This window comes from Brachyistius frenatus, unplaced genomic scaffold (genome assembly GCF_029030835.1).
Source record: "Brachyistius frenatus isolate BFR_SWC_R1_liver_20210118 unplaced genomic scaffold, ASM2903083v1 Contig_202, whole genome shotgun sequence".
In the NCBI taxonomy this organism is placed as follows: domain Eukaryota; kingdom Metazoa; phylum Chordata; class Actinopteri; family Embiotocidae; genus Brachyistius; species Brachyistius frenatus.
The window spans coordinates 477492-621670 of record NW_027210801.1 but is presented as its reverse complement, the minus strand read 5'-3'; the positions used below and the strand labels follow the sequence as shown (position 1 = coordinate 621670).

Genomic DNA, 144179 nt, shown 5'->3' with positions numbered 1-144179 from the left:
ATTCTTATAAACCGACATGCCACCATCGATTATTTTTAATTTGGCAAGCTGTTTTACGTACGTGTACATATTAAACCGCAACGTTATTGACAAACAGGTAGAGAAGAAGCGGAGAGACTGTTTAGCCAATCAGAATGCAGAACACAATGCACGATGCAAATCCGTGAAGCAGCGAGACCGCGAAAAGTGAACCGCGTTATAGCGAGGGGTCACTGTACTGTATCGAAAAGTCGACTTTATGGTTGTCTAAGTTCATTTTAGGATTCATTAATAACTCTGACCAGGGTAGTTTCTGTACTGTGTTTAACTATAAACCAGACTGGTGAACATCAAACAAATTATTATTAGACTGATATATATCTAATATTGGTAAACAACCTTTTCAGAAATTTTCACAAGGAATGGAAGGTTTGAGATTGGTCTGTAGTTCTCGAAAAACATATGGTAACATATCATTTTTATAGGTGCAATGTCATTCATAATCTGACAACACTGAATCCACATTGCCTATCTCTTCCGGGAGCCTGGTCGGTGTCAGTGGTGTGTCTGAGCTGTACGGCATACTTTCCTAATTATTGGTTTCTTTTACAGCAAAGGTAGGCACTTTTATAATCTCTGCGCTGCACGTAACAGCCCTCTGACATCAGTGTTATATCTTCTGCAGTTCTTTGTTTTTCACCGCAGCTGGCTGGTCGCTGGCTGCATAACGGAGTTACCCTGCCCGCTTTGAGCTGTCTGTTTGGCGGCTGTGCTTGTCTGAAGGTAGGCTGGCTCATTGTCTTAGCTTCTGGTGGCTTGTCCCTAGCCTACTGCTAGGCTGACTTTCTATGGTCTCTGACTTGTAAACAGTGATCGTGCCGCTGTCCGGCGGTCATCCCTCCTCCCGCTTTGTGAAAGCTGCGCCCAAACATCTCAGTATGTATACTGGCTTTCAACCATCACTCTGATTGATAGTTGTTTTTAATAACCCCAGGGTTTTTATATTTAGGCACTGATTAGGCTGCATCATAGTGGTGGCCAGTGTCTATGCTTCCAGCCTCCACACGCCTGCCACTGCTGTTCTGTTTCTACATGGTCCGCCTGTTCTGTCTCTTCATGGTCTTCCTGTCCTGTCTCTGCAGTCTGCTGCCTGTCCACGTGTCTCCTGGTTGTTGCGTGTGTCTCGCCAGGTGTTTGGCCCCACTCTCTCTCGACGCTGAATGGAGGAGCCTGGTTTTTAGGATTTATTATATTGTGCATTACCACAGTAATGCCACTATTGGGCCCTGTCTTCCTGGCCCAGCTGAACTGATGCCACTGTGGCTGTGACATCCTATTGGTCACTGAATTGGTCGGGCAACCAATATGCTTGTGCATATCTTCTTTCTGTTGTGAATTATCATTTTCTTTTGGTTTATACTTACATGTTGGTTTGCTGTGTTTTGGTTTATTTCGTTTTGTTCACACATAAGTGTTCATATTTGTACTAGGTATTGTCTGTTACCCTTACACATTCATTAAACATTAGTGTCACTCACTTACATATTTTCTTCAATTTGCTCACTTAGATAGAGACAAAAACAGTGTCCATTAAAATGCTCAACAGTTCTGTGTCTTCCTAACAAGCAATGTTCAGTTTCTTAGAGAAACAATAGTGCTTTTATCTCAGTGAAAACAATGCTTTTAGCACAGCACTCATCATTTAGCCAATTGTACTGAGCAAATAAGGTGATGCAACATTTACAGTATTATCTCAAGAATATATTCAGGTGAAAGGTCAAAGCTTTCTGCTCTATCTTTGAGACTCTGGCTGTTTATGCTTTTAGTGGCAAGACTGTACTGCTGTCATGGTTTTTCCACAATAGCTGCAGACTCAACAATGATTTGTCATCCAGTGTGATTTTCTGCTGAAGCTTTGAGTTTAAGAACTAAACATATATATTTTCCAAATATTATTTATTTTTCCCAACTGCTCCTAGCAAAAATGCCAGACAGGAAGTATGGGGAAATAGTGCAGAGGAATGACATGCAATGCTGGTCTGGCCAGCCAGGAATCAAACTGGCGGACTTGATTCTAAATAATGTAAATTTTATGCATTGCCCTATCCATGTGATCCCTATTTCTTTGTCACATTACCTGGAGTTTCTTGCTTTGAGCTCACAGATATTTGTGTGGTTGATGGGCACTGCTGTGCTCACAGGGCTCTCCTGCTGCTGTCATATCCCCTCCAGTTTTGCCAGGAACTGCAAAGAGGCCAGCTGCCATATAGGCAGTTCCTCCTCTCCCCTGCAGGAGGCGAACCAGCGGCAGCAGAGCAGAGAGTGACAAGTCAATAGGCACACGGAAAGCAAGCAAGCTGTGTGCAGCCAAACTGCTCCTAATATGCACTACAGTGACGCTTCAGTCCTCACTGTGTAGGACTGCTGTCTTTGAACTTGCCGTCGGGTGACCAGTTGTTTGACTCTGTTCAAACTCTGAACTCCGTGACATGAGATCAAGCCACTAACTTGATCACACAGTGTGTTTCTCTCTTTCACACACGTGAGTACATCATTTAGGATATTTTTTGTTTCTAACACCTGTGTTTTCCTTGAGTTGATTTGCAAATTAAACCCTTTTACATGGCTTAAATTTCTTTTAAATTTGAAAGTAGATTAAAGAATATATTCAAATTGCCCATAACCCCTTTAGCCTGTAGCTATTTTTTGAAATTTCCAACTGAAAGAACATCCCTAAATTCAGTCAGCAACTGCTCAACGACTGTGAAGCCAAATTGAACAATCTTTGGCTCTTTGGATAAAAGGACATGTGGGAGAATTTTGAGCTGATATAAGTCTAGTTGTCCTCATCACCAGGTCGTAGTGAGATTTGAAAGACTCCAGCAACGAAGTCAGTGCAAACCAAGTGCAACAATGCTACTCTCATTTTTGTCACTGCAGTACTGGGCAGCGTCTTCAGCAAATGTGCCATCAACAATCTTCTAAACATTGCATCTTAATGACACCTTGATAGCAAATACAGCCTGGTCCCAGTACAGGGTGGAAATGGTTAATATACACTCACCGGCCACTTTATTAGGTACACCTGTTCAACTGCTCGTTAACGCAAATATCGAATCAGCCAATCACATGGCAGCAACTCAATGCATTTAGGCATGTAGACATGGTCAAGACGACCTGCTGAAGTTCAACTTGAGCATCAGAATGGGGAAGAAAGGTGATTTAAGTGACTTTGAACGTGGCATGGTTGTTGGTGCCAGACGGGCTGGTCTGAGTATTTCAGAAACTGCTGATCTACTGGGATCTTCACGCACAACCATCTCTAGGGTTTACAGAGAATGGTCCGAAAAAGAGAATATCCAGTGAGTGGCAGTTCTCCTGGCGAAAATGCTTTGTTGATGCTGGGGGTCAGAGGAGAATGGCTAGACTGGTTCGAGATGATAGAAAGGCAATAGTAACTCAAATAACCACTTGTTACAACCAAGGTACCACATCTCTGAACACACAACATGTCAAACCTTGAAGCAGATGGGCTCCAGCAGTAGAAGACCACACCGGGTGGCACTCCTGTCAGCTAAGAACTAGAAACTGAGGCTACAATTTGCACGGGCTCACCAAAATTGGACAATAGAAGATTGGAAAAACATTGCCTGGTCAGATGAGTCTCAATTTCTGCTGCGACATTCTGATGGTCGGGTCAGAATTTGGCATAAACAACATGAAAGCATGGATCCATCCTGCCTTGTATCAACGGTTCAGGCTGGTGGTGGTGGTGTAATGGTGTGGGGGATTTTTTTTCTTGGCACACTTTGGGCCCCTTAGAACCAATTGAGCATTGTTTAAACGCCACAGCCTACCTGAGTATTGTTGCTGACCATGTCCATCCCTTTATGACCACAGCGTACCCATCTTCTGATAGCTACTTTCAGCAGGCTAACGTGCCATGTCACAAAGCTCAAATCATCTCAAACTGGTTTCTTAAACATGACAATGAGTTCACTGGACTCCAATGGCCTCCACAATCACCAGATCTCAATCCAATAGAGCACCTTTGGGATGTGGTGGAACGGGAGATTCGTATCATGGATGTGCAGCTGACAAATCTGCAGCAACTGCGTGACGCTATCGTGTCAATATAGACTATGATCTCTGAGGAATGTTTCCAGCACCTTGTTGAATCTATGCCACAAAGAATTAAGGCAGTTCTGAAGGCAAAAGGGGGTCCAGTCCGGTACTAGCAAGGTGTATGTAATAAAGTGGCTGGTGAGTGTATGTGCTCATGAAGTCTGCAAAACTATTGGCACATTTCTGTGTTATTCTCGCAGTTAAAAGGTAGATGGTGTTGTACTTTGATGTAGTATTGTGAAAAACAGTGGATCTTGTGTATATAGATACGGTCTGTATAAATATAGAGACAGTATATAGAAAAACATGGTAAACCCAACATATAGTAAGTGTTTAAGTTATTTTAAGGCTCATCTAATTTCCAGTTATCGTTACTATTTGCAAAAAATGCCCCCAAAAAAAATCCCAGAGGTAATGGTCCATCCATGCTTTTAAATTTTCTTTAACAGGACACAGATCAATTTGACAAGGTTCATTAAAGGCTGACACATTTTGCAGAACACATTGACTTCCTCATCAATAATGATTTCAGATGGCTCAGCACTAAAAAGGTTCTGAAAAATCGGGATAAATTCCGCCTGGACACAGTGTTTTCCCTTTGTACATGTAAATACAAGTGGGAAACAAACCTCTCAACACCCACAGCACAACGCCAAACTTCAGGCCAATAACATCTGCAAAGAGGTCCACAGGAAAGAGGATTGTCTGGACAACTGTGACCACCCTCCAGTAGGCATTTACTTCTGAGTACTTTGATCCATTGGGTCTGATAGCTGATTTATCCAATTCTAAATTCATAATCTTTCATTTAAGTCAGGAACAAGCTCAGTTTTTAATAGCCTAACTACAGCTACTACAGAGTGATGGTGGGAATGAATAATGCTGTATTATTCGTTCCCACCATCACTCTGCTTGTTAGGATTCCTGTCTGATCCCAGTGTGTTTTCCTCTATTTTACCCCCGATCACCTCTCCTTCAGTGTCCTGTCATTCCCGTCGGTTTGTTATTGTCTGCCATGTACTTCCGTTTGTTTTTGTCTCTCCTGCAGTACCTTCCTCCGAGTTCCATCATCGGCCACGCCCACCTCCAGATCCAGCTGGATCGCATTTGACTAATCATCTCCAGCTGGATACAAATACCCCGGTCTCCCGTCTGTTCAGCGTCAGTTCGTCCGTTGCCTACCCGTCAACACACATAAGTCTGTCCGTCTCCCTGTTTTGAGATTCCGGTTCTGACCCCAACCTGTTTCCTGTTTCCTGCCGTTCAGTGTCGCGCCACGGGCATTCACCTGAACGAAGAAGATTGTAGATCGTTCCATGGAGATCATCTGCTGCAATCTTGGCAATCCTGTGTCGAGCTACGAGTGTCACACAGTCGACCCTGCCTATTCCGTCCAGTGTCGAGCCACAGGCATCACCTGCACAAAGAGACCTTCCAGTGTGTTCCTCGGAGATCAACTGTCAAGGGTTTGGGCTATCCTGTGTCGAGTCGCGGACGTCACAGTTGATCCAGCCAATCAGCTGCGCTGGTGGAGGACTATGGGATTCCAACCAAGCCACGTCAGCCTGCTGCTCACTGAGGAGAAGACTCAGGATTCCCCAGCGGAGCGTCGCCGTCCGGCTACTTCACCTGGTCACGTGCCGAGGAGAACCCCGGGATTCCTTCGGTTTGCAACACCCCGCACTGGCAGCCAGCCGCATTCGCGGAGGAGCCAACTTCCGGCTTGGATTGGGACTCAGACTCTTGGTGTGTTTTCCTGTTTGCTCTCACTGCCTGGGAGAAATAAATACCTGGTTCCAAAGAGACTTTGCTGTGTGTCTGCATTTGGGTCCGTTTATCTACACACCTCATAACACTGCTATAGCTCAGAAATCCTGTTCATGACATCCATGATCCATACACTACAATATATATTCATCTAGTTTATTCTTGGTGTAAATATTGTTCAATAAATATCCTTATAGACCAAGTACTTGTTTTTGTGTATTTCCTGGAAGATATTAAAAGAAATCCCTGAATGCAGAAGTCATGGTTCAGTCTATGTTGACTGATCACTTGTAGATAGGCCTATACAGCCTATTCCAATTAAATCTTGATTCTTTCTGCTGGACAGAAAGTGGTGCCCCGAATATGAATCTAATCTGCTCCACAACTCATGTGTGATCACTCAGTGGTGCCGCCATGATCACAGTGGAAGTTGTGGTGTGTTTACTGGATGTTTCCTTTACTTCTCTGCCTGTTAATCCTGAGATTTAAGTGTGTTTGCAGCTTTCTTCACTTACAGTAGAAAAGAGAGAAAAGACAATTCCATGGCCATGCATTAAAAATAGTATATTTGTTTCATATTTTACTTATACAGTGAGTTTGTTTAATAGTTGACATTTTTATTTTATTATTAACATTCATAATCTGCGGGGGGTTTTCATGCTGCCCATTAAAAAGTAAAAAAAAAATACTTAAACATTTGATCTTTAACGCTGGTAAGTATTTTAGCCTTCATGCAAGGTTTGATTCTCTGTTGAAGAAGGCATCATTGCTTTTATGCAATTTCCCTACATGGATCATTAAAGGTTTATCTCTGTTTACGTCCCAGACCTACAGAAAATTCAGATGGGAAAATACATCCTGCCCACAGGTCTTGACAGGGGCAAATGCCAAAAGGTGTATTTATGGGTTGACATCCACCTGGTGAGGTCTGATCTTTTCCTTGCTTGTCTTCTCATCCTCTAACAAAAGTGAAATAGATCAGTCGCAGAGTAGTCCCCCTAATGTCACAGCATGGGCCATCAGGTCTAATTTTATGCTTGTGCCCTTACCAGCAGAGAGGTTCATACATAGAGGTTACTGCTTTTTGCCCAGCTGACACCTGCAACAACAAAAGCTCGATTCCGTGTGAGCCCCAGGTTGCTAGAAGCTTCAGCACTGAACTTCTGGGTGAAACCACAATCAGTCATTGCACGCGCAAAGAGGAGAATAAATATATAAAATAAATTTAATAGGACCAATTAGTTGTTCATAAATGAATTTCGACTGGAGTATTAAGTGTCCGTAATTTACTTATGCTCACTCTTTAACATCGTTCCAGCACCTGACGTCACTATATTGGATGAGTGTTCTTTATTCCCTTTGATATTTAATTTAATGTCAGTGTTTGAGGTCTATAAAACACAGGTTTTTGTTTGATATCATTGAACACTGGGCATCCGTTGTCATAATACCAGGGAAAGAGTTATTTATAATATTAGTTACATCATGCAAAGCCCTTGATCAGCCCATGCAGGCAGACTCCATAAAAATAAAGAGCCAGTACCTCCAGACAAGTATGTCAGTTTCCTCCAACATAAAGTTTGGACTGTGGTGCCGGTCTGCTCTTTCTTGATTTATAAGAAACTAATAGTCGGCTGCATAACATTTGTCTTAAAGGGAATGAGAGGAGCTGGTTTTATTGGCCATGATCTGTGATGACAGCTGGATTGCAAGGTTAGGGCTCAGATTAATGGCTTCACTGTTCACAAGTGTCAATACCTCTCAGATATCGACATGTATAGGTGTGCACCCTTTTTGAGACTGATTTTACAGTTTGGTTATTGGTACCTGTTGTGTTTTTTCATATTTATAATGATGTTTGATCTTTATTATTATGATGCTAATAACCAAATCTGCTCCAGCATGCAAACAACAGTATCACTTGATAAAAATTAGTATTATTAGTGGTTTACATTTTAGACCGTGGCAGATATGGTTGATACTGCCATCGTGATTGTTACTAAAAGCTAGAAAAGGCACAATAATATATTTAAAAAACAAGTAAGGCCACACCTGGCAAGGACAAAAATCTAATTTTAATTAGGACTATTTTCAAAGAAATTAGTCTTTTTTCCCCTATGATGTATCATGATGATAATCCATGAATCAAACTGTCTGATTCCGTACCCAATGCTTCCAGCTCTTTCCACAGGTCAGACAACACCACAAACAGAGGAAGAATGACGTGTCTTTCAGCACAAATCAAACTTTATGTTGACCATAAGGTATTGATACACATATCTGTGCATTACAGCTCTGCAACTAAACTACTTTTCTATTTATTCGGTCATGTTATGAGGTGAGGGGATAAACGAACCCAAATGCAGACACACGGCAAAATCTCTTAAGAATCAGGTCTTTATTTCCCGGGCAGCGAGAGCAACCTGGAAATGCACGCCAAGAGTCTGTGTCAATCTGCGCTGCGCCACCCGAGGGAATCCCGGGGTTCTCCTTGACACGTGGCCAGGTGACGTAGACGAACGGCGATGCTCTGCTGGGGGGAATCCCCAGATCTCTCCACAGCGAGCTGATTGGCTGGATCGACTGTGTGACGTCCACGACTCGACACAGGATCGCCCAAACCTCGACAGCGGATCTCCGAGGAACGCACTGGAGGGTCTCTTCGTGCAGGTGATGCCCGTGGCTCGACACTGGACGGAACCGGCAGGGTCGACTGTGTGACACTCGTAGCTCGACACAGGATTGCCAAGATTGCAGCAGATGATCTCCGAGGAACGATCTGGAATCTTCTTCGTTCAGGTGGATGCCCGTGGCCCGACACTGAACGACAGGAAACAGGAAACAGGTCAGAATCGTAATCTCAACAACGGGAGACGGAACGGACTTACTGGACGGGTAGGCAACGGACGAACTGACACCGGCTGGGCAGGAGACTAGGGTATAAGTAGCGGCCGGCGTAATCACTGGGAATGCCGCTCAGCTGTGCTGTCGGAGAGGTGCGGTAGTGGGCGGTGCTTGGAGGAAGGTACTGCTGAGGGAGAAAAAACAGACAGGGGAATGACAGGACACAGGAGGAAAGGTATTCGGGGGTTAAACAGGGGAAAACACACTGGGAACAGACAGGAATCCTAACAGTACCCCCCTCTCAACGGGAGCCTCCTGGCGAACCGCCAGGCTTGTCAGGGTTCTGTCGATGGTAGGTGCGAACCATCTCAGGATCCAAGATCCGGGAGCGTGGTACCCAGCACCGCTCCTCAGGCCCATAACTCTCCCAATCTACCAGGTACTGGAACCCCCTACCTCTGCGGCGGACATCGAGGAGGCGATTGACCGTATAGACGGGCCCTCCATCGATAATTCGGGGTGGTGGAGGGGGTGTGGCCGGAGGATTTAATGGGCTGGTGACCACGGGTTTTAGGATAGAGACATGGAAGACAGGGTGAATTCTCATGGAGGCTGGTAACTGTAGTTTGACTGTGACGGGGTTGATTATAGCGGTGATCGGGAATGAATCTCGGGGACAGCTTTCTTGACTCTGTACGAAGGGGAATATCCTTCGTTGAGAGCCAAACTTGCTGTCCGAGCTGGTACACGGGAGCGGGAACTTGGCGACGATCTGCCACCCTCTTGTTCTGTTCCGCAGTGCGGAGTAGGGCGGCCCGAGTCTCCCTCCACACCCGCCTACAGCGACGGGCATGGACCTGAACCGATGGGACTGCTACCTCGACCTCTTGGCTAGGGAACAGGGGAGGTTGATAGCCCAGGGAGGCCTCGAAGGGGGACAGTCCAGTGGCAGCAGAGGTGTGAGAGTTGTGGGTGTATTCTACCCACGGAAGGTGACGGCTCCAGGATGCGGGATTGGCGGTGGTCACACACCGAAGAACGGCCTCCAACTCCTGATTCAGCCTCTCGGTCTGTCCATTTGTTTGGGGGTGGAACCCTGAGGAGAGGTTGGGCGTGGCCCCGATGGTCCGGCAAAACACCTTCCAGACCTGAGAGGCGAACTGCGGACCCCGATCAGACACAATGTCCACAGGGATGCCGTGGAGTCGGACGACATGCAGGGTCAGCAGGTCTCTCCTGGGCAGACGGAAGCTTGAGGATTGGAATGAAGTGGGCCGCCTTTGAGAACCGGTCCACTATGGTTAGGATGACCGTATTCCGGTCAGATGGAGTGAAACCCGTGACAAAGTCTATGGCAATATGAGACCATGGGCGCTGGGGAGTGGTTGTAGTAGTCCCACAGGGGGTCGGTGCGAAGCCTTATTGCGGGCACATGTAGTGCAGGCCAAGATGTAGGCTCGCGAGTCCTCCTCGAGGGATGGCCACCAGAAGGTGCGGCGAAGGCAGTGTATGGTTCGGCGGATACCTGGGTGGCCGGAGAGCCGGGAGTCATGAGCCCACCGCAGGACCTGGGAACGGACGGACGGAGGAACGAACAGCTGGTCAGGGGGACCTCCTCCGGGGTCAGGCTGGGTCCGCTGAGCCTCACGCACCGCCATCTCGACCTCCCAAGTCAGCGCTCCTAGCACGCAGGAGGGAGGCACAATGGTGTCCGGGGTTGGCTCCTCCTCATCCGGGGAAAACTGACGGGACAGGGCGTCGGGCTTAGTGTTCTTGTGCCCTGGACGAAAAGTGATGGTGAAATTGAAGCGGGAGAAAAATAATGCCCAGTGGGCCTGACGGGGGTTTAGTCTTCTGGCTGTGTGTATATACTCTAGGTTCTTATGATCAGTGAGGACGACAAAAGGCTGCGCTGATCCCTCCAGCCAGTGCCTCCACTCCTCCAGAGCTAATTTCACAGCCAGCAGTTCTCGGTTACCCACGTCGTAATTCCGCTGGGCTGGGGAGAGTCTTCGGGAGAAGAACGCACAGGGTCGGAGTCTGGAATCAGCGACTGAACGTTGGGACAATACTGCCCCGACCTCGACTACGAACTGGCGCCTCTCGTCCGGATGTGCGAGGATAGGAGCCGAGGCGAACAGTTCTTTGAGGGCCAAAAAAGCCTTGTTGGCCTCGGGCGTCCAGCTAAAATCCACCTTGGTGGATGTGAGTCGAGTAAGGGGAAGAGCTGTCTGGCTGTAACCCCGGATGAATCGCCGGTAAAAATTGGCAAAACCTAGGAACTGCTGAAGTCTCTTTCGGGAGGAGGGCACAGGCCATTCCGTCACAGCTTTAACCTTCTCCGGGTCCTTACGGACCTGCCCCTCCTCAATGATAAAGCCCAAAAACTGGACTGAAGGGACGTGGAACTCGCACTTCTCTGCCTTAACGAAGAGCCGATTCTCCAGGAGTCTTTGAAGGACATGATGGTAGTGTTCCTTGGGGGTAGCTGAGTAGATCAATATGTCGTCCAAGTAGACGAACATGAACCGGTTCAGGAAGTCCCGAAGAACGTCGCTCACCAGGGCCTGGAAAACAGCAGGGGCATTGGTCAGACCGAAAGGCATGACCAAATATTCAAAATGGCCAAGGGGGGGTGTTAAACGCCGTCTTCCACTCATCTCCCTCTTGGATTCGGACCAGGTGGTAGGCGTTACGGAGGTCCAATTTAGAGAACACTGTGGCCCCAGCGAGAGACTCGAAAACAGAGTCTAGCAGTGGTAGAGGGTACTTATTCTTAGTGGTAATCTGGTTGAGACCACGGTAGTCAATGCAGGGACGCAGGGTCTTGTCCTTCTTGGTTACAAAAAAAAACCCCGCTCCCAGAGGGGAGGATGAGGGACGGATAATTCCTGCGGCTAGAGAGTCTGTGATGTATTTCTCCATCGCCTCTCGCTCGGGACAGGTTGTAGAGGCGGCTGGAGGGAAACGATATGCCAGAGAGCAACTCGATGGCGCAATCGTACGGTCAATGTGGTGGTAGGGAGAGGGCTTGTTCCTTACTAAAAACCTCCCCCAGGTCCGCGTACTCCCGGGGAACGGAGGATAGATTGGGTCCAGCCGTAGAACTGCAGGGGATGTTCTCAGGCTGGGGAACGGCGGACAAGAGGCAACGTGAGTGACAGGCCGGGCTCCAACCCAAGACTCTCTCTCCTATCCAGTCGATCCGGGGGTTGTGGTCCCGGAGCCAAGGATGACCCAGGACCAGGGGCGTCAGAGGAGTCGGGAACACATACAAGCGAATCTTGTGGCGATGATTGCCTGACACGAGCAGAGGAATGGGCAGAGTTCGGTGTGTAATAGTCGCCAGCGGACTGCCATTCAGGGCACGTACCGACAGCGGCCGCTCCAGAGCCTCCACCGGAATCCCGTGCGTGGAGACGAACGTGGAGTCTAAAAAGTTCTGTTCGGCTCCAGAGTCAATAATGGCCGAGATGTGAAGAGGACCTGATGGCAAAACCAGGCTCGCTGGCAATGTCAGGCGAGACTTGGGATGGGGGAAACGCGTGGACTCGCTCACCAGTATCCCACCACTACTGGCGAGCCCCCTCTTTTGGGGCGAACCGGACAGGAGGCGATGCGATGCCCCGGCTCCCCGCAGTAGAGGCAAACTCCCGACCTGAGGTGCTGCTCCCTCTGCTGCCGAGTGAGCTGCGACCTCCCCAGCTGCATGGGCTCCTCGTCCGCTGGCGGCGCCGTAGCGGTGTGGTCCAATTGATCGGGAGTGGGTCGACGTGTGGGTGCCTGGAGCTGGAAACAGGAATAGGAGTTAGACTGACGGCCCGGCGGGGCGGTCCGGCGGGTCCTCTCGCGCCTTCTCTCCCGCATTCGGTTATCCAGCCGAATGGAGAGAGAGATGAGTTCATCAAAAGAGTCAGCCTCCTCCCTAACTGCGAGCTCATCCTTAAGTTCCTCAGATAAACTGTTCTGGTACACACCCCGCAGGGCCCTCTCTCCCCAGCCGGACTCGGCGGCTAGGATCCGGAACTCCACTGAAAACTCAGCCGCGCTCGTAGAGCCCTGGCGTAGGTGAAGCAGCCGCTGTACCGCATCACTGGAGTACTCCGGGTGATCAAACACCTTTTCAAACTCCTCCCTCAGCCGTGCGAACGAGGTAGAGTCTACTGGGTTCCGAGTCTGCCATGCCTCAGCCCAGATCAAGGCCCGTCCTCGCAGCAACCCTATAATATAGGAGATCTGCGAACTGTCCGAGGCATAGGAGATAGGCTGCTGTCGGAACACTAACATCACTTGTAATAAGAATCCTCGGCAACCCCGTGAAGCCCCGTGAAAGGGCTCCGGGGCGGAACAAATGACTCACGGGGAGGAGGTGAAGCCGCGACGGGCGGTCCAGCGACGGGCTGGAGGGCGAGTGAGATCCCGCATCATAGCCCCAAGCCCGGCCACCTGGGAGCCGAGAGCCTGCTGAGCGTCAGTCAGTCCCTGGATCAGCTGATGGTGCTGCCCAACGAGAATCCCCTGGGTTGTAAGTGCCCTCTGCAGTTGGTCCGCAGAGGTGGATTCTGCTGCGGTTGCTGTCCCCCCCCCCCCCCCCCCCCCCCCCCCCCCCCCCCCCCCCCCCCCCCCCCCCCCCCCCCCCCCCCCCCCCCCCCCCCCCCCCCCCCCCCCCCCCCCCCCCCCCCCCCCCCCCCCCCCCCCCCCCCCCCCCCCCCCCCCCCCGGTCCATGTCTGGTCAGTTCGTTCTGTTATGAGGTGAGGGGATAAACGAACCCAAATGCAGACACACGGCAAAATCTCTTAAGAATCAGGTCTTTATTCCCCAGGCAGCAAGAGCAACCCGGAAATGCACGCCAAGAGTCTGTGTCAATCTGCGCTGCGCCACCCGAGGGAATCCCGGGGTTCTCCTTGACACGTGGCCGGGTGACGTAGACGAACGGCGATGCTCCGCTGGGGGAATCCCCAGATCTCTCCTCAGCGAGCTGATTGGCTGGATCGACTGTGTGACGTCCGCGACTCGACACAGGATCGCCCAAACCTCGACAGCGGATCTCCGAGGAACGCACTGGAGGGTCTCTTCGTGCAGGTGATGCCCGTGGCTCGACACTGGACGGAACCGGCAGGGTCGACTGTGTGACACTCGTAGCTCGACACAGGATTGCCAAGATTGCAGCAGATGATCTCCGAGGAACAATCTGGAATCTTCTTCGTTCAGGTGGATGCCCGTGGCCCAACACTGAACGGCAGGAAACAGGAAACAGGTCAGAATCGTAATCTCAACAACGGGAGACGGAACGGACTTACTGGACGGGTTGACGGGTAGGCAACGGACGAACTGACACCGGCTGGGCAGGAGACTAGGGTATAAGTAGCAGACGGCGTAATCACTGGGAATGCCGCTCAGCTGTGCTGCCGGAGAGGTGCGGTAGTGGGCGGTGCTTGGAGGAGGGTACTGCTGAGGGAGAAAAAACAGACAGGGGAATGACAGGACACAGGAGGAAAGGTATTCGGGGGTTAAACACACTGGGAACAGACAGGAATCCTAACAGGTCATATGCAAAATAAAGTTTGACACTATTTTTAAGTGTTTTTACTTAAATCTGATAAACTTGCACATTGATGGCCCGGCTATATAGCATGCTTACCAATCACTAGCTTCACTTTACCTTTGTCAAGGCTTCATCTTCTCTCCCTGATTATCCCCTTTTTAACTGTAATGATGTCGTGTGTGTACTGTCTTTATACAGGTTCTGTAGGTATTGCTGAACCTTTGTGTTTTTCAGTGCTCACATTACTGGACTTGTTGAAAAATGTGTTGAAGAAAATGTCCAGTATTTGTGACACATTACGTGTGATAATGTGTTTCTGCATGTGCCTCACATGCTACCACATATAACAACATATAAAAAACTTTCACAATTCCACCTATTTTTCCCAAGTAAGTAAATGTTAAAAAATGTGGTAACATGTCCTACATGTTATCACCTGCCCCATTTGGAAACCACGAGATTCTCACGTTTTTTTCAGTCAGGGAGTACGTGAGTACGTACTCACTATATATAGTTTGTAGTTAGTCAGGCATATCGACACTGAACTGCACCTCAGTCCAGTACATCAGTCAAGCCAAACATCACCATTCAGCTTTGTTTCTGTCTTCCATTCAGTTGTACATTCAAGACCTAGGCCTATGCAAACACCATTTACAAAGCTTATATTTCACCAGCCCTCTAATCTAGCCATCTCTTACAGGAAAATAAACCAGTAAACAATGTACTGTATATTAGAGCTAACGAGAGTGCTTTTAGTCACCACTAAGGACGACTGCACTAGTACCTGAAGTTAAATGTTTTGGTCAGTGACAATGATGACCTAAGGTCTGGTTATGTTAAAAAAAAAGAAATGTTATGTTAGACCTTGTGTTGTTAAAAAAAGTAAAGCGTTTATATCTCTTCCAAATGGCCACACCTGAAGGCGGGGTGAAAAGCAAAAGGTCAAGACTGGACATTATTTAAAATGGCTATATTTCCAAACAATCTCAAGTCATGGTGCAATGAGCAAGAGACGAGAGCTAGAATGAATGCTGCTTACATCTTCTGCACAATGGGCCTATTATCTATTTATCTATCAATGTTAAAGTTTAGGAGGAAAGAAAATAACAATTAGCCAAAATATAATGACGAACAATATGTATAGGAAAACATTATCCGGTTATAATCCAATCATATTTGAAAATGACAGGTAGTGTAACTGAATGGATACCAGAGTACCTTACCTGATAGTTATTATTTAATTTTTAGTGAGTGCATTAGGCAAAAAGTTCAGGAATCACAGCTCTAGATCGTTATCTACTTGTTAACTCGGATGGAATGGCATTTCCACGTAAATTGCAAACTACATACATTGTCATGTACCTTAAAAAAAAAAAAAAATTGGTTTGCCTGCATGACCTTCTCCCCTTTGAATCAGACTCTGTCTACTGCTCTCAGTCTAATGATCACACACACGTATAAAAGTACTGTCTGGGCTCTGAGCTCCAGACTGTTGCACCCTTTTTCTTTTCTTTTTTTGTTATATTGAACTTTAAGTTTATTCTGTAAATTACCCTTGAAAAGAAATATTTGAGTTCCTTTTTTTTTTTTTTTTACCTTACTCTATACTTTCTAGCTTTCCTTATATATCCACCATCTTTTGTCTACCTCCTTTTTCCTTTGTCCTTATCTTTCCATTCACTCCATTTTGTTCATTAGTGCTGCTCAGTGTCAGTCTCATTTTATAATTTTAGTGTTATTTTTTCCTCATTTAAGTGTTTTCTTCCCCTAACCTCTCACCCTCCATTCCCTTTCTACCTCGTGTTTTCCTTTGCTGTATCTCCCCCCACTGTCTCCACTCTGCCTCTCTTTTCTTCCATCTCCCTCATCTAAGGTGATTAATTATTTCTGCCCTATGTGCTGCCCCCTCTCCATTCTTTAAAAATCACTATCTAATCTCCATTTGGTTTTATCTGTGCCAAGCCATTAATAGCTTGGCTTTTTTCTTTGCTGGAAAAATTAGGGCAATTGTTCTCTACCCTACACTTCAGGATCACTTAACTCAAATTAAAAGGTTGAACAATTGCATTTTTATTTCTTATGACGATCCAATCACAAATGTTCTTGGACAGGTTAAACTGTAAATATACAGTAGATTAATGTACCCAGGGAAATAAGCCACAGGGGCAATACATTCCATATTACAGAAATCAGATCCCGTCTGACGTTATGGTGAGCGTATTGCATCACTTCCTGTCTACAAACATTGTGACTAGTGTTACTTCTCTCTGCTATTTCAGGTTCTTTTCCTGAATTATACATATCTTAACTCTCTCCACACTTCTTCTAATCTCAAGTTAAAACTCACGCTTGCTCTTCTTGAACAATTCTACTGTTAAATATTTGACCAACGTTCACTTAACTTGGCGTTTTGGTACTGCTAGCTTAGCAGTTAGCAATGGCTTCCCTCTCTCCCTCCACCTCTTCTTGTTTTTCCTGCTCGGTGTGTGACATGTTTAGTTACGACCCTGCCTCTCTTAATGATAATGCTACCTGTAATAAATGTAGTGTAGTTAGGGCTCTGGAGGCCAGGGTCACCGAATTAGAATCGCGGCTGTGCACCATGCTAAATAACCAGCTAGCCGTAGGAGCTTCTCAGGGAGGGGGTGTACAGCTGTCCAGGGCTGCAGGCTTAGTTAGCCGGTCCCCCGCAACACCCGAACAGACGGGTGGCTGGGTGGCAGTACAAAGGAGGCATAGTGCCAAGCAGAAGCCCACGGTTCACCACCGACCCCTTCACGTCTCCAACCGATTTTCCCCACTCGGCGAAACACCTGCTGAGAAACCAACTCTGGTTATTGGAGACTCTATTTTGCGGAACGTGAAGTTAGCGAAACCAGCGGCCATAGTCGGATGTCTTCCCGGGGACAGAGTCAGATGTCTTCCTGGGGCTAGAGACAGATGTCTTCCCGGGGCCAGAGTCAGATGTCTTCCCGGGGCCAGAGTCAGATGTCTTCCCGGGGCCAGAGTCAGGTGTCTTCCCGGGGACAGATTCAGATGTCTTCCCGGGGACCAGAGTCAGATGTCTTCCCGGGGACAGAGTCGGATGCCTTCCCGGGGACAGAGTCAGATGTCTTCCCGGGGACAGAGTCAGATGTCTTCCTGGGGCCAGAGCGGGCGACATTGAATCAAACCTGAAACTGCTAGCTAATCGTAAATACAGTCAGATTGTTATTAACGTCGGCAGTAATGACACCCGGTTACACCAATCGGAGGTCACTAAAGTTAAAGTGGACTCGGTGTCCAACTTTGCAAAAACAATGTCGGACTCTGTAGTTTTCTCTGGACCCCTTCCTAACCAGACCAGTGATGATATGTTTAGCCGTACATCTTCACTTCACCGCTGGTTGTCGAGGTGGTGTCCCGCTAACAATGTGGGCTTCATTGACAATTGGAATACTTTCTGGGGAAAACCTGGTCTGATCCGGAGAGACGGCATCCATCCTACTTTGGATGGTGCAGCTCTTCTTTCTAGAAATATGGCCATGTCTCTTAACAGCCCTAAAACCTGACATCCCAGGATTGACGCCAGGACGCAGAGTTACAGTCTTACAGCTCCTCTGCAGCTTCTTTAGAGCTGTCACTCACCCAAAACATTCAACATCCTATAGAGGTTGTGTCTGTACCCAGACCACCTATATTTAAAAAAACTCAAGAAAACATGTATCAATAAAAATGTAATAAAAATGTATCTTACCAAATTAATGGATCAAAAAAATCTGACAATTAAAAGCGAACTATTAAATATCAGATCTCTCTGATCTAAATCTCTGTTAGTAAATGACTTGATAACTGATCATCAGATTGATTTACTCTGTCTCACAGAGACCTGGCTGCAACAGGAAGAATATATTAGTATTAATGAAGCAACTCCTCCCAGTCATATTAATGATCATATTCCTAGAGATTCAGGCCGAGGAGGAGGAGTGGCAGCAATCTTCCACTCAAGTTTATCAATTAATCCAAAGCCTAAACTTAGTTATAAATCATTTGAGAGTCTGACTCTTAGTCTCTCACACCCAAACTGGAAAGCACAGAAACCAATTCTATTTGTTGTTGTTCATCGCCCACCTGGTCCTTATTCAGAGTTTCTAACTGAATTCTCTGACTTTTTTTATCAGATTTAGTGCTGAGTTCAGATAAAGTGATGATATCGTTGTCCACGTCAACAACGTGGATAGCCTCAGTTCTACTTTTAGCTCATTATTATATTATATAGGCTTTTCTCAGAATGTAAATAAACCCACTCACTGTGGTAACCACACCCTCGATATGGTTCTTTCGTATGGCATGGAAACTGAAAATTGAATTGTATTTCCTCAAAACCCTGTTTTGTCGGACCACTTCTTATTAATATTTTGAAGTTACAATGATAGACTACACAGCATGTGGGAATAAATCCCATGGAGCTGCATGTCTCTGCTCTGTGCTTGTTGTCTCCACCAACAGTTCTTCTCTTCTATCTCTATGCTGTCCTTTTCTCTCTATGCTCTCCTCTCACCCCAACCAGTCGAGGCAGATGGCCGCCCACCCCTGAGCCTGGTTCTGTCTGAGGTTTCTTCCTGTTAAGAGGGAGTTTTTCCTTCCCTCTGTTGGAGGTTTTTCTCCCTTCAAGAGGAGTTTTTTGTCTCCTAGCTTATGTGGGAATTGTTGAATTGTTGAGTTTCTCTGTATAATATTGTAAAGTCTTGCTGTAAGGACTTTAATGTGTTAAGTGCCATGAAATAACCTATGTTGTGACTTGGCGCTATATAAATAAAATTGAATTGAATTGAAGAAGATAGGTGCAACTGTCTTTCTCAACAAGTCATTTTGTCTGTGCTCAGTAATTTGTTTTTATGGTAACTAATCTTCAAGGGGCTCTCTTGTTTCTAATTATAATGAATATTATTTTTGTAGAAGCTAGATATTGATGTCATGCATGGAGAACATGTCAGGAACCAGTGATTAGATTATGATGAAACCCGCAGTAATTATGCATTGCTACAGGATATTTCCTGTATCACAAATTGATACTCCTATTACCTTGATACAAGGTGAAATCCTGGGTGACGCGAGAAAAATGGCACTTTATGAAACACTGTGTTCATTGTTTTCTTGCTTCTGTACATATAAAATAATGCCATATTTATTCATTCGGAAGTGTGGCGTTTTTTTCTTTTCCAGTGGAAAGGCAAGCAGCGTGTGATGTCATGATGGAGTGTCCCATTTTATCTTTTATAAAAAGATGAGGGGTTTAGTGAGGGTTTAGGGCTTAGTGTGGCCAGCTTCTCCCTCCATGGAAGCCCTCCCCTATGCCTTGCTGGCAGTCACACACCTGGAGACTATTGTCTCATTAGGAGTAGGTACTTATTGTTAGCATTCAGGATTTTGCTCTTGATGCATTTTGTCCAGTGTGCCTAGTGAGCAGGTTGGTCTCCTGAACGGTATGTTGTAAGGATGACTGTGTTGATGTGAATTAGATATTTTTGAAAGACTTATTGATCAATTTGATTTTTCACTGCAGGCACTGTAAGCAACCTGTTGCCCAGGCCCGCTTGGCTGAGTCTGCACCTAAGGTACAAGCAGTGCTTGCCTCATTATGAGATTATGAATGGGATGTTGTTGTTTTTTAAATCATTTTTAATGACATTTTATATGTATAGGTAACTGGTGCTGGAATTCATCAGAGGAGCTATTTTCGTTTCATGTGTTAATTTCTACTGTTTGTGATGTCAACAATTATTTTTACATTATAATGCTGCTGCCTGGAACTTCCTTTGTGGGCTAAAAATAGCATCGATTGTGTAGCTAAATCTTGGTTGGCAGATACTGTATGTAGGCTGCATGTACTAATTTATGTTGTAATTTAGTCATTTTAGGGTTGTCATAGCCACTGCTGTTTTGCCTGTCGCTTATTGTACGGCCAATTCTCTTTATACTAAGCCAAGTAAATTGGCCAATAGGCTAGGTGAATGTTGGTGCCAACTGCTCAGATTGCTAACGAGTTCTTTTTGAAATTGGGTAAAATACCTCATTTCCCCTCTTTTCTTTTTTAGTATCTCGCCAGACTAACAGGATAACGCGCTGTCGGACTCCTCTTCACTGCATGTGGTGGCCTGATATATTAACTGTGTGCACTTTAAGCTGGCATGCGATAGTGTTTTTTTAAATTTTTTTTTGTATTCAGGTGACGGTATGCGAGTATATTTGACACCACCTACACCCCAAATAGTCCCACTTAATTTCTCGCTCTGGAGTGGATTGAGGTGTTCTGCACTGATTTTAACCCTAATGTTGGTGATCTTGGCAATCTAATCCTAACCTTAATAGCTATGTACCAATATCCAAGCTGTCTTGTCTCTCCAAAGTTCTATAATTACTAATCAACTCGCAAGTACATGGCTCTCTGGAAAATAATATTGCCCTTCAGCTGCAGCAGTCGGCTGTTGATCACAACATTTTGTGAAAAGAAAGTGCTTTCTGTAGGTTTTGATGTTTCAGTTGATTAAAATGTTTTGAAACCAGGTTGTTGCTAAAGATGTCCCTCAAGGACCAGTATTATCACTGCAAATAATATTCCTACTCGGCATTGTAATGCCAATCTTCATGCTGATGATACCATCTTGTATCCTATCAGCCCCTCTGCAACCCTGGCCTTTTCCAGGTTAAAAGCTGCTTTAAATGACCTTGTCTTAATGTCTTAACCCCCAAAATGAAAAAAAAAATTATGGATTTAACAAGCGTGCATCCCATAAACATTCTTCAGTTCTATTCATGCATGAAATGGCAATCTGATTGATACAGTCCACACCTCAACGATTTATATAGACAGCAGACTGTCCTACAAAACTCATGGTTTACATTCCTGCTCAGAAAGTAAAACAAATATAATTGGCTTCTTGTGCCTAAACGGATCTTATTCCTTCTTTAGAAACAGAAAAATAGCATGCAATCTACAGAACTGTCTACAATGGATCATTGCTGTATCTTGTATGTTCATGATACTGCCACTATGTTTCGATCACTAGACGGTATCCACCCACAGACCCATTTGATACATTACACAGGACAATTATTGCACTCAACGCTATGAGTTATATGAAAAGCTATTATGGCAATTGGTGGTATACAATAAACCTGCCATTGGGTGGCTATTTCCTTATTTTTTTTTCTATCTGAAAGTTACCATTTTCAAAATTCTTGTCACAACAGGAATTGATAACAACTTCTGAGCTTGCAACCCACACACTGAAATTGGCAAGTTTTGATGAAGATTTGGATTGTTGTGATCCCTGTCTGACCCTGTGTTTTAACCTTTGTTCCCCAAATCTCCTTCCCTTGTGTGTTCTGTAATTCCCCTGTTTGTTATTGTCTGTCATGTGCTTTATGTTTTGGTTTGTGTCTGGAGGGTGTGAATCTCTCCACTGCCCACCTACAGCCAACTCTCACTTTCACTCCCCTGATTGTCTGGCACAGGTGCTGTCAATCCTATTAATCACCTGGGAGTATATCAACCCCGGTCCTGCACTCCAGCTTCGTTAGTCTGTTCCATCTTCTCACCCAGTACCCCTTTGCTTTAAGTTTTAAGTCTTTCCCATGGGCAAAATACATGTCTAATGTGCAAGCACATGTGCTCTAAATATTTTACTTTTTAAAATAGTTTACACATTTGAAATTTCAAATGTTTTGTCATGTGAAATTCATTTAGTTTTCCTCAGAAGGCTGAGAAAATTTGGCATGCCTATCAAACTCTTCAGCAATTTCTACAGGTGTACAAATGAGTGTCCATCCCAGTTCCATTGCATTTGGGGGGAAAAAATTACAGTAGGTGTCTATCTATTAAAAAAAATTCCCCTCGGGATTAATAAAGTATATACCTACCTACCTATCTACCTATCTGATAATACTGTAAACAAAATTAAGGAAGGGATTACATTATTATATACTTCAATGCAATTTGCCAATACAACTTTACTCCTGCACAAGAACAGCATCTTGTGTATGACACTCGACACTGTTCTTCTGGGGGGGGGAAAGTAATGAATCAGAGGTCACTGTGTCCGTGGTACAAATCCCAAAAGCTGGAAAGGAAGTGGCGCTCCACTATTTAAGAAGAATATCACCTAGCCTGGAAGGGCAGTCCAATAACATAATAAGAAATAAGAAAGCCCTCCAGAATGCCAGAGCCACATATTATTTATACTTAAAAGAAGGAAACAAGAATAAACCCAGGATTCTCCTCAGCACTGGCTGACAAAGAGTCATAGCTCTTTTCAGCTGTGTATATGTTTAGCTGTCAGTAGTAGTGACCTTCATAAACTTATTTTATGAATACAATTGTTACTGTTAGGTTTGCATAGCCTTCCTAAACCTATCACAGGTATATCATCAAGTACAATGGCCTCAGAAATAAATTAATCAATTAGTTCATATTAACCATCAACATGTCTTTTTGGGGTATCCATACTAACTAGACTTCTGAAGAATGTCTTAGTCTTACTGTTCTGTATATTGGGTTGATGTTTAGATTATTTTAATTTATCCCCCTGGTGGTTGCATGTGGTATTGCAATTAGTTTTAGCAGTAGAAGTCTTCTTTTCATTCATTGGCCAATAGGGTCACATGATGTGGCCAGAGCAATGATTCTAGCCCACAGCAGCGGTGAGGGATCACATGTGGGCAGTTAATCCTCTGCCTTTCTTATGTTGAGTGCCTTGAGAAGCAATGCTTTTTTACAAAAAAGATTGTTGTACATAAGAGGAAAACAAACAGTAAAAGTTCATTCAACTTTACTTCTTCGTCTGACTCTCTATACAACAGTATGTTCGCTATCTGTCGAAGTGTGGTCTGACACCTACTCTGAGGACAGAATAGTAAAAAAGCAACTTCACGGCGGGCACTTCAACACAGAGGAAAGGAAGCCTGTGTAAGCCATTGTTTTATTTCACCATGTCGAGGAATGATGAACAGGACTCAGACGCGGATGCTCATATTCAACATACGAGCCCCCTTTTAACTCTTTCAGAATATTCTGCCTCCACATCTAAAACAAAATCATCTGCTGCAACAGCTGCTGCGGTGGCACGTGCTAAGGTGCAAGCAGCTAAAGCATGTGCAGCATTTGCACAACAGGAGGCAGAACTAAAAGTGAAAGAAGCCCATATAGCGGCTAGGCTGTCCACTCTGAACTGTGAAAGGGAAGTAGCAGCAGCTGAAGCAGAGGCTCAGGTCCTGGAGGCAGCTCTTGAACCGGAGTCTTGCAGAGGTAGTAAGTGGGACCTTCAGGTTACAGCAGAAGGAGCTGCTCAGCGTACTCATGACTATGTCGAACAACAGTCCCAGCTGCATAACTCTGACTGTGGAGCTCCTAAACTCAGTACATGTCTGCCAGTCCCACAACCCCACCAGCAGTTGAGAGAGCATCCTCATCACTCCCATAGTACACACTGGTATCCTCTCAGTGCTGTGCCTCAGAGTGGTTACTATGATGATATGCATGCAACAGCACAGCCCAAAAGCCCAACACCTGCGTTTTGTCAAAGCTCCATGGGTCAGGAAAACGACATCTCCAGGTCACAGCCAAAAGGGCAGACGCAATCGCATCATATTGTACCGCATGATTTCCCAACAGCTAATTCTCGTTCTTTAGCACAACCCTCTTTTGGCCAGCAGCCTACTTCTCTAGTTGATAGGGCAGCATGTTGTCCACAAGCCGACGACAGAATTGGGGTAGGTGAAATCACGAGATATTTACTACATCGTGAGCTAGTGAACTCCAGCCTTGTTAAATTCAACGACAAACCGGAAAATTATGCAGCCTGGAAGTCCTCATTCTACAATGCTATCGGTGGACTAAACTTAACTGGCAGAGAGGAGCTTGACCTCTTAACGAAGTGGCTGGGAAGTGAGTCAGCAGAGCATGTAACAAGAGTTCGTTCTGTACATGTGGCAAACCCAGCAGTAGGTCTACAGAGAGCTTGGGAATGCTTGGAGGAGTGCTATGGCTCTCCTGAAGTTGTGGAGAAGGCACTCTTTGAGAAAATAGAGAACTTCCCAAAAATTAAACATGACGACCCTGTGAAACTCAGACAGTTGGGTGATTTATTAAAGGAATTGGAGACTGCTAAATCTCAAGGAAATCTGCCTGGGCTGTCATATTTGGACACCGCTAGGGGTCTAAACCCTACTGTTGAAAAGCTCCCTCGTGGTTTGCAGGAGAAGTGGCTTGTGCAGGGTTCAGTGTTCAAAGAGGAGCATCATACTTCCTTCCCACCATTTGCATTCTTTACAAGCTTCATATGTAATGAAGCACGACGAAGAAACGACCCAAGTTTCTTTCTTTCAACAACCCCTGTGGTTACAAGGTCGGAGTATATCGGAAGAAAACAAGACTTTGATAAACGTCACATTTCAACTTACAAGACAGAAATCAGTTCAGGATCTCAAGTAGGTGGCTTGATTTCTAACCTCAAGTCAGCTTCTCAGACAAATGTTTCAGCAACTAAACTCAGTGACATTGATAAACAGTGCCCAATTCACAAGAAGCCTCACCCCTTAAAGAGGTGCAGAGGTTTCAGAGCCAAATCATTAGAGGAACGCAAGATGTATCTAAAAGAAAATGGCATATGTTTCAAGTGTTGTTCCTCCACTACTCATTTTGCAAAGAGCTGTAAAGCAACCTTGAAATGTGCTGAATGTGGAGACAACAGTCATGTCACCGCTCTACATGCTGGACCTCCTCCATGGGTCAGTAACGACACCCCTTTAGAGCATGGCGGGGACTACGAAGGAGACGGGCCTCAGCCAAGTGTTAGCTCAAAGTGCACAGAGGTCTGTGGAACAGAGGTCTGTGGAATAGGTAAAGGCTCCAGATCCTGTTCAAAGATCCTTCTGGCCGAGGTGTACCCCCACGCTCACCCAGACAGAGCAAAAATAGTCTATATTATGTTGGATGAACAAAGTAATAGATCCTTGGCCAGGTCCGATTTTTTTCAGTCTGTTTCATATTCAAGGCTCAGAGGCTCCTTATACTCTCTGCACATGTGCAGGAACCACAGAGACCTCAGGGAGAAGAGCAACCAAATTTGTAGTTGAATCTTTAGATGGGACAGTTAACGTCCTGCTGCCCACTCTCATAGAATGCAATGACCTGCCAGAAGACCGGTCTGAAATCCCCTCTCCAGAGGTTGCAAAACATCACCCTCACCTCAGATCCATTGCTCACAAAATACCACCTTTGGATCCAGAAGCCCAGATACTCATTCTCCTGGGACGCGACATCCTACGATTGCATAAGGTGCGAGAACAACACAATGGTCCACATGACTCCCCTTATGCCCAGAGGCTCGACCTCGGTTGGGTTATTATCGGAGATGTTTGTTTGGGACCTGCCCACAGACCAACAGAGGTGGCCTCATTCCGCACTAGTGTGCTTGAAAACAGGCGTCCATCTTACCTGACTCCATGCCCCAACCGGATCCATGTCAAAGAAAAACATACCTTGGCAGCAAGTCTCTTCAAACAGTTTCAAACCAACTTCAGGTGACTGCACTCTCAGAAAGAACATCTTTGAGACAACTCGAGACGATGAAAAGGTGGGCCTTTCTGTTGAAGATAGGCAGTTCCTAAAAGTCATGGACCGAGAAATGCACATTGATGAAAGTAACAGCTGGGTAGTACCTCTTCCATTTCAAGCACCCCGATCACATCTTCCAAACAACAGAGAACAGGCAGTAATGCGCTTAAACTCTCTTTGTCATTCTCTCGAGAAGAAACCAGAAATGAGAGCCCACTTTGTGGCCTTCATGCAGAAAATGTTTGATTGTGACCACGTTGAGCTCGCACCACCTCTGTCAGAAGGAGAAGAATGTTGGTATTTACCCATTTTTGGAGTATACCATCCACAAAAACCAGGAAAAATCCGTGTTGTTTTCGACTCTAGCGCCCAATACCATGGCATCTCTCTCAATGCCCGGCCCAGACTTGAACAACACTTTGCTTGGAGTCCTGTTGCGATTCCGACAGGAAAACACAGCCATCATAGCTGACATTGAACAAATGTTCCACAGTTTCCTTGTCAGCGAAGACTCTCGCAACTTTCTTCGTTTCCTGTGGTTCAGAGGAAATGATTTCAGGAATGAGATTGCTGAATACAGAATGAAGGTGCACGTATTCGGAAACAGCTCATCCCCTGCTGTCGCTATCTATGGTCTTCGTCACGCTGCACAGCATGGAGAGAGAGAATATGGGGAAGATGCTAAGCACTTCGTGGAGTGCAATTTCTATGTTGATGATGGCCTAACATCCCTCCCATCGGCCACAGAGGCCATTGACCTGCTCAAGAGAACACAGGAGATGTTGGCTTCCTCAAACTTGCGACTTCACAAAATAGCATCAAACAGCACTGAAGTCCTTGAAGCCTTTCCCACAGACGACCATGCTACGGATCTGAGAGATCTGGACATGGATAATGGCATCTCCTTCATCCAACGCAGCCTGGGACTGGGCTGGGATCTGAAGAAGGATGTCTTCACTTTCAAGGTGGCATCTTTGGACAAACCCTTCACACGCAGAGATGTTCTAGCTACAGTGAACAGTTTGTTTGATCCTCTTGGCCTTGTCGCACCTGTTACCATCAGAGGGAAGATGATTCTCCGAGAGCTCATCTCTTCAGAAAATCCTGATTGGGACACATGCCTTCCAGAGGAGAAGGAGGCTGAGTGGAAGTTATGGAAAAAAATCCTTGGAGGAACTGAAAGGGTTGGAGATTCAGCGGTCTTACACAACCTCTACCCTTTTGACAGCACAGAGAAAAGAGATCCATGTGTTTGCCGATACTTCAGTTAAGGCTATTGCTTCTGTGGCCTACCTCAAGGTGATCAACAGCACTGGAGAATGCTCCATAGGATTCGTACTTGGGAGGGCAAAGTTGCCACCCGTGGCTGCACACACCATCCCAAGGCTTGATGTGGGTGCTGCAGTATTAGCAGTTGAAGTAGCTGAGCTAGTCCAGAATGAACTGGATGCTTGGATACAGTACACTTCTATACAGACAGCCGAGTGGTCCTTGGTTACATGCATAACCAGAGCAGGCGATTCCATGTCTACGCGTGTAACAGAGTTCAACGAATCAGGAAATCAACAAACCCTAAGCAATGGCACTATGTGTGTTCCACACAGAACCCCGCTGATCATGGCACTCGATCTGTAAGTGCAGCTGACCTCGCCAGCACAACATTCCTTGCTCAGTCTGGGACGACACCAGCTTCAGAAGAGGAGCCATATTTTTTTATTTTTTTTATTTTATACACTTTATTAATCCCCGAGGGGAAATTTCTTCACTACAGCAGGGGGGCTCTCAGGGGGGAGATGCTGCAGCAGGCTGCCACTAGCGCGGCGCCAGGTAACCTGACCTGAGGTGCATGTTTTTGGATGATGGGAGGAAGCCAGAGAGCCCGGAGAGAACCCACGCAAGCACAGAGAGAACATAAGCTAATTTGTCCTGACAGTGATGTTGAAGTACAGCCTTTTGCCACCACACTCTCCTGCCCCCAGTCCAATTTGGGCTCACAACGTTTTGAGCGGTTTTCTTCCTGGAAGGCCCTAGTGCGAGCTATAGCGTTATTGAAGCGTTTCGCTCATCACTGGAAACTAGGTGCCAAACACAAAATGTCAAGTGCAAAACCAACAATCAAACCCACTCACAGTGGAGGAGCTGGTTGTAGCACAAAATCACATCGTAAGTTGCGTTCAAAGAGAGAATTACTGTGAGGAGTTTACTAACTTGACCACCGGTAAGGCGATTCCCAAAAGCAGCCCTCTGAAAGGACTAAGCCCATGGGTTGATGAAAATGACCTACTAATGGTTGGAGGCAGGCTGAAGCATGCCATGATCGATGTAACTGAGAAGTTCCCTCAAATCATTCCTAAACGTAGTCATGTAGCAACACTACTTGAGACATTTCCATGACAGAGTGAAGCACCAAGGCCGTGTGCTCACAGAGGATGCTGTTTGCACGGCGGGATTCTGGGTCATAGGAACCACATAGAACCCATTGAGTCAGTGGATGCATCTTGTTTCATCAACGCCTTACGGCGATTCTTTGCTTTGCGGGGCCCAGTTAAACAGATCCGTTCGGACTGTGGAACCAATTTTAAGGGCGCTTGCAGATAGTTAGGCCTGCTCATTAATGGAACCAGTGAGCCTTTAGTTAGGAAGTACTTGGGAGAGGAAGGCTGCATGTGGACATTCAACCCCCCACATTCTTCCCACATGGGGGGTGTGTGGGAACGCATGATCGGAATGTCCCGCCGTATTCTAGATTCGATGCTCCAGGAAAGCAACGCCCCACACCTCACCCATGAAGTACTGTCCATGTTGATGGCTGAAGTGACGGCAATTATCAATGCAAGGCCCTTGGCACTAATCTCATCAGATCCTGAGTCACCGTTTCTACTGACACCATCCTTCTTGCTAACTCAGAAAGTCTGCACTCCAGTTCCTCCTGTGGGGACTTTTAGTAGCAAAGACCTCCACCATCGACACTGGAGACAGGTCCAGCACCTTGCAGACTGTTTTTGGAACAGGTGGAGAAAGGAATATCTTCCTACCCTTCAAAAACGAAACAAATGGCTGGAAGACAAACCCAACCTCCAAGTAGGCAATCTAGTCCTGCTTAAAGACAGCCAAGCGAAATGAAATGAATGGCCACTGGCACTGGTGTCAAAGACATTCCCCAGTCAAGATGGCAAAGTGAGGAAAGTTGAACTGAAAGTGACAAGATCTAGTTCAGCAAAGACTTTCCTAAGGCCTGTTTCTGAGACAGTCCTACTGATGAGCGTCAAAGACTACTTAAAAAAAAAAAAATGTGTATATGTATACAAGTTCAGTGACTTATACGCTCAACTGTTCTGAAATTGAAATAGTGGAATTTACCAATCCCATGCTGGGAGTGTTCTGTATATTGGGTTGATGTTTAGATTATTTTAATTTATCCCCCTGGTGGTTGCATGTGTTATTGCAGTTAGTTTTAACAGTAGAAGTCTTCTTTTCATTCATTGGCCAATAGGGTCACATGATGTGGCCAGAGCAATGATTCCAGCACACAGCAGAGGTGAGGGATCACATGTGGGCAGCTAATCCTCTGCCTTTCTTATGTTTAGTGCCTTGAGAAGCAATGCTTTTTTACAAAAAAGATTGTTGTACATGAGAAGAGGAAAACAAACAGTAAAAGTTCATTCAACTTTACTTCTTCGTCTGACTCTCTATACAACAGTATGTTCGCTATCTGTCGAAGTGTGGTCTGACACCTGCTCTGAGGACAGAATACTTACTTATTACTTTAATATTAAATCATCTGTCTTCATTAACAGGCTGCAAACCTCAGGATTTTAAGGTTGCTGTAATTAAACCTTTACTTAAAAAGTCTACTCTTGATCCAACTGTATTAGACAATTATTGACCTACATCCAACTTCAATTTAAAAAAGCTTTTGCTAATCAGTTATGCAATCATCTGAACAGGAATGGTCTATTCTCGACCAGTTGGGGTGAGGAAAATAAAAGAACAAAAAGAAATAAAAGAACAGCACTGGTGAAAAGTAACAAATAATCTGCTAATTGCTTCAGACAATAAACATCTTTACTTTTCATACTAAATCTCAGTGCTGCTTTTGATCAAATTGATCACAACAGTTTATTACAGTGACTGGAACATGTTATTGGGATCAAAGGAACTGCACAAGGCTGGTACACTGTTATGTATCATACTGCCATTGTTAGGAAGTCGTGACAGTAAAGCACCAGAAGATGTCAGTGTCGCTTTGCAAGCAGGGTATTTACAGAGAGAGTCAAAGGAAGTCTCCCATAAGGAAGTCAGACAACAATAATATTTGTGTTCAACATGAGAGGAGAAGGCGCAATGTAGCAATTGTCAATTTTTGCAGATAAGCTGATGATGTTCTTTAGGTATCGTGGTACCATGTTTATATTTTAATTTGGTGACACTGTGTAAAGTTATGAAGGTGTTTATAAGTGACTCACTGTATCAGTCATGTTAGTTAGCCAGTTAGCAGCTAGTGTGGTATGTACAACCATCACTGTCTAGTAGGAGCGTGGGGCGGTAGCCTTAACAACGAACCCTTGTGAGAGATTTTTCATATTTCTATTCTGTGTCACTGTTTGTGTTTGTTACTCGCAAGTAATATGGTGTCATAGACATAACTTTTTCCATACAAAATTGAATGACACAGATTACACTTAGAAGAGACTTGAGAGATGGTGTAATACTTTATTATTGTGCATTTATGGTATGGACGTTGTTATTTTGGAAAAGTTAGACAACAAAACTCTCCGTGTACAACATGAGAGCAGAAGCACTGTGTAGCGATAGGCAATCAAAAGTGATTTGTTTTGCACTTTGCAGGAAACATTAATTAAATGCGCAGCACCAGACCGAGTCAGTGCGACATCATTCTAACACTACACTAACAGGATGTTACCATTGTCATCATAAGTACATCAGGATGCTGACTTTAGCAATAAACTCAAAACACTGTTTGGCCTCACAGACCCATATAGCTTCCCACACTGGTCCATCTTTAAAAAAAAGAAGTAAATTTAACAGACGCACCTTGGGCATACTCAAATGCAGGTTCTCTGACTGTGTATAAGTGGGTGCCCAAAGTGACCTCTGTACAGGACTTCCTCCAGGGTTCACAGCATAATTAGATGGAGCTTAGACCATCTGCAATAAATCCATCACTGACACACACACACCTCTGCACCTGCAATAAGGGCAAAGCAAGAGAGAGAGGCCACAGTCCACCTCTAATCAAGTTAACTCAGACATATCGAGGTTATAGGAGAAAAATATGTCTCAGATGCTGCTCTCAGATTCTACCTCAGCAGCTCTCACCTACCTGGAGAGGCACGCCTGGGGGACTATATTCTCGTTAATGTCAAGACCATCAATCAATCTATAACAAATACATTGCACTGACATGATAAAAGTATATGGTTTTCATACTTAATTGGGAGGGGTATAGCACACACACTGCCAGGGTGAAGGCTTAATTTTTCTCAGGGGGCTAGTGGGAAACACGTACGCACAGTCCCAGAAAGTAAACATTCAAATAAAATGTCAAATGTTTCTTGAATGACAAAAAAGGAGTTTGGACTGTAGAAGTGTGCATTCGATGTAGTCCGTGCAGTATTTTTTCAGAGACTGTGGATTAGTTTATTAGTTTTCATGTTTACATGCACTATGTCCCTCACCTGCCAACCAACATATTTTAACCATTGACAAGGAAATATTTGCAACAATTCGTTTGCATTTATGAGGAACTATCAAGGGCCACACAGCCAATCTGTTGTTGGTTGTGTGTGTACCTCTGTAACAGAAGTTTTCAAACTGTAATTTAAAATCTGAGGGGAGTGTGGAGAAAGAGGATTGGCCACAACTTGCATCAAAATCTGTACTCTGTTGGTAGGTAGACAAGTAGGTAGGTAGGTTATTTTGATCATTTACAAAGGAATGATCTGTTTGAAGATTTTCAGTCAGGCTTTAGAGTTCATCATAGCACAGAAACAGCTCTGGTGAAAGTTAATAACGACCTTTTATTAGCCTCAGATAATGGACTCATCTCTGTACTTGTTCTTCTGGACCTCAGTGCTGCTTTTGATACGATTGATCATACGATCTTATTACAGAGATTAGAAGACGTTACGAGGATTAAAGGAACTGCATTAGACTGATTCAAATCCTACTTATGAGATAGATTCCAGTTTGTCCATGTCAACAATGAATCTTCCAGACAAATAAGAGTTAGTTATGGAGTTCCACAAGGCTCAGTGTTAGGCCCAATACTTTTTACTTTGTACATGCTTCCATTAGGAGATGTCATCAGGAAGCACTGCATAAACTTCCATTGTTATGCAGATGACACTCAAATGGTTTCTATAAAACCAGATGAAACGAATCAGTTAGTAAAACTTGAAGCCTGTCTAAAAGACATAAAGGCCTGGATGACCAAAAACTTCCTGCTTCTAAATTCAGACAAAATAGAAGTTATTGTACTTGGTCCTAAACACCTCAGAAGCTCTTTCTGTAATCACTTAGTTACTCTAGATTACGTTGTCTTGGCCTCCAGCAAAACTGTGAGGAACCTTGAAATCATCTTTGATGAGGATTTGTATAAAGTAAATCTCCAGAACTGCCTTCTTTCATCGACGTAATATTAATAAAATCAGGAAAATTCTTCCTCAGCGTGATGCAGAAAAACTCATTCATGCATTTGTTACTTGTAGACTAGGTTATTGTAATTCCTTGTTGTTAGGATGTCCAAATTACTCATTAAAAACTCTGTAGCTGATCCAAAATGTTTTGATGGGATTTAGCAAGAGAGATCATACTTTTCCTGTTTTAGCTTCTCTTCATTTGCTTCCTGTTAAATCAAGAATAGAATTTAAAATTCTCTTGCTGACTTACAAAGCCCTACATGACCAGGCTCCATCATATCTTAGAGATCTTATAGAACCATGTAATCCTAGCAGAGCACTTCGCTCTCAGTACGCTGGTCTACTTGTGGTTCCTAGAGTTTCCAGAAGTAGAATGGGAGGCAGACCCTTCAGTTTTCAGGCTCCTCCCCTGTGGAACCAGCTCCCAGTTTGTGTTCGAGGGGCAGAAACCCTCTCTAGCTTTAAGATTATACTCAAAACTTTCCTTTATGATAAAGCATATAGTTAGGGCTGGCTCAGGTAGACCTGAACCAACCCTTAGTTATGCTGTTATAGGCCGAGGCTGCTGGGGGACCTTGTTACACACTGAGCTTCTTTTCTTTCCTCCTACTCTTTAACTCTCTATAGACTTATACCTCACCATCTTTTTCTCTCCCATAGCTTTTTCTTATTGTCTGTTGTCTCCATTCAGTTCCCTCGCTCGCGTAGTTTCTGTTCTTTCTTTTGCAGAAACCCAACCGGTCGAGGCAGATGGCCGTCCACCCCTGAGTCTGGTTCTGTCGGAGGTTTCTTCCTGTTAAGAGGGAGTTTTTCCTTCCCTCTGTTGGAGGTTTTTCTCCCTTCAAGAGGAGTTTTTTTCCCCTCCTAGTTTATGTGGGAATTGTTGAATTGTTGGGTTTCTCTGTATAGTATTGTAAAGTCTTGCTGTAACGATTTTAATGTGTTAAGTGCCATGAAATAACCTCTGTTGTGATTTGGCGCTATACAAATAAAATTGAATGAAATTGAATTGAATATTAAAGAAGTTCATTAAGTCATTACTACTGAGAGCTAAAGGAATGTAAGTGTCAACAGAGCTGTGACTCTTTCTCAGCCAGGCTACAGTGCTGAAAAGAAATCCTTTTTGTTCTTATTTTCCTCAATTAATGATGAATAATATGCAGCCGTGGTGTGACAGAGAGCTTTCTCATGTCATGAGACTATCCTGGCAGGCCAAATTATATTCTTCACTTCCTTTTCAGCTTTTGCTTTAACGAGTGTATCTGTGAATTGTGCCAAGGGGATGGCTTCCTCTGGTTCACTCTTTTTCAAAGGGGCAACATTATTCAGAGTCATATGCAGAGAGGCTGCAGCATTCTCAACAAGACAACCCACTTGAGTGGGAGTAAAGTGAGGTAGAGACTAAAGGCGCAAAGACTGGGCAGCACGGTGGTGCAGTGGTTAGCATTGTCGCCTCACAGCAAAAAGGTTCCGGGTTCGAATCCGGTCCTGGGCCTTTCTGTGCGGAGTTTGCATGTTCTCCCTGTGCTTGCGTGGGTTCTCTCCGGGTTCTCCGGCTTCCTCCCATCATCCAAAAACATGCACCTCAGGTCAGGTTACCTGGCGCCGCGCTAGTGGCAGCCTGTTGCAGCAGCTCCCCCCTGAGAGCCCCCCTGCTGTAGCAACGAAATTTCCCCTCGGGGATTAATAAAGTGAAATAAAAATAAATTAAAAAATTAAAATTAAAAATTAAATTAACCATGAGAGATTCCTTGAGCGGGCAGAGAGTGAGTGTTCGGTAAGTGGCAGTCAGTTAGATACCAGAAGCCAGGTTAGCAACATCTCTTACTGACTTCAGACAGCACCTACTGGAGAAAGGGGAGGATGGCTCAAGTTAACTGCAGCAAACTCTCTGCTGATGCTCTACATAAATTATGTGGGACTGAATACGGAGGCTACGAGGTTAAATATACCTGAGTGTGGTTTCTTAGTTGTTAATGATCCAGTCCAAGAGTTAGTGACTGAGGACAAAAAGTTTTAAGCCCCACAGGCAAAGGGTTCCCTGGAACCCGTGACAGGTGTCGTTGTCATCATACTTGATAAAGAAATGCAAGCAGTTGGTTATGACAGCGTTTGACACTACCCCTACATGAGGGCTTGGTCCAAAATGTATTTTAGCAAGTACAAAAATGGGAGGTAATAGAGAAGACATCCACAGCCTGGATAACAGGTAGAGATACGGTCCACATACCAGCTGTTTTGTTGCCTCAGTCTAAGTAAGGGCAATCAAGCATCTAATAACAGCCCTTATCTGTTATTGGAGACACCATTATCAGGTGGTCTTGTTGTGGCTGCTTCTGTTGAACTTGTATTATTGTCTTTGGTTGGGTGTGTTGACAGTGACCAAATGGAGGTGTGCTTCCAGAATACCTCAACTGACCAGGAAAAGTGAGTGATAAGGAGGAACAGATAATAGACAATACTGTGGCACAGAGGGTGAGAAGGTTAAATTAGCTGTGCTTCTTTTTCAGTATACTGATAAAAAAAACATTTCAGGACGAGGTTACACACACCATATCAAGCATGGAAGTATGATGACTGTGTAACATTTGAAATGTCTGGAAGTAGAGAGTTAGTCCCCCGACACCGACTTCCGCTCATGGTCCTTTGTCTGTACAGATCATGAGCATGTCCAAGCTTTGTTCAAGGAATAAAGAGAGAGATGAGGTCTCTGATGGTCTTGACAGAGAGGATACAGTGTCTAGAGATCTGAAACAGGGAAGGTAGAATCTCCTGGTAGGGGACTAGAGGTAGACACAGATTCCGACAATTAAAGATGGCTCTAATAGGGATGAGGGGGTTACTGCACCTGTCCCTGAACCCTGTATGACACTAAGAGCAAACACAGGGGGACATTCAAACCCTCACTCTGTCCCCCTCAGCGTGTAATGTAATTGTCCTAGTTGCATGGCGGTACAGGAAAATGTCCATAAACATGATCCTGAAAGGCTGCCGCCTTCTCTGGACTGAAGTCAAGTGCAAAACTGTCCTGTGGTCTGACGAATCTAAATTTGAAATTATTTTTTGGGAGAGTCCAGATGCTTAACTGACCTGCCTGCAGTCCAGACCTGTTGCCCATTGAACACATTTGGAACATCATGAAATGACAAAAACGACTAATGAAACCCTGAACTGTTAAGAAGCAAAAATCCTATATCAGTCAAAAATGGAACATTTCACTTTCAAAACTTCAGCAACTGGTCCCCTCAGTTGCTCCTCCTCATTTTTATTTATATTTTACACAGCGTCCTAACTTTTTGGAAACAGTGTTGTGGAGTTGTAGAGTAATACTGTATAGTAACACAATGAATTCTAAAGACGAAAATGCTTTGCATTGAATGGCCTGTTATTCGCCTGTGTTATGGCTGATGTGTTAACCAAACAATTGTCCAGACAAAACAATCAACATTAGTTTTCCGATTAGGTCAAATTAATCTGTATTTATTGTGCCTATTTGTTTCCCCCTCCTCCCAAATCTACCGGTGGCATCACATCCCAATAATGTTTCTTACCTGTGTACACTAACAACATCATCCATATAGCATTCGTATACACAGTAAAAATTTATATTTTCCCACAGCTAACATCACAATAGAGAACTCTATTACTTCACTGCACACAACGAGGAAGTCACACAACAATTTCTCACCTGTCTTTAAACCTCATGCAAGGAAGCAGATAGTGTCAAGATCTCCCCGCATATGCATATTTCTGAGGAGATAAACAGTGTAGAGAACCGCTTATTTATCTTTAAAAATATGACAGAATGCTGGCATAATGCTGATGTTCCTTGAAAAGATCTTGATGATACTTACACTTTGTGATTTTGGAACAGCTAGCTTGCACACCTGATGTGTACTGTCCCTGAGTACTGTATGTCTGATCTGCATCAAAGTGTGTATCTTTGAAACATATGTGAGCATGGGTTGTCGTACTGTGCCTAGGTATACTATGTAACATTTACATGTTTCATAATAGTGAAAGCAGACATAGAGTTTCGAGTGACAGAAGAAATATTCACTCACATTTTAGCTTTCCCTTAATCTCTGACAACTCCTGGGAAAAACAGTATTTACATTTTAAAAAAGTATTTCCTTAAAAATCTGGTTACTAAGTGTCTGTTGTAACAGGTAGAAAACTTTTTTTATTTTTATTTTTTGGCTGAACAAAAATGAGGCTGATAATTAGATGTTGCATCCAAGCCCAGAGAGGAGACCCACCCACCTCTAACCCCTAACACACACTCAGACATGACAGACAGTTGGAGACGTGGAAATGACCAGGGAAAGGCGGGGGAAACCATTCAGAAGACAGGGGATCCTGACACTCGAACGCTATTTCCATTTTCCTTAGAAACAATACATTGACTTCGATGTCGATACCATATGTACAAAACATTACAATCATGTATTTTTTTTCAAAAATAATTTTATAAAACACTGCAAACCTTTTGCAATATTCTCAAACAAATACATTCATTAAGGTTTATTTTCTTTTGTACTTAAATTTGCAGTAAGCACTAATAATTACCTTCAAGTAGGAAGCCATAAGGGAGGTCATGTGTTTTGAGTTTGGATACCCAAACCACTAAGACATAAAGGAAATTTCACTTTCACTTTAGCGGTGGAAGTTGTTCCCTTCTTTTCAGCTGTTTCCTTTGAACTTTTCATTCTTTACTTGTCTGATGAAGGACCTTCATAGGGTCGCTGCTTAAAAGAAGCTGAAGAGTTCACTTAACTGAAAGGTTGGCGCAACTGGAAACTTTGTCCAGTGAACCGATGTGATGCCCACATGATGAACAGGTAACTTGAACCTGGCAACCTTTTGGACCAATTAGTGTCACATCACTTTTGAAACCAAAGGTGTCCCTGTGCTCAACACACAAACAGATGCAGACAGCCATTAGGTAAGGACACACACACTTTAATTCTCAATCCCTGGCACCATCTGTTGTGTGTTCCCTGTCAACTAAATGTCACCTGATGACAACATAAGCTTGTCAACCTTTCCCCTCTTGTCTCTCACACACACACACACACACACACACACACACACACACACACACACACACACACACACACACACACACACACACACACACACACACACACAAGGACACGTGGTCTGACACAAGCAAAATGCTGCATGTGACACCTCCTTCCTTTTCCTTTTTGTTCTGTCTCCTCTCATCTTTCTTCCTTCCACTTGTCCCCAGTTCCTCTCTTGTTCTCCCTCATCCATGCACCAATGGTGCATGAAAGTTTGGAAACCCTGTTCACTTCTCTATATTTCTGCATACATAGGACCTAAAACATCATCAGATTTTTTTACAAGCCCTAAAAGTACATAACGGTAATTCAATAAAACAAATTAAAGGAAAATATTAAATTTAATTACACTTTATTTATATAGCACTGAATCCCAACACAAGTTATTTCAAGGCACTTAATATAGTAAAGTCCTTACAATAAAATCTTACAACATTATATAGAGAGGAACCCACCAACAATTTCCAAATGAGCGATAGCTGGGACCAAAAACCTCCTCTTTAACAGGAACAAAAAACTCTAATGGGGGAAAGGAAAAACTCCCTTAAACAGGGAGACACCTCAGAGAGAACTGGGCTAAAAGATGGATGGCTATCTGCCTCAACCGGTTGGGGTAAGGGGAGAGCAGAGAGAGAAAAGAACAGCATAGCGATCTAAGACAATGAACTGTGGGTGAGACTAGTAATTGCTGATCAGAGACACACACCTCCAGGGATATCTGCAAAAGAAAACACAAAACTACATAAGCAAGGAAAACTGCATAAAGAGAGATGACAAACAATAAAAAAGAGAGAAGGCATGAAGGTGACGAGATGTAATGGTGGCATATGAATGTATGGAGAGGGAAAGAGAGAGGAGAGGAGCAGCAGCCCAGCCCTAACAGCATAATTAAGGGATGACTCAGGGTGACCTGACCCAGTCTTAACTGTTAATTTTTCAAATAGTAAAGTTTTAAGCTAAATAGATAAAGAGATCGGACTTACATGAAAATCAAATTATTATCTTTTCTTATTGTTTGTTGCCTCACAGTTCCCCTCGCTTGCATAGTTTCTGCGCTTTTTTTTTTGGCAGATATCTGTGGCCCTGGAGCTGTATGTCTCTGGTCTGTGATTACTGACACCATCAACAGTTCATGTCTTGGATCTCTATGCTTTCCTGTTTTCTCTCTACTCTCCCCTCAACGCAACCAGCCAAGGCAGATGTCCGCCCACCTCTCAGCCTGGTTGTGTCAGAGGTTTCTTCCTGTTAAAAGGGATTTTTTGTTCCCTCTGTCCAAGGATTTTCTCCCTTAAACCACTGGGGCATAATGTCTCACAGCTCCCATGAAATCAAAACAAACCAATAATTCTGAATTTGTGTCGCCTCTCTGCCTTGTCTCTTGTCTCGGGACCACAGGCTCAAAGACTAAAACGTGTTGCATATCTTCCTGTTTCATAACTGTCTTATCAATCTGTTCTTTTTATCCACCTAAATGACATCAAAACAATCTTTGCAGTCAAGTAGAAGGTAAAAAGAGCTCTTTCGTAATTAAGGCATCAGGCAAGACATCAGAAACTAAATACTCAATTTGAGTTTCACAGTAAACTCTTTGCTTCTACCTGTAATCTGTGCAGTAAGACACAACTACTGTTTTCATTAGTCTTTGCTCTCTCATTTTCATTCTGCATCCCACTCTCATTTCTTCTTTCCCTCTATCTCAAACTCTGGATGAAAGAATCAGAGGGGTGAAAAAAGGAAAGTGATAATAGGGTGGGTTAGAAGAAGGAGGGTGGTTGTTAACCTTTATAGAGATTTTAGATTTTTTTTTAACTTGCACTTATATTAATTAAAGCCATCAAACACACACAGGGACACACACACACACACACACACACACACACACACACACACACACACACACACACACACACACACACTGCTGCTAATTAAGGCATATGTTTCCACCTGATATCTGCTACTTTGGCCTTGAATGCCTACCTCTTTGACTCCATCCATTGACACATATTTCATTTGACATCAACTACAGTACCTTTCGTTCAGCAATGTCCACACTGCTTTTTCTGCTTATATAACTTTCCATATGGATGCATGTTGAGGTTGAGGTTTGTCAATGCAAGGGATACTCATTAAAAGATTATTGAAAAAGCAGAGATACATGGCTGCTGCGAATGATTGTGATGTTTAACAAAGACATCAGTGTATGTTCCCTGCCTTGCATGTTTATGGTTTCCTGTTGAGGTCTCAGTATGCAGACCTTTTCCTGCTTCAGGGTGCTTCAACTACAAGCACATCTTGTTTTTAATGAACATTAAAGTTAGAATTTTTTTAAATCTCTAGGCCAATTATCTGCAAGGCACAAGGGTCAGGTAATTAGTCAGGTAATTTGTAGGGGTGGGTAAAATTTGATACAGCTTAGTATCACAATATCTTGCTTGGCAATATCGTATCGATAAATGGATGCAACATTTCTGACATGTTTTATATGTGTCAATATGACACTGTTGGCCACTGCAATACAATGTATTTAATTGAACAGACTGAAAACTGTGTTTAATTAGACACATTGTGACAAAGTGTCCTTTGGGGACATCATTTGCAGTTGAAAGAATGTAATAAATTGCAATGTATCACAATGTATGTTATCCCAATACTCTACTTTAAAATGTTTAAATTCACAATAATATTGTATCGTAATTTAAGTATTGTGATAATATTGTACATTTGGGAAGTTTTGAGATTCTTAAGAGCAAACTCTCTTTATGTATTTTTTCATTTTTTTATTTAACTGGTTTTACTTTGTGTTATCCGTTTTTTTTTAGTTAATTAAAACTGAAATTTTGGTGCATGTGTGTGTGTGTGTGGGGGGGGGGGCTGTAATGGGTGGGATTGTTTTTATTGTTTGCACTTTAAAATACTTTGTTTTACAGGGATTTTTGGAACAAATGATGGGGAAGAGATCAGGGTACAACAAAGGAAGGATAACATATTCCATATAATTTGAGAATACCTTGGAATCACCCAGGAAGATTGAAATTACTGGTGAGAAGGACCTTCCGGAAGGTCTTTATAAACCTGGAACGTGACGAATAAACGACAAAAAAAATTTGAAATACTAGCCTATGAATATTTTGTATCAAAACTATTAAAAAAAATTTCCCCTCGGGGATTAATAAAGTAAATGAAGGTACCTACCTACCTATTCATAACAGCAGTGATACAGATTTGCAAGTTATTCAAAAAAAGGTTTGAATAGATTCACCTTAGCTCCTTCTTAAGAAGAAAATGATGGCTTCAACATCAACTAGAGATGATGATCTTCTCCAACTCAGTGGACAAAGTGAGGTGGAGCAGTAGAGAAGAGAAGCTTTCGGTTCTTTGGCAAACCTAATATGACAGTTGTCTGTTTACTACCAACTCTATTACATACAAAAATATATCAAATACATAGACTCACTACCCCGATAGCCTTGTTGTTCGGCAAAACTGCTCCATAAATGTTTCCTGAGATTGTTTTCTTTGTTCTTTTTGTGCCCTTTGTTTTTTAACACTGGAGACACAATCAAAATAGTCATTAGGTGTTATTATGATGTGAAATATATATATATGAAATATTAGGTGTTATTATGATGTGAAATACATTTATCTTCTCCACAATGTGATTGATTGATGCCGATCGAAAACATGATATTCGAATTAAAAACACACCTGATGTGTGAAGAGCTTTATTCTGCTGCCACCGTGACTCAAAGCAGTCTTAAGAAATGAGTGGATGAAAATGTGTCGCAGCATCTGGCACAGCTCACCACAAGGTCAAGCTGTGTCCTAAAACCTAGGCTCAACATAGGTGACCCCAGGGTAGAATACATTCTAACTGGAAGGTTTTTGTCACAAATCTCAAAAAGAGGCAAATTGTGACAAAAATTATACAGTATTTATATGTTAATATATTTTAAGAATATGCCAGCAGTTTAACCTGACAAGACTTGACATTTTTACATAAATGCAGCTTTAGCTCTGTTATTCCTCCTCCATCTTTTCAAGTGCTGCTGTTTTTCTCTGTTCCTGCACCCCACTGGGGAAATCCATAAATAGCCAAATAACAGATTTTACCAGCCAGAATATCTGGTTTATGCTCAGATAGAAAGAAAATAATCATTTTTTTCATAGTCTGCTGAGCAACATGGTCGAAACAAACCATCTTTCCTGTCAAAAATCCATAACTCTGCAGGTTGTTTACTTCAACCAATCGAGAGCAAGAATCTTGTCAATGCTCCTCTCCATCTCCCCATGTCCTGCAACAATTTTTTTTCCCCCTCCAGCAACACACACACATACACCCTGCCCAGCGAGAGCCTCAGGGTTGATAGATGAGTAGCACTGTCATTGGTCAGCTACATCCCAGAGGTAACATTAGGGATGGGTAGCACAAGTGTGCATTAGTGTGTGTTTGTGTGAGTGTGTGTCAGTTCAATTGGGTGAAGCAGTGATGTTGTATGGAGTGATCAAAGAATGAATCCAAAATTTTGTTTGATGCTTTCTGTCTTGAACTTTGTTATAATGGAGGGAGTAAGAGAGCGAGGAGCCAAACAAAGCAAGAGGTGGGGAGGTGAGACAGGCCAGGGGGAAAAAAGGGGGCATGGGAGGAGAGGCAAAGGAACAAAGAAGTGAGTTTCACAAATTTTGCAGGAGATATAGTTTCATACACTGCAAGCAGAGTTCACAGTCTCAATCTGAATACATTTAAATATGTTCTCATCTTAATAATCATACTCACTGGGGCTACTGAAATTATCCCAGTCTGGCTCATGTGTATGAATATGTTAACTCAGTCTGAGGTTTATTGTTTGGTGAGGGACTTTTTAAGTTGTCCTGCGTAAAACACTACTGCCATCCAGTGGTGAGACAATAAAGTTACTTATTTCCAGATAGATGCAAGATATTTATTAACACATAAAAAAACACTCACCCACACACATGCATCCACTCACACACAATCTCACTATCTAATAGGCTACTCCAGTGGCAGGCAAATTTAAGAGACTGATAAATATTGAAAAAGGAAAAGAATACAAAAAAAAGTCAGATATACACTTAGCAGCTAACCGGGCAGCTATTAACTAATGCTTTCTACACAAAATGTTCCTGCTTGTGGGCCTAAAACTGAATTTGATGATTATGGTCAAATATATTTAGATTTTGTAATTGATCAAATGACTAGGTTTAGATTGGGCACCTGTTTTTAGCCAAAAGGTTTTGATAAACTTCTTGTCCACTACCAGAGTGAGAAACGATTGTTGATGAAGACAGCAGAGGGTTTGGAGCTAAAGAGACAAACATTTGCTTTAGAATTTTGTGGAGACCAAAATAGAGAGGAAGGGGAAGTGAATTCAGTACTTACATTTCTTTGGTGGACAGAAAGTCCAAATTAATGCTAATTCTGCTGGAAGTGTAATTAGATAATTGTCATCCATAACATAAATGAACATGCAAGTGTCTTGTTCAAAGGTTACACCACTGCCCCCCAAGTGATCAAAAAACAAAATGTAGAAATACCGTTTTAAATCAAATTGAGACATTTCAGCCAATATGAGCCAATTAAAGACCACTTAAAATACCTTGCCAATAGAAATAAAATGTGAAACCTTTTTAAATGGGGACGTATAGATTGTTAATGGGGCTCGTAAGGGACACCTTATCTTTTAAATCATGAAAATGGACACAGGAGAAGTCAAATGTACCTATGGTTAAGACATAATGCAAATCCATCATGTTTTTTGTCAGATGAAGTCTGCCTGTTAAACACCCTTCTTTCTCAAAGTCTTTCCCCACGGTTTATAACAAAGGCTTTCTTTTGTGAAGTTTTATTCTACAAGCTCCACTGGACAAACACTTTACACTTCATCTATTTTCACAGTCAACTTATTTGGCTGTGAAAATAAATGGAATTGGTCCAATTCCATTTAATAATGGCTACAATCACTTGTTTCATGAAAAAAGCATGAAAAGTGGGCACCTAAAAGTGTGCCACCTGGCTCAGATGCTGACTGTGGAGATGCAGCAAAAGGCTTCCTGCTCTCCTCTTGTAGTTTGAGTTGAGCTGCTGGAAAGTTAAAGACCATAAAATTAGTTTAGAGCAATAAATTCTTTCAAACAGCTGAGGAAATTTTTCCCGAGGCAATCAATTTTGGATGAAGTTGCTGGTCATGCTTCGCTGCTGTGGCCTTCCTGAGTCAGTGTAATGCTGAGCTGGATGCAGTCCGTTTTTGTGTGTATGTGTGTGCGCGCTTGTAGGTATATTGACACTGGGGTGTCTGGGTGAGTAATGGGGGCATGACAGAGTTTAGATGGCTTCTAATCCTCCTTCTTATTCGATGCTGGAGAAGGTCATTATTCATATAGAAGGCAAGAGCAGGAGAGAAGAAAAAAAAGGAGCTCGAGTGAGTGACAGTTCTTGTCCAGGCAGGAAAGCCAGAGTGGGAAAAAGTGAGTGTGTTGCACTAGCGAGAAAGCATGAATGAGGCACAGAGTACTAAGAGAGACAAAGAATTTTAAAGCAGAGTGAGTAATAACAAGGCAGATAGATCCTCTCTTTTGGGATACTCCAGTTACGCTCCCAAATCCACATAGTTTCATATTTAACAATGCAACTTTCACATGTTTATTTCCCTTCCAGAACTGAGAAATGTTTTATAAGTAAGGACTGTGGTCAATCATCAGCTAAAACACAGAAAAGCTAAAAAAAAAAAAAAAAAAGCATAACAGACACTCTAGTCTGTGCCATTACATCTAATCCATATTCCTATCACATAAAGCCCTAACGCAAAACTTGTTTATAAATATCTAAATGCAGATTTTGGTCATTGCTAGCTGAAGGTTCGAACAATATGCAGTGCTTCCCATGCATAAACTTACTAGGGCATGCCGCCCAGGTATATTAAAGGCCGCCCAAGTATATTTGGCGATCCATTTTTGCATTTTTATTTACTTATTTTTATTTATCTGTCCGAGAGAGCGTTTCTATCAACCTTTCCTGAAACACACAGAGATCAGAGAGACTCTCAAACTGAGCTGAAAAGAAACGGGCGCTCACAAAGTAGGTAAATGACACAAATACAATAGTTTCGGCTGGACTACGGGGCCAGAGCTATAAAGCGAGTGTCTGTCACCTAGTGAGTGAGAGATCATAGTTACAATGCATGACTTTTGAAATTAAAAGAAAGAAAAGACGGAATGAATGTTAACTACAGATGGAGGTAATGTGAGGAAGTTATGTCATACAGTGATATGTGGATGGACCAAAAATTAGAACAAGTAAAAGAAATAAACATTGTGTTGTTTTCTAGTGTGAGCTTCATCAATTGGAAATGTGAAGAAATTTATACAGAAAAAAAGCATGCACATGCTGTTGACTTCAAACTGTTGCCCCACCAACAGTTCATGTCTCATATCTCTATGCTGGCCTTTTCTCTCTCTGCTCTCCCCTCACCCCAACCAGTCAACCTGAGCCTGGTTCTGTCAGAGGTTTCTTCCTGTTAAGAGGGAGTTTTTCCTTCCCTCTGTTGGAGGTTTTTCTCCCTTAAAGAGGAGGTTTTTCCCTCCAACCTTTTGTGGGAATTGTTGAATTGTTGAATTATTGGTTTCTCTGTATAATGTTGTAAAGTTCTGCTGTAAGGACTTTAATGTGTTAAGTGCCATGAAATAACCGGTGCTGTGAATTGGCGCTATTTACTGCAAATTCAATTTAATGAAATTGAATCGAAAACCTCAAGACATATTAAAAGTCTTCTTTCTGTTAGTTATATGAAGTATATACAACCCCATTCCAAAAAAGTTGGGAAGCTGTAAAATTTAAATCAAAACAAAATGCAATGATTTCCAAATCTCATAAATCCATATTTAATTGTAAATAAACCAAAGACAACATATCAAATGCTTAAATGGAATTTTTGTTTTGTTTTAATAAAAAATATGTGCTTATTTTGAATTCAACGCGAGCAATATGTCTCAATTTGGGACAGTGTAAACAAAAGATGGAAAAAGTCATGTAAAGCTAAAAACAACCACCTGGTGGAACATCTCACAACTAATTAGATTAAATGGCAACAGATCAGTCACATGATTGAGTATAGAAGGTGTATTTCAGAGAGGCAGAGTCTCAGTGAAGATGGTGAGAGGTTCATCACTCTGAAAGACCGCATGGGAAAATAGTGCAACAAGCTAAAAATAATGTTCCTCAACATAAAATTGCAAAGAATTTGGGGGTTTCATCATTTACGATACATAAAATCATAAAAAGATTCAGAGAATCTGGAGAAATCTCTGTACATAAGAGACAAGTTCAAAAACCATTATTGGATGGTCATGATGTTTGGGCCGTCAGGCGGTATTAAAAACAGACACTAATCTGGAGTGGAAATCATTGTCTGGGATAAGAAGAACTTCAGAATACCATTGTCTGTGAACCCAGTTCATCGCTGCATCCACAAATGCATGGAGCTGCATGTCGCTGCTCTGCCATAGTCGTCCCCACCAATAGTTCTATTCATGTTTTGGATCTCTATGCTGTCCTTTTTTCTCTCTGCTCTCCTCTCCTCTCACCCCAAGGCCGCCCACCTCCAAGTCTGGTTCTGTCAGAGGCTTCTTCCTGTTACAACAGAGATTTTCCTTCCCTCTGTTGGAGGTTTTTCTCCCTTAAAGAGGAGCTTTTCCCTCCTAGTTTATGTGGGAATTGTTGAATTGTTGGGTTTCTCTGTATAATATTGTAAAGTTATGCTGCAAGGACTTTAAATGTGTTAAGTGCCACAAAATAACCTGTTTTGATTTGGTGCTATATAAATAAAATTGAATTGAACTGTATTAAAACGGAAGAATTGGCGCTGCTAGATGTATCTCCCGATGCTTTACTTCAGATATGGGACTGACTGCATTTCGATGAGCATCGATTGACATAATATAATGGATTTAGTTGCAAAGCTAAACTCAACAGCCAATAAATATTTTTCTTCATAATGTGTATGTGTATTAATTACTACGATGAGTGGCATAAAATTTAAAAAAAAGATGCTGCAGCTGTCAAATTTACCATTACAGGTGAGTGGTATTGATTTGCTGCTCTAATATTTGGCAAAACAAAACTTGAATTACCCAAAATGTCAAACTGTAACTTTGTTAAGATAAGCTGTTAAGATAATGTACATGTAATAGTAAGATAACAATTTTGTCAAGGCAGACTTTACATTTCTTTAAAGGGGAAAAAACTACCTGTATGTAATATGGATTTTACCATCTGAATAATCAGAGTACAGCTTTAGACATGTACATAAATTGCAGGCAGATAATTTGGCAGACATATGACATCTGATGAAGTTTTTGTAGAATTGAGGCTGTCAATGAACGCACACCATCAAAACACAGTCAATATAATTAAAATAGAATTTATTCAAAACATAAATAGTCAGAGACATAATTGTTGTCCACTGTGGGATCAGACAATGAACCTTTGATGTAAACAATAATTTAAAAAGAAGAGTACAGACCTCATTGTTTTTTAGACAGCTATTCATTGTTTTCGATGTGTGACAATAGCAACAAATTAATGCTGGGTTCAAATGGGCTCATTTTTATCATGTTCATGAGAAAAGTCCATATGACTTTTGGTATTTGCTATTTTGGTTTTGGTATTTGTTACATTGGACCTTTGAAATTTCCAAAAGCTCAGAATTCACAAATTGTGACATTTTGCTGATGTTCTTGGAAATGGCAATGATATGGAAGTACATTTTTTGTTGAATGTTAAGCTAATATGTTGTAATTTAAGTTCCTAACTTAATGTTTGTGTAATAATGTTCAAACCGCCTCATCTTCTCCAGCTGTAATTTATGACTTTACATTCCCTGCATCAAGTTACTCGCCCACCAGCTTGCTAAATTATTTGCCTCTTCTACATGCCCTCTATATTGCTGTTGCCTATAGTAACAACAAGCTTACAAGTTCCATTTAAACCCAGCATAAAACCAACCATTATCTCATATTTCAAAGACAGAGAGATCGATTCTGTATTAAGCCATGCTGTCAAAAGTGGAAGGCACCAAACCAAGGTCCTATGTTGTCCACCTGTCCCCTCACATCCACGGATCTGTGGCGGCAGTTGTTAAAGAGCTCTGATGGTTTCGATTGTGAAGAGAAGACTGGGGAGGGGAGAAGTCATCATCAGACAGATCTAATGGTCCTGAAGAAACACAGGTAAGGAGCCAGCAGGTCAAAATTGGTATCCTGTGTAAACTTAGTGTACAGATGCACCTTTGAATTAAAGCAGTTGTTTCTGTTACAGCATTACTGCATGGGCTTCTACAGAACTCAGGGCCAAAAATATTCTGCCAAAAAAAGGGTCATTATATATGTTCAACAGGAACCAACAGTTTCTAAGTGGATATGAATTCTTGCTGAAATTAATGAGCCTCTGGATTTTTAAATCCATTACAGCTCTGATGTTAAATTTTAATTCACATATCTAAGAAAAATATTCAACTTCATTCCTGAAAAACTGTTTTGCTAACATTTGTAATAATTACATTAAAATGTGTCAACTTGCAGAGCTTAATATTTAAAGTCGTACCAGCTGTGTTGCCACGGCGACTGACAGTCAATGCATGACCTATCCTGTTCTGGCTCCTCCACTCATCTCCAGGCTCTGCTTCCTGCTGGAGCCTATTATCTGTGTGGGTGGAGTAGTTGTCATGACGGCCAATCGGCTGGCTGGAATCAGCTCGCTCCTAAAAAAAAAAAAAAAACACAGGTCATGAGATGGGATAAACAGTTAAAGAGATGTGTCTTGAAAAATAAATCCCTACAAACAAATAACCAAGGATTACTTGATGTAGCTTTTTAGCTTACAAGCACACATTCATGGGCCACACGGCTGTTGTTTGAACAGAGTACCTGAGGGTACTGTGACTGTTTGGCCAGTCTCCTCCTCTCCCTGGCTGACAGATGATGGGTCTTCTCAAGTTCTGGGGTGTGTGGCACTGGATAGGCATCGCCAGGATGGTCTCAACACACCACACACACAAGCACACACAATCAAGAGTAAAAATCTGCCCCAGCCATTTCAACAACACAAATTTAGAGACAATACATTGTGCTGTGGTTTTTTGATATTATGGTACAATGAGATACTTTTAATCATTAAGGTAGAATTATTTCAAGGTATAAAGATTTGTAATTACATAACCTGTTTTCTCTCTTACATTGTGGAAACACGGCACTATTTTTTAAAGGAGACCTATTATGCTTATGTTGACCTTTTTCTATTCCTATTCAGGGACTCCACTAGACGGCCCTAAACTGCAAGACACCCACTAATGAGGCTGAGGTACGTCCAGCAGCAGGGATCAAAAAAAAAAAAAAAGATCAGGAAAGCCAGAGCAGTAGCCACGAGGGAAAGAGGACACACACCCCTTCTTGCTGTAGAAAATGCTAAAACAGACCCTCATGACCTAAACAGCATTATGACAGGGCTGCTCCCTGTGTGTATTCTGGCGTGTTAGCCTAGCTTGGTTCACTGTGGTGCAGTGCTTGTGACCCCTTATCTGAGGACAGAGAGGATACACTGGTCATAAGAACCAGAACCCGGGGTAAAAAATACCAGGATGTGAATGCAGAAAACCTCCACAAAGCCCTCGAAGAAGGTAAAACCCTCAGACAAAATTATAATATTAGTAGATCAAACAAAGCAGGGCATGGACCATGAAGCCCATTTGGCATTTATTCTCCAAAAGTGGGGGAAAACACAATTTTCAAGTGATCAGGGACCTGTGAGAGCTCTGCTCTAACAGCACAGGTCACTGCAATACTGGAGGGGCTCCTCCACTGTAAAAGTAAGAAGATTAAAAAAAAGTCCCCTTAGAAGCACATAGTGATTATTGTTACAGAGCAGGAAAAGAAGAGTTAAAAAATTTGGGAAGCAAAACAATTCAAAGATATCAAAGGGAAAAACATTTCCCACATGGAAGAATGGGTGGTAATTGCAGAAATATCCAGGTCTATTGTCATAATTTTGATCAAGGAATAAAGCTACGTAAATAAAAATAACTATTTGCATCAAGGCAACAGTAAAGTTGACTAGGTTAGCACAAACTTTCAAGGTCTCACTCTCGTTACACAAACTGAGTGCGAGAGAGCAGACAGAGTTATCAGGCCTCCAAATTACAGTGAAGCAACTCATTTGGTGACATTTGGTGCCCCTATTTGTCCTAATGACGTATGCGTCATTAGGACAAATAGGGGCACAGCAATTCAAATTGTGGTTAAAAGAACACAGGATTTGCATGTCCAATGTACTAAAAATCCCCACAGCAACCATCCGTTGCACCTGTGAACAATGTGTATAGGCAGGAGGGTTTGAAGTAATCGAAGCTGCAGCAATTCAAATCTGTTGAGATCTTGCAGGTTTAATTTATGTTTGTGTTCCAGAAAATAACAAAATAGATCAGTGCTGTGATAGCTCAAAGAGTTTTGGATTCGTATGTGATATGAAAAACTCTGGTCACAGTCAACTGGCTGTACGATTCAAAAGAGGATTTTAATTAAAATTATTCAATTACAGTAGCTCCCTCACGGTGGTCTTACCAATGAAAGCACTCTCTGACTCCAGCAAAGAACCTCTTGCGGATCGTCTGGTCAAACTCCTCTGCAACGAACACACAATTATTTTCACAATTTCAGTCCAATAACTACAAGTTAGTTGACCCAGTACATACAATTTTTAATTTTCTCACCAGATGATAATTTTGCCCTGGTGGGGACAGGTCCAAATAATCTGCAACACAAGAAGGACATTATTTCCGTTATCCTCTTAAATAGCAAACGATGCAGACCCCATTTTAACCAATACAGTGTGTACAATCTGAAGGCTGTCTACTTGCTTTAGGATTAAGGAGGAGTAAATGCAGTCCATATTCTTTAGAAAACAAAATGGACCCAGCAAGATCAAATGTCACTTAGCTTGCTTAAACAAGCCCAACAAAAGCTACCAATATAAGTAGCTGCATTTAGCAAGTCTTTCCATGTTGTGTTCTAACCATCCTGGACTGTAGATGTCTGGTTGCTGAACTGGTGATATGGATCCCCATAGTCCCGCCTCCGTCTGCTAGGCACACCTGTTTCTTCCAGTTTCCGATCCTCACTGGAGCCCAACCTGGGCTCACCATCTGCCTCTTAAAAATTAAGCATATATTAATCAGTCACAGCTATTAATGTTGGTTTGCAGTAAAGTCAAATTAAGACTGTACAACTGTATCACCATTGTCTTTGAGCTGAATGGAGTCGTAGATTTGCAGCACGTCTCGGGGCTCCATGTTTCTGGAGGTGGTCCTTCGGACCGGAGCCTGTAGTCGCAGCCTGGCCATATCAAACACATCCACCATTGGCCGCTCACGATGTCTGGACGAATGCAGACAAGCACACAGACAATGGCTTAAATGGCAAAGTCCTGATACTCAGTATTATCCATACATTGTGAAAAGCCTTTCCTCTCTCAACCTTTGTTATCGACATGCCCTCAGAGCCATTGCAGATGAACTGAAGTACCCCATCATTGACACCACCATTTATTTCAACCAAATATCAATAACATTTAGCTAAATATTGCAACGATTTGTTTTCATCTTAATTTATTCAAATAGGTTGAACTGTTAGGCCTGGGACACACTGGATGCGTGGCGTGCGTGTTACTTGTTGCTGAGTGACGTGTTTTCATTTCGACGTCCATGTTTACAGATCAGAGCAGCCACACTGCCTGCGTGAGATGAGCATCTCACGAATGAGTCATACCTAGCATGATGGTGCGTCAGCTAGGGAATAGACCCGCCTATTTTTCACATGCTGCACGCGGTTTCCAGTAAAAAAATACACAGGGGAAAGTCCTGTGATTACATGTACACAAATAATCATAGCAAAAACCCAGTGAAGCCTCTAAACATATCATGGCGACACTTTACATGGTGAAGGGCGGCGTTTTCCCAGTGCTCTCTCCATTTCTCTCTCCCTCCTCTGTCTCAGAATGAGTGCCAATACGCATCTTTGTGTGTCGCTCTGAACGAGGGTGAGCAAAAATCCTGTTCCTGCATTTTGGTTCCAACTTTTCACTTGTCTAACCTCAAACATTCAATACTGATAGCCATTATCAAAGAGACACTCATTGATTCAATGATAGGACCTGCAGCCACAGCACAACTGTGGCACGCAGCTGGTGTGGAACCCCAGCTGTGCAGAGCGAGAGGTAACGCACACGCCTCGCAGGCAACGTGTCCAAGGCCTTCAATTCAAAGTAGATAAAAGGAATGGCTAAATGTTAACATAGCAAAAAGTTCAAACTTCCATGACTCCAGTTTAAATTATTTGAACTGTTTTACCACCTCCTTTTAGTAGCTTTTTTAACCAGTTATTACTTTTAAAAAGTTGGAACTTCTTTGCCTGCTTGCTCACTTGCGTGCATGCAGTCTTGACACTGTTTCTATCTGACTCTTATGAGAATGACTTTTTCTTAAAATTGAAGTCTTTATTACTTTTTATACTACACTATCTTTTCACATACCCCATGCAAGTAGAGAAGCACTTGAACCACTAAATAAATGGATCCACAATTAAATCCAGTTTGCAGTCCAATAATAAATATGTGCAACGAATACTGCACTTCATGTGATGAATATCATAAGGTTATAGTAGGAGTGGTGCATCTGCACAGGTCTGACCTGTTGCTCAGAGGAGAATCTAATTCCTCCCATTCACCCTGCTGCAGATGACCCTCCAGGCATTTTTGTACACTACGAAGCTGCCGACGCAATGCTGAAAGTTCACTGAACACGTCACGTTGGTCTCCTGAAAACACACAAACACACATAATATCCGTTACAGTATCAATACCACTATTACGACTGATTAAGCTTCAACTACTACTAGATAATATTACAGACATGAACGATCAAGTCAATGGTCAAGTAACAGTGGAACAAGATGGTATGGTCAAAACATTTTGAAATGGTCAATGGGAAACAGTGAACCTAGTACAAAGTTATTGCGGACTTGCACACTTGTTTAAATCTTTGCTGACAGTCTTTCGGTTTGTATTTATGCAGTACCTGCAGCTCTGAGGTGGTTCCTACAAGCCGGGACAGGAGGGGACTGGAAACCAGACAAGGAGCGCTCCTGGACAAAATAAAGAGACAGAAAAAGCAATGAAAAGACATCCTTTACCTTTACTTGTCAAGGCAAGAAGTTACTGGAAAATCTGTTCTTTTAAACAGAGAAACTAGATTTCTGTCAGATGTCTTATCAAGAACCGGCAACTAAACTGAACAGCGAAAAGGACCAGATTTCTTTCAATGGCATTGCAGGCAAGTAGTAACCTGCGCAGAGATATTTTTTGAACTGTTAAAGTAGTCTGCGTGTATGTGAGTAACTTACAGAAATGGGGGCTGTGGAGTGCTGGCTGTCAACAGTGGGGGGTCTTGAGCTGTACCGGTGTAGCCCATGTTTCTTCTGTAGGGTAGGGATTGGAGGCGAGGGCTCCCTGCACACCTAAAAACACACAGCCCCATGCTCACAACATAACAGTTTCAGATATTACAGCTAAACTTCACTGGCTGTTCCCTTAGATTCCATCCAATCTTCAAAAAGAAAAAAACTATTTAAATCCAAAAGCATGTGTTGTAGTTTTCAATGCGAATGAAAACATGTCTTAGATCCAATGACTACACCTTTCAAGTTATCCAACAAATGAGAATTACGGCCTAGTGATTGTAAATGGTAAATGGTCTGCTCTTATCAGTCCCTCCAGCAGAATACCTTTTAGCACAAACTTTCACTTCAGTTTTTAAGATGAACTGATTCAGTTTTGCGGTTCAGAGGTTCAAAAGGTCAAGGTAACAGTCACATTGACCTACACTCGTGAACGCAATATCAGGAATGCCCTGGGGAATTTGGCAGGAGTTTTTATGCCAAGGACTCAACAATCACGGTCAAATTCAAAATCTTTCTTGAGTTTGAATTTGTGCTATCCATCCGTCTATTCTTGTGAACTTGAAGTCACAGATACACATCTCTGACACATACATGTGTGCTCATTACTGTGCACACATGTACTATAGTTTGCACGTAGGGGATTGTGCATTTTTGCACATACACTAAAAGTTTTTTCCCCCTCACACTTCACCTTTGTGACCCCATCCTCGGGTAAACTCTGGTGTCCATTTAGAAACTGTAGTGGTTGTAAAGATCATATTTTTAATTTCTAGATTCTTTGCAGAAACATCTATATTTAAAGCATTGTGTACTGTCAATGAACTAACCTCCTCCACCCGTGCCTGTGTCTCTCTCTCATACTGTCTTCTCAGTGCTGCATTCTCCTGCTTCTCTGCTTCCTTCTTTTTCTCATCAACTTCCTTCTTCCTCCGTTGAGCGAGCTGAATCAGCTCCTCATTCTTGGCTTTTTGCTGAGACAGAAAAGCAATACGAAAGAGGTTGATGAGGGCAAAATGAAGGGAAATGGAGAATTAGCGAGACAACTTTAATAACTAATTATTTTGGATCCTCAAGTGATCTGATTTTACTAGATCAGGATCTACCCAAAATAATTAGTAAACAAAGGTGTACCCTCCCCACGACTCAGTTTTAACGCCTAACCTCGATTTCCTTTCGTTTCTTCTTCTCTTGTTCTTCCTCGTACTCCCTTTGGATGTGAGCCCTCTGCTCTGCCAACCTTTTCTCCTCTTTCTCATCCTCCAGTCTGGTTCGTTCCCTCTCCTCTTCCTTTTTAAGCATTTTCTCCTCAATCTACAAACAAACGCAGGTTAAGTACACAAGACAAATCCACAAACACAATCTACAAAACTTTTCAAGAAAAGGAGGAAACAAAACTTTCGATTGTGCTTTCAATTTAGTGAAATTTTAAAGGCTACTTTCACTATAATCAACAAGCAGCTGAACAGTCCCTTCAGAGAACACACTGTCCAAAAGGCTGTCAAACAGTGATGTTTGATAAGACGTCCAGTAAAACCGCCAGTAAATGTACCTGTTTATACTGGTACCTGCTGTTTGAGGTAAGCTTTGTACTTGTCCTGCTCCTGGACCTGTTGCTCGGTGGGTTGGTTGCCAAACACTTTGCCTCTGGCAAACTGGGATGTTTGGACATGGGTGAAACCTACAAAAGAATTAATTTCACGACTCACACATTTTTGTCTGTTTTTGTACAATTCCTTTTTAAATGAAACTATATTCATAACATCTATTGCTGTACATATTCCTTGGTGACTTTCATGGAAATAATTTGACCTTATGTCTATCATTGTCTTTTTCCCACTGTTTATTCTGGTGTAGTCTGTGATGTTAAAAATAATGTAATAGCAAAACATTGCTTATACATCAAGAATTGATAGTCCCATATTTATAAATACTGATTTCCATTGCTTTTTATTTCTCTGCACCAGCGATAGCCATAGCCAGAAGAATTATGTTTTCAAGTTGTGCCTTCAAGAGTGCCTTGAAGGACTTTCTTCTAATTTAGCAGAAAGATTCAATTGGTACCAATGATGAACTGTTCAGATTTGGGAGAAAAAAAAGGTCAATGTCGCTGTGTCCCAAAGTTGATCCATTCTCATGAATATAACCTCTCAGGAACGCCTGGATGGAATTTATTCAAATGCAGCATAATCCTTTATTTGATTTCAAGGATTAATTGATTTGAGTTTTGAGGTCAAAGGTCAAAGTTTAAGGTCACTGTGACCTCACATCCCTTCCATCTATCCATCTTTTTTTTCTTAGTGCAGTATCTCAAGAAAGCTTTAAGGATATTTCTTCTAACTTGGCAAAAATAATTGCTTGGCCTCAACAACAACATGATTAGATTTTGGTGGTCAATGGTCAGAGGTCAAGGTCAATATGACCTCACATACATCCTATCAGTCAGTGTGACCTCATAAATCACGTTTGTGGTTATTACTCAATAGTTTATACAATAATTAGGACAACATTTAACACAAATATCTGAGAAGATAAAATGATAATTATTATTTTTTGTTTATTATCCATCACCATAACTAAGGAATAGAAGGGGAGATAGCGCCCATAGTCCACATTTACGACAGATACCAAATTAGTAACATTATCCCGGGGTGTGCATCTAGACATAGCATTCATTCTGTCACGGAGATAGCAAGCTACATGACAGAAGAAAGCCTGTGGTTGGCCTGGGCGTGTGTCAATCAGAAAAGAGTCATCCAGTCAAAAGAGATTGGCGATATCAATGTGCCTTCAATGCATGCCTTCTTGGTAGAGCTCCAGAGAGAAGCTTAAGAGAGGAGATGTAAAACTATATTAAGATGGTTTTTGGTACTTAAAAACTGAAAAATATCTTCTAATGTTTATCAAAACTGTAAATAAAACACAGGAAAAGTGTAAAATACAGGACCTCTAAATATTATTACGGTACCAGAAAACTTTTCACTGGAGTCATGGATAATACACTCTGCTACTGTACCAGAGACCCTCTCGTTGGGGTCAGGGTGCTCTACCCGGCAGGCCATTGTGGCAGTTGCAGTTCTCCTCCGCAACTGCCCCGAGTTGCTGTAGGCCTCCTCATTCAGCTTGTGCATCTGGTTGAGGTCAGCTAGGTAACAGAAAAGAGAAGTAAGAATTAGGGTTGCAACGGTATATCTTTTTCACAGTACATACCATGGTATGGAGAATGATTGTTATCATATTATGTACAAGTGCTTATTACCGGTATTGGAAAAAAATATCACCATCTCCACTCCAAAAAAAGATGATACTCCAAAAGATAGTTTCACTGCAAATGCACTCCTTTCTCAGAGCAAACAAGTAAGTTTTTGCAGAGCATATTTACAAGATAATATAACTTGAAATGCAATTTAGTACACGTATTAAAAATACACTAGAATTTAAGTACATTTCCAATCATATTCAAATTCCACTTAAGTACTATTCTTCAAAAGTATATTTATAATTAGTGCATGGAAATTGCTTTAACAGTGTATTTCTAGCAAGGTTACTCCAACATGTACTTAATCTGAGGTACATTTGAATACACTTAGTTAAAGTATACTCATTTAAAACTTACTTGTGTTTAAATATACTTTAGTAAGTGTGTTCAGACTTCAATTGCATTATATTGCTACTTAAGTGCTACTACTACAAAATATTTTAAGCTTTTACAGTATGTTTAAAAAAGTATGTTTAAACCATCCTTTAATTAAAGCTATACTGTAGTATACTTTCTTAAGGTGTACTTATCATAAATGTGGTCCATGATGTGATTAAATATATTATTTCTTCAGCATATTAATATAATATCAATGCAGAGTTTAACTGAAGAAATACTTTTTAATAGTACACATTTCTGTTAAGTATAGTGAAACTTAAAATGTAACATATTAGCTGCTAAAAGTGCAATGCTTTCAATTTAATTTAGTATATTACTCAAAAGCATGATACGTTTTGTGTTAATATATACCTTTGACCCAGCTGCTTTTAAAATGTTCCAGTTAGTAGACAATTTTATATATTCCAATTTATATTATACAGTGGGTACAGAAAGTATTCAGACCCCTTTAAATTTTTCACTCTTTGTTTCATTGCAGCCATTTGCTAAAATCAAAAAAGTTCATTTTATTTCTCATTAATGTACACTCAGCACCCCATCTTGACAGAAAAAAAACAGAAATGTAGAAATTTGTGCAAATTTATTAAAAAAGAAAAACTGAAATATCACATGGTCATAAGTATTCAGACCCTTTGCTCAGTATTGAGTAGAAGCATCCTTTTGAGCGAGTACAGCCATGAGTCTTCTTGGGAATGATGCAACAAGCTTTTCACACCTGGATTTGGGGATCCTCTGCCATTCTTCCTTGCAGATCCTCTCCAGGTTGGATGGTGAACGTTGGTGGACAGACATTTTCAGGTCTCTCCAGAGATGCTCAATTGGGTTTAGGTCAGGGCTCTGGCTGGGCCAGTCAAGAATGGTCACAGAGTTGTTCCGAAGCCACTCCTTTGTTATTTTAGCTGTGTGCTTCGGGTCATTGTCTTGTTGGAAGGTGAACCTTCGGCCCAGTCTGAGGTCCAGAGCACTCTGGAAGAGGTTTTCTTCCAGGATATCTCTGTACTTGGCCGCATTCATCTTTCCTTCAATTGCAACCAGTCGTCCTGTCCCTGCAGCTGAAAAACACCCCCATAGCATGATGCTGCCACCACCATGTTTCACTGTTGGGATTGTATTGGGCAGGTGATGAGCAGTGCCTGGTTTCTCTACACATACCGCTTAGAATTAACGCCAAAAAGTTCAATCTTGGTCTCATCAGACCAGAGAATCTTATTTCTCATAGTCTGGGAGTCCTTCATGTGTTTTTTGGCAAACTCTATGCGGGCTTTCATATGTCTTGCACTGAGGAGAGGCTTCCGTCGGGCCACTCTGCCATAAAGCCCCGACTGGTGGAGGGCTGCAGTGATAGTTGACTTTGTGGAACTTTCTCCCATCTCCCTACTGCATCTCTGGAGCTCAGCCACAGTGATCTTTGGGTTCTTCTTTACCTCTCTCACCAAGGCTCTTCTCCCACGATTGCTCAGTTTGGCTGGACGGCCAGGTCTAGGAAGAGTTCTGGTCGTCCCAAACTTCTTCCATTTAAGGATTATGGAGGCCACTGTGCTCTTAGGAACCTTGAGTGCTGCAGAAATTATTTTGTAACCTTGGCCAGATCTGTGCCTTGCCACAATTCTGTCTCTGAGCTCCTTGGACAGTTCCTTCGACCTCATGATTCTCATGATTCTCACTGTGAGCTGTAAGGTCTTATATAGACAGGTGTGTGCCTTTCCTAATCAAGTCCAATCAGTTTAATTAAACACAGCTGGACTCCAATGAAGGAGTAGAACCATCTCAAGGAGGATCAGAAGAAATGGACAGCATGTGAGTTAAATATGAGTGTCACAGCAAAGGGTCTGAATACTTATGACCATGTGATATTTCAGTTTTTCTTTTTTAATAAATTTGCACAAATTTCTACATTTCTGTTTTTTTCTGTCAAGATGGGGTGCTGAGTGTACATTAATGAGAAATAAAATGAACTTTTTTGATTTTAGCAAATGGCTGTAATGAAACAAAGAGTGAAAAATTTAAAGGGGTCTGAATATTTTCCGTACCCACTGTATATAGTGAACATGGATCTATTTGCAACAAACTTACTTAAACATTCTGAAGTTTTGCACCCAGTGAGTGTTTAATAAAGCCCTGCCAGCATGGAAACAAGGACGTAAACCACTCTGGCTAACGAAGGACAAAACGACAGCGGAGGAGTCCTTTTAAACGTAATTATTGTTTGAAATCAAAAGAACACTTAACGAGACAAATGTTATAAAACCAAGGTGGCTTCGAAACTCAGTTTTATTAAAACTAGTGCACTAACTATGCAGTTACCATATATTATAAGTACATTTATTTTGTACTTACACTGTAAATTCAATGTCAGTATACCTTTTGTACATTTGCAAAATTATACTTCAGACGCTGAAACTATATTTTAACACTAGTGTACAATTTTGGTAAGAAAAGGGAGGGAGGGATGGTAGGGGAGTTGGCCGGAAATACCTTACAAACCCAAGTATGTAGTGAGGTTAACCTGGGAACATCTGGCAAAGGTGCCTGTCTGGGAGGTCTTTAACCCCCACTAGAAAAGCTTCTCACACATCCCAGGAAGGTTGGGGAAATGGAATCTGAGTGGACCATGTTCAAAACCTCCATTGTGGACACAGCCACTAGGAGTTGCAGTTGGAAGTTATCGGTGCTTTTTCGCAGCGGCAACCCAAACAGGCGCTGCACCGGACCGTTTTAGTGAAAAGGGAGCTGTGTCGAATCCCAAAGCTTTCAATTTACCAGTCAGTTTATGTTGCAACCCTCACGTATGATCACAAGGTGTGGGTAGTCAGATCACAGTTACAAGTGGCTGAAATAAGTTTCCTCTGCAGGATGACCAGGCTCAGGCTTAGAGAGTTCCGACATTCGGAAGGAGCTTGGAGTTGAGGCGCTTCTACTTCGCACCCAAAGGAGTCAGCTGAGGTGGCTCGGGCATCCGATCAGGATGCTTCCTGGGCACCGCACTCTGGAGATTTTCCAGGCACGCCCAAATGGGCACCCCAAGGTCAGAACCAGAACACGCTGGAGGGATTACATATCTCATCTGGCCTGGGAACACCTTAGGATCCATCCCCCACAGCTGCCTGCTCCCCTAATTGAGCCCCATGCCCACACCTGCCTGCAACTACAGCACTCAGCCTTACAGGAGAAACAGAGGGAAAAGCTTGTACCCAAGCAACCGGCGTTCTGTGCAGCAGCGGGAGCGGAGTCGCGCCACAAAGTCGCAGTTAGAGCATCGCAGTGGACATAGTTGAGCTATTCTGAAGAAAGCTACGGAGCAATACCACAAGCCAGGCAATCATACGGACAAACAGACTATTTTCAACGGGCACGGCACTAGTAAAAATAATTATGAAATACCGTATCCTGTCATATCTTATGAGACTGTTATCATACCATGAAAAACTCATACAGTTGCAAATACAGTAGTGTAAAAAAGACACTACAGACCAGGACCTACCAATGAGGTTTCCAGTGCTGTCCCTGAGTGGGGCTCCTCCTCCACCTCTCCCCCAGGGCTGGTGGTTCTTCATGTCCGCCTCCAGCTGGACCTCGTAACGCTCGCTCTCCTCCCGCTCGAGACGCCTTCGTTCCTGCCGTTCCAGGATCTATGGTATATTATTTCTCAGTTACTTAACATTTGCAAATTGATAATTGTTACTTCGCAAATCACTTAAATATTCTTTATGAGCAGCTTATTTTCCTTAAAATGATCACTTTCTGACCCAAAGATTACAAGAGTAAGTCTTTTCTACTTAACTGTATTTCACTGATAATCATCATTATGCTTATTGTGAAAATCTGAAGATGTTAAATAAAAACACCCAACTGTCATAACCTTTCAAACATGAAGTACAATGACAACGTCCAAACAACTGGAAGTGTTGACTGACTATGTTTCAAGTTCACGTTCACATTTTAGTTCATGTGAGCTGCATGTTCAACTCGTGACCTTTCAGTTCTAAAATATACCACAGTGGTGCCACAATTTCTGAATATGGAACAAAAACTAAATAACAGAAGCATTATGTTACTGTGCTACTATTACGCTTTTGTACAAACATGACACTCAACCAAAACAAACAGAGAGGATCTACCTGGAAAAGCTTTGTGTGAGCCTGCAGTGATCATTAAGGCTTGAGAAATAACTGGCCAAAAATGCACGCTAAGGAGCGATGGAAAGGATTGCATTATTTAGCAGGAAAATAAGAGGCAGATTTAAGTGGAACTAGAATATGAATTAACACCTTAAATGGAGAAGATTTCAGAAATACTTCTACAGCCAACTCTAACAAGGATCTAGGAATGTAAGTTAACATAGACCTTATCTTTTAGTCTTAACTAGATCCATTTTACCTGGTTGTGAAGTTTGCTGCTCCCTCTCCTGGAAGCTTCCTGCCAACATACCACAAACTAGGATGCAGCAAAAGTTATAAGTAATCTGCAACTAGTTTACTTTGTATTCTCTAACAATACGGGTTCTGGACAAAAAAGAACAGAGCCGAGGTGAAATTGCGCATATGCTCCCGATTCGATACTATTACAATACTTGGGTGCCAATTCAATAATGTAGTGGCCGTTTTTAGTATTGGGATCAATTGCAATTTGATTTTACGATTTATTGTGTTTTTTGTTTACTTTTGTTTACTAGACCATGGGAGAAAGTTCACTCTTCTGGAGACTGTCTTTCATGAGTCACATCTCCACAAACAATGCACATAACATGACAGTGATGTTCATTGTTCCGACTTTTATTTCAGCAGCATCATTGTTATAAAGCTCATGCCGACAAAACATTTGTCGATAGGAATTCTGCTGGGGGACCTCGTGATGCACTGAGCTTCTTTCATTGACTTCATGCTTTTTCTCTCCCATACTTTTTGCTTGTTGTCTGTTGCCTCTCCATTCAGTTTCCCTCGCTCACGCAGTTTCTGTGGTTTCTTTTGCAGATATCCCATCATGGAGCTGCATGTCTCTGCTCTGCCATTGTCGTCCCCACCAATAGTTCTGTTCATGTTTTGGATCTCTATGCTGTCCTGTTCTCTCTCTGCTCTCTTCTTCCTGCTAAGGGAGTTTTTCCTTCCCTCTATTGGAGCTTTTTCCTCTTAACTTATGTGGGAATTGTTGAATTGTTGGGTTTCTCTGTATAATGTTGTAAAGTTCTGCTGTAAGGACTTTAATATGTTAAGTGTCAGGAAATAGCCTATGCTGTGATTTAGCACTATATAAATAAAATTGAATTGAAAACCTCATAAGACATATTAAAAGTCTTCTTTCTGTTAGTTGTATGAAGTATTGTTATACAACCCCATTTCCGAAAAAAGTTGGGGAGCTGTAAAATGTAAATCAAAACAAAATGCGATGATTTGCAAATCTCATGAATCCATATTTAATTGCAAATAGACCAAAGACAACATATAAAATGATGAAGTTGATTATTTTTGTTTGTTTTAATGAAAAATATATGCTTATTTTGAATTTGACGCCAGCAACACATCCCAAAAAAGTTGGGACAGTGTCAACAAAAGATGGGAAAAGTCATGTAAAGCTAAAAACAACCACCTGGTGGAACATCTCACAACTAATTAGGTTAAATGGCAACAGATCAGTCACATGATTGAGTATAGAAGGTGTATTTCAGAGAGGCAGAGTCTCAGTGAAGATGGTGAGAGGTTCATCACTCTGAAAGACCGCATGGGAAAATAGTGCAACAAGCTAAAAATAATGTTCCTCAACATAAAATTGCAAAGAATTTGGGGGTTTCATCATTTACGATACATAAAATCATGAAAAGATTCAGAGAATCTGGAGAAATCTCTGTACATAAGAGACAAGTTCGAAAACCATTATTGGATGGTCACGATCTTTGGGCCGTCAGGCGGTATTAAAAACAGACACTAATCTGGAGTGGAAATCATTGTCTGGGATAAGAAGAACTTCAGAATACCATTGTCTGTGAACCCAGTTCATCGCTGCATCCACAAATGCTAGTTTAAACTCTACCATACAAAAAATAAACCATATATAAACATGATCAAGAAACACCGCCACCTTCTCTGGGCCCGAGCTTATTTAAAATGTACTGAGGTGAAGTGGAAAACTGTTCTGTGGTGTGATGAATCCAAATTTTAGATTCTTTTTGGAAATCATGGATGCTGCATCCTCCAGGTTAAAGAGGAGAGGGACCATCCAGCTTGTTATCAGCACTCAGTTAAAAAGACAGCATCTGTGATAGTACAGAGATGCATTAGTGAACATGGCATGTTTAGCTTGCACATCTGGGAAGGAACCATTAATGCTCAATGACATGTACACGTTTCGGAGCAGCATATGCTGCCATCCAGACAACGCCTTTTTCAGGGAAAGTCTTGTTTATTTCAGCAAAACAATGTCATTGCATTATTTGCAAATTTGGCGCATCATGAAATTAAAAATACGACAAAATGGGACCCCGAACTATTGAGCAGCTGAAATCATATAAGGCAAGAATAGGACACTAATTTTATTGAAAAACTCTAGCAACTGGTCTCCTCAGTTCCTATACATTTACAGAGTGTTATAAAAAGAAGTGATGCAAAAAAATGGTAAACATGACCCTTTTTGAGATGTGTTGCTGGCATCAAATTCAAAAATTATTTGCAAATCATGAAAACCCATTTATAATTACAGATAGAACAAAGAGAAAAAACTTTTAATAAAAAAATATATGCTTATTATGAATTTGATGCCAGCAACATGTCTAAAAAAAAGTTGCGACAGGGGCATATTTACTACTGTTTTCCAGCACTTCTTTTTAAGTTAAGTTGAGCATGCTTTCAGCGATTTTTTTTTTTTTTTTTGGTATCAAAAACACAAATTTGTAATTTCATCCATATACTCTTTGTGTTATTATTATACAGTCTTTAGATCTAAACATCAGGACTACACTTGAATGTTTTAGAAGAAAATTATAATTCTAGTGGATGATGGTAGCATTGAGGTGGCTTAGTTGCTAAATAAATCTTTTCTTTTTAAAATAGATTCAAAATTAGATCAACCTACCTGTTGTTTCAGAGCTTCTCTGTAGCTCAAAGTCCTTTCCCTTGTTGATCTGGATCTCTCTGCAGGGAAAACTCGGACTTGCGAGTCCACAGTAGCAGTCTCATTGCTGGGCCTGCCAGAACAGTTGCAGAATGACACTGTTTAGATCTAGTCAGGAGTTATGCTTGATTGTGTTCAAGAATTTGTTCTTTTACCATATCTTACTAGTTATTACTATTTCACCAAAATTATATTCAACAGTTCCATTAAAGCCACTTATGGGACATGAAAAGCAAATATTTCCACATGCCATGTCTTTTCCATTCGTGCACGGCAAATTTAAAGAGGTTCAAGTTTATCTTTTATTTTTGCTTATGTTTTGTTTTTTGTCTATGGACCATAATTGTTTGTTTCCATTGGGTTAATCAAGTCGATCAAGAACAGGCCTGTGAGCATCCTTAACCATTAAATTTACTGCCAACTTTGCTGCTAATAATTCTGTAGCCTTGCTTTCCAAGCTTAAGTAGTAATAGTACAGAAGAAATATTTACTGTAATGAATAATCAGGAAAGCTTCGCTGGCTGTGAGGGCTACAGTGACCAAACTGGTTAGACATGGTTCGCCCTGGTGGTACATTCCAGTAGGACATTGGAAGTCCAGCACCAGGAACAGGCAAATGACCATCTGGGCAGAAGAATTAAACACATATAAAGCCATGATAATGGTGAATTTCAACCTACATTTCAACAGAAACCAACACTTACAGTAGGCCATGTTTGGGTCAAGCAAGTTTCTGGCAGCATACAAATGATGGGGTTCTTCATACGGGCTTCGGTATGCTTCACTTAGTGACAGAGGGTGAGGAGGAGACAAAGAATTTATGAAGGAACAAAGGTGGACGACGTATGATTCTTTATGTTATATAATACACAATAAATGCATTTCTGAAGGCATAAGGACTATATGTTATATATGCTAGTTGCTGTCAATCCCGACTTAATTGCATCTTGTGTTATCAGGATACAATGGTGTGTGAACACGCTACTTTCGGCATATATTAGAAGAGAGTGTTACTAGTCAACATGAAGCACCCGTGCCAGATTGCATCCCTCCCTCGCACTGTTTCCAGTGCCACCATCTCTTCATCCATCGGCTGACACAAAAGGCATTTAGTGTTTATTCTGCCCTGAGCATATGGCATTTTTTTTTCCAGTTACTGTCCTTCAGAGTGGCTAAACGGATGTTAATAGGAGCAGCGTTTCCAGACTATAATCACAGAGGAAAACTGAAGGTAGTCAATAGTCTGGTGGCACCAGGTTAAGAAGCTATAACCTTCATGAGTACGAGTTTTGCTTGATCAAAATCAGCACTTGCATCAAATTTTGTCTCAAACTCTGGAAATCAGCAAAGGAGACCCTTTAGAAAATCTACGCCAATAAATAAATGAGCCCAGTGAGGTGTTTTGAGTGTCATTTGCAATTCATTAGCGGTAGAATGTCAATGTCCAAGGTCAGGAGTAGAACAAGGTGGGTTTTCTTTGACATTCGTGAGGTTGTGCAACGTGAATTATCTCCCAGAATCAGACTGTCAATGCCAAGTTTTACTGTGATGTTCTGAGACGTCTGAGAGGAAACACTCTGCCAATGGCACTTGGTTTCTCCAACAATGTGCCTGCTCACAGCACTTTGAAAACGCAGGAGTTGCTCATCCTCAACAATACAATTATTGCTCCAGACCTGCTTCAGCACTGGATTTGGCTCCCTGAAACCTCTTTGTGTTCCCCAAAAATGTAACACAAAATTTGGTGAGCACTCTCTGCTCAAATTTCAGGTCCATGTTGAAATTTCAAATGTGCACTGTAATGAACTGGCAGAGCCTCAGCTCATCCCTCCCCCTTTGTCGATTAATGGTTGCCTGAAAATGATGTCATCACAAAGCTCCCCCTCCCTTTGTAGCATTGTTTGACGTCCATTTTAGAGCGACTCAGATCTGCAGACAATCTCTCATGCCTTCCTGGTAACGTAGTCTGTCAGTGTGGTAAGTACCGGCGAAATAATCAGCCACAGCCTGTGGAAAGGTAGCTTCAAGTGAAAGTAGTTAATCCCTCGAAAAAAAACCTGCACCATGGACTTCACCACTCAACCACACCATGGAGCTACACCAGCAGCCATCTTCTTTTGGACTTTCTATACCATACCCGTCACAGCACGTACCATTGGTCACAAAAACATGTGTAACTAGGGTGGTAATTTGAATCAAGCTTAACTTAACTTGAAATATTTACTCACAAGGGTTATCGCTTCCTCCTGCTCCAGGCACATCATGATGCTACACTCTATTTGCATGCAATAGGAGCAGTCTACAACATTTTTAATCCCACCTCATGTGAATTAAAGCAAACCCAAAATCTACTACTGTTGCCTCACATTCAACTTGTAGAGCAGAGGATGACTTTTATTGTAAATCAGTCTCAGGAAGTGTCCTGCTGTTGTGTGAAAGACATCTGCCAAGTGCAGTTATCAATGTTAGTACATTAGCTTCTTCATCAAAACAACCTACATTGGCTGTAACTTGATAGACAGGGTGGTCTTTTGTTGTATTTAAGACAAGCTAGCTGCTCAAGGAGTACTCATTCGTCCTGAACCAAACTTTTTGTCACCGACAATTATTGTCATTTGAAATCCTGGGAACTGTAACTGATGTAAGTTTTAACTTCGTGGAATACCTGGGAATCTCCATGGCACTGGTTAAGGAGGGGGCGGCAAACTGGCTGTTGGGAGACAGACCGCCTCTGCCCAGTCCAGGGCTGTAATCCAGTGGAGGGGACTGAGAGGCCACATGGGGCTGCTCAGGAAAAGGCATTTCCCTTTCTCTAACACCCGTCTCCAAATTATCAGGTAAAACTCTCGATGATCCACTCTCTTCTGTTGCTAAAGGTTCCAAAACCTGAAGATGTTTTCTCCTGCCCAGTCCAAACTGCCTAATTCGGTCCGGCTGGATTGCGGACAGAGACAAAATTGAAATATTAAAAACAAATATAATGCAAATTAAATCTCTCCCCTTACTAAATGAGGATCAGCTGACCTGTTTCTCAGGATCATTTGCTCCTGTCGCTGCAACATTCAACTCCAAATCTTTTTCCCTGAAACAAGTACACACGTGTTTCTATACAGGGTGACAGACATACAGCACTTTTGGATGAACAGAAATTAAGCTCATCTATTGTTGCAGCCATTGCAGTCTCATCTACTTGCCAAAAAAGTTACAAATATTTACATGTTATACTGAACATCACAGGACAAGAATCTCAGAGAATGTACCTCTTTTTGTTCTGGTGCTGTTCAGCTATCTGTTCTTGCAGTTCCTGTCTGTAGCGGCTCTTTCTCCTCTGCAAAGCCTCATCTGTATTGGCAGCTCCTAAAAAGGCGGGACAACAGTTCAAAAGAGCGTCTTTGAGTATCCCGAAAAGCGCTATATAAATAAAATGTATTATTATTATTATTAAAGAGACAATCATTTCCTCAACACTTTTACAAAAAACAATTCCGCCTGAGTTATTATGGTTTTAAGTGCTGGATGATTAGGAGGGCAAGAAACTTGTGATGCCGTAAATGGGCTTGCTCTCTTACTAAACAATAAATCTTTCTTGTGATCGATCCTTTAAGTAGTAACAACACATTTAAATTCATTCAGCATATTGCTAATAACAAAATATGCATCAACCCTTTGAAGCCTAAGATATTTTCAGGGTAATTTCACTACCTTCAATCTTAAGCTTATACTGTATCTTGGTCATTGTTGGTGATAACCATTCACGCTCTATCTTTTTTTTTTCAGAACATTCTAGGCTATCCAGCACTTTCATGATTTAATTTAGTAATACTTGAAGATTTATATATTAACGTTTATATCAAGCAAAAAAAATTATTTTGTCTTGTGAAATTATGTTTTTAAATGTATCTCCCCAGAAAATATTGTCAATAGAGATATATTTTTATAGTTGTGTGGAGGCAATTGTTTTGAATCTGGCAATATCTGAACCGTGTTTGTGTGTCACTTAATGACTTAGCTGTTTGGAACAAATATGTGCTTAGTGCCTAACGGAAAAATAAATGTCATGAATGACTCCGGGTGGCCAGATGGTCACACTCAGGGCATACGCCCCTATGATGTGTGCACAAATATGTTATTGTAATATTTTTTGTTTTATACAAAGTGGGATTTAATGTCAGTCCTATGTTGGAGACAGTACAGAGGTCAGCTGTGATTTCAAAACTGGACTAGCTGAAAATACTTTGTCGTACGGAGAAATGACGATAAGAAAGGGAGTGAATTTGAACGCACTGTGCGTTCAATCGGGTTCTCAGGGTTAAGAGTGCGCATGAAGCCGACCATGTATGCAGTTGCTCCTAATTTTTTTCCCCAAATTTCCAACATCTTTAGCTTTTCCCCTTTGTTGACTTGTTTATTCTTGTACTTTTAACTTTTATTCAGCTGCGCCCTCTGGAATTATGCTAGCAGAGAAACCTCTGGTCTCTTTTTCACTTTGGAATTACTTCTTTCATTCAGCTATGTTACTGTCATGCACAGACTTCTTATGGGACAGAAAAACAACAATGTAAATCCTTGCAGAAATCAGGGGAAGTGCACAAAGATGCAGAGGAAGAAACAAGCAATGAGAGAAAATAGTTTGATCCAGACAACAGAGAACGTTGGAGACGAGGCGATACAAGCCATGTTTTCTTATTATCAGCACAGTCATTACGAGATCTCTGGACAAGATGGATGAGCTAACGGCTCTCATAAAGAATAGAGCATAGTGTTCTGTGTTTCATACAGACATGTCAACAGGAAAATACTCCAGATCCCATCACTACCATTGACAGCTTGAAGACGGTTTGGGCAGACAGGAAGAAATCTAATTACCTGCTTGCCAAATGTATTAACAGAAGGTGCCATTCTCATCACATTGCTATGGAGGAACCCTTCTGCAGACCAGATAGTGAACTCCTCGCCATGGGGTCGCAGTGCTTTATTCATCCAGGGACTTCAATCATGTGACTCTGGACAATGTGATTCGTACATCAAATTTTTTTTTATTTGATTCCTGTATTTATTATTATTGCCTTTCAGGCTCCGTTTTGACTTTTTACATCTATTTCTTCATTTTCTTCAGTGCGTGTTGGACAATTGTAACAAAGGCATTTCCTAGAGGGGATCAATAAAGTTTGCCTGATCAAATGCTGAATTCCGAAAATGAATTTTTATTTTAAAAACAAACTTCTCACTTGCAAAATGCAGAAAGATCCTCTTACCTATTATGAGACCAGTGGCAAACTCAGCAACTTCATTTTTGGTCAGTCCTCTCAATCTACCTCCTTCTCTGGCAATACAAACTGGATTTTCCCTCTTTTCCCTGAAAAAAACAACAACACACTGAAACAAAGGATAAATGAGGACAATCAAAAACGTAGTTACTACTTTTATTTTACAGAAATTAAGCAAAGGAGTTTCCCCAAGCTACCTGCCATCGATCCTGGTGGACTGTCTCTTTTCATAATTGTCTTCAACCCCCTTATGTCTGTGTGTTTTGCCCCCCATCAGATCCAGCTTGTGTTTGAAATATTCCTCCTCTGACTCCTGGTCCACTGCTGTCCCCAGCCTTTCATGATGCCTCGGAAGTATTGATAATCGCCCCTTATCCTCCTCAGGGCAGAGGCGCAGAGCCCTTTGCAACCCCCTATCTTCTGTCAGAGTGGCCTCATCCCTCTGCAAGGCTGATTGTTGTTTGTGAGGAGCACCTGCTCGGTCTTCAAGAAGGTGTTGCTAGAGAAAACATAATTGTAACAGTTAATAATATAAAAAACACCGCCCAAAAAAAGAGGTAAAAAAGGGTAAATCATTAACCAAAGAATGAATGCCAAGTAGGAACGAAAAACTGTCCTTCTCCTGTAGAAATGCCCCCTAATCATGTACTATTTGTAAAGAGACTGCAAGAGACACGATAACTAATGCAAAGAGCAGTGAAGACAGCGGACAGCCTTGACTACTATATCGTGTTAGTCAAAAGTAATCATACTTGATCTTATTTGTCTGTCATACCATTCTAAGTAAAAGAGAGCCTCCATTAAAAGATGTTTGATATTTGGTTTGACGTGTCCCAAACAAGAGCTCACCAGTTCTAAATCTTAACTTTTACCACCATAATGTTCGAAAGGGATGTCCGCCAAGACTCTTTACTTTTTTCCTAAATTAATTTTAATTTCAGATTTCTGGTTGTATGTCCTTTGTAAATCTTGAGAACGTTTTTTCCAATTTGCTTTAAACTTCAAATTCAAAATGTGCAAATGTTTCATTAAACAATAAAATTCCTCCGTTTCAACATGTCTTATTTTGTCTTTGGTCTATTTTCAATTAAATATGGGTTTATGTGATTTGCAAATCGTTGGATTCCGTTTCTATTTACATTTGACACAGCGTCCCAACTTTTATGGAAACAGGGTTGTAAAAGTACAGGCGAGCAAGCGGGAGGGAGAAAGTACAACACCACCGAGCAAACGGGACACAAAAGAGGGCCACACGGAGACTGCACATCTGTGTGGGGACACTACTGGACACAAAGCAAAGTATGACGGTAGATGTTTGTGGCTGCACGCATTTAACTGCTCAAACTCTTGTCTGCTGTCCTTTTAAACGGTCCCTCCTCCCTGCAGCTGAGCAGGAGGACAGAGTGACCGTAGTAGACTGATAATATTGAATGATGTGTGTTCTTTATCCTGTCGAAACTTCACTCAGTATCTTGTGGTCAGGAATATTATTATTGACTTTATAGGGACATTTGTGTTGCAGCTGCAAAATATTCATATACTGTAAAAAAAAACATTTTTCCAAAAAAACAATAAGCGTATTAAAGAGTCAGACTTTTGTAAAAAAAAGTGCAACACTACACACAAAAAATACTCCACTACAAATAAAAGTCTTGAATTTAAAACCTTACTTAAGTAAAAGTATGAATCCGAAGTATTCTATTCAAAATGTACGTACAACGTGTGACAAGTAAAAGTAGAAGTTGCGGAGTAAAATGCTCCCTGTCTGTGCTTGCAAAATTATTTATTTAGGTTAATATCACTGCTACATTATTGTATATGTTACATTTTACTGCTGTAGATGTTTAAGGTCGTGCCAATTTTAATAACTACACGTTTGGGTAGTTTGATCTCCAGCAATACCACGATCATCATATTTTTATATTTGTGCTGACCTGTGGGAACTGTGTACATATAAATGTACTTTGTTAGGTTTCACCACAGGTTATTTTAAATATAAAATTCAATTTTTAGTGCCAAGTGACATTTAACTTGCATTACTAACTACAGTGGTGTGAAAAAGTGTTTGCCCCCTTCCTGATTTCCAATTTGTTTTCGTGTCTGTCACACTTAAATGTTTCAGATCATTAAACACATTTAAATATTAGTCAAAGATAACAAGTAAACACAAAATGCAGTTTTTAAATGAAGGTTTTTATTATTAAGGGAGAAAAAAAAGATCCAAACCCACATGGCCCTGTGTGAAAAAGTGTTTGCCCCCTCCTGTTAAAACATAACTTAACTGGTTTATCACACCTGAGTTCAATTTCTCTAGCCACACCCAGGCCTGATCACTGACACACCTGTTCTCAATCAAGAAATCACTTCAATAGGACCTGCCTGACAAAGTGAAGTAGACCAAACGATCCTCAAAAGCTAGACATCATGCCGAGATCCAAAGAAATTCAGGAACAAATGAGAAAGAAAGTAATTGAGATCCATCAGTCTGGAAAAGGTTATAAAGCCATTTCTAAAGCTTTGGGACTCCAGCGAACCACAGTGAGAACCATTATCCACAAATGGAGAAAACATGGAACAGTGGTGAACCTTCCCAGGAGCGGCCAGCCGACCAAAATTACCCCAAGAGCACAGCGATGACTCATCCAAGAGGTCACAAAAGACCCCACAACAACATCCAAAGAACTGCAGGCCTCACTTGCCTCAGTTAAGGTCAGTGTTCATGACTCCACCATAAGAAAGAGACTCGGCAGAAATGGCTGCATGGCAGAGTTCCGAGACCAAAACCACCGCTGAGCAAAAAGGACATTAAGGCTCATCTCATTTTTGCCAGAAAATATCTTGATGATCCCCAAGACTTTTGGGAAAATACTCTGTGGACTGACGAGACAAAAGTTGAACTTTTTGGAAGGTGTGTCCCATTACATCTGGTGTAAAAGTAACACCGCATTTCAGAAAAAGGACATTATAATAACAGTAAAATATGGTGGTGGTGGTGTGATGGTCTGGGGCTGTTTTGCTGCTTCAGGACCTGGAAGACTTGCTGTGATAAATGGAACCATGAATTCTACCGTCTACCAAAAAAATCCTGAAGGAGAACGTCCAGCCGTCTGTTCGTGACCTCAAGCTGAAGCCAACTTGGGTTCTGCAGCAGGACAATGATCCAAAACACACCAGCAAGTCCACCTCTGAATGGCTGAAGAAAAACAAAATGAAGACTTTGGAGTGGCCTAATCAAAGTCCTGACCTGAATCCTATTGAGATGCTGTGGCATGACCTTAAAAAGGAGGTTGGTGCTGGAAAACCCTCCAATGTGGCTGAATTACAACAACTCTGTCAAGATAAGTGGGCCAACATTCCTCCACAGCTGGAAAAGACTCATTGTAAGTTATCGCAAACGCTTCATTGCAGTTGTTGCTGCTAAGGGTGGCCCAACCAGTTATTAGGTTTAGGGGGCAAACACTTTTTCACACAGGGCCATGTGGGTTTGGATTTTCTTTTCTCCCTTAATAATAAAAACCTTCATTTAAAAACTGCATTTTGTGTTTACTTGTGTTATCTTTGACTACTATTTAAATTTGTTTGATGATCTCAAACATTTAAGTGTGACAGACATGCACAAAAATTGAAAATCAGGAAGGGGGCAAACACTTTTTCATACCACTGTATGTTATTATTTGCAAATTTATGAAAACACTGCCACAAATCACAAAAAGTCATTGAGACAAGTTATGAAGCTAAAATGTGGCAGAAACAGAAGAATAACAACATGGAATAAGTATGGCCAATACTAATGGTAAGCCATTTCATTGGCACACTAATGAAATCTTGTCAGATATATGACAAAGCCTGAACGGAACCTCCACCGGCTACAGGCAAACATGCCTAAACACATTACATTTCATTTAGCTAACGCTTTTATCCAAAGCGACTTACAACATACCGATGGTACACCATCGGGAACCTTTTTGCTGTGAGGTGACAACGCTAACCACTGCGCCGCCCACACATAAGTGTGTAACATTCACCTGAGCCACGTAGCGCCTGTAGTCCATACGTAGCTCATGCTGCAGCCTCTGTTTCTTCCTCTCGTACTCCTCACCGAGGGGCAGACCCACACTGCAACTCTCCTCTGACCAAACACAACCATAAATATTTAAAAGACATAAGGTGAAGAGTAAAATAACTACCACTTTTAAGAAACATCTACTCTGAAAACATTTCTCATCTGACAAGACATTTATGATAACACATTATGTACTTTGCAAATTCTTTATATAAAAGACAATATTCAATGAAAATATGAATTCAAACGGGGCTCTTATGGCGATGTTCTATACCTTTTCCCTGTGCTACAGACTTGGGAGGGATGTTCTCCTTAACAGTAGACCCATAGGCTCTGTAGGGTTTTGCCTGTAAGTCAAACACAGAAATGCATTACCATTAAAATATACAATAAAATCAATATTTCAATTAGTTACAATTTTTAACTTGATCCGTTTAGGCTAGTTTCCCCGCAACAAAAGACTGGAAAAGTTGTGTAACACACAAAAAAAACAGCTTGTGGAACATCTCACTACTGATTAAGTTAACTGGCAACAGATCAGTAACATGACTGAGTATAAAAAGTGCATTTCAGAGAGGCAGAGTCTCTAGTAAAGATGGTGAGAGGTTCATCACTTTGTGAAAGACTGCATGGGAAATGCATATGAAAATAGTGCAAAAATTAAAAAATAATGTTCCTCAACCTAAAGAATATGAGGATTTCATCAACTACGGTAAATAAAATCATTAAAAGATTCAGAGAACTTGGCGAAATCTCTGTACACAAAGGACAATGCTAAAAACCAATATTAAATGGCTGTGATCTTCGGGCCCTCAGGCAGCACAGAATTGAAATACGACACGAATCAAAATGTTAGATTATTTTTGGAAATCATGGACGCTGCATCCTCCAGGTTAAAGAGAGGAAGGACCATCCAGCTTGTTATCAGCGCTCAGTTAAAAAGACAGCATCTGTGATAGTACAGGGATGCATTAGTACACATGGCATGGGTAGCTTGCACATCTGGGAAGGAACCATAAATGCTGAACAATATATACAAGGTGTTGGAGCAGCATACGCTGCCAACCAGACAATGTCTCACTCCCCTGAGTTTTTTTGTGATTGTTGCGAACAAAAATGCTTGTTTTTGCAGTGGATTTTCTCAATAATTTGCACAAGTGAATTTTTTACGCAAAATGTTAAGAACCATCTGATAAGGGAGTAAATATGTAATCACTTCCTGTGATAATAATCATCCTGCACGTCACGGACATATTTTTGTTCTAATCTATATTTATTTATTGAACTTAAAACACCAAAGATAAAAGTTACACAAAAAAAAAATCATAATGACAGCTTTACAGAACAGTTGGTCTGTGACTTATATAGAATAAGACTTAATTTCTGTCAAAATAAGAGCTTTAGATGCTGTTTAATTATTGTAAATTCAACATATAGGCATATTTTTTGTGGAAAACTCAGGAATTTATAAAAAATTGCAAGCTCCCGCAAATATTGCGGAGTGTGCTTTGATTTGTGTTCATTATTACGATCGGAAGATCGCGATTTCCTGGATGGACTGATTCAGGGATTCATGTTGCTGGCATCAAATTCAAAATAAGCATTTTTTTTTTAATAAAACAATAACATTTATCCGTTTCAACATTTGATATGTTGCCTTTGGTCTATTTTCAAATAAATATGGATTTATATGATTTGCAAATCATTGCATTCTGTTTTTATTTACATTTTACTCAGCGTCCAAACATTTTTGGAATTGGGGTTGCTAGATGTACATTAGGTGGTCTAAATTCATGGTCATCCAAATTTGACAAACCAATTCAGGATTCATAATCTCACATTGGTCAACCAAACACACCTTTATTTCCATGTAAGGAGGGTCTTGTTCTAAACAAGCTTTGTCTTCAGCCACTCTTGCCTTGCGTTCGCTGATGAAGTTCACGAGCTCATCATCCATCTCTTCTTGCAAATGTGCACCCGGCCTAGCTGTGAATACAACACATAATTCTTGATTGCATTGACATCCTCTGCTGAGAGAGCACATATAAAACATTATAATGTGTTTGGTATCAACCAACCACATGTCTATCAAGACAATAGGTGCGTTTGAATAATCAATGTTGCTTAGGAAGGTTCCTAACTGAATGAAGTAACCTGAAAGTAAAGAAGTGGCAGCCATTATAAGAGCTGTTCAAATTCCCAAAATGCTTCAACAATCCCTTTCTTATCACCTTTAGCAGATGTCCTGACCTGACCATCCATTATGAAAGGATAGGAGCTAATGCAATTCCACCATTCCTTGCAGATGCAACCTTTAATGCAGCACATCACTTGGCCATTCAGGAATGGAGATATGTGCAGTAGTGGATTTGAAGGCTGAACATGTGACGTTTATATTGCATGAATTTAACAACTGTTTACATGCAGTCATATAATTAGAATTCATGTCAATGACTATGAGGACAGGAGGGTGAGCAACCACCTCCTCTATGAAAAAACAGCTTTATGTATGTTGTTGGATCATTTTCTGATCACAGGACTTTCCATCATTTCAGCACTGACTAAACGGGATGCATGGATTTGCAGCAATAATGGTTAGAAATTGTGTCCGACTTTAGCTGGCGCTGCAAAATGTCACAATGTCACATGACATTAAAACTTCGTAGGAGCGCGGCGGCTGCAGTTTTCTTAGTCCAGCGCTGAAGCTGCTCACTATTGAGCGATAGGAGTGCTATAATAAATAATAAATCTGTCAAAGAATAATTAAATGAATGTGGAAATATAAAGACAAATCAAGTTTAAAAGAGTATTGCCCTTGCTTTTCCCATATTGCTTTGGATTTTTCCCGTATTGTCTTTACTTTTCACGTATTGCTTTTCCCATATTTTCTTTGCATTTACCCTATTGCTTTTGCTTTTACTTGAAGGGACAAGCTGGGACTTGAGCGGGCTTTGCACTGCCTTCCAGTTTCTGTGCTCGCGTCAACGGCATATTTTTCCTTACGCCCAGAAGCTATACCAAGAATCAACATCACCGATATGCACAGAAATGTCAACGCACTTTCACCTGCACCCACCAGAGGACAGGAGACATTTTTTTAAGTCATGTATATTAGGTTGTGTACGCAATTACGAGGGTGAGTAATTAAGCCTATAGCCTTATAGCCTGGCTTGTTGTCTGCGAACTTGTTGTTGTCAGTCTGTCTGACTTCCTTCTGATCATGGGCCTGTAGCCATGGTGTGCACCTTTGTCTTGGTCTTTCTTGGATATAGAGAAGATATGCAGTCAGGCCATTCAAATACACATACTGTCCAGCAAATGTCTTTTTGATCCACCTAAACTATGTGAAGAACAACAAGTTCACAGACAACAAGCCAGGCCATAGGCAAGGCTGTAGGCTTAATTACTTTTAATAAAGCCCTTTTAACTCTACATACTAATATAATAATTGTAATACTTCATTTATTATTTTTCTTATAGTATTGTCAAGTCTACAGTTCTCAATAAAACAAATAGAAATGTTAAATATTTTCTCCAGCAGATGTTCAATGTGGGACTTTCTGCCCATAACCTATCGCCCTGCACATGTTTCCATTAAACATACTTAGATTGTATTTCATGTGTCAGACACTGATGTAAACTGTGTATGGCCTGAAAATGTTACTGAACAATATATGTGGGTGATTAAACAGTGTCCAGGTTTAGCACAACAGTCTGAAGTATGGAGGTTAACACTCGTATACAGTGACCCCTCGCTATAACGCGGTTCACCTTTCACGGTCTCGCTGCTTCACGGATTTGCATCGTGCATTGTGTTCTGCATTCTGATTGGCTAAACAGTCTCTCCGCTTCTTCTCTACCTGTTTGTCAATAACGTTGCGGTTTAATATGTACACGTACGTAAAACAGCTTGCCAAATTAAAAATAATCGATGGTGGCATGTCGGTTTATAAGAATCTTTTTGCCCAGAAGAAAAAAGAGCGACAACAACTACCGATAACTATGTTCTTCTCTTGAAAAACCACACCTGCACCGCCGGCTTTAGAAGAAAGAACCGCTGCAGAGCGGAGTCAGGATGCAGCGGCTCAGTCAGAAGAGCAGTGAAATACACGTGAGTCACTATTTGTCCTACTGTACTTTGTATTTGTTTTCATAATCATGTTTCATTTCCTCCCGTTCTAATCCAATGACTCGGGTCGCAGTGGGGCGGTGCCGATCTCAGCAATTTGAAGCCTTCAGTTCGTATTGATGATTAAAATTATTATTTTACAGTACAGTAGTTATTTATAAAAAAAAACATTTATACAGTACTTTTATTTGTTAAACAAATGCTTGGGCCTGTAAAAAGGTTTTGTTCTTTGGTTTCAATGTATTATGGAGTATTTCATTGTATAATAATTGTAAAAAAAAAAAAGGTTACTACTTCACGGATTTCACCTATCACGGTCTCTATTTGGAACGTAACCCCCGCGATAAACGAGGGTTCACTGTATTTAAAATACAAACCACAGAACAGCTTTGCAGGTTTCCCACATATGAACAACCTGCGCTGTGACACAGCAGGAGAGATTTTAATATGGGGCATGTTGCCTATTGATGATGCCCAAAATGTTTCATGATGCAAACCGAACATGACAGCAGATAGAAAGGACCACAGTGTCCAGAGCCCTGAAGTGACTCGTGTTGTCATTTGGCGCTACAAAATGGAATTGAACTCGGGTGTAAATGACAGGCAAACATCGCGAGATTAGCCTTGTTTTGAGTTCACGCACGCCACCCAATGTCGTGTCCGACATGGCGGCAGCCTTTTCACACTCCTCCCCTGCTCTCACCGGCAGCTATCACAGACCATCAAGTCAGATGAAGTCAGCCGCAGTTGAAGTCGAAGATGCGCTTTTTGTAGTTCATCTTCAGAACATTGTAGTTTCACCAGGTAGCACGTCATTAACATGCGCCGTCGCATAATTGCGTAGCGTAGTGCCATTTGTTGTTCTGAACACTGCAGATGTCTTTTCCTAAGTCCTTATCAAGTCTCCTTCTCATCTTTCCTTCACCTCATGACGTTTTTCAATGAGATCAAGGAAAACAGCCTAGGAAAGGACTTGGGAGGTATTGTTTGGGGACGATTGAAACGCAGCCCATCACTTTAATTGTCCGACGGCAGGCGAAGACAATGAACAGCGTCACACACTAACAGATGGAGTTATTAACCCGCTGTACTCTCATTAGCCTGCATGTATTTAAATAACGCGACAACTACTCATAATCCTAGCACATTGTACGTAACAATGATTGATTGTTTAGTTAGAGTACCTGCAGCTTAAGTTTGCAAGCATCTTAGTTTAGTATCAACTAAAGCAAATCTAAAGGCAAGAACTAAAACAAACATTTAAAAAAAAACTATTCTTACCTAATAACTAGATCGCGCCTATCTTTGCCAGTGGTAGCTTTCTGGAGCTACAATACAATTACTGTAGTTTTAATGTCGTTAGAATGAAATACAACGTACCATTGAGCGGTGTTTGAAAGTTACCAAAAGGCAGTTTTGTTAGCTTGAAAAGGTTTGAGCTTCGAGTCAGCCCAAGATCCTCCTCCTCAGCTTCGTCGTCTTCTTCTTTTGGTTTTTTGGCAGATCATTAACGAGTTTACCGCCACCTACTGAGTCGGAGTGCGCAGACTCATGGCGTTAGTTTGGTACTGACTGGCAAAATAATAACAAAATGCCTTAATTGTGCAATGACGATCTCTTCTCTACGCTTACAGTATCTACCTTTAAACTGGTTAATATGTATTGAACTCTATGTCATATAAAAATGTCTCCCGTTGTCGTTGATATCCATTTCCTTCTGCCAGGCGTTAGTTATGTTCTAATTTGTGACCTGGCCTCTCCTCTACCATGCCAGTTTATTTGCTTGTTTATTGTCTTGAACTCCCATATAAGCATGGGGTGGTCACCCCAGAAAGACTACCGTTTTTTGTCTGATACTTTTATTGCTGTACATGCTTCTCTTAGGCAATATCATCAAGATACATTATTGGGTTGCGTGCTATAATGGAATATTTTAGTTACCTTTCATTGTGACCAGTCCAAGGCACACTTGTGCAATAATCATGCTGTTTAATCAGCATCCTGATGTGCAACATGTTACGTTGACAGATTATCTTGGCAAAGGCGTGCTCACCAACATGGATTTGAAGAAATTTGTAAAAGAAAATTGAGAGACAAAAAGGTTTTGTGTGTGTAGAAGTCTGAGATCTTCAATCAACATCAAGTTCATCAACTAATGAAAAATTAGAGTTGAAGTCAAGTGGAGAACCTTGCTTTAAAAAAAAAAAATAATAAGACTCCCCTCCTCCTGATTAACTCAATTGATAAACAGAAGTGAAATGCCTTTTTTAATGAACATTTTAGGCTTCTGGTGAAATGAAATCAAAGTTGTAACTTCGGTAAAATGTGCATGAATAATTTTTCATTCTGGATTTATTGTAGTTAATAAAATACAAATGCCACATCAACTATTTTGTTTCTATTTATTGCTTGTATAAATGCATTCTAAACAATTTTTGGTAAAAATAAAATCTATCAATTATAATCATAAATAAAATCATCACAATGACTTTTACATGACATTATATTGCACAATTATAAGCCTTCACAATAATCACAGAACACAAGTGTTGCTGTTCAGGTTGTATCTCAGGAGTATTTAAAGGTCTGTGGCCGATGACACACTGGTTGCCTTTAGAGGGCAACAGAAAATCTGAACTTCAACTGTCCTTAATCAATGTCTTAATCAATAACCGTAAATTATCTCCTTCCAAACAGTGAAATTGTTTACCCAACCGTCATGATTTACAATAGAACAAACTATTTTACTTAAATTTGTTCATGCACAGACCTGGGATTTCAGTAATTATTTCAATACAAAAAAAAAATGGAGATGTGACTCACATAATGTCAAAAATAAAAATGTGTTCTCCTTTAAATGTAGGTTTTCTGGAGAGAGACTTCGACTGCTGTCCAGATAGAAAGATGTCAAACTCCCATGTGGTTTCTCCTTGTTCACACAGGCAGGTTTAGATGTGCACCACAACAATGTCAAACATCAGCCCCTTTCAGCCAGGCATCAACTCAGCTTTTTATCATTTCACAACAAAGTCTGACCAACACATTGCTTTCTGTCCGAGGTTAGCCCACTCCCTGTCTAGCTTGGCAGTTTATGATTGGTTAGCTACGGCAAGGCCTGGAAGATGAACCAGCACAGCCTTCATTTTGTCATTTTAGGTTTATGCGTGTTCAGATGTGGTCCACTTCCGCCCTGAGTTCGGGACACAGTTCCTTGAGTAACATTTCCATTAACACCTAACAAAAGCAATGAGACAAAATCGTTAGATATGTGTCTGAAGTTACATGACAAAATTAATTATATGAAATCTGGATTCATGACAATGATGATGTTTGATGAATTATATGTGGTTCTTACATAGAGAAGATGTTTGTTAGCACTGGCCTCCTGCAAAGCATTGAAGATCTTGATGATTCCATACCGAGCATTCTGCTGGCCAACTAGATTTGCTAATGCATCTGATTAAAATAAAAATAATGATCATAATTGAAAAAAAAAAAATCACTATAACCAGTTAATACATTTAAGAGAGTGTTTGCATGGGTTGCTACCTGGGATATTGTCAAGTAGTTTCTGTTGAGCCCGCTCCTTAGTCTCACTGCGTTCAGAATCCGTTCGGACCTTGACATGCAGTGCCAACTTCCCACTGGGCCAGAAGGTATCCCTGAACACACTGATATAACACACCAACATCTGTTCACAGAAGATCCAGTTTACGGTGTCCCGGATCTGTCTAAAAAAAAAAAAAAAAAAAAAAGCATAAAAAAATGCCTTGAAGCTTTAATCTTAGAAAAATACTCAATTCGTGTAAATTCGATCACATCAATTTCTAGCATGATAAAATGGGTTAAAAAAATATCCAGTGTCCAGATCCAGTCTCAAATCTGTCAATAAAGCCATACATACCAGAAAGTCTGTTATGTACCATAATCTAGTCTGTTGTTTGTTGTCTTTGGTTCTACAACCAGCTCAGAGCTGTGAGGCATCAACATCAACATGCTAATATGTTTACATTGACCAAGATGAAATGTGGATGTGAAGCAGGTATAATATTTATCATGTTTACCTGTTTAGATTAGCATTTTACCATGCAAATTTACACTAAACACAAAGTAAAGATAATAACGACGGGATTAGTTTTGCAATTACTTAGTTATAAATTAAAATATTGGAAGAACATTTCCTGGAATGAATGTGCATACCAAATGAACTGCCAATCCATCCAATATTTGTTTGAAACATTAAAAAAAAAAAAAAAAAATGGAAATTCAAGTTATTTAGTTTCCTCTTCTGGGCACCATGAATGTCTGTACACAATTTTATGCCCATGTATCCAATATTTCCTTCAGCACAAAAGTTACACAACGCCCCACCATCATTGAAGTCACTCAATTTGCTATAAATGTATCTCCTAGCAGCAACAACATGAAATGCTATCAAGTCCCTTGTGAGCTTGTCGCTCAAATGAGGCATCAAAATGACCATGAATAAATTTAGAAATACCCAATTTTCAAACTAATTTATGATTATACTTCTTGCGGTGCATTAAAATGAATTTTAACAAAGTGTTACAATTGCTGTATTAATTAAAAACAGACTTTTTGAAAAAAGTGATAGCCCTTAGCCAAAATGCCACCTTGCTATTACTTACTTGTTGATAGTTCGCCCAAATGTCACCTGGACTAGTGCAATTAGAGTCTTTCTCACCCACTTAAACACTGAGCAGGAAGACAAACAGACAATGGGAGAAGGAAACTGATCAGATAAATTCACTTAGGTGTAGTTAGAGCTCATCATTTTGTCAGTGTGCTGCTCACTTCCTCTGAGTTCAAAAATCTCTCCTATGAGCATGAAGCAGGGTTCTGCCAGAGCGTCTTTCCGTCCATCTGGTTCATCGCCATAGTCTGACACGTCACTGTCATCGTCACCATCCTCCTATAAACAGCAATTGCACATAGCATACATAGTGTCCACAGTGGCCCATGAATTAGTGCTGCTTAACCAGCTTTGCATGGGGGCATACCTCTGTGTGGGAGAAAAAATCTCCAGGTAACCTCTCAAGGAAGGAGGCCAGAGAGAAAGAGGATTTCTTCTGAATAGACATCACCTTCAAACAATAAACAAGATACTGTTACTATAAACAACTACAAGCAACGAACAAACTCATTTGGATACAGAACCTTCAGGACGTTCTGAAACGTGATCAAGTTATGAGTGTAAATCTATAATATACAGATATAGAAATGTTATCAATGTACAACTCCTGATGTTAATGATGTCTTTATGAAATTAAGTCAGGAATGAGTTGTGGGAACCAGCTGTCAGTTACTACTCTGCTCTATCCTTGAAGCTGCACACTGCCATAAACATTAGAATGGAATAGATCAAATGATTAGCTAGTGTCAATTGCCGCTACAATCTGGTATATTTATAGATTATATCTGGTAAAACTCAGTACCACTCACTAAATTCAAAGGTTCATCAAGTGAAAATAAAAACTCAACTCAGAAAGCTGTAGCTGTTGGTCTAATGTAGCAACAATCTCATTATAATAATTCACAGGGTTTTTGGTTTAAAGCAGGACAAGAGTTAATGAAGTAAAGACTGACAATGTACATATTTCACTTCGACTGAATGAATAAAAGTAGCTAACAATAGCAACTGTTCATTCATTCATTCAGTCAACTAAAAGAATATTAAATCCTCAACTTGTAGATATTCAATATAATTCATGTTAAGTAAATAAAGCATTAAACATAACAACACATCCTATGTGAAGGCTTTGAGGAGGGAGGGATATATTTTTCTGAATTAAACATGTGTGTCATTTGAAAATGATTAGTATTAGTAAATGTATTAGAAATTGGTTACCTTGAGGTGTTCTGGAGATGGGCTAAGGAACGCATAGAGAGCCTCTGACTGGCAAAGTCGCTCATCTGTCAGCAGACGCTACAACACACACACACACACACACACACACACACACACACACACACACACACACACACACACACACACACACACACACACACACACACACACACACACACACACACACACACACACACACACACGCACACACACACACACACGCACACATACACAGCTAAGGTCATCACCAATGGCTGTGATTATGACCTAGAAGGAGACAATCTGAGCACAGATTTGGAAATTGTTCTCTATGCATGTGAATCCACACCACAGGTACTTGTACCTCAGAGGTAGTTCTGCAGTAGGCAAAGGGTATGTGCCAGATTGCAAATTGCCTCAAACTAATCTGAAAATTTAGAAATTAGCTACAGTATTGGATACTAGCTGTCAGAAAAAAAGGTTGCATTTTACTACCCTAGAGTGTAGTTATGTTCACGTTAACAAGGGTTTGCTTATAGATATGAAGAGAAGCATTTATAAATCTGTTCCAACTGATGGTGTTATTTAGGTTTCTTTGTTTTGTATGGTTTGCTTGTTTACCTGGAGAAAGGTATTGAGCTGTGTTTTGCTCTTGTCTAAAAACTTCTGGTCGATGGATTTGAAGGGAAGTTTACTGAGTGAGGGTAACTGGAGTTTCTTCAATGATGGAAAACACTGAGAAAAAGAGACAAAAACTTTAGCGAGTGATTTTACACTCATGGGAGACACAAAACATTGCTGCCAAAACTGGATTTTTGTTTGTTTGTTTCAGATATTTAGCTTACTGTTATTTTTGCAGATACATTTAATACTATACAGTGCTTTAACAACTATAAAATAATGCTGCAAGTGTCAATTTGCTGGTTCAAGCAGCCCTTTTGTGCTCAAAAGAAGGAAGTCGTGGGCAGCAACAAGCAGGTTGAACATGAATATCTATCAAGTTTTTCTCTTTTTGACTGTTAATTATTGCGTTACCGTGAGGCCAATTAGATCATATTTTTGGAGGCATTAGCACATTATGTCCAGTTGTGGTACCACATTTCCTAGCTTATTGTAGTTAATATAGCTAGTATAATAATAAACAGGCAATGCCTACATGCACCAACCAATATGTCACCTCATATTTTGTTAAAAATAAGGGCTCAGCTTATACGTACTGTCCAAACATTTAGTTACATTAAGTTCATCCAGTTGTGAGTTATGCAAACTAATGCAAAATTGAAGTTAAAGACACAAGCTTAATTAAAGCTGCAAGCAGCGTTGAATGGGCACTTGCACACCCATGCCCACCTGCAGGCTTTGCATTTTCCAACATTTCAGGTTTTTAGATGTTATGTCCTGCGTGGTGTTACATGATGTATTGCACATTTTCTATCACTTCCTATGTACACTATGTGCATCATCAATGTCTTTTTGGACATAATTTGAGCTGGATCCTATGAAATTGCTGGTAGAAGAACATGAAAGTATAAAACCATTTCCTGTTGCCAGTAGATGGCACTATGACTAGGACTGAATATTGGCATGTAAATGTCTTTAGGCCGTGACTGTTGTCAAACATGTAAAGTCTGGGAGATATTTGACAATGTACATCAAAGTTACAACTTAGAACTTAATGGCAAAAGCGCAAAATGGCTGCCATGCCATGGACATGCCCTTAAATGAAATGAGTTTAATAAGTTTTCATTCCAAAGTTCTTACAATTGCACAGACCAGATTTTAAGTTGCTCTGATAAATTCTGTAGGAGTATAACACGTGGAAATAAAACAAAATGGAGACTAAATAAAAAATGGTCAACTTTCTATTGACTTTAGGGAATAGCGCCATGATACTTTTTTTTTAGATCTCGATATCATGCACGTGTACTGAATTTGGTATGAGTGGGTGAAAGTTAATGCAGGGGATGCACTTTATGGGTTGCTACAAAGCCATTTTGCCACACACATGCTGGAGACCCCCTTCAGATTTCAACAACTCATTGCGGTGAAATCCAAATTCCTTGCATTACAATCGAGCCTTTGCATTGTTCAATGTTCGGGCTGTAATAAACCAAAGCGAAAACAATAGGGTACTGCCGCTTTGGGGCTTGAACCACGAACAGACTATACATCAGATATACTAACTAAATGCTGGCATGTCTCCAGATCTCGCTGTCGTCAGATTGAATCTAAAACCAGTGTTTCACCTACCATTGTCTTGGGGGACTGCACCCGCTACCCGACTAATGAGGATTTATTGTTTTTATTTTTAATTCAGCTTTTAGCCACATTGATGGGTAGATTTAATGGTGCTCTCAGGACCAAAATGACCCAAACTACAGATGTGAAATTCTCAAGAGAATGTGTGGTGGTAGAGGGAGACAAGTGAGAGACAGAATTGATTCAACTTGACCTGAGTGGGTGCAAAGTAAACTAAATATGGGTTATGTTTTTATGCATTTAAAAAAAAAAAAAAAAAAAAAAAATTGTTGAAAAAAATGCAGTTGGACAGAAAATCTAGGCGTCGCATCATTGTATACATTTCGATATAATAACATATGCTTTTGTGGTTTGAAGAACTTAAAACTTAAAACATTATTTTTTCTACTTTTCAAGGACTATAAGTTAGGCACTGGAAATGCTTTAAGGAGACCTCAGTCTCTACTTTTTGCATTGTATAATTTTAATAATTTTTTGAAATTTAAAAGGAGCAAAGTGCTGCAGAAAGACACAGTTTGTTCCAATGTGGAGGAGAGGAGAAGCATAAAAACAGCAAAACGTTTCTCCAATAGTGGTATTGCAGTCGATTCATAAAACCAGGGCGGTAGCTGCTTACTGACGAAAGTAAACATCCATACACAGTTTTGGAGTTCTGTTACCTCTGTGAGTTTGCGGTGCAACATCTGGAATTCAGTGAGTTTCCTCTGGACGCTCCAGCGACTGTTGGCTGTTTCCTCTCCTTCTACCAGGCTAACACACACACTGTAACAAGCAACAGTCTCACCACCTTCCTCTGTAGCCTAAACCACAAACACATATACAAACATAAACAACAACTTTTCAATTAAATTTAGTTCAATTCAGATTTATTTATGTAGCCCCAACGCAGGGCACTTAACATAACAAAGTTCTTACGACAGAACCTTAAAACATTATAAAACAAAAAAGAATCAAACATTTCAACAGTTCCCACGTGAGCAACAGCTGGGAGGCAGAATGTATTTCACTATAAAATATTATCAGTAGAAACATCTTTTCATAATTGTGTAGAGGAAATTGGGACTTTGGGCGTAATTCAATCAAGAGTAGAGGGTGTGGAGATGGATTCAGAGCTTCATCGCTCAGAGTGTAGCGATTATTAACTTGAGTGACATTGTTGGAAAGCTCAAGTTGTGCAGTTTAATAGATAGGATACGCTATATCTATCTGTGATGAATAGTCGCTGCGCAATTCAACTGAAAAAAAGGGGTTGGAATTTGGTGCAATTTGCATCCATTGGGTTCTAAGGGTTAATGGTTTAGATAGCTTAAAGTGTTCATGAGTTTTTGGCTCCTCAAAAACTGCTGGTGCAACATTTACACTAATTATATTGTTGATCAAAGGCTTAACAAGATAGATCACAAGATTTGATTATGGACACTGAACACATCAAAGCACGAGGCTGGTTCAAATCATGTCTGTCATAGATTTCAATTTGTTCACTTCAATAATGCCTGTTCCATGTGCTCAAATGTTAGTTGTAGAGTGCCAAAGGGTTCGGTATTAGGTCCGATACTTTTGCACTGTACATGCAATATTGTAAGGAAACACTGCTAAAACTGCCATTGTTATGTATCTGATACACAGTTATAGCTATCTATAAAAACAGATGAAACAAATCAATTACTACAACTTAAAGATGTCTAAAAGACATAGAGGCCTGGATGTCTTGTATTTTTCTACATCCAAATTCAAACGAAACTTAAGTTATTGTATTTTCCCCTAAACACCCAAGAAATTCTTTGTCTAATAACATAATTACTCGAGATGACATTGCTTTGGCCTCCAGCCCCGCTGGAACCTTGGATTCATTTTTGATGAGGATATGTCCTTCAAATCACACAAAGAAATTCTCGAGGACTAAAATGAATAAAATTAGGAATATCCTGACTCAGCAATGTAGAAAAGCTGACTAATACTTGTGTTACTTCCAAACAAGATTATTGTAATTCTTGTTGTCAAGATGTCAAAATTACTCCTGCAAAAGCCTGCAGTTGATCCAATATGCTGCAGTAAGAGTATTGACATGATTTAGCAAGAGAGATCTAATTTCTCCTGTTTTAGCTTCGCTTCAATGGCTTCTTGTAAAAGCAAGAATACAATTTAAAATTCTTCTGCTGACTTAAAAAGCTATTCATGGCCAAGCTTCATCTTATCTCAAAGAGCTGATAGAACCATACGAGCCTAATAGAGCTCTTCGCTCGCTGAGTGCTGGCCTGCTTGTGGTTCCTACAGTTTCCAAAAGTAGAATGGGAGGCAGAGCCTTAAGCTTTCAGGCCCCTCTCCTTCAAAACCAGCTCCTTGCTTTGGTTTGGAAGGCAGAAACCCTTTCTACTTTAAAAGAATAAGGCTTAAAACTTTATTTATTTATTATTTTTGGGGTTGAATCAGGTGACCTTGAACCATCCCTTAGTAATACTGTTATAGCCCTAAGCTGCATGATGTAATGAGGACCTTTCTTCTCTCTCTTCTCTCTTCTTCTGCTTTATCTAATTACAACCTGATCCTAGGTCAATCCATTACGGCTCACTAGTTTCTAAAGCTTAAGTAGAATGAGCCATCTGTTGGTTTCTTATAATAAATGGAATCATTATTACCTCAGCGGCTGTAATAGTAGCCCTCCAGTGTCCCAGGTTTTCGCACCACCAGTCAGTCCTTGTGATGTGTTGCTGAAGTTCACTGTGCTCTCTCTCCATGGCTCCTATTTCTTCTTTTAGTTTGCTCACTATCTATAAACACATCAGAAACTGATTTGAACTAAAAAGTCATTGTTAAATCAACAAAACAAAACAAGATTAATGAATCACTATGGAAGGTAGTTTTCAATTCAAAGATATTTTTAAACCTCTTTATCAAACTTTTGTCATAAGTGTTGTGGATATTCTTCCCCAAATAAAAAATAACTGTTATAAGAGCGGAAAAAGAAGCTTTTATACAGATCAGACATACTGTAGACCATTTTCATAGCAGACATTTTGACTTGTTATTGTAGAGAACGCACAGGTGTAATATTTATTAATGGCTCAGTTACATTAAGTTTCCAAATACGCCTCCGCTAAGTGGAATGCAGCCATCAGTGATAGTCAAGTCTAAATGTCTTCTCTAAAAAAAGGTCTATTGCTTACATTTCACCTAATTCACAAAGTCAACATCCTGATCCCGCAGACAAGTTCAAGGTATCACAATGGAAGGGACCCACTAATTTTGATATTGTTTGCATGTTTTATACTGTCCTGTTATGAACTTTTAATTCTGGTTTTAGCATATTTGCTTGCATTTTCTTACCTTTTTGTCTGGTTTGGGTGCATTCTGGATAGAGCCCAGGGCCTGCCGCTTGTACTCCAGTTTGTCATAGAGTTGGCGTAGTCGAGTTGCAGCATAGCTGGCCTGTTCATTGATTCCTTTACTGCCCTCATCACACACATCTTCTCCTGCATCAAGACCCTGGCACTACACAGATAAATAACAATAAATATTCATAACAAACCATAAAGACTTGGGACAACGTACATATACAAAACTACAAAAAGAAAAATGTCAAGTTCAAACGGTGAACATTCAGAAATGTGTGCATATATCTTATCTATATATATATATGTGTCTGACCCCTTCCTCCTTTTCCTCTGTGCTACACCGTGATTGGCTGTGCTGCTCATCTCGTTTGATCAGCCTATCATAGAGGTCAGAAACCAGGAAGGAAGGGTAGTAACGCTCTCTCATTGACTCAGCCACCTGGAGGATGTTTGAGAGAGACAGAAATGCTTTGCTGTCAATGTCGAACATCTCAACACTAAAATGAAAGAATACCGTTACTTGCACATTTCATAGTGAAAAGTAAACAACCCTGCCAAACAATATCATGAGTTCTTTTGACATTTCTAGGGAAAGACATTCACTATCACCCACTATTTAGAGAAAGTTACAGTTACAGTAACAAAAGTAGCATTTACCTGTTCTTGTAGTCTAACAAAGACTTGTGTTCCTCTGTTACCAACCAGACTCTGCTGGATCTCCTTCAGAAGAAACCTTTCCACTGGAATCTCTCTGCTTTCCACAAAGAACTTCTGGTAGATTTCTCCTACGATTTGGGGCACCTCATTCTGTCAAACACACATTTACAACCAAATAACTGCTTACTCAGTTACTCAACAGTGTTGTTGTGCTGTATGATTCCCACTATTCCACAGTGTAAAATATATCCACTTGACATGACATTTGCTGACAAGGTGTGTTGGTATTTTGGAACAGAATATTCCAATAAGAAATTCTCTAAGGATAAACACTAAAAGTTAACCTATGACTAAAAACACTTCATTTAATTTTTATGCACCACCCACTGCAACCACAAGGGGCTTTAAGCAACAACTCATGTATGCAGTAGTCTTTAAGACTTATAAATAGTTTAATATCATCAAGCATTCCCATTTCTAACCTCTTGCAGAATATCCCTGCTTAAATGCTCTCCTGGTAACCCCCTACCAGAATAACAAAGGCATCTCTGGAGCTCTTCTAATCACTGGCTAGGATAAAAGTAATTTTAAAAGATAGGATACCTAATAAGTTGTTTTTACTTTTAGTTCTAAAAGTAAAACTAGAAGCAATGTTGGGCTAAACCCCCTGCAATGCATTTACAAGTTACCTTGTTGGCAGTTTTCAGTGTTTCCACAAGTTCCCAGAAGCTTATCAGAGCTCTCTTATCGACTCTCTCCATGTAAACTCTGAAATGCTCTCTGTAACCTGGATTGCACATGATGTCATCAAATTGGAGAATCTGAAAGGGGAGAGGGGAGAGGTCAAAGACTAATACAAATCCAGAAGCATTATAGACAATATTCAAAAACAATAACCCTTAACCAAAGTTATGACAATGCCCTTAGTCTTACAATAAATTTAGATGGAGTTTCCCTGAGTTCATATTGGATAGAATATTATGAAAATATTACTTTCAATCATTCAAGTGTTTCCAGAGATTCTTTCGCACCTAAAGACCACACCAGCTGCATCACAGCCTGCATTATATGAATCTTACCTTCTGACTTTGAGGCTCATCGCTGTCATCAGCTCCTCCTTCCTCACTGTTCTCATAGTTTGGTCCACCCAGGAGGCGGATCCGTTTTTCACATTGTTTCTTAGCAACAGTCAGCTGATTGATGTATCGTTTCATATTTCTTGCCCTTAGCAGGTCTGCCTTCATGGCTGCCGACTCTTTACCTTTTCGCTCTAAGAGAAAGCAGTAGATGGCATAAAGTTGGAGTCATGTCTGGTCAAACATTAATACACAATAAAGCAGTCGCCTTGTGTCAAGCCACTGAATCAGTGGTCAGATAAAGTTGGTACACAATGCTAATCTGATGTTATGAATGTTGTGGCTTTTAACAAATGTAAAGGTACTTAAAATTTTTGTGGCACAGAATTACTAGTTTTAGGCCTTTTAATATATTTCCGAGTACATATACTGGCTATTACACACCAATTCCGAAACTCATTGGCATTTATCAGCTTCTTTATATATTTAATGGACAGACGTCATACATTTTCTCTTCAACTGGTTTTGTTGGGTTCAGTTAGTGTGGATAACAGCTTATCTTTTGGGTAAGATGTAAAACTTTGCTCATTGCATAATGTAAAAAATAGGCATATAAGAAAATAAAAGAATTACAAACTAAACTAAACTAAACATTGTAACTAAACAACATGACTACAGAATTTTGTAAAGGCAATACCTAGAAAATGAATGCAAATCCTAAACCGTGAGGAAAAAAGTAATACTGTATATGAAAAATAAAATTTGTGAGCAAAAAACAAGTCAAGTACACTAGACAACGATTTTTAGTCTCATGCCTTTACCTCTGTTAGTTTTTAACCATATTAGTTATACGGCTATTGGCCGTTTCTATTGTGAGTCTACGACATAGTTCCAGACTTGTCTTGACTATCAGCCAACATTGCCATTTTTATGTAGCCAATTCTTTAGGTAATGACCCAAATACCTGCAAAAATAAAGATATTCTGTTCAATCTCAGCTGTACTTTGTTTAGTGCTAATTAGCAAATGTTATCATGCTAACACATTAATATAGGATTATGAACATTACCTTTTAAGAATTAGCATAGTGTTGTCATTGTGAACATGTTTGTATGCTCACATTAGTTCCTAAATACAGCCTCACAGAGCCATTTGGCAACTGATTCTTAACCCCCCATTGGAAGTCCTTGTTCTTTAACCTTTAACAGAGGGGGAACTCAGTGCCAACAGGCTACATAGCAAGTGATTGAGACATATCACAGGTCATTCCAGACTTGACCCCACAGCTCTCTAAAAGACCCTTAGAGTTGCTGCAACAATTAGAAAAGTGGAGAAATCTACTTTATTACGAATTACGAATACTTCCCAACTAAATGTCCAGATTTTCCAAGGTTTAAAAAAAAAAAAAAATCCTGTTTTGGTAAATGCAATCTCTATAACATACAGTGAAATGTAGTATTATCTGTACCCTTTTGCTTCTTGAGTTGAGGCAAGCTGCTGATGGTAGTGGCATGAATAATCTCTACCACTATCTGATACCTACAAAGAGATGTAGAGAAGACAAAATACATCAGTTGTTATGATTAATTTATACAATTGGGTTGTCTTGAGTTAATAAAATGAACATTACTCAAGTAAATAAGATATAAATACAGTGTGACATATCAAAATGGCAAAATATTTTATGCGCAGTATTTCTAAAACATATAATACATTATGTAAACATGTGAAAAAATGAGTCAATATTTACAGAATGAATAAAATATATCAAGTCAGAACTGTGCCACATTTAGATCTTGTACTTTGCTGCAGAGAGACTGTCGGTTTACATGGTAACCCATCAGCACTGTCTGGTTAATATGTTTGTTGTTCTGTATTTATATACAGCATGGCTCATTTCAGGAATTCTATCTAGGTACAGGACAGTCTGAGTTTAATGAGGCAATGTAGGCGTATACATGGATGTGATGTGTGCTGCTGCTGTCATGCCTGAGTTGTTTGAGAAAATTGACATCAGTAGAAGTTGATATTAGTTTGACGAAGTCTTCATAGGAGGCAGCGTAGGTGTAGGCTTTCTTCTGCTGCTCTGCCTGCTGCTCCCTCTGCTCCAGCTGAGACAGCAGCATCCTGTTTATGGAGTCTGGATCACTGAGCACCTCAACTAAAGGCTTCAACACTGGAGCGCACACACACACACACACACACACACACACACACACACACACACACACACACACACACACACACACACAAATACAAATACAAAGACATTAAGGTATAAATTAAGACATTGAATGAATGCAGTTAAGAGTTTGAATCACTGAAAAAAATAAGGGTGACTGGCTGAATAAGTTCATTGTAAAGTTACACCATTGGTCAGCTGAATGCTGCGAGACTAACTGATGACATTACACCATTGGTAGGCCAAATGCCATGACTTCTTTTATCTGTTTCAAATAAAAGTCCTTGTTGTGTAATGCTTAATAAAAACACCTTAAAGAACATCTCACAGGTTAATTGGCAACAGATCATGATTGGGTATAAAAAGAGCATCCCAGAGCATTACTAGTGAAGACTGGGAGGGGTGCACTACCCTGTGAAAAACTGCATGGGCAAGAGTTCAACCATTTAATAATAATGTTATCGATGTAAAATTTTGAAAGAATTTGGGGATTGCATATTCTACGATACATTATACCATTAAAAGATTCGGAGAAATGAGGGAAATCTCTATCCAAAGGACAAGGCTGAAAACCAATATTGGATGGCCGTGATCTACGGGTCTTCAGGTTACATTGCATTAAAAACAGACATGTCTCTTTCGTGGAAATCACTACATAGGCTCAGGAACACTTCTGAAAACCAATGTCTGCGAACACAGTTCATCGCTGCATTCGCAAATGATGCCATGCAAAAAAGAAATCATATTTAAATATGATCCAGAAATACCGTTGCCTTAGCTGGGCCTGAACTCATTTAAGTCCAGACCTATCACTCATTGAAAACATGCTGCATCATAAAATGAAAAATATGACAGAGGGGACCCCAACTGTTAAGCAGCTGAAATCCTTTATTAGGCAAGAATGGGACAACATTTCACTTTCAAAACTCCAGCAACTGGTCTCCTCAGTTCCCAAATGTTTACAGAGCATTGTTAAAAGAACAGGTAATTCAAAACAGTGGTCAACATGCCCTTGTCCCAATATTTCTTTATGTTTTGCCGGCATAAAATTCCAAATGAGAATGAAGTTTTAAAAAACAAGAACATTTCCCTGCTTCAACATTTGACATGTTTTCTTTGTGCTGTTTTCAATTAAATAAGGGTTTACATAATTTGCAAATCATTGAATTCTTTATCTATTTAAAGAGACTGGACTAAATTAGTTTTGAATATTAAGTATTAAATGATTTGGAGCACTGCAAAAATAAAGAAATAAACTTTCTGAGGCAACTCAACTTGTAATACAAACAAACCCGGAGACAAAAGTCTCATAGCTGGTAAATTAAAGATAAAGTACCATAGTCTTGCATCCCCTTAAGTTCTGATGACTTTAGTGAGGCAGAAAAAAAAGTATATTTGACAACAGAGTTCATGTTCACTTAATCAGATACAATCAGAGTATAGTCTCATACACTAATAGTCTCAGTACCTTTAGTAGTGATGACCTCTGTGAGGCAGCAGCGTAGAGTATGTGATTTGGCATCCTTTTGTGGCAGCAGACATAGCAGCAGTATTCTGGCTACACAGCGGAGAAAGGCCAGCTCTGAGTCTGGGCTGACCAAACAGGGATGGAGAGGAAAAGGCCAAGCACATTCCTCTGGTCTGGATGCACACATTAAAAATATACGTGATTAAGACTGGGACACAGGCAGAGAGACACAGGGCTTGTTTTAAAGTGTTATTCTGTCACAGGTAGATGGCCGATCATATCATTTATATAAAATTCAGCTTCAGTGACAATGCTCATGCTGCCATTGTTATTCACACTTGTTATGTCACATCTCACTGTCTTTGTTCCTAAAACATGAACGAACAAGACACACCCCATGCCTAAGTTGCAAGACTATGTGGGAACCATCACTCTGGGTGCAGGTTCTAGGTGTCGTGTGTGTGTGTGTGTGTGTGTGTGTGTGTGTGTGTGTGTGTGTGTGTGTGTGTGTGTGTGTGTGTGTGTGTGTGTGTGTGTGTGTGTGTGTGTGTGTGTGCGCGCGTAAATATGTGCGCGCGTATGTGTGTGCGCGCGCGCGTGTGTGTGTGTGTGTGTGTGTGTGTGTATGTGTGTGTGTGTGTGTGAGTGTGTGTGTGTGTGTGTACCCAGCAGATGCTGAAGGAAGCAAGTGTGGAGGATTTTATTGCTATTTACATTTTATTGAATTGCACTGGTGCACTTGCATGGACACTGGTGGAAAAAGTGAGCTTTTGAGGAACAAATCAAAGGTGAAGCATACTTCCTGATAAAGTGTCAGTCCTCTCTACAAAGAAAGTTGAGGTCAGACGTTTATGAGCATCAATAACCCAACACTAACAACACATTAATTTACTGCCTTTCCCTTTTTGGACTAAAGCAGCTTTCACTACTTAGAATTTTGTGTGTGTGTGTTTGTTGTTTATGTACCTTGAAGAAGCAGCCTTGAGGTCAGTGAAGTGTGAATGGAGGATTCGGATGCTGTCATAACACACTACATTGACAAGGTCTATGTCAGCAAGCCTGGATCTCAACTGGCCAATCATTTGCCACCAGTCCTCTGACAGCATGGAGTACAACTGGCCCTCATCATGACTCAAAGGAGTGTACCAGGACAGGATGTAGTCTCTGTAGGCGTAGTCAAACACTGGGTAGAGACAGAGAGGAAATTAAATCAGTTTTTGTCAGAGGATGAATATGACAGAGACAGCTGCAGCAAAGAAAGATTAAAAAGCGTAGTATGTCTTTCCATTAAAATTTGAGTTATCTGACTAAAAATAAATACATTCAATTCAATTTTATTTTTATAGCGACAGAACCAGGCTCAGAGGTGGACGGCCAAATGCATTGACCGGTTGGAGTAAGGGGGGGGAAAGAGACAGAATAGGACAGCATAGCGATCCAAGACAATTGACTATTGGTGAGGCCAGTAATTCCAAACCACAAACATGTAGCTCCAGGTAAGAGGCATCTGCAATAGAAAGCACAGAACTACACAAGAGAGAAACTGCATAGAGGGAAAACAATACGATACACAAAAATATGGAAGAGAGAAAGCATCATGGGAGGTCCCCGAGCAGCCTGGTTCCGGGTCACCTGAGCCAGCCCCAACTATAATCTTTATCAAAAAGGAATGTTTTAAGCCTAATTGAAAAACCAGAAAGAGTGTGTGGGTCCCGAACTGAAGCAGGGAGCTGGTTCCACAGGAGAGGGGCCTGAAAGCGGAAGGCTCTGCCTCCCATTCTACAGAAAAGCTAGGCCTATAAACAATGGCTTTTAAGGTTTTAGGTTTTCTAAACAAGGAGAGCAGTTTCAACTCTGCTCAAACTTAAATAAACTCAGCTGAGACACAGAACAACACAAGAGCACTACCCAGTTTCATTTCCTCAAAACCCAGGTGTAACACTTGAAAAAAAGTCACAAGAGTGGCATGCCTTCACAAAACACAGCCTGTGACTGCAATATGGAATACATAGGCTACATCTTCTGTACAAATAAGTGCTTTAGATGCTTTTTAAATATCATATATATATATATATATATATATATATATATATATATATATATATATATATATATATACAGTGGGTACGGAAAGTATTCAGACCCCTTTAAATTTTTCACTCTTTGTTTCATTGCAGCCATTTGCTAAAATCAAAAAAGTTCATTTTATTTCTCATTAATGTACACTCAGCAACCCATCTTGACAGAAAAAAACAAATGTAGAAATTTGTGCAAATTTATTAAAAAAGAAAAACTGAAATATCACATGGTCATAAGTATTCAGACCCTTTGCTCAGTATTGAGTAGAAGCACCCTTTTGAGCTCGTACAGCCATGAGTCTTCTTGGGAATGATGCAACAAGCTTTTCACACCTGGATTTGGGGATCCTCTGACATTCTTCCTTGCAGATCCTCTCCAGGTTGGATGGTGAACGTTGGTGGACAGCCATTTTCAGGTCTCTCCAGAGATGCTCAATTGGGTTTAGGTCAGGGCTCTGGCTGGGCCAGTCAAGAATGGTCACAGAGTTGTTCCGAAGCCACTCCTTTGTTATTTTAGCTGTGTGCTTAGGGTCATTGTCTTGTTGGAAGGTGAACCTTCGGCCCAGTCTGAGGTCCAGAGCACTCTGGAAGAGGTTTTCTTCCAGGATATCTCTGTACTTGGCCGCATTCATCTTTCCTTCAATTGCAACCAGTCGTCCTGTCCCTGCAGCTGAAAAACACCTCCATAGCATGATGCTGCCACCACCATGTTTCACTGTTGGGATTGTATTGGGCAGGTGATGAGCAGTGCCTGGTTTCTCTACACATATCGCTTAGAATTAATGCCAAAAAGTTCAATCTTGGTCTCATCAGACCAGAGAATCTTATTTCTCATAGTCTGGGAGTCCTTCATGTGTTTTTTGGCAAACTCTATGCGGGCTTTCATATGTCTTGCACTGAGGAGAGGCTTCCGTCGGGCCACTCTGCCATAAAGCCCCGACTGGTGGAGGGCTGCAGTGATAGTTGACTTTGTGGAACTTTCTCCCATCTCCCTACTGCATCTCTGGAGCTCAGCCACAGTGATCTTTGGGTTCTTCTTTACCTCTCTCACCAAGGCTCTTCTCCCACGATTGCTCAGTTTGGCTGGACGGCCAGGTCTAGGAAGAGTTCTGGTCGTCCCAAACTTCTTCCATTTAAGGATTATGGAGGCCACTGTGCTCTTAGGAACCTTGAGTGCTGCAGAAATTATTTTGTAACCTTGGCCAGATCTGTGCCTTGCCACAATTCTGTCTCTGAGCTCCTTGGACAGTTCCTTCGACCTCATGATTCGCATTTGCTCTGACATGCACTGTGAGCTGTAAGGTCTTATATAGACAGGTGTGTGCCTTTCCTAATCAAGTCCAATCAGTTTAATTAAACACAGCTGGACTCCAATGAAGGAGTAGAACCATCTCAAGGAGGATCAGAAGAAATGGACAGCATGTGAGTTAAATATGAGTGTCACAGCAAAGGGTCTGAATACTTATGACCATGTGATATTTCAGTTTTTCTTTTTTTAATAAATTTGCACAAATTTCTACATTTCTGTTTTTTTCTGTCAAGATGGGGTGCTGAGTGTACATTAATGAGAAATAAAATGAACTTTTTTGATTTTAGCAAATGGCTGCAATGAAACAAAGAGTGAAAAATTTAAAGGGGTCTGAATACTTTCTGTACCCACTGTATATATATATATATATTAAGTATTGCAATTGAGAATTGTAAATTCTTGGAAGGAGTGTGTTTTAGTATTCTAAATAGCACTATTTGTGCACAATGTTCAGATTTAATTTCCTCAAAACCCAGGTGTAACACTTGATAGATGAAGGGTGCTTCGTTCAGTCATTCATCTACTTTTTCTACACACTTTTCTGCATCCATCTGGGGTCTGGGATCCATCTGAGAGCTTATCCCAGAATTATTTCGGTGAGAGACGAGCTATAAATGGACACTTCATTAATCTATTACAGGGCTGGCGCATAAAAACACTTACAAAAACATACAACCTCTCGTACGCACACTCAAATTAGGTAACTACAGACAGATTGTAGGACAAAAGCCAAGCACCTGGAGAAAACTCGTGTAAAATCATGCGCAACTAAAGAACTAGTGCAAACTTCAGACAGACGTCTACAGCTGAATGGTGGATTTCAACATAGGACGCTGAAAGGGAATTAAATCCACAGTGTAGATGATTCTTTAAATATGAGGCATAAAATATCAGATTTTACTGCTTGTTCAAACAACGTGGCACATAACCAGTTAGTACTAAGCGGTTACTGTAAATTTTGCTAATTTTGACAACGGATGCATAATTGTTCTCCCAACTATTGTTATTAGTGCAAGTAACTTGGACTGAGATGATAATTCAGGCAGGAAATTTGACTCCATCATAGGCCACCGTGGAAAGCACAAACCAGCAGACTGCTAATTTGGTGGGATAACTCAAATTGTTGATGTTAGGGGTAGCAGACTAGTGCTTTACATGCTTTTTAAATATCAATTCAACAAATACTGCATGCATAGTGCAATTTCTTACAACTGTCCGGGTGTAAAAAAAAACTCATGCCATTTAACACAACAGTATGATTAGACTGATGCAGAGAAGTGCAAAGATTGGTAAATAAATCTCATGGGAAGACCACATTTCCTATAAATCCTGTCATTTCCTGTTTTCCTTTTTTTTCCCTGTCAACTAGCATGGAGTTTATTTTGTTTTGATGATGAAAAGAGAGGTTGAAGAGCTGTGCTGACTGTAAATGAGGAGATATTTCTGTTGATAAATTTTGGGAGGAACAGCTCATGCTGATACAACTTCAAAACAGCTTCAATTGAGTATCTGTATTGCAGGGAAATCTCAGGAAATTTGAAAAATTGCCAGCTCACGCAGATATTGTGGAGATTAGTTAAACAGGCATTAAGTATTGCAATTTAGAATCGTGAATTCTTGGGAGGGCTGTGTTTTAGTATTCTAAATAGCACTATTTATGCATTAAAGGGAAGATTATACTGTGAAATTTCAAATAGCATTAACACTGCATACCGATGTTCAGTTTTGCTTTGAAGGACAGGCCCTATTGCCCCATCTTTGAATCATAACAAGCTAAATTCCATAAACAATGTGAATGAAATCAATCTATCTTTCTTTTTGATCTGTTAACTAAATGAAACATCATTCAGCCCTTAAAAAACTATAAGCACTTTAACATCTTTTAATGAGTAACTGAAAAGCAGACAGTTGTACTAGGGTTCACCAAGTCTGCTCATTAAATTTGATCAGATCTAAGCTGTAATTATTTATCAATATGTGTGCTGCAGATATACCATGTATAAAATGTACCCTCCTTTCTTACATACAACAGCCAGCTTTGGCAGGAACATCAGCGCTCTGTTTACATTCACCAAAAGGGTTCAGTACATTCTCTGTTTGTCTGCCTTGGCTTTGACCCTCCTCCCATGCTCCAAAGACATGCAAGTTAAATGAACTGGTGACTTCTGCCTGTAGAGGAGAACGACTGAGTCCTGTGACTGCACTTGTACTGAGAAAATTATCCAGTAAAGTGAAAAGCAAGTTTAGCTTTCAGTTACTAAGAGACCTCAGACCAATCTTGCATGAGTAGATTTGTTCCATCTTTCAATTTCCACATCAAACTAAATTGTACTTGTATATCACCTCACTTCATGTCTACAGTAATAAAAAACAATTCCAAGAATCTCAAATAGAAGTATAAATATGGTTTAAAAGTACTTTTTAGTGGTTTCTTATATGTTGCTCTGTTGCTCCTATGTTGCTCTGTAGTAGAGGGGTCTGAATGCTAAACTGGCCTGCCTGCAGTCCAGACCTGTCACCCATTTAAAAAATTTGGCGCATCGTGAAATGAAAAATACAGCAAAGGAGACCCAAAACTGTTGAGGATCTAAAATCCTATATCAGGCAAGAATGGGACAATATGTCACTTTCAAAACTCCAGCAATTGGTCTCCTCAGCTGCCCAAACGTTTACTGAGTATTTTTGAGACATGTTGCTGGCATCAAATTCAAATCAAGCACATATTTTTCATAAAACAATAAAATTTCTCAGTTTCAATATTTGATATGTCATCTTTGGTGTATTTGCAATTAAATATGGGTTTACATGGTTTGGAAATCATCACATTCTTTTTTGATTTACATTTTACATAGCTTCCCAACTTTTTGGGAAACGGGATTGAAACATTTTGTACTTACGCTTAATTAAAAGTGTGTTGTTACAATTAAGCTGCGTACTTGAAATCCTGTTTGTGTATGCTAAAGGACTTTTTGTTTTTGCAGTTTGTTGTGGACCAGAATCACAGGAAGTCAGTAACAGGAAGCAACTGTCTTGTGACCAGTAATCAGGAAGTAAGGAATCATGGCTCTGAGGGCTGTCATATTAGCATAACTAAAGGATGTTTAGTTGGTATGTTTTGGCCTGATTTTCAAAAGTTTGAGGTCAACGGTTGTTCAATAATTAATTAATTTAGAGCCTTTGTTGTACTTTTATTTTCCTTAGCCTCTCCTCTGCTCCTTACTGGTTGAGCTGTGTGTGAATGAAGCGGGGGTGGAGCCACCCTTTGTGAAGCAAAGAATAGAGGAGAAACAAGAGAAAAAGCGCAACTGTCAATTAAACTGAGCTAAAAAAAAAATTAAAAAAATACAATATGGTGGCTTCCAGGAATGCTTGTTGCAGGAGAAGCTGCAAATGTGTCATACAGTTACGCTGATTAACGGTATGATGTCATTACATCAACAGGTTACAATTATCACAATATTGGTTTTTGTTATGGTATTAAAAATGATGGTATTTATTTATCATGAATGATATAAAAAAAAAAAGTCAAAACTCAATGGGGGTATTGGACTCCCTCACTTTCAATTTTACTATTGAGCCTGTAACATTTTGGGTTCAACCATCCAAGCATGATAGTAACCCAGCCTATGTGCAGATAGAGTAGGTGACATCTAGTCCTACCCCCTTAACTGTACTCCCTCTCTCATCGCTACCTCTGCCTTACAATTATACAAAGGATAATACAATTATTACCCAAAGCCACGGTCCAAAAAAAGGGGAACAGTTTGGATGGCAAAACAGCGAATTTCTTTCTCCATTGTGCTTTCGCTATTCTTTTCCTCCCTCTATGATTGATATTTCATTTGAGGTATGAGTTAAGCGTAACGGTATTTAATTGATGAAAGCTCTTTTTAGTGTGTGTTAAATTTAGTTTGCCACAAAGTAAATTTTATATATATACATATATATATATATGACACTGCAATCAAACTTGATATTCACCTAGAATATAAATCCTGATTGTATTTCACTTCTTGATTTGGTGACATCACAAGACTGGTCAGTCTCAAGTGAACACTTGTATATCTGCTACAGATGTAATTAACCTTGTTAGTATTTTGCCTATTAAAAACAAACAAATGGAATAACGACCCGCCATCAGAAGAACCGTCTGGGTTTTACACCACCTCAACTTGTTTCCCAGCACGTTTTGAGTTAGATATCTGGTGGTGACAGTTAAGTTCTGTCTTTAAGTGCCTATCCTCCTCTTGCTGGAATGATTTATTTTATCCTGCATGTGGTGGTGGAGACACCGATAACATCCTGCTGGCTATTCAGCAGACTTTTGAAAACAATTAAAGCTCTATCCATGTTTTACTCTTTTTACTCCTCACCACTTTTGTAATGGCTCCTCTCAGGCTTTTGTCCTCTTGCTTTTTCCTGTATGTGTTTCTTTATATTTTCAATTGATAAACCTCAGACTACTTACATCTGTCATAGAAAACCAAACAAATTGTATTACTTTCTTTACTTGTCCATATTTTCTATCTGTCCACATATCACTGTATCACATAACTTCCCTTCACATTCCCTTCTTTCTTCTAATTTGATGACATTCAGCCAACCTGCAATGTAACTTTGATCTCTCCCTTACTCAGTGACAGACACTCGCTTTATAGCTCTGGCTCCACTGTTGCAGTCCAGCCAAACATATTATATTTGCGTTATGTACCTACTTTATGAGTACCCATTTATTTTTCAGCTCAGTGTGAGTCTCTCTAATCTGTGTTTGTCACGGTGTGGAGCAGACACTGGTGAAAAGGGAGCGAGGGGAGATTTCCCACTCGTTAATTGATCATGATTATAGCATTGTTCTCCCAGAGGGAGTAAAAAAAAAAAATAAAGAATAAAAAAAAAATGCTGAAATGGATCACTAAAAATACTTGGGTGGCTGTTAGTATACAGTACCTAAGCGGCCCACCCATGTAAGTCTATGTGTGGAAAACACTGCATATTGTTCGAACCTTCCGCAAATTACTCAGAAAAGGGTGGCAAGCTACTGGTAGCTCAGAGGCTTGTTTGAATGGTCAAATGGAGTTACATTTCAAAGTGGAGAAGGTTTTAGAGGAATTGAAACTTCGATCCATTCTATTCAATAGCACACATTTTTCAGAAAACTTTGAATATTGTAAAACAAAATGGTTTTATGTCAGTACACTCAAAAACATTTTTATATATCAATGGTTTCCATTGGAGAAAGAATGCAAGAGAAGTTAGCGACCGAAAAACATACTGAAGAATAAAATGGCCAAACAAGCAAACATGCTGACTCAGCATTCACACTAAGTAAAAACAGAAACAGAAAAATGTATACATCAAAGGCAATAGTTCACCCGCACAGTAAGTAAAACCTATTAATGTCATCATATACTTGTGGCATACTACGACCAAAGGACCTTTTAAAAACACATGGGAGGATGTGGAAATACACACTCTCAGTGTAAATCCTATAGTCATCTGTTACTTGGCAGCCACACATATGTGTGTGTGGGTGTTTTTTGACCAGGGCCTTCTGGTGGTAAGTGGGAGAGATCAATGATGGTCATGGTGACTGACAAAAACAGAACTCCATCAGTTAGCAATTTCCTCAATAACAGAAGTTGCATTTTGCAAACAGTCAGACACAAATCAAAGAGCAAAGACACTGCTTTGTGAGGGCTGTGTAAACGCTGAATTTTCAAAGTGAAAACAGTGCTATTTTTTTAATAGGGTAATTACCCTGTGTTTGTCACAATTACCCTATTAAAAAAATAGCACTGTTTTCACTTTACTACTGTACTACTACTTTACTACTCTACTGTAAATTTACAGTAGAAATAGAATTTAAAATCTACTGTTTTATTATAGAAATGTATGGTATGTGTTCATGGCAATCATACTGTAATACTCATGATTTTTAATTTGATCATAAAACTGGAGATAACATAATGGTAACAATATTTTGACATTTGTTTATGTTAAGATTGCAAACAGCAGCAACAAGCATAACTGAAAGCAAAATCCATTTATAGAACTATGAAGGGCATTACATAATATGTATATATCATTATATATTGTATATATATAATTTTTATATTTACAATTTAGACAATTAAAATTGCAGAAAGGAACTCCGGAGCCAATACGAAGTGAATTCAAATGAAAGTGGTCGTAAATTCAAACCAAAATCCTTGAGAAAAAAAAAAGAAGAAAACTGTAATAAAGGTGAAAATGCATATTTTCCTCTTACACATTGTAAATGATGTTAAAATGTAAGAGCAAAAGTAAAGCTTTAAAAAAAAAATGGGCACAGTTGACTCTCAAGTGATCTCAAGCATCTGACTGTCATGTGATCAGGTTGAAGAATCCTGATTTTCTGATGTATTTTGTTCTTCACGCTTGCTCTATCTATAAAGAACAAGAGATTCTTCAAACATTTTCAGAAAACTATATAGATTTAACATGTTTTTTTGTTTGAATGTTTGTCTTGATGTCCGCCACTAACTTTCATGTAAAAAAAAAAAAGAAAACTTAGAACTGATTAAAATCTCTTACCTCTAAACAGTATTTCCTTGAATGTGGACATAACATGTCATAAAACACAAGCAAAGATGACTCATTACCGTCCTTCAGGGCTTTGTCCACATTATGTGACACCACCACCCGCCTGCTCTGGATTGACTCCTGCGCTGGCACCAAAAAACGATCCTGAAAACAATGAGACTATCAGATCACTTCTTTTTCACTTCAAGCACGGATGTGGACAACAACATAAACTCAGGAAATATTGGACAACAACAAGAAGAGAAAGAAACGAAGTAAGAGAACTGTGTCTAATGAGCCTAAAATTCCTAACAAATGAGGCAGCCAAAAATTTGTCATAGTTTATTCAACATGTCTGCCAGATAATTGCTTGGGACAATATTCCTCCACTGTCAACATCAATAAATCATCAGCACACAGCGGCAAACAACACAGCTGAAAAGCAGCTGTGGTTCTGTGGCTCCTGTTAAGGCAAGCCACCAGCCAGTTGCAAGGACACAAACACATTCCTAAAGAATAAATAACTATTTATTGTGTCTATTTATGTCTTCATATTTTTTTGCTTGTTTATAATTAGACTAAATCAAGAAACGTGATTCTACCTTATCTATTATAGAAAAACACAGTTAAGACACAGTCATATATTCTATATATAGAAACGATGTGTAATTATGTGATATCATAGGGAGTTGGTAGATATGTTGATCATTATCAAAAGTATACTGAATGTTACTAATGAGTTTGAAAAAGGGGGATACCAATATCATACCATGAGCTGGTTGAAGAACTCCGGCCGTGCAGCTGACTGTCTTCTGTTTCTGTCAAAGCAGCTGACTTTGGGAGGACTTTTCCTGACTAGCAGAACAAAGCTCCCAGCCAGGAAACACAGTAGGGCGAATGAAACATAGATGAATAGCTTCAAGAAGAAAGAGGTGAGAGTCAGGCCTCCCCAGGCCAGCTGAAACACTACTGCTGCCACCACGCCCAGGCAGAAAGCAGGTATAAACCGGAAAGAGGAGCCGACGGAAGAGGTGGAGGTGGCAGACATAGGCCCCTCTTCTCCTCTGGTACTGCTACGCCTTCCAGCCAGTGGTGTAGTGCTAGTTGAGGGGGTGGGCATGCTGCGACCCCACCATCCATATATGTGTTACTGCTATTTAGGCTTAAACGTTGGTTCGCTAATCTATACGTCAAATCCAAGCGGTACGGTGCACACTCGCGTATACACTCGACTACAACACCGTTTCCAAGAAGAGGCATCCCAGCTCTGACATCTCCTCTCCGACCTGCACCGTTATGGTTGCTACGTTCGTAGCATCGGCCCACCCGGCAGCAACAGGCGAGGAGCCCGCTAGTTTCGTCATACAAAACGATAATCCAGAGGGTACCAGGCCTGTCTTGGAGTAGGTGACAGGAGCTGACAGTTGCCCAGAAAGCAGACGGAGAGGGACCCGGGGCGATGGGATGGATGGAGCAACAACCGCCGTCACCTTGGAGACAAATAGTTGGAAGGGTAGCTTAGTGACTGTTGCTAACCTACTAGGCTAGCAGGACGCTCTGCTAGAAAGCAAGTATATATAACTGTGACATGCTTTGTGACAAACATAAAATTACATACAAATATAGCTATGAGGGAAACTGTCTAAATAGCGCATGGACTTGCTACTAAGCTAAAAGCAATAAATGCAGCCAGCTATTCAGCTGACTTGGTAAGTAACAGAGTCAACATTAGCGAATGTTAGCTTACTCACCTATCGTTAAAAAGTGTCCGATAACAACACAACATTTTGGATTTCCTCTCTGTAAAAGAATACACCAGAGGCCTTGTAATGGCGTAGTAAAATTATCATAAACGAAGCGACAAAATATGCGAGGTCCAAAATCTCGGAATGATAAACCAAGTAAGTGTTGTTTCCTCGAGCTCCAGCTGACCGAATCTCTCTGAGCCCTGGACGGTGAAGGGCTGTCAGCCAATCAGCACCTGTGTTAACCACCGACGGTGCGCCTGTTTTCTTTCTTGCGACAGTTCAGGTGGACGGGGCCTGACACTACGAGCTGTGCATGCAATGGGAAAAAAAACACCGCCCAACAAGGTAGCTAAGCATACCACTAGATAAAGGATCATGTCTGGTTTCTCTGATGATCGATTTTTCTTACAGATACAAAGCGCTCTTGTGTGTAAAGACAAAATGATGTTTTTACAGTTATAATTATATTTCAGCCATATTAACTGGATCATTTTAAACGTAGTCCTGGACGCAACTACATGATTGTATTTTTTATTTTCCTTATCTCTATTTTATAAAATGATAATAAACAGGCTATAATATTGTCATAGGCCAATTGCAATATTCGGAATGACTGGTATAGAAGTGACAGGTCATTAATTCCTGAAGGCCTGATGATTGTTTTCTTCTAAACACCCAGAAATAATTAACCCATTATAATTCATTTTCTTACAGAAACAAACAGATCGACTACTTTTCATTAGTGGGTCGATTTTTATCATCTTGCACAGCAACCATGTATAGATGTGCAACAACAACAACAACACAACACACTAAAACACTACAAATATTTGCTGTCTACTCAACAATTATAAGATAAACAGTGCACAGTGAATCACCTCTTCACAATTTGTGCACATCACTGTTAGAACAATGCCATTCAATAAAAAGAACATTTGTAATGATGAGGTTTTGCTCTACTTTTTGCGGATTCTACCTGCTCATTCAGGAAGTGGACACCAGAAGCCAGCGAGTCTTTGAGGTAGGCCTACTGCTTTGAATGTACAGACTGGAATGTGCTATTGGAAGGAAATGACATGGACTCTGACACCGATAAAATGGTTAAATACATCATAGATTACAGTATCCCTAGACCTCCATACTTAGAGACAACCCTGAAAAGATGGGTATAGATCCATCCTTCACTTCCTGGATCACAGACTACCTGACAGGATGACCACAGTTTTTCAGGCTGAGGAGCTATATCTCTGGGACATTAGTAAGCAGCACTGGGCCACAGGGTACTGTTCTAGCACCATTCCTGTTCACACTGTACACAGCAGACTTTAAGTACAAGTCTGAGTCATGCCACACCCAGAAACATTCTGATGACACTGTTATTGTGGCTTCTATCGAGAATGGGCAGGAGAGTGAATACAGGGACCTGACGTGGCTGGAGTGACAAAAACTATCCTTCTGCACACCTAAAAGACAAAGGTGCCATGATTCCTGTCTTTCCGTGTGTATGTGTGTGCTACTCAGGAGGTGTCATTGTGTTATATGTGTTACTACGACTCAGACCTCAAGCCTCAGTGCTCACTCTGCTAATCTCTACGTTCTGTTCCTTGTGCTCAGATCCCATCCAGTGTGTGCCAGTTGCCAGCCTGTTGTCAGCTCAAGCCTTCAGTGGTTTCTTCTGTATTCTCTCTGGGAAAACGACCTGCTCCAGCCCTGCCTCCGTCCCTTGAGTCACCAGCCACGCCAAATCTACATCCTTGAACTCAGCCTCGACCCTCGGATATCTGGCATCGCTATACTTTCGCCTGCTCTGTCCTGTATTGGTCCTTTGCCTGCCCGCAAACTCACCACCCACCGGCTCAACTTCTCATCAGCCTGAGTCTCTACTTGACCAGCTCGGCGTCCAGACCCATTCAGTCTCATCGTCTTCCTACTCCTTATGTCACTCACCTGCAACCTCAGCTTGTGTGCCTGCTCATCCTTTACCACCCTACAGTCCACCTGGTAACCCACCCACACACTCCAACCCCTCTGGACAGTCTTCCCCTGCCTGCTCGCTAAGCATTGCTCCTCCGTTGGCAATGTACTTATCTATTTACCTGAAGATTCAGCAATAGCTCTACTTCTCCAGTCCAGACTTTGTTCCTCCCCCTGCCTGCCCATGCTCCAGCTCACCTGATGTTCCTGTCAGCTGTTCCCCAATTGTCCACCTTCAACATTCACTAAATATGGCTCAAGAAAGCTTTTTACTTTCACTCCAGATTCCGTGTTCTACATTTGGGTCCTTATTTCCATTACACACAACGGTAGGAGATTCTTATAGATTATTGAAGGTCTAAGGGCCACCTTCAGCCAATTACTATCCAAGGGAGGGACATTGAGGTGGTGCAGACCTACAAATACTTAGCTGGGCATTTGTATAACAAACTGGACTGGTCTCTGAACACGGATGCCATCTGTAGATAGAGGCAGAGCCAGCTGTTTTTCAGAAGGCTTAGGTCCTTTGATGTCCCCCATAAACTGGTCAGTAAACTGAACACTCTGGGCCTAGGGCCTCTCTGTGTGCATGGGTCATGGACTTTCTGACAGACCGACCACAGCATGGCAGGGTCAGTAAGCACACCTCCACCACCTTCATCTTAAATACAGGCACCCCGTAGGGCTGTGTGATGAGCCCTATGCTCTTCACACTTTTTACACATCACTGAAACCCCGTTTACACCTCCAATTCCATAATTAAATATGCAGACAACACCACAGTAGTTGGCCTGATTTCAAACGAGGACGAAGCTGCCTACAGGATGGAGGTGGATCATCTGGCTGAGTGGTGTAAGGACGATGACCTGGTCCTCAACACCGCTAAAACAAAAGAGATGATCATTGATTTCAGAAGAACCAAGGACGGAAGACACAGCTGCACCGCCACTGAGAGAAAAGACCTGCACCGTGTGGAAACATTCATTCATGTCTTCAGTGAAATGCTGTATATGTTCTACCAGTCAGTGGTGGCGAGTATCCTTTTTTATGCTGCGGTATGCTGGGGTGGCAGCATGTCTGACAAGAACACGAGACAGCTGGACAAGTTGGTAAAAAAAAGCTGGCTCAGTCCTTGGCAGGAGTCTGGACTCACTGGGGATGGTAGTGGAGAGGTGAATATGGAACAAGGTACTGGCTATAATGGACAATACCAGCCACCCTTTCCACAACATCAGGGCAGGTCAGAAGAGCAGTTGCAACTGTTAGCTCATCTCGCTGTACTGTAGGACTTTAAGGTTTAGATGATTTTTCTGTACCCACAGCCATCAGGCTTTACAACACCTCAGCCAGGTGGAGTGGTTATGACCAGGACTGTTACTTGTCCCCCTCCTCTCCTGCTGTCAAGGCTTACAAGACTTTGAGGATTAGTGTTTACTCAGTGCAATAATAATTTGCACTTTTTTTCTCATTGGCACTTTTTATTTTATTCATCTATTTATCTATTGATGGGTTGATTTTTAGTAATACTTCTGATTTTATCCCTGCTTTAAATCCACATCACCTCTGATTGACTTTAAATGGTTGATTATTTTATTGTATATGTATGAGCTACTGTATTCCCCAAGTGGATGAATAAAGTGTCTATCTATTGTACCTGTCCTCAGTCTCTCTATGATCTTTCAGAAATAGAGAAACACTATTAGTAAAAAGGTTGTGGTTAAGATAAAGAATATCTCTAAGTGATTCATGTTTAGAGATGGTCAGTTCTCTGTCTCAATTTCGTGATTTAGGATCAGAATTTTGTAAATGTGCTCATAATGTAGGGCACATAATGCAATATCAGAGTAATTTAATTTTATAAACTTCATTTTTTACACTTCAATTTTCATTATGACAGCAAATGTCCAGTGTCTAAGCTCTTTGTAAATCAGAATTAATGCATAAAAAACAACAAATTAACATCGTAGCTTAAAGAATGAACCTAGAATACAGTAGTGATAGATAGATAGATAGATGAGTACATGTATTAAGTTACAGTTAATATGGTGCTATGAAATAATTCAATGGACAAGAAGGGTTTCCTTGTTTTATTTCTTGAATCATTGTTATAAAGCGAATGAAAGCAATACAAAGTTAAATGCGTGTTCACAACCCTGTAAATCAGAAACAGAGTATGCTAAAGCCTTGAAAGGATGCTTTGATAACTAGTTTTTCAAACCTTAAGCCACTTGTAACATCTTATGAAACAGCTATATTTTGTGTGACTTTGTTTAAATAACTGTAACGGACATCTTTTATTTCAATTGTATGAGATGCAAAGGCAATTAATGTGAATCCATATAACACTTGCTTGAACTCGGCTCATTCCATGCAGGTTTTAAAAATAACATGACACAATTCTTTTAGTACACATTATTGTTAGAACAGTCTTGTTACACCCATTTTCAAGTACATGATAATGGCTCCTTTTACCAACTTCAGTCCAATGTTTCAGCTTGTGCACACACACTGACATCAGATTTCCGTTTTCTCCACCAAAACAAACAGCTGCATGTGTGTGCTACTTCCTCTTGCAACATTCCTCTCTCTAAAATGAACAATAAGTTCTCATGCCACATGACACTAGTGTGTCGCTACTTCCAAAGTCTTATTTAATGTCATTTTCACAAGATGGGTAATGTGTACAGTTTTATTAATGACCACTTCAGAAATCTGGTGGATTAAATCTTTGGTTCATCTTGACTTTATATAGTCTGCTTAGTTACAGATACTTTGCTCCACCCAGATACATTCTGGATTTGATTAGTGTTGTGTGCCAACGAGTTCCTGTGGAATTTTAAAGGATAATAAGATTAAATATCTGTAGGGTGCTTTTTAAAATTTAAAATATGATTTTACACCATTGTTGTCTAGTTTCTGTCCAAAAGCTAAGATTTGATATCTCCTTATGCCTGATCTAGGGAGATGGACTGAGATGAACCACATTGTGGTCATCAATAAGATCAGTTTTGAAGTTGGTGGGTCGCAGCTTCATGATGCTCGTCTTCAGCGAATACCACCATCCTTTCCATGGGAACCAAACTACACCATTATCCGTTGAAGCACTGTAGTGCCCATTGGGGTAGTACATGCCATTAAGATGGGCAGAGTGACACCTAAGAAAGGTGAATAATGAATAATAGTTAATTTACTTAAAAATAACAGTTGGTTTTTTTTATTGCACATTTTGCTGCATATGCATGCATCTGTGTGTATCATGTGATTGACGGGCAGACTCTCTAATCATGAAACCCGTACTTATTAAACCACCAGCCTCCTTTGTCTTCTTGGGCACAGTTTCCGATGTAGTTGTCGTTGTCCTGGTCGTAGGTGCTGAATTTGATGCCCTGGTGGCTGGCCCACTCTGGCACACCAACCTGATATCTTCCTGACAAAGCATCTCCAGCTGTACCTGCATAGGCTCCAAAGGTAAGTCGGTAGTGATCCTGCAGAGACAGATGCAATGAGACCTAGTCAATTGCACAGACTTAGGCATGAACCCTAAATACAGTATTAAACTCAAGGAAGCCACAAGTCCAGCCCTGAAATATTTTCACCATGTAACTCCCAGTACATCAAAAGTTGTTGTTTTTACACTTGCATTAAAAAAAACTTTTTAAAGCAGATTTTCTTTAGACTGACTAATTGTTTCCCTGTTTCTAAGTTAAGCTAACGAGCTGCTGACTGTTGCTTCATATTTACCATACAAGCATTAATGTGGCATTGTTTTCTTATTTATGCCTCTGCAAAATAGCTAATACGCATCAAACTGTTTCTCTAAGAATAAAGAGAGAAAGTAGGGAAAATACTTTGAATAAATACATAGATATTCCAAGTATGCCTGGAATTTAAGATTACTTTCCTTAGAAAAATCAAATATCTTTAGCCCTCAAAAAAAAACATCAAGGCTATAATATAAAAAAAAAAAATTCTACAGTTGTACATTTAGTGGTCACTCAGCATCAACACCTTTTCATCGGCGACTTTAAAGTTCTTGTACTCAGCATAGCGCTGGTTACCATCAAAGTCTTCCAAGTTGATTCTCAGAGAATAATTCCCTAGAAGGGGACAGATAGACAGAAAAAAAATCTCTAAAAAATCATTAAGATAACAAGAGGGATATGTGACATGTTTCCTTTAAAGCAATAATACATGTTTTGGTGGGCCACTTGGTGGCAGCAGCGACAAGCTGTAAACATTGCAATAGTTGTTTTTTCACACAAATGTGTCTAAGGACTTGACAACCTTACAATACCAATGTTTACTCAATTTCTGTCTTTTTTCTTTCTTTCTTTCTTTCTTTTTTGGTATTCGCAATCACCTGGAAAAACGTTCTAGCTATTTATTTGCTATGCATGTTTGTCTGCAATTTGGAGCGGAGCAGGTAGCATACAGTGGGGTTCTGATATGTTTTGCTGCTAACAACTGTTTTCTGCTGCTGGTTTATCAGAGAAATGAAAAATAACTACTGAGCAGCAATTTTCACATTGCATTTAGATAGCATGATCCATTGGCAAGAAGTTTTAAAATAGTGCAAGTTAAAGTTTAAAATGGCTTTTGGGGTAATACTGACCATGTGCAGTGATATAATGCAGGTTTTCATTTCCAAGCCAAAATTCTGCATGTGCATCTCCAAAACCATCCTTATACTCTGCCCACGACCTGATAGATAGATAGATAGATAGATAGATAGATAGATAGATAGATAGATAGATAGATAGATAGATAGATAGATAGATAGATAGATAGATAGATAGATAGATAGATAGATAGATAGATAGATAGATAGATAGATAGATAGATAGATAGATAGATAGATAGATAGATAGATAGATAGATAGATAGAGAGAGAGAGAGAGAGAGAGAGAGAGAGAGAGTGACAGAGAGGTAGACAGACATATATTGCATTTCAAATGAAGTTTACTCAATTGTTTACAGGGGTTGCATACACACCTATTAAATGTCTCTGTTCCATTGATCCGTCTTTGTACGATGGTCCAACCACCTCCATCACTCATATCACAGTAGACTTTGCATGAAGAAGGGCTGCCATTGGGTTTGATTTTGTACAAACCACTGGACTTGGAGCCAGAACTGAAGAGGTCGAAGCAGTCTGATACACAAGCAAACACACACACAAATCCGCACGCAAACACATATATACAGATATAAACTGTATATACACATTCTGTATTTAGCACATTATCTGGTTCCTGTTTCTGCAATGTGAGAACTGAAACAAGATCAGTACAGTTTAGTTGTAAAGTAATGTCTTCCAGTCCATGGCCCTGACCTGTGTGTCGCGTGTCCTGGGTCTGGTTGATGCTGACTTTGTCCTTGTTGCCAGGTTGGTGCAGCAGTCTGTGTAGAAGGAGCTCTTGTTTCTGAAGTTGGCCCTTCAGAAGCTTCTCCTGTTCCCACAGACGAGCCATTTCCTCGCGGCAACTGTCTGACGCCTACACACACATAGTTGTATTGCTATATTTGCACCAATCTTCATTCACTCCTTATGAGATCAAATAAATAAATTTGAATTTATTGACAATATAATCAGCTAGACATAAGGGCAGAGCATAATTCAGGATTTGAAAGAATACACACACCTTTGTACTGGTATACACATGCAAAACGTGAAGCAAAGAAGAGGATATATGTTAAAGAATTCAAACCAGTAACACCATCAGCCTGCCTGGCTTAGTCTTTTCAAAGTAGATCCAAAGTCAAATCCAAGTACTTACACAAAGCGATTTTGTGCAAGCTATGATGACTATCAGTCCTACGAGCAACAGCATCTTCCTCTTCTGGTTTGAATATCACAACACTAAAAGGAAAAAAGTAAAGAGAGAAAGAAACTTCTACCTCAGAGTTTGGTTGTATGTGTTTGATTTTTGCACACGAGCTTGGTACATCTCCCCCACATCTGGTACAAAACAAAGCTGCAGCCAAGACGAAGGAGAATCTGATGAAATACCTGATTCTCTACAGTCGTAAAATACACAAAATATGCAGGGAGTGACCAGAACCTTTGTCAAAACCAGCCACACTTTCAGGAAAACATCTTCTTTTCTAATCTTAAAATACAGTTGAATTAAGATGAGAAGTTTTACTTTTTCATGTTAACAGAAGGTAATTCAAACTCTAAACATTTTCCTTTAAACAGATGCATTATATTTACCACATTATTAGATTCTGATATCTTACTAGATGATGCCGATTTCACATTATTCTTTAATGAAGAGGAGACACCACAACTTTCCAATGAAAAGTAGATGGGCTTGTTATTACCTACACAATCACATGGTTTTAGACAGTGATGCTTCAGTATTATGATGCAATATGTTTGGTAGTTGGCTGTTCATATTCAGTATATAGGGTATCTACCTTTGATATATAGACAATAAATTGGTATAAATCTTCTCATCTAACTCTCAATAAGAACCCAAAGAAGAGTATTTCTAAAAAAAAAAAAAAAAGTATTCCTTTAGAAAATATCAAAAGTCATTTGAGTTTTAATGGTTAATCTAGATGTTTCATTTATTTTATGCTAGGATCATCCAAATCAATTACAATTGATGAGAACAGGAATCAAGCAAATTTTACTTAAATAGTGCAAAGTATATGGTGAATACATTATGTTGAGGTTACCGTGAAATCTTAAAATAATTTTTTTTTAAAACATATTACGTCAAATTGAGATTTTTATTAGCTATAAATGACTGATGCAAATAGTTACATCAACAGTTGGTGGCACCAATTTCACACAAAAGACCAAGTGTAGTGAGATGATGAAACAATGGTATGTATCATATAACACAGACCTGGAACACACTGCCTGCTTGGCATGTGTGTACCTCTGACGCATGTTTTAGCAGCTGCTTGCTTGCATGTGTGTATCCACACCTGCAGCATGTCACCAGCCTGTCAGTTGCGGCGCTGCGGCTGCAGGTCCTACCATCAATGAGTTTCTCCTAAATAATGGCCATCAGTATAGTAATTTTGAGGTCTGACAACTGATGAGTTGTAAGCAAAAAGCAAGCACAACGTTGTGTTTATCCTCGTACGGAGCAAGACACACTCACAAAAGGAAAGAGGAGCAATACAGAGAGGGAGGGAAGGAGAGAGCACAGCAAGGAAACCCTCGCCTCGCACCTGGTAAAGTGACTACATGATGTAGTTTGAGCATACACTAGGTTTTTGCGATGATCATACAGTACAAATGTAATCACAGCTCGTTTCCCTGAATATTTAAGCTGGGAACCGTGCACGGGTCACGTGAAAAATAGTCAGTTCTATTTTATAAGGATGCAACGCACACGCAAGGCGTGACACACAGGTGAGACGCACATCTCAGCAGGCAATGTGGCTGCTCTGATCCGTTAATATGGATGCCAAAATTAAATGATGGCACGCAGTAACAGATAACGCACAAGCAGTCAATATGTTCCAGGTCAATTGCTCTATCCTGGGACTGGGATCATGCCAAAGCATGTAATACACCCACCAGTGCACTACAACATACTGTGTCAGTGTCACGGTTTGCCTTGCATGAAAAAAACATACATTAGGTTTTGGGGAAAAAAGAAATATTGGACTTGTGTTCACGCTGCACCTAGATTCAGGCCTAGTTTGAGTGGAAGAGCAATTTAACCTCAAAACTGACATAAAATTGCACTACACAACCGTATCTTTAAAAACACACTCCTTGTTGTGCCATTCCATCCATCTTGGTGCAGCCTGGTTCATGTTGCCATGGAAATAGCAATTCAAAAAAGTCCCTTGCACTGTACCAAAATGTAAATGTGTCTGAATCTGTGCTTAGACCAGTTTTGTGCCAATACAAAAACAGGGCCCATGGTTACATTAAGAGAAACAAAACCATGTGGTTAGGGTTAGCCACAAAAACAACTTCGGCACCAAAGCTACTTTGTTAGGGTTAAAAAAAATATTTATTTAAACAAATTGATGTTGCTTAATTGCACACTGGTCTCCTACATGGGTATTTTGTTGAAAGTCCAGTGATTTACTTGCCTCCCAACATGAAATGTTGCTCTAGTGGATGGGCAAATCTACACACTTTAACGTAATTCTGGGCTGCTCAAGAATAACTGCAGGATTAAAATCCTCATTTCTAAAATAATGTCAGAAGGTGAGAGCAGCCAATACATTTCCCAGTTTATGATTATGTTTCTATGTATTAAAATACCTAATGGGTACATCAAAAATGTTTTAGCTTTTGTAAATTACTAAAGCCTGACTGCACAGATGTAGTTAGATTTCAGTCATTTATTACAAGTATTTAAAATTAAAGAGGCAATATCATATACTTTGATGAACATCTAATTTCTTAGATTTTCTTGTATTTCAAGTGTTTGTTTAGCATCCTCTTGTGACTTGGTATGGCTTCCTTTCCTGAGGTAGTTTCAGTGATCAGCAATCCTAAACACACACAAGAACTCACAGTCAAGTTTTGTCAGACACAGTTTCAATGACCTGCTCACAGGTAATCATAGATATAGACCAGAAAATGTTTTATTCATCAAAGTAATATGTAGAAATTTAAAGGTTTCTGAATAATTTGTATTGCATGACATTGTAGCAAAAAATTCCAAACCAAACCTGAAACTAGCCCAAACATAGCTTGATGTTGATTAATAGTACAATATTTTGCATGATGTGTAACCTCTTTATTAGATATTTCACAGTTAGAGCTGTGCACTTTTTTTTTGATAATACAATGTATGTCTGAAACATTTTCCAAAATGTGGCCCTTGGTTATTTAAATATAATTAGGTGCCTTTTTAAAATCTGTTCACTTTAGTCTTGTGTGAGGTACTATGATCAAAAACGAACTAATGCTTATCTGTGCCATTTGCAAGAGTAGGACAACTAGTATTGTTTTATCTCCACAATTACTACAAATCATCATTTAAAAATAACACATTACCTTTGATATCCGCTGAATCTTTCAGCTGTGAGAACTCAGGATTGTCTGGTTGAGCATCATCAGATTTCTTATAGTAATATGGTTGGTCAGCGGGCCCAAACCGCTGTATGCAAACATACCACACAATTAATTTTTTTTTTGAAGCTGTCCTATTTGTCTGGAGGACCAAACCACACTCTCACATAACAATTGTAATATACCTTGTCAGGCCACATGAAGCTTATGAAGAGAATGATGGGAAGTCCAATCGTAAAAACATAGACACTCAAGAGCCAGGGTCTCTGGGAGGTGGCCAGAACGAGGCTCTCTATGATACCTGGCTAGAGTATAAACACAGATACTTTTCTATGTCATTTGTTATATAATAATACAGTCTAGATCATTTAACCACCTTACTGTACATAAAGAAAACATTTATGTCAACAAGAAACAAGAGGCAGGACCTTAAGGATCAAAACTGCAGTGCCAATTTAACTAAAATTACTACCTAAAGGTTGTATGCCTCTGCTAATTTCTCAAGTTGTAGTTTACATACATATTTGTCCTATTAGATATTTGAATTATTAAGTTATGGACATAAACATGTTTTGTGAGGCAACAGTAGTGGAAAAGTAATAGTAGGTAAATGGTCAACATATTACATGATGTTATGTCTCTGTTAATGTCAACAGTATTAACATCATTAAAGTGTTTTTGAAAATGAAAACATATTTTCCCTCGCAGTTAATAATAATAGTTGTCGCTAATAAATTGCAATAAAACTCTTACCAGTGCTTCAGCAGACACCAATGTCACACTGGCTACAAGCATCATGCACAGAAACACAAAGCTGTTCTCCATCTATGAAACACATGATTGTATGTACATACATGAATTTAATATCAGTTTAAACAACCATATGCAAAATGTCAACATTCACATTGTAACAATGAGTGTCCTCCACCTGTCCACATGCACGCACCAAACATAATCAGGTAAGAACATATTCAAAGATCCTGAATGAGGTAAACACATTTCTATTGCAACCACTCCTTCTATTATACATATATATATATATATATATAAATTGTATGACTGCAATGATCAGACAGGGACAGAAACATTAAAGACAAAAGGAGAGAGTCAAAGAGGAGAAGAGGCAGTTTTCTAAAAAAAAGAAAATTAAATTAGAAGCAGGAAAAGAATGAAGAAGTGTGTATTAAGGGAAGCAGAGTCAGACACAAGAGAAGATAAAAATACATTAGACTAAAAGAAAGAAGAGACCAAAGCAGATGTTTTTACCTTTCTAACACAAGGATTGTTGTCAGTTTTCTGGAGTTCCTTAAAAGCCACTTCCTGAAATCTTCAGTCATGTGATGTTGGACTTTGGTCTTAAGTCACTTGCTGACATGACTGCAGTTATACAGTTACCACATTATAAGGGCAGCATGCACATACACACACTCTCATACGCCTTTCACAGTTAGCGAGCCAGTTGCATTCAACTTTTATCATTCTTCATATTCTTAGTAAATAATTCATGTTATGGTTAGATTATAGTTTTAGGATTTCAATAATGATAAATATTATGATAAATGGAACTTTTAATGACACTGACATAACAGTCAGCTTTTTTTTTTCTTAATGAATAACCAAATTGGAAGGTTGAATTCAAAAGTCTTGTTTTAATTATATATGTTGGTGGGATTATTATTTAGAACAACCACCAAACCTGCCTATGGAATTTTGGATAGGTCTGTTTATGTGCATTGTTGCCCACTAAAGCCACATAAAAAGTAATCCACCGGCTGCACTGCACTTAGACCTACTTTGAGGTGGTGCAGGCACAAGTGCAACTTCACCTAAAAGTTGACACCAAAATTACACTGCACAGGCACATCTTTACCTTTATCTTCACAGAAAATTGCAAATCAGTGCTAGCACAGAAAAAAAAAAAACTTGCGCTGCACCAAAATGCCAATGTGCTTGTATCTGCACTGCACTAAGTACAAAAATAGTGCCCTTGCCGTGTACGGAAAAAAAGACATTACAAAAGCTTCCAAATCAAATACAACTACATGTTAGAAGAATTTGTCTGTACATAGTAGTCAAATGACTAATGAAAGCAACAAAAATAAAATGATAATGTTCATCAGAGCCGAATGTTAATTTCACTTCGCACACCATCACCTCCAGAAATGCTCTCATTGCCATCAGCGTCAGACAGGAAGCCACTGCCAGAGGCTACTGTGTTCATGTTTTGTTCAAGGGCCGTGATTCGCTGCTTCAGTCGAAGCTGGGAAGAGTTGAACTCGCTTTGCAGTCGGGCCAAACATGTCTGAAAGTAATATTACTGTCGTCAGTCATAATTTTAGTTCTGCAAATAATTAACATTTTTCACAACTAAAAACAAAAGATGCAAAAAATGTGATAGTTGACATAGTAGCAGAACCAGCAGCTGCAATAATGGAAAGTATTGACCTGCAGTCGATCCAGACTGGTTTCCAACCTCTCCACCTTCTCGTCCAACTCCTCCCCTGCAGACAAATTCATTTCTTCCAGAAGCCCCTCCTTCTGTAGGATATCCCGGCCCCTATGCTCCAGCTGGGCCCTGGCATGGGGAAACTCCTGAAGTGCCTCCATCAGGTCATGTTTAGAAAGACAGAACAGGTCAGAGTATCCTAGACTCCGAATATTAGCCGTACGTCTGTTTCCCATCTTGCTGCCGCTGATGTTCAGGATGCTGATTTCTCCGAAGCAGCTTCCTGCAGTCAGAACTGCAAACTGGGTAACTCCATCCTCCCCCACCACCGCCAGATGGCCATCTTTAATTATATACATCTCCTTACCCACATCTCCCTTGAAAGAAAAGACAAAATATATATCAGTACTTTTAACAACAATATTATCCTTTTAACAATAAAATTAAAACTGAAAACTAGGTAGGTCCAGGTACAATATAGCACTCGTAGTATTAGGCCTAAGAAAAACAAGAAACGTCTTGATTAAATAAAGTATAAAGTAATAAAGTAAGTTTGCAATCAGTAGTAGGATTTTGGAGCAATTTCTTTATGACTGGGTCCAAGTTTTGTTTGCATCGTCCTTGTGCAGAGGGACACATATCACATGATACAGTAAATAGTTTCATAATATTTCCTTCCTTAACATATTATGGGCAACATAACTATGTTGCCCATAATAATCACCAACACATACAACAACAACATTGCATCTGCTTTCAACTGAAAGCAGATGCAATGTTGTTGTTGTATGTGTTGGGTGATTAGCTTTTTATTAGAATAAATAGACAGCTATGTTATAACAACCCATACATCCATGACAGTGCAAGAGCGGTAGCATCTAATGATATATTATTTTCAAAAGCACCAGAAAAAGTTATACAAACCTTTCTACAAATGTAGTCTCCAGGACTGAAAACCTGTGGTCGAAGTTTTAGCACCAATTCTACAAGGAGGCCTGCCTCACAGTCCTGGAAAATACGTACCTATGTCCACACCCAGATTTACAGACACAAACATAACTCTTGAGGAGCTTGCATGTAATGTAAAAAGGGAAAACTGAATTTTGCAGTAAAAAAACCTCAAAACATATTCAAACTCCTGGCACACTAGAACAATATGATTTACAACCCCATTACCCAAAAAGTTGGGATGCTGTTTAAAATGTAAATGAAAACAGAATGCGAGGATTTGCAAATCACATGAACCCTTTTTTGATTGCAGATAGAACAAAGACAACATATCAAACTGAGAAATGATGCTGTTTCATGAAAAATACAGTATATGCTTATTTTGAATTTGATGCCAGCAACACATCTCAGAAAAGTTAGGGCAGGGGCATGTTCACCAATGTTTTGCTTCACTTCTTTTCATAACACTCTGTATACATTTGGGAACTGAGGAGATCAGTTTCTGGAGTTTTGAAAATTAAATATTGGCCAATTCTGGCTTGATATAGTATTTCAGCTGCTCAACAGTTCAGGTCTCCTTTGTCGTATTTTTCATTTCATGATGTGCCAATTTTTTTAAATGGGAGACAGGTCTGGACTGCAGGCAGGCCAGTTCGCACCTGGACTCTTCTACTAGAGAGCCATGCAGTTAAAATATTTACAGAATGTGTTTGGCATTGTTTTGCTAAAATAAGAAAGACCTTCCCTAAAAAAGACTGGATGGCAGCATATGCTGCTCCAAAACCTGTATATTTTATTCAGCATTCATGACCCCGTGCCATATGTGCAAGCTACCCATGCCATGTACCGGTTGCTGGCTTTTTAAATGAACGCTGAGTAAAAGCTGGATGGTGTATCTCTTCTTTAGTCCGGAGGATGCAGCATCCATGATTTCCCCCAAAAAGCTTGAATTTTTATGTCAGACCACAGGACAGTTTTCCACTTCACCTCAGTCTATCTTAAATGAGCTTGGGCCCAGAGAAGGCGGCGGTGTTTCTGGATAATGTTTATATATGTTTTTTTCTTTGTATTATGGAGTTTTAACCTGTATTTGTGAATGCAGCGATGAACTGTGTTCATAGACAGTGGTTATCAGAAGTTTTTGCAGAATTGTGTTTGTTTTCAATGCAGTGCTGCCTAAGGGCCTGAAGATCATGGCCATCCAATATTGATTCCTATCTTTGTCCCTTGATTTCTCTGGATTCTCTGAATCCTTTAATGATATCATATACCATAGATGATGAAATCCCCAAATTCTTTGCAATTTTACGTTGAGGAACATTATTCTTAAATTGTTGCAATATTTTCCCACACAGAGAGGCATGGGTAAACCTCTGCCTCTGGATGCTCGTTTTATACCCAATCATGTTACTGATCTCTTGCCAATTTACCTAATTAGTTTTTGAGATGTTCCACCAGTTGTTGTTTTTTAGCTATACACAAGTTGTCCAGTCTTTTGTTGACAAATTCAAAATGAGCACATATTATTCATAAAACAATAACATCTCTCAGTTTAAACATTTGCTATGTTGTCTTTGGTCTGTTATCAATTAAATATCGGTTTATGTGATTTGCAAATCATCATATTCTGTTTTTATTTACAGAGTGTCCCAACTTTCTTGGAAATGGGTTTGTAAAAGATGTGGATCTTTTGATAATAGTCACCTTACAAATACACAGCTTTTTCATAGTTAAAGGGAAAACAGATGTCAATGGATTTAAGCGCCTTTACCTTCTTCAGTGTGTCCAGGTGAACATTAATAGCAATCTCTGCTCTCAGTTTATTAGGCAGGTTCCTCAGCACTTCCTGTTCATCTACTGTCTTCTGATTAGTCCAGAGGTAGTCAAACCAGCGAATGACGCGCTGCTCCAGCACCTTGCTGACATGTCTGAAGTGCATGTAGTGTTTGAGTGCATCTACACGGGTTTGAAAGGTTGCTCTTGTTGCATTCATATTGGAGATCATGGATCCAACATTACCCACAATGGAGGCAAAAATCAGAACCCCAACCTGGGAGAGATATACAAGTAGTAATTTTAATAGACTGGAACAAGTGGGATCCACATGGTGCAAGACTTTGATCTGTCACCCAAGTGAGATAACATCAGCTATGTTGCTATGAACTTACCAGAAAGTCAAAAATCAAGAACAGATATTCCTCATCTCTAACAGGGGGTGGTGTCTCTCCAATGGTGGTCAGTGTCAGGGTAGACCAGTAAAGACAGTATATGTAACTTCTGGTCAGGGAGCCAAACTCAGGGTCAGATGCATTAGGATAAACCCAAGAGTCAGAGCCCAGACCCAGGACTTTGGAGAAGCTGTAGTATCCACAGGCATTCCAATGGATGATGACGAGGATGTACAGAACCAGCTTACAGATGCGGAAAGCGTTTGGGTAGCCTGTTCGTGTTTCTGTACGTTCAAAAAACTCAAACAGACGTGGCAAGCGCAGCAGCCGGTTGAATCGGAGGAGAGGAGTGTAGCTGATCCCAACGCGAAGGTACAGGAGGTCAGTTGGAAGGATAGAGGAGATGTCAAGTTTACACTGTAACATTTGAATGTAGGCTTCTCTTAGACGGCGCACATCTCTCACCATCAAGCCTTGATCCAAGAAACCTTCACATACATAATAAATATAAATACAATGCCCTAATTCTAGACATTTTCACAATATGCATTGAAACATAATCACATATACATGAATTGTGACAATCAGAATATATTGATGTTAAAAAAAAAATTGTCAATGCAAGAATGGAAAATTTTGTGATCACCTGTGTGGAGGCGAACAGCAATATCCAGGATATAGACTCCATCACAGACATAGTCCAGCACAAGCCACACCAGCACATTCCTCATCTGGAGCTCGTCAAAACAGGCCCTACAGAAAGACATGCGCTGAGCGAAGCAAATCACAGCAACATCCTTTTTTGAGCATGGTTGTTGCCATAACAGTGGTTTCAGAGGGGATATTAGTATATTATAACGGAGTCCACAATTATTGCTGAATGTTGAGGCTTTCTCTCAAAAATCATAAAAAGTAATAATATTTTTTCCACGAGAATCAATGAAAAAGGGGGCTTGTGCTACCATAAAGGAAACGGACACACACACCACTTTTGGGGCAAGTGTCTGTTTTATTGAAGATATTCCACTTGTTAGTAAACAGCTGCCTATTCACACATCCAGCAGACAAGTAGCAACCTTCACATTGATTAATTGATAATGAATGTAAATTCAATATTCACTTTCCATTTAGCTCATTTTTGGGGATTTACCAATTTACAAGTCAAATACAAGACTTTTTAGGTGATAATGCTGCATAATGTTCATAAGCCAGTAACTTGGTCTGTCTGCTATTTCATACCAGGCAGGTGGCAGACAGTGGGTTTATAAGGGCATGCTTTCTAAAAACAGCTGCTATTATTAACGAGATTTATAAAAACTTTTTATATTTTTCCAAAACAATATGAGCCGTATAAACAAAACGATAAGCTAAAAGGCACCAAAACAGCTAAATAATGGCCAGGGAAACTGCAGAGTTGATAAATGGTCTGCACTTGTATAGTGCTTTATCACCATAGCGGTCTCAAAGCAGTTTTACACTGTTTCCCATTCACCAATTAATATGAGCCACCGTACAAGGTGCTCGCCATTAGGAATACATTCACATACACCATTGGGAGCAACTTGGGGTTCAGTGTCTAGCCAAAGGACACTTAGGCATGTGGAAAGGAGGAGCTGGGGATTGAACCACCTACCCTCTGATTAGTGAGCAATGTGCTCTAACATCTGAGCCACACACCTAATAACTCTGGGTGTGTTTGTGACTATGAGAAACAATGTTCGCATTTCACACATGACAATATAAAATTTTGTATTATCAAATGTATGTATGTTTTGGTGACATGTTGTAACTGGGGGCTAGGTTAACCGGAGAGCTCGCAAGCTACATTGCTCAGGCTCTGGAGTAGCTGGTCGGCAGTCGACACAAGCAAGAATTAGAAGGTTCTCCACTGTTCGGCTTTATTGGTACATAATAGGACAGCAGAGTTTTACTCAGCGCGATCAGCTGGTCGCACGAGTAAACAAAGGCACCAGTCCACTGTGCATGGCTCTCTGTTACAAGCAGGGAAAAAAGTAACAGAAAATCTAACAAAAAATAGGAAAAAAAAAGTTACGATCCATTGCCTGACCGTCGCTTAACAAAACGTTAAAGAAAACAAAACAACTCAGAAGAGAGACAAAGTGGAAAAGTCTTAAAACTAACTAAAACGCACACAGGAGCTGCTACAACAGGCTGCCAATAGCACGGCGCCATCTTCTCGAGGTTAGAAGGTGAACCCCTGTCTGAGATGAGGCAAGTAGGTGTCCCATGTCTAGCAAATATCTCGCTGACAGACATGTTAGCAGCAACCCGAGCCAGTGCTTCTCTCACTGCACCTACTTCCATCCACTTGGAGAAGTAGTCGACAAAGACCACAAAGTAAGCAGTTCCAGATGAAGTGCGGGGTAGAGGACCGACAAAATCCATACCTGTGTATTCCCACGGTGTCTGAGGTGAGATAGGAACCATGAGACCAGCTGGCTTTCTGTTGCTTGGTTTGGTGAGTTGGCAGAAAAAACAAGTGCCATACAGCTTAACATTGGCTGCAATGTTGGGCCAGAAAAACCTGAGTCTCAGCATGCCAGGCTTGTGTACAATGTCAACGTCAAAATCTTAAAGTCAGTGACCATCGGGCCAGCCTGCCACAAGGGTTAGGGCAGGACATTAACCCACTTAGACTGCTGTGGTCTGTGAAGATACTCACGTGGAGGCCTTCAACATAAGGTCTAAAGGCTTTAAGATCCAAAATGACTCCCAAACACTCTTTCTCAGGGGTTGAATATAACCTTTCAGCTTTGTACAAGGAGTAAATTGCATATGTAACAACAACCTCTCAACCTCGCTCATCTTTCTGCATTAAAGCGGCTCCTAGGCCGAGGTCACAACCATCAGCATGAATGAAAAATGGGCATGAAAAATCAGTGAACCCCAAAATAGGTACTGATGTGATGTGTATTTTCAAAACATCCATGGCTTCCTGACATTTGTCATCCCATTGGAAAGGAGTGTCTTTCCTGCTGAGCATATGGAGGGGTTCAGCATGACGTGCATAATGCTGGACAAAGTATTGATAATAGCCAGTCAGACCGAGGAACTTGTCTGACTTGTTTCACAGTAGATAGAGTTTTGAATTAATTACAGTTTTATTTTGTCTGAATCCGGTTTTATGCCTGTGGGTATGACACGGTAGCAGAGAAAAGTGAGCTCACTCAGGCAGAACTGACATTTCTTAAGTGTCCAAGACAGACCTGCAGCTCTCAGTCTCTTGAGTACTTCCTCCAGATCAGCCAGAGGTTGCTCAAAGGTGGGGGAGGCAACAACAATGTCATCCAGATACACAGTGCATATTTTGAAGACCGGGCCCACAAGGACTCAGTTCATGAGTCTCTGAAATGTAGCTAGTGCATTGCAGAGGCCAAAGGGGAGAACACGGAACTGAAAAAGTCCACAATGTGATACAAAAGGTGTTTTTGGTATGAACTCCTCTGCAACAGCCACCTGCCAATAACACCTGCCTAAGTCCAATGTAGTGATGAACTGGCCTCTCACCAGAAAGTCAAGTGAATCACTTGCAAATAAGACAGAAAACAAAGGAAACTTTTCAGAGCCTGCTTGACAAAGAGACTTTCCGGAGCCACAATGCAAACAAGAGGAAGAGACAAATCCTTTTTTTTCCCATCAACAAGGTAGGGGGTATGAGTGTTTTAGTGTGACCTGATTCAAACCTCTAAAGTCCACACAGAATCTTGGATCAACACCGGGCCTGTTAACAATCACAAGTGGGGCAGCCCATGGACTAGTGGATGACTCAATGATGCCGTCTTGCAACATTTGTTTTACCTGCTCCTCAATGAAATGTTTTTTTGCTGGAGATGTACAGTACAGGGCAAGATTGATGGGCTTTGCATCTCCTGTGTCAATTGTGTTCAGCCACAGTAGTATGTCCAAGGTGGGGGATTTCTTGCGACTGTCAGGTCCCAGGAGTGCATGTCGCTCGTGAGCCCGTAGCAGCAAGATAAGTGTACCATAAAGGGCAACTCTGTATTTTTCCAGCTAATGCTTACATTTCAACTCAATTTGTTGTTGCTCGGGTGGGAGGCTCTTTAACTTATTAAATTCACTCAGCATGTGGGCCACAGATGTTGGGAAGGGTTCATCCGGTGCTTGTGCATGGTCAAGAATGGCTCTCGGGACTCGTTTTTGGTTGAACTCTTGGTTGAAAAGCTGGCAGAATTGTGAATGAAAATGTGAACTGTGCTTTAAACCATTTGCTGGGCTCCTTAGCAAGGAAATGTGGTAGTTCAGTCAATATCTGAACATCTGTCAGGTTCAGTTAGGATCTGTAATTAGTGACAGGGGTGAACTTTACCATCACCAGCAACCACAGGGGGCTCCACTTTAGCACTCTTGTTGTGTTGCTTTGTTCGAGTCAGTGACGGTGCAGAAAAGTGCCAGGGTGTTCATCCGGAGCTCCAGAGTATGATTTTGATTCTGGAGATGGAAGTTGCACTTTAATCACATTAGGTGGGGTTGATGTGGCGATGGGGGTTTGAGGTGATGGTTGGGCTGCTGGAATATTAGTTTCACTTTTATTTTTCTCATCCAAGTGCTTAAGTATTGTTGCGCTGTAGGTTCAGAGAGTCATGTAGACATTCACGCAAGTCAATCTCTGCTTGTAGGTACTGCACCTGCAGTTCAAGGTCAGAAGTAACACGCTGAGGAATAGAGCGAATTGTGAGCAATACAATGTCCGTATCAGAATCAGAGTTGGCTGTCTGTACGTCAGGATGGGATGCCTTTTTGTGATACGGAGAAAAAGTTTTCAATTGTCCTTTAATCCAAAGTGAATGCAAATGGCATCTATGAGTGTCTTTTTTTAAACAGTTTTTTTATTTTATACACTTTATTAATCCCCGAGGGGAAATTTCTTCACTACAGCAGGGGGGCTCTCGGGGGAGCTGCTGCAGCAGGCTGCCACTAGCGCGGCGCCAGGTAACCTGACCTGAGGTGCATGTTTTTTTTGGATTTTTAATGCTGACTTTAATCTTTCACGTTGTATGAAGAATCCCATGATGTATAGCACATAAATCCAACATCGGCGAAACGTGGCACATGTGCTCCAGTACTTCAAAGCACAGTCAGTTAGCTTCAACGAGCATTAGCCAGAAACACGGCACAGTTCCGCCGAAAAACTGCAGTATATCCACTTACTATGACGTTCATGGTGGGAGAATGCAGAAAGACTCCATTAAGTCTTCCTACAGTTTAGCTTGCTGAACAAAGGTCCACAGAAGAGATGTTCTGGTGCCAATTGGTAACGAGGAGCTGGGTTAGCCGAAGAGCCAGTACATGAAGTAACCTGTGCTAACCCGGCTTGTTACAAAGAAGAAGTGTGTCTCCGTCGGTGCTGCCAAGCAAATGCGCCATGTGCCCAACAATCAACTCCAGTCTAAGGCAGCAACAATATGAGGAGTGACACCTGCTGGTTGGGACTGACTACCTTTTTAGTACATTTTTTGAAGAAATTAGTGGACCAAAAGTGAACAATCCCTCAGCCTCCTCTCACCCCCCTGCAAACAGCATACAATGGTTTAGTCCACCCTGAAAGAGTTCAGATTTTAAAAGCCAATCCAATTGCTATGTACTCTGCATGCAGCAGAGTTTTTTGGCTCCGTTAATTGTCTTGTCAGTCTCTTCAGTGCTTGTCCAGAGTGATAGGATGCTTTCTTCATTGTTCTCTGACACTCTATGGTGTGCCCGCATTGCTGCTGTATGAGTTGTGGCGACTCACCTTGATCATTGATGCAGTAGAATGCATGTTAACCACATACAATCTTACAAGTGAAGCAAAGTCTGAGGCAAATTGTCTGAAGAACTATTTCAAGGCCTTTGATGCAGTTGTCCTTCTCACGGTGTGGGTAAAGGTCCAACAGAGCATTGAGAATCGAAACCTGACTCTTCGGGCTGGAGATATTTCTCTTAACATTGAGGCTGCAGATATCAAGTTACTTCAAGAACAAATGCAGGCTATTGGTAAAGAATGGGTCTCCCTGCTTGCTGAGGCCTCCGTCGTGGCACAAGCAATGGAAATCCCTGCTCAATTTCAAAAGGAGGAGAGATGAGAGTGGAGAAGGAAATGCATGCCAGATGAGATGACACGAGACGATGCAACTGAGGAGAGCACAGAAAATATATTCAGAAACAACACATTTTTTGTTGCAATGAATTATTGTGGTGATGGGGCGTGGTTTGGCTCAGCTGCAGGAGGGACTGATTGGGGGAGTGATTCAGGGAACGGTGCCTGGAAGAGGCTTAATTAGCCCAGCTGAATCGAATCCCTGATTGTCCCTCTCTTCCTCCTTAAAACCAAGTAGCAGGACACCAGACGGGTCCGCACTCCTGGAGAGACTGAGCAGCAGGCTGGCTGCAGACCTGAGACCTGAGACGTGTGACGCGTAGACTTGACAGGATAGCACACTGACCTGTGAGATAGGGGTGGTGGGGAAATAAACACCTTTGTGAACTGTGCCCGAAAGTGTTGTCGTTCGTGCTGAGGGAATCTGCAGTGAAGGCAAAGATGCTTGTCACAATTATATTATTAGTGACTTGAGTGCAAGGTTCCAGACCACAGAAGCCATATGCAAAACATTTCCACCCATTCTCAAGCTGACAGATATGACTAAAGATCAAATATATTCAACATGCCACATATGTCAAGATACTACAAGGATCTCATTTGAATTTGAAAATGAAATGCTGCACCAGAGCACAATATATGGTGACACATTTCTACACTCTTTCCCTTCTTGAGCCCCTTAATGCCATCTATGCAGCTACAGAGCATTTTTGGAGAAGTTTGTATTGCATCGAAGATTTTCTGTACACTGCTTGTGAGTGTTGCTGAGGGTGAACGGTTTTTCAGTAAGTTGAAGCTGGTGAAAAACTACCTGAGATCAACAATGTCCCAGGATAGACTGAAAATCGTTGCACTTCTCTCCAATGAAAGCCAAGAAAAGAGGATTTTTAAGATGTTATCAATGATTTTGCTAACAAGAAGACCTGTGAGTGGCCATTTACTAGGGAATGAACTACAACATCAACATCATGTGTCAGACTCAAATACAAATCAAAGTTTGAAGTGAGACTTACTTCACAAAACCGATCATATTAGCCTAAGCTTAGCGAGCTAGTAAAAAAAGTTGTTTTTCAGCTTGTATAAAGTTTTAATTATTTTGCTTTTAGGCCTATGTACATTTGAATGACTAAACTGTGGGCTTGGATACTACTACAGATATATTTACTCAAATTGAACATACAAGTAGTTCAATGTAATGTGTATTGGAAAGCTGATTCATTTTGTCTTTTCATTTTTCCTTGTAAAACAGCTTCAGTAAAATCTTTTATACCTTTGAAATGGTGAATAAATGAATAGGAAGACAATAGTTTTTTCTTAAGTTTGAAACTCCAAGCCAACGTCATTTTACCATAGTAAAGTAGGCTAGTTTGTTGCGAAAGGAGGGTTGAAATATGGTGACATTTAAAACATGAGTAGTTTAAATGTGGTATGAAGAGTTCCTCATAGTGATTATCCTGATAACTACTATAGATTCATGCGAACAGATGATGGCCCAATTATATGTTAAAAGTTTTCAAAAGATTTAGGAAAGAAAGGGATCAAAAGAGAAAAGGGACCCAAAGAGACTGGTAGTGTACAGTACACAGGATTTTGTACTACACCAATGGTTACTGGCATTGTTACAATAATAGTTCCCAACCTGACAACGAGTAGGGTCCAGTTATAAAAGACTGCAGTACCAATCACCATCAGCCAGTAGTAGTACGCATCATCAGTTGGGGATAACACCGCAACGTTACACTTCTTCCTCCTGACAGAGGGAAAAGAAGACAGAGATTTACATGTGAGTATAAGTTGATGTTTCAATGCTTGTGCATTTAGGGCGTTTATATTTTTTCCTTACGTGCGTCTGGAGCATCTGATTTCATTCTCTGTATCAGAAACTGTGTGACTGTGGCCGAACCTGCTGGGTGGAGCCTGTATATCCATGTTAGCAGGGCCTCTGAAACGCTCCAAAAAGGAATCTGGTCGTTCCGTCTCCTCAGCCAAACTCTTCTGAGCCCATTCTCTCAAAGTCATTACCATACTAACTATTCTGAAGATAAAAAGACAAAAAGCATGATTACACCTGAAATTGGTACAGTGTAACATCAGAGTATAAAAGCTGTACAGAATGACAAAATGTCCCTTTTGGTGTCAGTGCTGCATTGAGGACCCACAGTGATCTGGTAGGTGTTTTTAGGTTCAGTTTGTAAGTAAAATTATGCTGCTATTGGTAATCGCTTGTTTGTTTGTACCCCAGATCCAGCTCCTCAGGGAGGTCCAATTCAGGTGTGAGCCTGCCCAGATGGAGGAGCCACAATATTCAGGCGAGAACTGAAAGCCACTGCTGTTTTGTTTTGTTACTGTTTTGATCCTGTTTTGTGTTTCTTTATTTCTGTGGTGTTGTTTAGTTAGATGACCATTGTTGGTGTTAGTTTCCTGTCTTTTAACTAAACTGTTTTTGGTATTTTCCCCAAAAATATTACTTTCCATAAAATTGTATTTGCGTTAAGTTTGATTCTCTTGTTTCCTTTTAGGAGTGCTTGGGGCTGGCAGTGGCGTGGCCGCCCAGATGGTGGTGGGTCTGGTGACTGGGTCTGTCACCTGCTCCTCACATTCTCAGTTATGTGGTTGATGGTATTTTCTCTTTTTATTTTACACATCCTTTCAGTATTTCCATGTTTTTGGTTATCATTTTGTATTGTTTGACGTGAGTGTGTAGCGCACAGGAGCTGGTGAGGGCCCTGTCCCAGAGTCCGTTTCCACCCTTCCCCCCTTTTACTGCCTACAGCTGCGGCCTAGTCACCAGTAGTACTCCGCTTATGTTTTAAAGCACATTGGATAGTATTTTTATAATTGTAGTTGATTTAATAAATTGCTTTTTATTTTTCAGTTATATTCTAAAAGTTGTTTAAATAAACTTTGTAATCTTGGGGGAATCCTTTGCCTCGACCCATTTGCTTTCTGTCACTTGTGGAGCCGTGGTTGTTCTATCCAAATTCTAAGTGGAATTAACCCACCCTGCGGTACCGGTGGTCATATTCGGAATCTAAGACAACGTGAAAAACATCAGTAGGACCCCTACAATTGACATAATCCCTTTCAAGAACTAAATAAATTTCCTTAAATGCTTCTGAATGTCTGGCTAATGTCATACCTGGACAAAGCACCTCGCCCACGAAAGGAGTTCTGGGAATGAATATCTTTTCTGTCAATGGCTGCCATTCTCTGTAGTTCTGAAGAAGTGTCATCACACATTGACTGTCCTCTACACATTCACACACAAAAACATACATAAAAAGAATAATTAAGCAAATCATATCTACAACACCTACAAAACACATTTACGGAAGACTGCAATGTCTTCATTTGGAGATAATGGGTGAAACTTTTGAACAGATTTCAGTCTGACACCACATTTGAAATGTTTATTTCAACGGCAGAATATAGTTCGAGTTTGCTGTCAAGGCTCTGAATCATCACTCCCCGTAGATGGGATTACACAGAAGTTTGGGGAGTGATGAGCAAATATCTTGAGTTGTGATTTTATTTATAGGTTTGTTAGTACAAACACCTATATCTATACATAGTCATTTTTCCATAGTTAAAGTAACAATCTCATTTTAAATTTGTCAAATTAGTTAATTTATATAGTACCAAATCCCAACACAAGCTATCTCAAGGTGTTTCAAATAATAGTCATTACAAGTGAACCTTAGAACATTATAGTGAGAAACCCAACAATTCAAGAATTCTGACAAGCAATAGCTGGAATAAAAAAGCTCCCCTTAAACTGGAAGAAATAATTTCACAGTAGGAAGGAAAAACTTTATTTTTTTATTTTTTTTTAACAGAAGGAAAGCTTCTGATAGCTGAAAGGAAGGAACCTTTAACAGAACCAGGACATATGCCTCAACCGGTTGGGTTGAGAGGAGTGGGAGAAGAAAAAGAACAGTATGGAGATAAAAGTTACAATAAATGATGGTGGGGCCAGGAACTGCAGACCAGAAACATGCAGCTCCAGGGCCAGATATGTAAAAAACAACAAAAAACAACAACTATGCAAGCAAGGAGAATTGCAGAGGCAACTAATAAAATAAACAGAACTATGGGATAGAGGGTATAAAGTTAGTGAGATGCAGTGGTGGCCTATAAATGCATGAATTTTAAATTACAAAATGCCTGTGAAGTCACTATCTATTGCTGAATTAAGTAACACAATGGTGATTAAGTCTGTGGTCCACTGATAAAAGCCCTTGCATTTGAAGTATTATAAATTAAACAAAGTAGTTGTTCTTGACAACGCTCACTAGTGTAGCCCAGATGGAGACTTGTTTTCACAGTTGTTGTTCCACCAGAGAGGTTAGGTGGCGCTAATGCAACAGGAGTTGCTACATGGTCTCAGTCTTTGACAATTTGAAAAACACATCTGTAATTACTGCTTATCACCATAGGTCTTTGAGATTGTAATTTGAATATCAAAATCTCAATTGGTGCAGCCTTAAAAACAATGTGTAAATATTTTAAATGCAATAGCAAATATGTGTCTTTTATTTAGACACGATTGTAACATATTAAATTAAATTAATAATGCACAATTAAAAAGACTTTTACCATTGTGTAATATCATTCAAAGTTAAGCAAAGCCTTAATAGCAGGCTCTGACTGTAATCACTTAAGCTCTGTCTTTCCTTAACAGTGTTTGGCTATTTGTATGTATTCTCTTATACTATTGCAAACAATAGATTAGTATTCTGAAACTGCCAGTATTCATAGTTCAAGATACACTTGAGAGACATCAACACTCCACATACGTGTGTGTCTGTGTGTGTACCTGCTAAGGATGCTGTCAGCTCGGTCACTCTCCTCCTCTGTCCATGTTTTCACGGACAGCCTGTGGGAATCCTGCGCTGGACCTGTCATACTATACACACACCAACTTCAGATTCAATTCATTTTGTCTATTACAGAAATAACTAAATACCACACACACAGTCAAATAGACAGATGCATAACAACATACCAAACTACAGATATCACACTATATTTACACATTGGGTAAATATAAAGTACGCACTACCACATACTGTTCGAGTAAAGAGACAGGCACATACAGGCATTTACATAGACTGGAAAAAAAACAACTAAAAACACTCATCTCACTAACCAGCACATACACAAAGACCCACAGTCAGAAAACGAAGGTTATCCAGTACAAGGTCATCCTGCATCACCACAGAAACCAGATGGCATAGCAACAAACCATATAATGGTTATGACAACAAATCATAAAATGGAGAGGGAAAGATAGGTGTTCAAGCCAACAAACCTGATAAATTTCCTGATGTGTTCAGCTGGTCAATCAGTTCAGTTCATTGCATCCCATCTATTTAAAATTTAAAAAAATTTTTTTTTAATGTATTTCTCTAAATTCTCAAGCCATTAATCACAAATGTCAGACGATATGACGAGGTGGATGGATGCAGCGAACAAATGTAACCGATAATCACGTAACACGAAAAAGAGCATAATTTTAAATTGCAAATGTGTGTGTGTGTGTGTGTGTGTGTGTGTGTGTTTCTTTTCACTGGCAAGCTCATCTAAATTCAAGAACCTTGTTTGAAGTGGCCTCTGATCTACTAGTGTGTCTTTGCCTCCATTTATTCTCCTGATTACTAAGGAAGATAAGTGTTTTTATGCACACACCTGCACTGATGAAATAAGATTCAGCTCTTTCAGGAAATACATTTGAATCAAAAATGCCTTTCAAATTTTCCATTACAGCATCATATTGAGCCAGGGAATCATCTGATGGGTTGTTTTGTATATATGTACAATGTACATTTGCATCAATGAAACACAATTTACTCCTAATACTCTCACATACAGGCACACATGCACGTACAAAATATGAAAGCTTGTTCTGGGTAAATAGCAGGTATTTGACCTGTCCCAATTATTTCTGAGTTGTGTTGTTTTGTCATTGGTTTACCACAAATTTGTCATGTAATGTTAAAAGATGCCATATGGCATGGACTTACTTCACCAGTCACACATTATAGACTACTTAAGCACTCACATCATTGTCACTTTTATCACGGTGCCCCACCCGAGACAGCCCTGTCTAACAGGTAAGTGCTGAAGCATCTTTAGTGGCAATACAAACATTTCATATTAAAAAGGCATAGTATATACAACCCTGTTTCCGAAATAGTTGGGACGCTGTTTAAAATGTGCAAGAATGGCAGAGCATTTCAATTGAAACACTCCAGCAACTAGTGTCCTCAGTTTCCAAATGATTACAGTGTGTTGTAAAAAAGTGATGCAAAACAATGGTAAACATGCCCCTGTCCAAACTTTTTTGAGATGTGTTGCTGGTGTCAAATTCAAAATGAGCAAATATTTTTCATAAAGCAATAACATTTCTCCATTTCAAAACTTGATTTGTTGTTTTTATTAGGACCCGAGCACCGACGGTGCGAAAGCCCTATTGTTATCCAAGGAATTATTAGGGTTAGGGTGAAAGTTGTTAAAAGAATTTGTTTTCGTCAATCGGTATGCCCGTGGCGTGGTGGCCATTTTGAGCTTCTCGCCATGAAACTACAAGTGACAGTAACTTTTATGTACATATTCCAATCTTCCTCAAACATGACATCTTTGATAACAGTCCCGCCCTGTAGACACCTGTATGGTAATATTCACTCAGTCGTAGCGCCCCCTGCTGGAGAGAGGAAACGAGACAAAAATTTAACTTTAAGCAGTGATATGCGGTCCCTCACGCTCTGCACGTCGGGGAACTGCCAGCCCCGAACCGCCGAATCCCCGAGGCGCACCGTGCAAGGCATATCAACTTGCACTTTAAATTATTCTTTTCATTTCTTACTTTTCTCTGCAAAGAACTGCATTTTTGGAGGCTTTCATATTTTCAAAAACTCATGAAATTAGGTACACACATCTCTCCCGGTGAAAAATATCGTATTCTAGTGGAGTCGCGAGTGAGCGTGGCCAAATGGCTCGCTAGCGCCCCCTAAAGAGATGCCCCGGCGGCTAGATTTACCTACATGCACAGAATTCGGTGGACATGTGTATCACACCTAGACGTACAAAAAAATTGACATTGCACCATTACATCAACTCAACAGGAAGTCCACCATTTTGAATTTAGTTGCCATTTTTGTCGATTCACACGTTGTACTTTAACGAACTCCTCCTAGGGATTTTGTCGGACCGACTTGAAATGAGTCAGTTCACTCTTAACATGTTTGGGATTAAAAATTATCAAAAGAATTTGTTTTTGTTGATGGGTGTGCCCTTGGCATGGTGGCCATTTTGAGCATCTCACCATGAAACTACAAGTTGATTTAAATCTTATGTATATGGACCGACTTTCTCCAAACGTTACAGGTATGATAACAGTCCGGCCCTAAAGACACCTGTGTGGTAATACTCACTGATAGTCATAGCACCCTCTGGTGGCAACTGGAAATTATCCTTTTCATACTTTCAGATACAGTGGTGTGAAAAAGTGTTTGCCCCCTTCCTGATTTCTTATTTTTTTGCATGTTTGTCACACTTAAATGTTTCAGATCATCAAACAAATTTAAATATTAGTCAAAGATAACGCAAGTAAACACAAAATGCAGTTTTTAAATGAAGGTTTTTATTATTAAGGGATAAAAAAAAAAATCCAAACCCACATGGCCCTGTGTGAAAAGTGTTTGCCCCCTAAACCTAATAACTGGTTGGGCCACCCTTAGCAGCAACAACTGCAATCAAGCATTTGCGATAACTTCCAATGAGTCTTTTACAGCGCTGTGGAGGAATTTTGACCCACTCATCTTTACAGAGTTGTAAAACCCTCCAGTGTGCACTGGAGGGTTTTCCAGCACGAACCGCCTTTTTAAGGTCATGCCACAGCATCTCAATAGGATTCAGGTCAGGACTTTGACTAGGCCACTCCAAAGTCTTCATTTTGTTTTTCTTCATCCATTCAGAGGTGGACTTGCTGGTGTGTTTTGGATCATTTTCCTGCTGCAGAACCCAAGTTGGCTTCAGCTTGAGGTCACAAACAGATGGCCAGACATTCTCCTTCAGGATTTTTTTGGTAGACAGTAGAATTCATGGTTCCATTTATCACAGCAAGTCTTCCAGGTCCTGAAGCAGCAAAACAGCCCCAGACCATCACACTACCACCACCATATTTGACTGTTGGTATGATGTTCTTTTTCTGAAATGCGGTGTTACTTTTACGCCAGATGTAATGGGACACACACCTTCCAAAAAGTTCAACTTTTGTCTCGTCAGTCCACAGAGTATTTTCCCAGAAGTCTTGGGGATCATCAAGATGTTTTCTGGCAAAAATGAGACAAGCCTTAACGTTCTTTTTGCTCAGCGGTGGTTTTGGTCTTGGAACTCTGCCATGCAGCCATTTTTGCCGAGTCTCTTTCTTATGGTGGAGTCATGAACACTGACCTTAACTGAGGCAAGTGAGGCCTGCAGTTCTTTGGATGTTGTTGTGGGGTCTTTTGTGACCTCTTGGATGAGTCGTCGCTGCGCTCTTGGGGTAATTTTGGTCGGCCGGCCACTCCTGGAAGGTTCACCACTGTTCCATGTTTTCTCCATTTGTGGATAATGGCTCTCACTGTGGTTCGCTGGAGTCCCAAAGCTTTAGAATTGGCTTTATAACCTTTTCCAGACTGATGGATCTCAATTACTTTCGTTCTCATTTCTTCCTGAATTTCTTTGGATCTCGGCATGATGTCTAGCTTTTGAGGATCTTTTGGTCTACTTCACTTTGTCAGGCAGGTCCTATTTAAGTGATTTCTTGATTGAGAACAAGTGTGGCAGTAATCAGGCCTGGGTGTGGCTAGAGAAATTGAACTCAGGTGTGATAAACCACAGTTAAGTTATGTTTTAACAGGAGGGGGCAAACACTTTTTCACACAGGGCCATGTGGGTTTGGATTTTTTTTTCTCCCTTAATAATAAAAACCTTCATTTAAAAACTGCATTTTTGTGTTTACTTGTGTTATCTTTGACTAATATTTAAATTTGTTTGATGATCTGAAACATTTAAGTGTGACAGACATGCAAAAAAATTAGAAATCAGGAACTTTTTCACACCACTGTACTACGTCAAGCTGGTTGATCACATGAACCTAAAGTCGGGTCAGAATAGCTTAAAAATGTGATTGATGATATATTTAGAAAATCTTTCAACTATGTCCAAGAGTGTTGCTGTGGCGATGCGACAAAGTCTGACGTTTCGCCGTGACACAGGAAGTTGATGTTTAAGGTTAAAGGATATGTTTGAAACCTGGCGTGGTGAGACAATACATTTGATATGTGTTTTGCGAGTGGGTGTGGCCAAATGGTTCGCTAGCGTTCCCTAAACTGCAGCCCAGGCACCTAGTTTCAGCTACATGCACCAACATTTTTGGATGTATATCACATCAATATTTACAAAAAGGTATCTTGACATCATTACTTCAACTTAACAGGAAGTCCGCCATTTTGAATTTAGTTGTCATTTTGGGCAAATCGCACCTGTTGTATTTTAACGAACTCCTCCTACAGACTTTGACGTACCGACCTTAAGTTTTTCTGTCCTATCTTAACACCTGGGAGATGGAAATTTATCAAAGGAATTTGTTTTCATCGATCGCCCATGGCCATTTTGAGCATCTCGCCATGAAACTACAAGTTGCTGTAACTTTAATGTAAATATTCCAATCTTCCTCAAATGTTACATCCCTGATAAAAGTCCAGCCTTGAAAAGACATCTGTATGGTCATATTTGCTCTTAGTCATAGCGCCCCCTGCTGGAAATTGGAAATTAAATATTTCATACTTTCACATGTAACGTCGAGCTGGTTATGAACCTAAAGTCGGGTCAGAATAGCCTTCAAACATTGATGATGATATATTGAGAAGTTCATGCAACTTTGTCAAAGGGCATCGCCGTGGTGATGGGGAAAAGTTTGATGTTTCGCCTTGACACAGTAAGCTGATGTTTAAGGTCAAAAGATGCTTGAAACCTCATGCTAGTGCTCCCTAAACAGATGCCCCGGCAGCTATATTTACCTACATGCACAAATTTCAGTGGACATGTGTATCACACCGAGATGTACCAAAAAGTTCCAATGAACCATTACGTCAACTCAACAGGAAATCCGCCATTTTGAATTTAGTCGCCATTTTTTCTGATTCACACATGCTGTTCTTTAACGAACTCCTCATACAGATTTTGTCGGACCGACTTGAAATTGAGACTGTGCACTCTTAACATGCTTGGAATTAAAAGTTATCAAAATAATACGTTTTCATCGATCGGTGTGCCCATGGCGTGGCGGGCAAAAATGTACCCATGACACGATTTTATTTTTAAGTCATGACAAAGGGGGAGGTTGAACCCCAAACCTTCTAACTGAGAGGCAGCAGTGCCAAACACTGCACCATCTATTATCCCACGAATTAGACAGCATTGTGACAAATCTTTGGCTCACTGCAACCTATAACTCCACTGACCATACATTTTCATTCAAATGCAACCAAAATTGCCGCAGACATTTTTTGGACACTAGATATACATGTTTTCAGGGGTGGTCTGCAGTGATATTAAATATCTTCCTGTAATGTGTAGTATATGCAAAACTTTTTCAATTTCTCCAAATGTTTCAACTTCACTAAAAGTTGAATGACCAGCAACAGGCCAAGGTGGAATTTGAACCATTAATAGCAACTTTGGTGAAGTAGAATCTTTTATCTGTTGAGTTAACCAGACTGCCGGTTGAGTCACTGGAAAGGGCTGAGTGAACTCCGTGAAACACTTTCTTCTGCCGCAACTCTTCTCCGGTGCCGAAGATAGTCCAGTGGTCTACATCGCCAATTCAGAACTGGAAATTACTTCATGAAGACACAGGTTCGACCCCTCCTCAATGTATTACACATGGTTCATACACATGGCAAGTCACCTTAATAATCCACATGGTTCAAGGAGAGAAAAGCTCTCTAAGGGCAAGCCACATGGGTCATGGAGGGTGAGTCCCTGTAAGGGTAAGCCACACAGGTTTGTACATGCAGTCACACTAATACCAAACCAAAGGTCAACAACAATATAAAACTCAAATGAAAATCCCCAAAAGAGATATTTGTTTTCATATTTCAGACATGGTGTATGACATGTATGACATAGTGGTGCAGTGGTTAGGGCAGTTGCCTCACAGTGAGAAGTAACTTAAGGCATGCGTGTCAGTTCAGAAAAAGGTCATACTCCAAAGAGTGATAAAAAAGTTATCCAAAGTATGTTGTCCAAAATATGACAAAAAAAAGTCATACTATGTATGTTGTCCGAAATATTCAAAAGGAGTTATATTATAACATCTCGTCCAAAAAGTGACCCAAAATTCATTTTTGTTTTTAGTATATAGTATAGCCAGAGCAATGCGGCTAAGTTTGATGTTTCGCCGTTTCACATGAAGTTGATGTTTAAGGTCAAACGATGCTCCAGACCTCATGAAACTTTGCACATGCGTCAGGCACCAACTTTCATGAGTTTTTGAAGATGTTAAAGCCGTCAAAAATAGCCAATTTTCTTTTAAGAAGAATAAGGAACGAGATCGAGAAAAAAAATTAAACTGCAAGTGGGAATATGCGGACCCTCGCATGCTGCATGTCGGGGATCCAGCAGGTTGGGGCCGCCAGCCCATGCAGTGTCCAAGGGCCTGCATATCAATGCTTGCAGTTTTGACTATACAGTGAACCCTCGCTATAACGCGGTTCACCTTTCACGGTCTCGCTGCTTCACGGATTTGCATCGTGCATTGTGTTCTGCATTCTGATTGGCTGAACAGTCTCTCCGCTTCTTCTCTACCTGTTTGTCAATAACGTTGCAGTTTAATATTCATTACAGTTCTCAAACATAATCGATGGTGGCATGTCGGTTTATAAGAATCTTTTTGCCCAAAAGAAAAAAGAGCGACAACAACTACCGATAACTATGTTCTTCTCTCGAAAAACCACACCTGCACCGCCGGCTTTAGAAGAAAGAACCGCTGCAGAGCGGAGTCAGGATGCAGCGGCTCAGTCAGAAGAGCAGTGAAATACACGTGAGTCACTATTTGTCCTACTGTGTGTTTATGAAATTTGCAAATCATTGCATTTAGTTTTTATTTACATTTTACACAGCCTCCAAACTTTTTTAGAAACAGGGTTGTATCTCGCATGCTGATAATAACCATGACACCGTAACAAATTACTTTAATAAAAAGTGCTAAATAAAAGGTAATTTGGCAAATAATGGGCCCTCAATGGGACCAATATTGATAGCCTATGCGAACGACAGATCATTTCTCAATGAAGGTTGGCTATTCATATTGTCAGATACCTAAAAAAAATTAAGTGGGTGTGGCTAAACATGAGGCAAAGTAAAAATAGGCAAAAATAGGAAAATAGACACCCCGAGTTAACTTACCTGGCGCATGGAACCTAGCAATGTTTCAGAACTATACTTTTACTTTTTACTCTAGATCTGGAAGTTGCAGGTGTCAACGACAGCTGCATTTCTGTCAATCCCTCTCAGGCACTTTGCTAGCTTAAGTGGAAGTTTTGAAGAGAAATCAAATAGCCACTTCAATGACATTTCCTTTAACCGTCTGCTGGCCTTATTTGACCCCACTTGCCAGGTCGCATGGATGCACATCAAAATTAATAACATGCAGTATGTAATGTCTACATTCAGGGAGAGGCTTATCATTTCTGAAAACCGCATTACTGGGCTATGAAAGCATATATTCTTTATGTTGTAAGTAAATATGAAAAACAGAAATCAAAGCAGCAATTATTTATGGAAAAAACAGTTTTGTGTCATAAAGGAAAGCTGTCAATATAGTGGGGAGAAAGAGGTACAGTAGGTATCGCATCACCCGCGATCCTTTTTCTAATGTTTAAGCAAATGGCTGACAAAATTTTTACACTGCCATGGCTGCAATATCCTCACCAAATCAGTTTTTGAAAAGAAAAATTTAAAATATTATTACATTCTTGGACTTTCCCATTAAAATATCATGATAACTGTTAAATATATCATAGTGAATTAGTTGTGTTTTGTCAACGGTGAATTACTTTACATTAGGATATTCAACTAAAGTCTGGCTATCATTTAGATTTAAGACTAAGTAAAAGTCTGTCATTGTGTAACTGACATTGACTCACATTACCAATGGTTATATTCCACTTAGGTTAGGTCCTGTTCTGCATGACTCACTGGAATAACTTACTTGAACAGTTTAGGGCTACTGTTGTATAATGTTAATGTTTTTAATTCTACCTGTGATTTTCCTGCTATGACAAGTCAAAATATCTCGTTTGAAAACGGTCTGTTATCCCCCAGCTTTATTCATCTTAAAGAGTGTGTTAGCAACGTTAACCTTTTGTTTAGGTTTATGACTCACAGCTTACCGCTTTTGCTTTAATTTAGTCCTAACAATAAAACCTGTCATAATACTCAGAAAAATAAAAACCCACTGTTTTACCTGTCCAGCCACGCTTGGCAGAAAACATTAGTAGCCATATATTGTCAAATGTATTCTCATCCATAAAATCTTCTGCTGTAATACTTTGGGATTACATCTTTGCTTTTGGAAACATAGCTAGTTGCAATACAAGCCAAGACAAAAAGTTTTTTGGTGCAGTATCTCGCTTGCCCCCTGGCAAGCCAGAAATTTGCCTGTAGTTTTTTCTCTCGGTTTGTGGTGGTTTGCAAAATGAGAAAAAACTGGCAACCGATGATCTGCATGCTGTAACGTCTGTATGTATGAGGAGATATAGGTTTCATGTTCAAAGTAGCAGAACACTATATCCTGAATATGACATAAACCACAATAAGAGTCAAAAACAGGATACTGATGTGCATGGAAGAAGTGAGGTGTACAGTGGAAGGAGGATGAACAAACTGAATGGAAAGTAATTGTAATGTTCAAAAAGGAGGGGGGGGGGGTATTTTCAACCCCAAAAACTGATGGCAATTGAGAAATAAATGGGAAATATCAAGATTTTTGCTGCATATTATAAGGCAAAGAGATAAGAAACAGTGTGGAAACACTGCATGGAGAGAGGATCAGCACTCATATTCCAGGGTATGCAGCAAAACTAAAAGTTTGCTGAAACTATGAGTTTAACTATAGGAAATGGATAAGTTTGTTAGAGAAAACTTTGTGAAGTCACTTTCCAGGGAAAATGTTATAGGACAGAAAATGACTTTATCTCCAAAAGATAGTAAAGTTAAACACAAAATAGCACTACAGTTGTAATGCTTAAACTAAGAGTTAAAAAAATACGTTTTTGAGCAGAACTGTTGGAAATTGAATACATTTGAGGGAGGAGAAAGCTTTTTAAAGTAGTTTTCTGTGTGGAATTGCCCAGGACACATAGCTTGTCTTAACAAGCTTTTTGTTGTGCAGAGATGCTCAATTTTAAGCATAAAACTTCACTACACTGAAGGGAAATATTTTTTTGTAACATAAATATTAGAAATAGGATACATCTAAAGGAGAAATATTGTTTAACTAATTTTCTGTTTAAGCTTCTCTCCCTGACCTAACGTTAATTATGAAACATTGTGTTTCCTGTGTAATTGTCCACCCAAATTGACTTGAATAATCCTTGGCCATGTAGTTTATCCCAATTGACATACTTCTGAGTAGGAAACTTGTTTGTAAACACATAGTTTAAGCCGTAGCACCGTAATGCATTAGGCTGAGAAAGTGAGACATGAAATGCTGTTTTCTGTGAAATTGCAGCCACAAAGTGACTTGAAACCACTTTGGCCATGTAGGGTATCCCATTTGCTATAGTTCTGAGTAGGAAACTTGTTTGTAAACACTTAGTTTAAGCCGTGGCGTTGTGATGCAGTTTTATGCTGTATTTGAGCTTCTTTCGCTGATATAAGGCTGTTTATAAAACATTGCGTTTCCTGTGAAATTGTCCACACAAAGTGACTTGAAACCACTTTGGCCATGTAGTTTATCCCATTTGCCATAGTAATGATGAAGAAATTTGTTCATAAACACTTAGTTTAAACCGTGGCACTGTGATGCAGTTTTACATTAGGCTGAGAAAGTGAGACTTGAAATGCTGTTTTCTGTGAAATTGCAGACACAAAGTGACTTGAAAATACTTTGGCCATGTAGTTTATCCCATTTTCCATAGTACTGATGAAGACATTTGTTCGTAAACACTTAGTTTAAGCCGTGGCACTGTAATGCAGTTTTATGCTGTATTTGAGTTCTCTCGCTGACATAAGGCTGTTTATGAAACATTGTGTTTCCTGTGAAATTGCAACACAAAGTGACTTGAAGCCACTTTGGCCATGTAGTTTATCCCATTTGCCATAGTACTGATGAAGAAATTTGTTCGTAAACACTTAGTTTAAGCCGTGGCACTGTGATGCAGTTTTACATTAGGCTGAGAAAGTGAGACTTGAAATGCTGTTTTCTGTGAAATTGCAGACACAAAGTGACTTGAAAATACTTTGGCCATGTAGTTTATCCCATTTTCCATAGTACTGGTGAAGACATTTGTTCGTAAACACTTAGTTTAAGCCGTGGCATTGTCATGCAGTTTTATGCTGTATTTGAGCTTCTCTCGCTGACATCAGGCTGTTTATGAAACATTGTGTTTCCTGTGAAATTGTC

At 40.5% G+C, this 144179-nt stretch overlaps 6 protein-coding genes across 12 annotated transcripts; 1 reads left to right on the top strand and 5 right to left on the bottom strand.

Moving 5' to 3' along the window:
- Positions 1-16649: 16649 nt before the first annotated feature.
- LOC138632973 (uncharacterized) lies at positions 16650-17815 on the top strand. The gene is made up of 2 exons (XM_069718916.1): positions 16650-17145; positions 17387-17815. The coding sequence occupies exons 1-2, from the start codon at positions 16699-16701 to the stop codon at positions 17810-17812; spliced, it is 873 nt and encodes a 290-aa protein (XP_069575017.1). The 5' UTR covers positions 16650-16698; the 3' UTR covers positions 17813-17815.
- Positions 17816-47024: 29209 nt separating this feature from the next.
- Positions 47025-78780, bottom strand: LOC138632968 (centrosome and spindle pole-associated protein 1-like). Of its 5 annotated transcripts, none has more exons than XM_069718907.1 (27): positions 78721-78780; positions 75070-75197; positions 73486-73558; positions 73174-73277; positions 69346-69647; positions 69137-69237; positions 67142-67238; positions 66906-66963; positions 66547-66815; positions 64586-64665; positions 64373-64505; positions 63843-63954; positions 60262-60409; positions 56139-56267; positions 54691-54803; positions 54287-54436; positions 53953-54096; positions 53069-53182; positions 52744-52810; positions 52357-52483; positions 50907-51046; positions 50686-50820; positions 50383-50423; positions 50234-50294; positions 48545-48654; positions 48222-48378; positions 47025-47834 (listed from the first exon to the last, which is right to left on the bottom strand). In XM_069718907.1, the coding sequence occupies exons 2-27, from the start codon at positions 75166-75168 to the stop codon at positions 47728-47730; spliced, it is 3171 nt and encodes a 1056-aa protein (XP_069575008.1). In that variant the 5' UTR covers positions 75169-75197; positions 78721-78780; the 3' UTR covers positions 47025-47727. The 5 variants fall into 5 exon arrangements, with proteins under 5 accessions (XP_069575008.1, XP_069575007.1, XP_069575009.1 ...); XM_069718906.1 differs by having other exon boundaries at positions 47025-47793; XM_069718908.1 differs by having other exon boundaries at positions 47025-47793; positions 50764-50820.
- Positions 78781-79674: 894 nt separating this feature from the next.
- Positions 79675-106060, bottom strand: snx25 (sorting nexin 25). Of its 2 annotated transcripts, XM_069718903.1 has the most exons (22): positions 105861-106059; positions 104879-105599; positions 104190-104274; positions 95128-95344; positions 94162-94334; positions 92501-92687; positions 91980-92050; positions 90516-90706; positions 90126-90257; positions 89437-89586; positions 89093-89218; positions 88772-88936; positions 88084-88215; positions 86107-86247; positions 83810-83923; positions 83210-83287; positions 82362-82445; positions 82156-82273; positions 81990-82056; positions 80890-81071; positions 80696-80796; positions 79675-80574 (listed from the first exon to the last, which is right to left on the bottom strand). In XM_069718903.1, the coding sequence occupies exons 2-22, from the start codon at positions 105227-105229 to the stop codon at positions 80509-80511; spliced, it is 2931 nt and encodes a 976-aa protein (XP_069575004.1). In that variant the 5' UTR covers positions 105230-105599; positions 105861-106059; the 3' UTR covers positions 79675-80508. The 2 variants fall into 2 exon arrangements, with proteins under 2 accessions (XP_069575004.1, XP_069575005.1); XM_069718904.1 differs by lacking the exon at positions 83810-83923 and having other exon boundaries at positions 105861-106060.
- A 4570-nt stretch (positions 106061-110630) lies between these two features.
- fgl1 (fibrinogen-like 1) lies at positions 110631-113692 on the bottom strand. 2 transcript variants are annotated; one of them, XM_069718912.1, is made up of 7 exons: positions 113609-113692; positions 113164-113326; positions 112824-112983; positions 112444-112532; positions 111840-111928; positions 111129-111316; positions 110631-110986 (listed from the first exon to the last, which is right to left on the bottom strand). In XM_069718912.1, the coding sequence occupies exons 1-7, from the start codon at positions 113660-113662 to the stop codon at positions 110788-110790; spliced, it is 942 nt and encodes a 313-aa protein (XP_069575013.1). In that variant the 5' UTR covers positions 113663-113692; the 3' UTR covers positions 110631-110787. The 2 variants fall into 2 exon arrangements, with proteins under 2 accessions (XP_069575013.1, XP_069575012.1); XM_069718911.1 differs by having other exon boundaries at positions 112824-113326.
- Positions 113693-115842: 2150 nt separating this feature from the next.
- LOC138632979 (calnexin-like) lies at positions 115843-118130 on the bottom strand. Its single transcript, XM_069718924.1, has 5 exons — positions 118096-118130; positions 117583-117654; positions 117015-117134; positions 116815-116917; positions 115843-116306 (listed from the first exon to the last, which is right to left on the bottom strand). The coding sequence occupies exons 2-5, from the start codon at positions 117652-117654 to the stop codon at positions 116215-116217; spliced, it is 387 nt and encodes a 128-aa protein (XP_069575025.1). The 5' UTR covers positions 118096-118130; the 3' UTR covers positions 115843-116214.
- Positions 118131-118539: 409 nt separating this feature from the next.
- LOC138632971 (cyclic nucleotide-gated cation channel-like) lies at positions 118540-133877 on the bottom strand. The gene is given in 12 exon segments (XM_069718913.1): positions 118540-119131; positions 119275-119652; positions 120200-120298; positions 121995-122273; positions 122392-122879; positions 123038-123144; positions 130146-130256; positions 130331-130364; positions 130399-130541; positions 131646-131756; positions 133323-133412; positions 133818-133877. Coding segments are annotated over 11 exon segments (2025 nt in total). The 5' UTR covers position 133412; positions 133818-133877; the 3' UTR covers positions 118540-118945.
- Between the last annotated feature and the right edge of the window lie 10302 nt (positions 133878-144179).

What these genes read in the sequence shown, in the direction of transcription:
- LOC138632973 (XM_069718916.1), top strand. Translation starts at nt 16,699, where the DNA reads ATGGCTTCCCTCTCTCCCTCCACCTCTTCTTGTTTTTCCTGCTCGGTG. An exon ending in AGTTAGCGAAACCAGCGGCC is followed by an intron (nt 17,146 to 17,386) that starts ATAGTCGGATGT and finishes CTTCCCGGGGAC; the next exon opens with AGAGTCAGATGTCTTCCTGG.
- LOC138632968 (XM_069718906.1), bottom strand. Translation starts at nt 75,168, where the DNA reads ATGGATGATGAGCTCGTGAACTTCATCAGCGAACGCAAGGCAAGAGTG. An exon ending in CTCCTTACATGGAAATAAAG is followed by an intron (nt 73,559 to 75,069) that starts GTGTGTTTGGTT and finishes TTTGACTTACAG; the next exon opens with GCAAAACCCTACAGAGCCTA. An exon ending in AGAAACGAAAGGAAATCGAG is followed by an intron (nt 54,097 to 54,286) that starts GTTAGGCGTTAA and finishes TTTCTGTCTCAG; the next exon opens with CAAAAAGCCAAGAATGAGGA.
- snx25 (XM_069718903.1), bottom strand. Translation starts at nt 105,229, where the DNA reads ATGCCCACCCCCTCAACTAGCACTACACCACTGGCTGGAAGGCGTAGC. An exon ending in GGACAAAGCCCTGAAGGACG is followed by an intron (nt 95,345 to 104,189) that starts GTAATGAGTCAT and finishes GTCTCTACCCAG; the next exon opens with TGTTTGACTACGCCTACAGA. An exon ending in AGAGGTCATCACTACTAAAG is followed by an intron (nt 92,688 to 94,161) that starts GTACTGAGACTA and finishes TGTGCGCTCCAG; the next exon opens with TGTTGAAGCCTTTAGTTGAG.
- fgl1 (XM_069718911.1), bottom strand. Translation starts at nt 113,662, where the DNA reads ATGCTGTTGCTCGTAGGACTGATAGTCATCATAGCTTGCACAAAATCG. An exon ending in CTTGCACAAAATCGCTTTGT is followed by an intron (nt 113,327 to 113,608) that starts GTAAGTACTTGG and finishes ATGTGTGTGTAG; the next exon opens with GCGTCAGACAGTTGCCGCGA. An exon ending in TTAAAGTCGCCGATGAAAAG is followed by an intron (nt 111,317 to 111,839) that starts GTGTTGATGCTG and finishes CTGTCTCTGCAG; the next exon opens with GATCACTACCGACTTACCTT.
- LOC138632979 (XM_069718924.1), bottom strand. Translation starts at nt 117,654, where the DNA reads ATGGAGAACAGCTTTGTGTTTCTGTGCATGATGCTTGTAGCCAGTGTG. An exon ending in TGGTGTCTGCTGAAGCACTG is followed by an intron (nt 117,135 to 117,582) that starts GTAAGAGTTTTA and finishes TTTATACTCTAG; the next exon opens with CCAGGTATCATAGAGAGCCT. An exon ending in GCTTCATGTGGCCTGACAAG is followed by an intron (nt 116,918 to 117,014) that starts GTATATTACAAT and finishes GTTTGCATACAG; the next exon opens with CGGTTTGGGCCCGCTGACCA.